The sequence below is a fragment of the Eptesicus fuscus genome, chromosome 3, assembly GCF_027574615.1.
Source record: "Eptesicus fuscus isolate TK198812 chromosome 3, DD_ASM_mEF_20220401, whole genome shotgun sequence".
NCBI classification, from domain to species: domain Eukaryota; kingdom Metazoa; phylum Chordata; class Mammalia; order Chiroptera; family Vespertilionidae; genus Eptesicus; species Eptesicus fuscus.
Window position 1 is genome coordinate 9,814,526 of NC_072475.1, and position 107,269 is coordinate 9,921,794.

A 107,269-nucleotide genomic window follows, 5' to 3' on the forward strand; every position below is an offset into this window, starting at 1 on the left:
AAAGAACACACTCATCAAATTAAAAGCCACCTACCACATCCAGCACAGAGGCTGCTATCAGAGCTACTACTTAGTTTAGTTTGCGGTAGTATTATCCTGTTATCTTCCAGGATCCTTCCAATTTCTTCAGGGGTCATGCTGTGAATTCGATTTTGGGGACCACCACTTTGCATCCTTTGGATCCTTAAAAGTGGCACCAACCCTCTGCCATCTGGATGTGATATTGTTTTATGATCTTGGTAGGTATGGGGTTCGTTTCAGAGGGTGCTGCGTGGCCTTTCCTATTGTGATTGCTCTAAACCTACAGGTCAGGGACCCAGTGTGAGAGTAATCTTAAATGCCAACAATGTCAATGCCAATTATTCAGTTAGGGACCGGGGAAATGACCACCAAACGGGTCCACCGTTGCATATGCAGACACACTTCCCGTGTGTATGCGAGGACCAGCTCCTTCAGGATCCTGTGGGCCTTTCTGTTCAGGGTCTGGAGGAAAACAATTAGAAGCTGGGGACGAGATCTGTGGTAGATATGTGTGGGTCAACCGTCCTCGCACTTCCCAAAGTCACCTCATGATCTGAATGGCTGCCGTAGCTCCTTCGTGGTCAGTATTATACCTTCAAAGGCTGTTTTGAAAAGCAATGAGTTACATCAAACCCTGAGGAAAACGCCGGGCCCACACCTCCGCGATTACCCCAGCAGCAATGCAGCGCCAGGACGGTCATCGTGCCCAGGGTGTGCCAGCGGGCTCCCGGGAACCAGAGAAGCTCCGGCAGTGCAGCACACCGTGGTAGGCAGGCTCCCATGACCCCAGGACCAGGTGTGGAGGCCACTGCAGCCTCGCCCCTAGGGGGTTCCCGCGCCAAGATAACTCAGATCCCGAGGAGACTCAGACCCCGCGCAGAGCCTACCGGGAGTAATGCTCTCCCGCTTCTCCCAATAGGAGCTCGGAGCGACCTCGCCGCGTCCTCGGGGCCAATGGGAGAGAGTCATCGGTGTTGCTGGGCGGGCCCGGGACTCCCAGCCCCGCCCGCGACCCGATGCGCACGCGCGCTCCCCTCCCGCCCTTCCCGTCGCGCACGCGCACTCGGCGTAGGTCCCTCTGAGCTGTCGGGGGCGCGCGGGGCGGCGGCCGCGCTTGAGGTGCTGCCAGCGGTCGTGCCCGTGCCCGCGCCCGCGCCCGCGCCCGCAGCGGTGCGGAGCCGCTCGGGCCGCGCCCCTGCCCTGCTGTCCGCGCTGCCCTCCGGGCCGATGCGGGTCGCTGGGCTGAGGGGAGCGACGTAGCCGCCGCCTGCGCCGCCGCTCGGACCCCGGCCGGACCCTGATCCCGGACCTGCCCGGGCTCGAGCTCGCCTGGCAGTCGCGGGGCGCGTCCCGAGCAGGCGAGGGGGCCATGGCCGACCGCGGGTGCCCGCTGCAGCCGATGCCTCTGCCCGCTGAGGTGCGGGAGAGCCTGGCCGAACTGGAGCTGGAGCTGTCGGAAGGTGAGCGGCCCTGCCGCGGGGCTCCGCCCGGCTCTCACCTCCGACCCGGGACCCCCGCCATGCTTCTCACACCCGGACACCCTGCCCCGCCCCTCACCCCGGACCTGGGACCCCCGCCATGCTTCTCACACCCGGACACCCTGCCCCGCCCCTCACCCCGGACCTGGGACCCCCGCCATGCTTCTCACACCCGGACACCCTGCCCCGCCCCTCACCCCAGACCCGGGACCCCCGCCATGCTTCTCACACCCGGACACCCAGCCCCGCCCCGCACCCCCGTCCTGGGACCCCCGCCATGCTTCTCACACCCGGGCACCCTGCCCCGCCCCTCACCCCCGACCCGGGACCCCCGCCATGCTTCTCACACCCGGACACCCTGCCCCGCCCCTCACCCCAGACCCGGGACCCCCGCCATGCTTCTCACACCCGGACACCCTGCCCCGCCCCTCACCCGGGACCCTCGCTTTTCCGCTCACCCGGGACCCCCGCCTCGCCCGGCGGTCACCTGGGGTGCTTGCCTGGTCCCTCACACCGGGATCTTTGGGTCTCCGGGCCCCTCCCGGTTTCTCGCAACCGGAGCCCGGACCTTTGGGTGCCCGGCGGGTTGCCTGGGTGGGTTGTCTGACCTCCGGCGCGTGAACCTGGACAGGTGCTGTAGGCGGTGGCTGTCCCAGCCCGAGGCCGCAGGTCTGGGCTTTGAGCGAGCATGGCTGTGCCCAGGCAGCGGCCGCCTCCCTGGGAGCCCATTTCCGGCTGCGTGCCTCAGTTTCCTCCCCTGTAAAACCGGGTTAAAACAGCATCTTCCTCTACGGAGGCACTTATAACGAGGTTGTTAGCCCGTTAATAGAATTTTTAGAAATTAAAAAAAGTTCCATAAGTGGTTTTTTGCTTGTTAAAAAATAGACTGGAGCGATTCCGCTTCAGTGGCGGTGGGTGGCATTATCCATCTGGAGGTTATTGCTCCCCAAACCTGTGTCCTGATGTTCTGCTTGATGTCATTGCTTAAAGAAAAGCATCTAATGTCTGACTTTGTTTCTGAAACTTAAGTGCATTTTCAGTTTTTAGAATTCATAGAAGTTCATAGCCTTAATATTTGTACTTTAGGTTTCAGGGTGATACGTTTCGCAGTGGTTGGGGTAGTGAATTCTTACTACCATCTAATAAATACGCACTGGCTTGTACTAACTCATTTAATCCTGCCAACCTTAGGGAGGTAGATGCTATTGTTATATTGGTTTCATAGATAATACAACACCTACCTACTTGGAATTGTTTTGAATTCAACATGCAAATTTTTAGAAGTTCTGTGATATGGGACACATTTTTTTTTTTTTATTGCAACTGCAGTAAGAAATGGGTAGATTTGAGAATTCTTGGTGATTAGATGCTTTGGGGAAGTCTGAAAAACTCCAATTAGAAATGGTTCTGACAGGAACGATTTGTCGAATTTGTTACAGCTTTTCTTTTTCCTTTTTTTTTTTTTTTTTGGTTAATCCTCATCTGAGGATTTTTTTCTATTGATTTTTAGCGAGAGTGGAAGAGAGAGGGAAAGTCAGAGAAACATCAATGTGAGAGAAACACACCAATTGGTTGCCTCCTGCACTAGGGCCTGGGCTGGGGAGGAGCCTGCAACCAAGGTATGTGCCCTTGACTGGAATTGAACCTGGGACCCTTCAGTCCGGAGGCTGATGCTCTATCCACTGAGCAAAACAGGCTAGGGCTTGTTATAGCTTTTCATCAGGGAAAATCATGTCAGTGCAATTTAGATTTTATGCATTTGAAATATGTTTTTGCAGATTGCTCCTAATTTCTGTGTCCATGTATTCGTTATTCTCTAATTTTGTTGTGTGTGTGTGTGTGTGTGTGTGTGTGTGTATTTGAGTACTTTCTAGGAGTTGACGGTTAGGTAAGATTAGATCCTTTCCTCAAAGAACTTCATAATTTGTGTGACAGAACACACACAAAGTACTTCAGTGAAAGAAATGCCCCCTGTCTAATGAATCTATTTATACCTTTGTCATTTTAGAGATATGTGGATGATTTATACAAAAGTATATATAAGTGGAAAGGAACCTGGAAATGTAGCTTAAGCTGAGGAAGGGGGTGAACAAGGTGTTAAAGGGAAGGGACAGCAGAGTGAAGCTGCAGCCAAGGAGACAGGAGCCCTGGCTTCTGTCCCAGCTCTTCCACTGGCCTGACACCTTTCTTTTGGCCCAAATAGGTCAGTGATTACTTGGATACAGTCATGCTTGGCCTTGCTCCCCGGTGCTTCCACACCTTTGATGCTGGCTTCTTTAGTTTGTGTTGTGATTGTTGTTGACATGGGGCCTCTCTATTGTACTTAAAGATGCCTTGCGATAGGGACTGTGATTTAGGCAGATTTTTGGCATCTTCACACCGTGTCTGGTAAGTGTCCCTGAATTTCCACTGAATTATAACATCTCTTAATCTGGATTTGATCATCTGTAAAAGGAGGTGAACACCTGCCATATTGATGTCCTATAGTTCTTAGGGAGATTTAGTCAGATAGTTTATGTGGAAGTTCTTTGAAACTGGTCAGGTTTTATTTATATAATTAAAGGAAGGTGTTAGTAATGAAGCACAGTTCTAAAGCAACTAAAGTTAGTTTCATTATCATTATTTTAATATTTTGATCACATAGAAGTAAAAAGTGGGATTCACTTTGTCCTGGGCCACCTCCTTCCCCCTATTTTTTTTTTTTGGAGGGGGGAAGATAAACTTCTAATTCAGAATAAAGTAGTGTCAAATAAGATAACTTCACAGTACTCAGATTTGTCTGAATGAGACATTGCTTAAAAGTTAGAGTAGAGCCAGGCCTGCATGGCTCAATGGTTGAGTGTCGACCTATGAACCAGGAGGTCATGGTTCCATTCCTGGTCAGGGCATATGCCTGGGTTGTGGGCTCAATCCCCAGTGTGGGGTGTGCAGGAGGCAGCTGATTAATGATTCTCATCATTGATGTTTCTATCTCTCTTCCTCTCCCTTCCTCTCTGAAATCAATAATAATATATTTTTTAAAAAAGTTACAGTTGAGCCCTGACCGGTTTGGCTCAGTGGATAGAGCGTCGGCCTGCAGTCTTAAGGGTCCCGGGTTCGATTCCGGTCAAGGGCATGTACCTTGGTTGCAGGCACATCCCCAGTGGGGAGTGTGCAGGAGGCAGCTGATCGATGTTTCTCTCTCATCGATGTTTCTAACTCTCTACCCCTCTCCCTTCCTCTCTGTAAAAAATCAATAAAATATATTTTTAAAAAAAGTTACAGTTGACACTGCTTGGCACATTGGGAAACTTAACAGACAAAATGCTGCCTACATGGAAGCTGATAGTGATTTTTTAAAAAGAATATTTATTATTGATTTTTTTACAGAGAGAAAGAGAGAGGGATAGAGAGTTAGAAACATTGATGAGAAACATCGATCAGCTGCCTCCTGCACAACCCCTACTGGGGATGTGCCTGCAACCAAGGTACATGCCCTTGACTGGAATCAAACCTGGGACCCTTCAGTCTGCAGGCCAACAATTTATCCACTGAGCCAAACCGGTTAGGGCCTGATAGTGATTGATCGGTACCTGAACAATCTGGAAAATCCTGCACTACTTTCCCTCAACCTGTACATCAACAGTGACTAGTTGAAAGTATGTTCCTGCCTTTATTATAACTCATATGTGGCCTTGTTCTTCAACATCCTCACTGGATTCTTGTCATCCACCGTTGTCATTGGGGAAGGTTCTGGTCTTAGAATGCACTGATTTCTACCTATAGGGCAGGTTTGCTGACTTTTGTTAGGGATTCTGAATAAAATAAAGTACAGCTGTGGTCTTGCTCCCTAACTTTCCTTCTTAATTTAGGAGTCTACCTCAAATTAAGATGAGGATGAAGGGTGGAGCTGCACAGAACCCCACTCTTCCTCAGACCCTACCTCACCTGCCATGAACACACTCAAAAGAATTCACGTATGTGGCTCTTTGAAGCATATTAGATGTCCTTGGATGAAAATGAGGTTATTAGAAGTATAATCTGACTTTTTAGGGGAAAAAAAAAAAAGAATTCCCAAACAATGGGCTTTACTATCCAATTACCTTAGATATACCACAACTAATTTTGGTACTGTACAGTGTCTTGGGGCTATTGCTTCTAAACTGTTTTTAAAATGTGGACAATGGTGCAAGATTTGTTTTTTGGTTTAGTGGCCTGCTGTGGTTTAGAGAGGAAATCCCTACACAATAGGCTACATTTGTCCCACTCCTGTTTCTTTATTGTGGTTAATAGATCTGTTCCCTAGCTTTAACTTTAGTTTTTTGTTTTCCTGCATTCTGATAATACTGGAGCCCCAGGCTGTATAGTGTCAAAGGAAAAGGGGAAAAGCTCTGTGTGTGGGTGTAGAGCAGTGGTTCTCAACCTTTCTAATGCCATGACCCTTTCATACAGTTCCTCATGTTGTGGTGAACCCCAACCATAAAGTTATTTTCATTGCTACTTCATAACTGTAATTTTGCTACTGTTAATGAATCGTAATGTAAATATCTGTGTTTTCTGATGTTCTTAGGCGACCCCGCAATACCATCTTATATAACCATAGTACATTATCCAACCATCTCCCATTTTTATTAATTACAAAGGAGTATATGCGTATTGTGCTAAAAATTTTAAAAAGTTTAAAAGTGTTTGAAATAAAAAGTGAAATCTGTCTCATGCCTACCCAAAGCCAGATAAACAAATCACTCTTTGGGGTAATCAGTATTAGTGATTTGTTGGGCATCCCTCCAGAATATTTTCTGCATACACATAGATATACACACCTACATGTGTGTAAATATAGTTTTGTTTATTTTTACCAGTTAGACCATTTTGTATATGTATTGTTTTTCAACTTCCTGTTTTTCTCAGTAGGATATCATTATTAATCCATGTGATACCCACATCCCTGCCCCTCAAATAATGGTATTTTTTTGTTGTTGTTAATCCTCACACATTTTTCCATTGATTTTTATAGAGATTGGAAGGGAGAGAGACAGGGAGAGAGAGAGAGATGTGAGAGAGACACATTGATTGGTTGCCTCCTACACAAACCCATACCTACTGGGTGGGGAACAAACCAGAGACCCTTTGGTGCGCAGGCCCACACTCTCCCACTGAGTCACACTGGCCAGGGCAATAATGGTATTTTTAAAAAATCTATTCTCTATTGATTTCAGAGAGGAAAGGAGAGTGAGAGTGAGCGATAGAAACATCAATGATGAGAATCATTTATCGGCTGCCTCCTGCATGCCCCTACTGGGGATTGAGCCCGCAACCTGGGCATATGCCGGACAATAATGGTATTTTTTTAAGAGCCAGCAGTATTCTGTAGCAATTAGGTATGCCAGCATCTTTACTTCTTTCTTATTCCTTTTTTTTTTTTTATGGACAAAGGTTTTCTCCCATTATTTGCTATTACTAGCAGTGTTCACTGCCTACCCTTGTTTCTGTGACCTTGAGGAGTTCTTCAACTTTCAAGAGTAGGTTTTGGAAATTATATTGATGGGTTTGGAACTTTAGGTGATATTTACAGTTCTCCCTTGGTATCCATGGGGTACTGGTTCCCTTGCTATACCAAAGTCCGCAGATGCTCAAGTTCCTTGTATAAAATGGTGCAGTATTTGTATATAGCCTACACACATTTCCCATATACTTGCAGTCATCTCTAGATTACTTATAATACCTAATACCATGTATATGCTGTGTAAATACTTTTTATACTGTGTTATTTAGGGAATAATGACAAGGTAAAAAAGTATACATATTTAATATAGCTGCAACCATCATAGACCTAACTACATAGTACACAGTAGCAACCACATAACTTTTTTGAATATTTTCCATTAGCTGTTGGTTGAATCTGTGAATGTGGAACCCATGGATATGGAGGGCCAATTTGTATTTGGGATTTTGCATTTGTAATCCTGAGTGAGCTTGGTTTGTGACAGTGGAGGTCAACCTGAGGCCACACATTGTATCTCTACTTAGAGCAGTGATTTTCAACCTTTTTCATCTCATGGCACACATAAATTAATTACTAAAATCCTGCAGCACACCAAAAAATACGTTTTTTGCCAATCTGACAAAAAAAATGATATAAAGTAATTTTTTAATTTTTTTTTATTTTTTAGAAGAGAGGAAGGGAGAGGGAGAGAGAAACATAGAAATGTGTAAGCAAAACATCAATTGGTTGCCCCCGAATGCTCCCTACCAGGAATCGAGCCAGCAACCTGAGCATATGCCCTGACTTGGGAATCCAACTGGCAACCTTTCACTGCACGGGATGACGCCCAACTAACTGAGCCACACAAGCTAGGGAAAAAGGGGTAATTTTGATTCATTCATACTGGATGGTTATTGTTGTGTTAGTTATCAATTTTTAGCATTTGACAATCTAAGGGAAAAGAGGGTCAGTGCCCTGACTAGTTAGGTATTGCATTTAAAAACAATTCTTGCTCATACCAGTTGAAAATCGCCGACCTAGGGGACTGGTAAAAACAGCTGTTATCCCTCAGACCACCAGAGAAGCTAGTTGTGAGGATGGGCCCTGGTGTTTTTCCAAAGCCCACCAGGTGCCTGGGAGCTATGGATGTTGGGTCAGGATTACCCCAGTCTGTGCAGTGTATTAGGGAACTTGGCTCTGCTGTTTGCCAGAAAACTTGGATTCAGGTCCCTTTTCTAATAGCCTATTACAGTCATACACTGCTTAACAACGGGGACCCATTCTGATAAATGTGTCATTATGTGATTTTGTCCTTGTGAGATCATCACAGAGTGTGCTTACACATGCATAGATGGTATACCCTACCACACCTAGGCTGTGTGGTACCGCTTACTGCTCCTAGGCTACAAGCCTGTACAGCCTGTTCTATATAAAACAACGTGAGATTAAATCAGACACAAGAGAAATGATGCAATTAAGAGATGGTAAATATGAGATGTATGAGACTGTTTATTGGCTACTGTTTTACAGTAAACTTTTTCTTTTAAGTAGAAATAGTACACTCTTAACGATAAAAAGTATAGGGTAGTAAACACATAAACCAGTAACGTAGTTGTTTATTATGTATTATGTGCTGTATGCAATTGTATGTGCTATACTTTTATACAACTGGCAGTTCAGGTTTATTTATACACCAGCATCACAACAAACTATGGAGCATGTTGCCTTACAACTTATGATGTCACTAGGTGATAGGAATCTTTCAGCTCCATTATAATCTTTTTTTTGTTAATCCTCACCTGAGGATATTTTTCCATTGACTTTTTTTTTTTTTTTTTTTTTTTTTAGAGAGAGTGGAAGGGAGGGGGAGAGACAGAGAGAGAAACATCGCTATGAGAGAGACACATTGGTTGGTTGCCTCCCGCACACCCCCCAGCCGGGGCTGGGAGTTGAGCCTGCATCGAAGGTGCGTGGCTTTGACCGGAATCAAACCTGGGACCCTTTCCGCCGACGCTCTATCCATTGGGCCAAACTGGCGAGGGCTCCATTATAATCTTATGGGACTGCCATCATTGACTAAAACACTGTTTTGCAGCTATGACTATAGTCTTGTGTCTGGATTCTATTTTGAAATTCTACTTTGCTCTTTGTGTGGGTGGAAACTTTGCATTCAATGGGGTGTTGAGTTAGTGTGTAAGTTGATAAGTGAAAATACAGTAACTGGGTACACATGAAAATGTGTGGCTGGTTATGTTCAATTGGTTCAGTAAAAAAAGAGAAAAGACAGCTTTCGGGATATGAACATCGATTATGTTTCATTTCTGAATGCTCTTTGGGTACCTTCATCATACAGATGTTAATTTGAAATGGGAACATAAGAAACTTTCTAGGAAATGAATACTTAATTTTTATATATCCTGTAAAAGCAAATGCTTTGATTTTAAGTAGTGATTTATCAGTTTTAGTTTGTATAGCAGTATTTATTGTTCATTTAAATTTGTATTTATTTATTTATTTATTTATTTATTATTTATTTATTTATTGTAGAAAAGCAAGCAAGAATTTATTGACCACAGCAAAAATATATTTAGGACAGTGAAACAAGGAAGGGCATCAAAGAAGCAACAGGAGAGCCTAGGCTGGGCTGCTTTGGCTCACTGGCAAGGCAGAGAAAAGGGGGCCTTGGAGACGGCTTCCGGGGGTTAGCCCAGGACTAGCTGCAGCTGCCCATTGCTCCCCTGGTTACAAGCCTCCTGGGGTCCCTTAGAAGTTAGGGGATGTATGCCTGTGGGGGAAGGAGAGGGGGAAGGAAATGGCATGGATCTGCTCCTTGGAGGGAGAGTGCCCCTGTTACATATTTTTATGTATTCCAGAGGAAACATTTTTTTAGTAGATATTGCTTTAAAAACTATTTGTGCTTTAAAGTTGTTCGCAAGTTGAAATATAGTAAGTGAAATTATACAATCATATCCTGGATCTGATCAGCGTCTGTAAGTGTCAAATGAGTGGGTAGGACAAGGACAATGTACCCCAAGGCCACTGCAGTCATCAGTGGATTGTGTGCTCATTGTGAATAGGTTGATGTTAAAATGGAGTGTTTAGAGAAAAATATAGGCAGTAGCATGAGATAATATACCATTCAGGTAAAGTAAAAATACATGGACACATGGCAATATACATTCTGTAGAACATTCAAATTAAAAGCCACTAAATGCAATGGAATAGTTTTCTGTGGCGGGGTTAGGGGAATAGTGGGGGCAGAAGGGTAAATAAAAGGAAGGATATATGAAATAACTTGAGGAAGGCCTGACTGAATGAGCTGTGGTCAAAGCAGAAGATCTGTGCAAGATTAGGGGGCTCTTCAGGCCACAGGCTATTTGTTGTAGCCTGACCCGTCTCAGAGCAACTGCCTGCTTGGTGGTCAGGATCCAGCGCGTCCCTGACCTCAGACTCATCTTCTATAGGATGGTATATTAATGTCTACCCAGTGGCTTTCAGTGAGGCTTAATTTAGATGGAAAAGGTGTTGGTCTTTTGACACAACAAATCCTGCAGTCAAGAGTTTATCTAAAGGAAATACTTGTGAAGCACGCAGTAATAGCACCCTGACAGGTTTGGGGTGAGAAGGGTGGAGTGAGAGGGCAGAGAAGGGGGGAGAGGAGGGCTTGCAAAACACTATAAGCTTTCTATTGAAGACAGTTCACCCAAAGAACAAGCTGCTAATGGAACTTGTAATACATATTTCTGGTCTAAATAAAGTCTCCAAAACATGACAGATCCACTACGAACACTCAAGTTCTGTCTGGGAAACCATGTGGTGTGTTTAGATTGAAAATTGTGTTTCCTATCTTGTTCCTGGTTGGTTTAATTCACTTTTAGGCTGTTCTTCTTTATAGTGTATCAGAACAGCAGTTTCTTTACCTGAGTCCTTACCAGGGACACCCCATGGCTATTAGGGTTCGTTTCCTGTGCCCCTTATACCAGTGCTTCCACATCTTGAACCTGTGCAGGAATCGCTGTGGGGGGTGGGTTCTTGGTAAAATACAGGTTTGGATTCTGTCAATCTGGGGCATCGCCTCAGAATCTGCATTTTTGACAAAGCTCCTGGGGATGCTGAACATAATTTTTAAAAAATATATATTTTATTGATTTTTTTACAGAGAGGAAGGGAGAGGGAAAGAGACTTAGAAACATCGATCAGCTGCCTCTTGCACACCTCCAACTGGGGATGTGCCCGCAACCAAGGTACATGCCATTGACCGGAATCGAACCTGGGACCTTTCGGTCTGCAGGCCGACGCTCTATCCACTGAGCCAAACCGGTTAGGGCTGAACATAATTTTTAAAAGTTAATTTATTATTTACATACAGCAAAATTCACCCTTTCTGGTGTGTAATTCTCTAAGTTTTTTACAAACAAGGTCATGGAACAACCACCACAATCAAAAGAGAACAGCTTCATTATCCCCCAAAATTCTCTAGTCCTCCTTTGTAGTCAGCCTTTCCTTCACTCCCATCCCCTGGCAGTCCCACTCTCTGTTCTCTGTCTTATAGTTTTATCTTTTCCAGAATGTCATGTAAGTGGTATTTTGAGCCTGGCTTCTTCACTTAGCAATATGCATATAAGAGCTATCTAAATTATTCTATGTATGAATAGTTTGTTCTTTTTTTATTGCTAAATAGTATTTCATTGTGTGGATGTGTCATGGTTTGTTTATCTAATCACCAGGTGAAGGACATTAGTGTTTCCAGTTTTTCCATTATGAATTAATCTTTAATTAAAATATTTTGGAACTTTAGAATAAATATAATTCTTTTTCATCATTGTTTTAGGTGACATCACTCAGAAAGGATATGAAAAGAAAAGGGCAAAGCTGCTTGCACGTTTCATACCACTTATTCAAGGTAAGCTCAATACACTCAATTTTGTATCAATTATATTGTCTCATAAAACTTGGTTTTAGAACTTAACATTGGTATGTTTCCTATTTTTCCTGTGTTTCCTATTAAGAAGGTCTGGGTGAATAATGTGTCTAATATTAAATAATAAGATCCAAAGGCATAGATTACAATTTACAGCTCTGGTTTGGTATAGATCTCATTCCTAAATAAGATTTATTTTATTTTCATGAATATAGAACATGATTATTTTTATGATTATAGTAAGGAACATTTTCTTACTTAGGTTTGAAACAAGTATTGTAAAGATGTCAGTTCTTCCCACCTGAGATTGACCTGTAGAGTCAGCACATTCATCATTTCATCAGATTTTTGTGTGGGTGTGTATGTAATTTAACAAGCTAATTCTAAAATTTATATACAAATTTAAAGGGCCAAGGGATTCAAAATATGCTCAAAAGAGAAGAATGAGGTGGGAAGATTTGCCCTATCAGGTATGAAGAATGGATGGCAAGCATTCATTCATCAGTAAGACAGCATGACTTGGTACAAAGGTGGACAGCTGGATGAACAGAGCAGAACATGGAACTCAGGCACAGATGTGCATGTGGCGGACCAGGTTTATGGTAAAGACAGCATTGCAGGTCATGATGCTGGCTTAGTTTCTTAGCATGTGTGAAACACACATCATTGGACACAGAAATCAGTTCCAGTTTATGATAGGCCTTCATGTGAGAGGCAAATACTATAGCACCTTTAGGAGATCATATAGGAAATTGTCACCATCTCGAGATTGGAAGGATTTCTTAAGCCACTAAAACTACCAAAAAGCCGCAACCATAAAGTAAAATATTAGTAAATTGAACTCCGTTAAAATTAAGAATTTTATTTTCTCAAAAATTATCATGAAGAGATTACAGACAAGCCACTGAATGGAAGAAGAGAAGTGTAACACAAATAACTAAAAGCAGCATTGTCCGAAAGAATTTTCTGGGATAATGGAAGTGTTCTGAGGCTATAGTGTCCACTGTACTGAATACTAGCCACATAGAACTCTGAGAAATGTGCAATATGGCTAGTAGTGGGCGACTGAATTTTTAATTTAATTTTAATTAATTTAAAAGTAACCAGAAAGTTATCCAACATGATTAAAATAGAAAGAGCCCAGTAGAAAAATGGGCTGAAGACTTGAGTAAGCATTTCGTAAGAGGGGACCCTAATGGTCAGTGAGCAAACGAAAGGGGCTCAACCTCAGCAAAAACCAGATATGCCAATTAAAGCCTAACCTACATCTGATTGTTGGAGAGGTTTCAGATGGTGGGAGTATGGACAGCTGGTGTTACCTGGTAAAGTTGAAGAAGTCATAGGTAATCAGCAATTCTCCTTCAGGTACACAAGTGCCCTCGAGAAACTTTGAATGTTTGCACTTGTGTTTGCCTGTGCACAAGAGTATATGTTGTATCCTTCAACTGCCAATAACTCGAATACTAACCAACAGAATTCATATAGGGGAAAGCTGAAGACCTACATATATCAGAAAGGATGAAGCCCATAAACATATGGGGGAGGGGAGTAAAAGAAACCACTGCAAAGGAAAATAGGCAGTACAAGTTAAAAACATGCCAAACTGCACTATTTTGGAACCTTTATGTAGTTGGTAAATAAAGACAAGGAAGAAGTTTTCATTGAAGTCAGCATGCGACTTCATTGTGGAGTGAGACTTCAGGGTATCCTGAGACACGAGTGTTTTATTTCTTTTTTTCTTTTGTTTTAAATCTTTATTTCAGGCTTCTTGACTAAATTTTTTTTTCTTTACTGATTAAGGTATTACATATGTGTCCTTATCCCCCCAACCAATACGATTGTTACATTGATTGTTTCCTTATAATAATTTTAAAATTGAAAACATGCTTTATGACAGCTATATCATTGTGATATATTTTACAGTCAGCAACAAAAAGAATAGTGAGGAGTCTCTTTATATTCTGACACTCATTCCTCCAAAATAAAACAAAAACAGCCTCTCTGTAAAATTGGAATTTAAGGAAATGATGGAAACATTTGACAGCCTGTTTGCAAACATCGACAGCTGCCTTCACACTGGGTGATCACATACTGTAGCGTTTCCATCCCATGCAGGGTGAGACAGGAATGCTCACTGTGCCCATTCTTAGGCCACTTTGTTTAGTGGCCACTGCCAGCGTGGTGCAATGGGAAACAAAACAGGATAAACATCTTCAGTTATAGATGGTGTTATGTTATACCTTGAAAACTCAGGTGACTGCTTATTAACTATTAGAATTAGTAAGAGTTTTGGATTTGATATAAGATAGATATGTAAGAATCTATAGCTTTTCTCTGCAGGATTTTTGTTAATGAAAAAAAAACAAACTATAATGGCAATGCACTTTCAATTGCTTATTAATACATTTATCAAGGAAGCCACAAAACCTATATTGGGGTCATAAAATTTATTTGAAAGAAATAACCAAGACACTAAAATAGAAGAAACACCAATGTCCTAAATGGAAAAATGTAATATTATAAAATAGGCAGTTTCCAAATTAATGTGTGAACATAATGTAGGCCAGCCTGATTCCGCACCCCCCTTTCCAGGCCCCTCATACTTGATTGGAAATAATAACCCATTTGAAGGAGGAAAGTTCTGAGAGTAGCCAATACATTTTTGAAAAAGAATACAGAGAGAAAGAACTGGCCCTCAAGATGCTAAACCTGACTGTGTGTACTTAGTTGTCACAACAGGAGGGTCTTGGTGCAGGGGGTACAAGAAAATCAGTGGAAGAGAAAGGGGTCTAGCAATGACTCAGGAGCATTCAAAGTGGGGAGGCAACAGAGCTGGATCCTCTTCCTCTCCATTGTTAGTCAACATAGACTTCAGAAGGACTATCACTCTAAATTATGAGATACTATAAAATTCAGGAGAACATTTCAATAACCTTTGAGTGGAGGTTACAAGATAGGAGACCTAGACGTTGGGAAGAAAAAGAAAAACTGGTATAATTGGTTCCCTAGAAATGAAAATATTTCGAAATGACTGAGCTGCCTACCACCAGCTCAGTGCAGGGGAGTATCCCCAGCTGAACAGGGCTTCCTGCAGTTCTTTTGAGGGGCTTATTAGCTGGGTGAAACGAATAGAAATTCAGATCAGAGGAAATATGAATGGGCAATAAGCATTATGTTCAACTTCAGCAGTAGATAGGGAAGTGTAAATTAAAGTGAATAATTTTTTTCCTATCAGCTTGGCAAAATTCTAAAACTTTTTATAGCATGCATTGCTAACAAGGATGTGGGGAAATGATACTTTCATACATTGCTGTGAGAGTGCGAATTGCTGTAATATTTTTGGAAAGTTACCTCTTGATATCTGTTAAAATAAAAAATATACCTATTCTGTTATCCATTAATTTCTCAATGGGTTTTGTATCTTTGTTGAATAAATGAATCTATCTGAAAAAATCAGAGTGCCCATAATTTGGAATGTAAGTCTAAGGATGTCCATTTGCATGTACATCAGTGTGCAACACACCTGTTTATAATCCACAGCACATCAAGTTCTGTGCATTCTCAATTCCAATATGAACGTAAAGTAATTTTATTCAACCACAAGAAACAAAGCCAGTAGCAATACTGGTTAGTTTGCTATGGATGCACATGTATATGTATGTGTATGTGTGTACATGGATGGTCAAATTCTGAAGAGCTAAACATTGATTTCCAGAGGGGTTCCCATTTTTAGCACTAATAACTGACACCCAAAAATGTAGACTTGAAACCAACAGTGACAGCCTCTTTCTGCTCACATCTGCAGTTTGGCTGGGCTGGAGGGCATCTGCATCCTGTCCACAGAGCCAGAGCCTGTATACTGGGGGCTCCCCAGTCACAGCTGTGGTGTCGGTGCTGGGAGACTCGGGGCCAAGCACAGTGCTCCTGTGCTGCCTCTATCCCTTTCTGTCCCCCTTTGTTCTCTCATGTCTCCTCTTCGTGTTGTCACCGAGAGGACACGTTGACACAGGTAGCATGTGTCGCTTTTCATGACTGGCCTCGGAAGTCATATAACATCACTCCTGCTACACTGTGTCCGTTGGATAGTCACTGACTACCAGGGTTCAAGGCAGGGATAGACTGCCTCTTTTCTGGGAGCAATAAGGACTGGAGGAGCCAGTAGGACTGAAATCCTGCTGGCTATTTTTATGAGACATTTTGAACCAAAGGCTAAATTAAGCTGATTATTTTGATGATGCACAATTGAAGGCTTTTCTTTGTGCTGTTCTCAAATATCAGCAAATGAGGACTCAGATAACACCAGGGGTTTTGTTTAATGACCCTGCACACTTGTACCCCATTCCTTGATTCATCACACGGTGTCCTGAGGACCTATGTGGTCAGGGGCGGTGGACATGAGAGCTATGGGCCTGGCCATGAGTGTAGAGAGCCATCAGCATGTTGGGTGTGGAGACATGGAGCATGGGCTGAGGCAGTTGGGCCTGAGTCTGAGCACTGTGGTCTGCTGTTATCATTGTCATCTGTGCCTCTCTCTTCTCTTTCTCCACCAATCCACTTATTTTCTGACTGTGTCTAAGGATGACTGGTGACATTCATGATTGTTTAGTGGGCTGTTTCTCACTGAGTGTACTGATACCATGGACAGTATCAGGAAAACTAACTCAGGTCATTTCAGATTCAGGAAATGTTTATGGTGCAGAAATACGCTTTCAAAGGACCTTTTCTAGAGAGTCTGCCTGAGCAGCTGCATGTGTAGTGCTTACGGGGCTCAGGATTGGGCTGTGTGATGGTCATCTTTCTTGCGAATGGTGGATGATGACATAAACCTGGGCTGGCTGATGTGAGAAAAGAGCTGGAAGTGGGCATTCATGGCTTCCCCTTGATCTCCTGACTTGGTCTTTAGGGTGCGAGGGCCAACACAGGGTGCGTGTGCTCAAATAATTGTTTTTGGTATAGTGTGTGCTGTTTAAAATGGGCTTTTCCACAATTGGAAAAGCAAATGGTGTCACAAGACATACCTATACAATTGTGTTTCAGGAGTGGACGCATCCCTTCAAGCAGAGCCTAGGATCCCCGGGCCCTCACAAACGATGGCTGCAGCACCTAAGCAGCAGAAGCCACGGCCCACCAACTCACGGGATGAGCGCTTCCGGTCAGGTAGGGACCAGAGGCAGCAGACCTCCACTCTCCACTCTAAGTCTTTGGGTTATTTCTTTCTTGCTAAAAATGTCTGCTGAAGAAATAATTTTCACTTGAATGATAGACATATGTATGACATATGAAAAGATGCTCAACAGCACTAGTCATCAGAGAAATACAAATTAAAATTACAATGAGATATCACCTCACACCTGTCAGAATGCTTATCATCAATAAATCCACAAACAGCAAGTATTAGCAAGGATATGGAGAAAATGGCACTGTTGTGCACTGTTGGTGGAAATGCAAAAAATTAAAAATGGAACTACCTTATAACCCAGTGATTCTACTTCTGGGTATATATCTGAAGAAACCCAAAACACTAATCCAGCAAAATATATGCATCCCTGTGTTTATTGCAGTGTTATTTACAATAGCCAAGAAATGGAAGCAACCCAAGTGCCCATCAGTAGATGAGTGGATAAAGAAGTGTTATATATTATTACTCAGCCATAAAAAAGGAATGAAATTTTGTCATTTGCAACAGCATGGATGGACGTAGAGAGTATTATGCTAAGTGAAATAAGTCAGTCAGGGAAAGACAAATACCATGTGATTTCACTTATATGTGGAATCTAAAGAACAGAATAAATGAACAAACAAAATCGAAACAGACTCATGGACACAAAGAGCAGACTGATAGTTGCCGGGAGATGGAGGGATTGGGGGACTGGGTGTAAAAGATGAAGGGATTAAGAAGTACAAAGTGGTAGAATCAAAATAGTCACAGGGATGTACAGCCTAGGGATTATAGTAATTATGTATGGTATCAGGCAGGTACTGGAAAATTCCAAGGGAGTGCTTTGTAACATATATGATTGTCTAACCAATATGCTGTACCCCTGAAACTAATACAAAATAATATTGCATGTAAATTATATGGAAAATAAAATTAAAAAAATTTTTTAAATGGACATTTTGTCTTAAGAATATCTAAAAAGAGCATTAACATTTTAAATGTTATATTAATAAGGATGTGTGATGAAGGGATTTGAGAAACTTTTGATCAGATAATTTCTTACCAATTTAATATAAAAAAACTTTGTCACACTGATAATTGTTCTTTTCTGATAATCCTATATAATAAAGAGCTAATATGCAAATGGTCGTCATGCCCTCACACCATCAGACACTCAACAATGGGGAGAGAGGAATGGGGACCTGCCAGGCACAAATGAACTTGTGAGAGAGGAATGGGGACCAGCCAGGCACAAATGAACTTGTGAGAGAGGAATGGGGACTAGCCAGGCACAAATGAGCTCGAGAGAGGAATGGGGACCAGCCAGGCTGCAGCCCAGGAGAGGGACAAGCCTCCCGCCCCGCAGTCCCGGGCGCCTGTGGCTTTGGCCCGGGTGAAGCCAGCCTGGGTCCTGGGGGCTTGTGACCGACCAGAGGAGGTAATCCTGGGTCCCGGGTGTGGGGTGAGACAGAGGCGGTTAGGGGCGATCAGGCCAGCACGGGAGCAGTTAGGGGCGAACAGGCAGGCAGGTAGAGGTGGTTAGGGGCGATCAGGCAGGCAGACAGGCGAGTAGTTAGGAGCCAGTGGTCCCGGATTGCGAGAGGCAGTCAGACATCCCCCGAGGGGTCCCAGATTGGGGAGGGTGCAGGTCGGGCTGAGGGACATCCCCCCACCCCATGTATGAATTTCATGAACTGGGCTTCTAATATATATATAATACATGTAGTATAAAGTATTACACCTAGTGTAAAGACAATAATAAAAATCACCTGAAGTCTCTGAATCCCAAGACAACTGCTCTCACCATTTCACTGAATACCATCTTCAGCCCTGGAGTCAAATATATGCACACACATGTATATAGTCTATGAATGGGATCACATAAAGGGTCTCGTTCCCCTTCGTGTCTTCCTTATTTCCCTGTCCCCATTCTCCCCACCATTCATTTCCATGTAACTGTTAATGTTAATAAACTGTTTTCTGCCCTTGTGAACTTTATTCTAGTTCTGATTATTTACTTGAATATAAGACCTTTATCATAAATATGGTTTGCTAATATTTTCTCCGAAGCTTTGTATTGTTTTTGCATTCTCTTAAAGTGGCTTTTGAAGAGCAAAAGTTTTTAATCTTAATGAGATTTAACTTATCAATTATTTTAAGTGGATAGTGCTTTTGTTCTTATATCTAAGACATCTTTGCCTAATCCAGGGTCATAAAGATTCATACCTGTGTTTTCTTCTAAAAGTTTTATCAGTTTAATGTTTTACCTTTAGGCCTATAATCTATATTTTAGTTATTATTCATATGAGTTCAAGGTATGGATCAAAGCTTATTTTTTGCATGTGGATATCCAATTTGTGGAGCATATACTGTCTGTTCTTTGTCTAAAAGCAGTCACACATGCACGGGTGGCTCTGTTTCTGGACTCTGTTCTGTTTATGGATGTATTCGTCCATCTTTATGGAAAACCATGCTCTTAATGATTGTAGCTTAATACTAATTGTTGAAATCAGTAGTGTTAGTCCTCCAAGTTTGTTCCTTGTTTTTGATCCCATGATTATAATGTGTCTTTCTTCCTCTGGAACTTTTAATATTTTTCTCTTTATCACTGATTTTGAGTGATTTGATTATGATGTGTCTTGGTGTAGTTTTCTTTATGTTTATTGTGCTTTGTTGAGTTTCTTGGATCTGTTGGTTTAGACCTCTATTGTGTTGATATTGTTTAGATTTTTAGTTCTGGGTTATTTTACCTGTTTTTGTTTGTTTCTAAGATACTAATCAAGTTTAAAGTGTGTGCTCAGTCTTCTGTATCTATTGTATGGGCTCCTGGATTTGTCTCCCTCAAGCACCTTCTTCTGCAAGAGTAATGTCCCTCTATTTTTTGATCCTTCAAGATAATTTACTCTTTCTCTGAGAGCTTTTAGAATTGTCTTGTTGCCTTTGATGTTTATAAATTTTTTTTTGTATGTTTAGGTGTGAATTTTTCATCTTTTTTTATTAGCACTTTATCAGCCATTTCATTGTAAGGTTTTTAATTTTTTTCTACTTTTTATTTTTTTAATCCTAACCCAAGGACATTTTTTCCATTGACTTTTTAGAGTGAGGGGGAAAGAAAGGAGGGGGAGAGAGAAGAAAGAGAAACATTCATGTTAAGAGAGAGACATCAATTGGTTGCCTCCTGCACCTGTCCCAACAGGGGCCAGGGACAAACCTGCAACCAAGGTACTTCTTTTTATTTTTTTTTAAATGTATTTCTTTATTGATTTCAGAGAGGAAGGGAGAGGGATAGAGAGATAGAAACATCAATAATGAGAGAGAATCATTGATTGTCTGCCTCCTGCACACCCCCATTGGGGATTGAGCCCACAACTCGGGCATGTGCCCTTGGCCGGAATCGAACCCGGGACCCCCCAGTCCGCAGGCCAAAGCTCTATCCACTGAGCCAAAGCGGCCAGGGCTCTTTTTTTTTTTAAAATATATTTTATTGATTTCTTACAGAGAGGAAGGGAGAAGGATAGAGAGCTAGAAACATCGATGAGAGAGAAACATCAACCAGCTGCCTCCTGCACACCCCCTACCGGGGATGTGCCCGCAACCAATGTACATGCCCTTGACCGGAATCGAACCTGGGACCTTTCAGTCCGCAGGCCGACGATCTATCCACTGAGCCAAACCGGTTTCGGCCCAAGGTACTTCTTGTCCGGTAATTGAACCTGAGACCTTTTGGTCCAAGGGCTGATGCTCTAACCATTGAGCAAAACTGGCCAGGGCTTAAATATTTTAAAAACACCTTGTTGGAGAAAAAATTTAACTGTACCAAAGTGGTCTCATGCACTCTTTTCTTTTTTTTAAAAAATATATTTTATTGATTTTTTACAGAGAGGAAGGGAGAGGGATAGAGAGCTAGAAACATCGATGAGAGAGAAACATCAACCAGCTGCCTCCTGCACACCCCCTACCGGGGATGTGCTAGCAACCAATGTACATGCCCTTGACCGGAATTGAACCTGGGACCGTTGAGTCCGCAGGCCGACGCTCTATCCACTGAGCCAAACCGGTTTCGGCAAGGTCTCATGCACTTTTTAAAAAATTATTATTATTTTTAAATTCTCACCCAAGAATATTTTTCCATTGATTTTTAGAGAGAGTGGAAGAGAGAGGGAAAGACAGAGAGAAACACATCGATTGGTTGCCTCCTGCATGAACCCCGACCACGGCTGGGAAGGAGCCTGCAACCAAGGTGTGTTCCCTGACCGGAACCCAGGACCCTTCAGTCCGCAGGCCGACGCTCTGTCCACTGAGCCCAACTGGGTAGGGCTGTCATGCACTTCTTTTTGTCCTTAGTATGTTTCTCTAGAGGAGCAGGGTTAATAGTTTAGAGTAGTTTATGATGACTCCTAGAGACATATTTAAGTTCATTGGTTTGATCTTATTTTCAATTTGGGGGATTTCTTTTTTATTTAGTTTTCATTTATAACTGTGAAAAATATTCATATGGTTCTGAAGTCAAATCTACAAACAAAGCAATATTTAAAGAAACCTAGGACAACATGTGGGACCCATGAGTAGGTACACTCAATGAAAACCATGAAACTTAATTTTGTTACTTCATAACCAATATTATAAAAAGTGTTTTTACTGCTTTTTCTATATAGATGTTCACACTGAAGCCGTGCAAGCAGCTTTGGCCAAATACAAAGAGAGGAAGGTGCCTCTGCCTTCGAAAAGACGGTCTATTCTTGTGCATTCATCTGTGGAAACCTGCACCCCACCAGGTACTGATAAATCTGGGTCGGGAATGGCCCACAGGTTTTTCTCATACTTGGTGTCATAACTTCATTTCCCAATGAGTTGGAATATCCTTCTGACCTATAGTATAGAGCTGGAAAATTGAAGATTAAGTGTTTGTATATATTTTTTACCTGAAAATTTGTGGTATACACAGTATGGCTCTTACCCAAATGGATAATTGCTTTCTAGAAGACATTTTGTGTAGATTTTAGTTTGTGTGTGTGGTTTTTTTTTAATAGAGATTTTCTTTTCTTTTAAAAAATATATATTTTATTGATTTTTTTATAGAGAGGAAAGGAGAGGGATAGAGAGTTAGAAACATCGATGAGAGAGAAACATCCATCAGCTGCCTCCTGCACACCTCCCACTGGGGATGTGCCTGCAACCAAGGTACATGCCCTTGACTGGAATCGAACCTGGGACCTTTCAGTCTACAGGCCAACACTCTATCCACTGAGCCAAACCAGTTGGCTTGTTTTTTTGTTTTGTTTTTTTACTAAGATGGTATTTATGTTCTTTAAGGAAGAGATGAACCTAAAATGAGTACTCAGTGGAATGCAAGGGTTTCCTGGATTAAAATTTTTTAAATTATTCACTCATTTACTGTGTTGTTACCAGGCCATAAATGGGAGAGTAGAAGGCTATCTAGAGGGTTTTTAAATTTTACTTTGTTGTTACTACGATTAGAAATGAAACCTTTAAATGGAGTTTCTCTTCATCAGTGATGTTTTTTAAGCTTCCTATTAAACTATCCCATGGTGTTGGTTTAATGACTTCATATTCATGTACTTCTGTTGCCTATGTTATTATATAAGTCCTGAAACTGGTGACTAAAAGCCAAACACCAGAGTTACAAGATAATTTAGTGGTTCTGATAATGTTTACTTGATAAAAAAGGAAAAGTTTTTACTGTTGAAAAAAATCTTAGAAATGGCTGTCAAATTATTCTTTTTACTAAGTATAATTATAGATACTACCCAGTTTTTGAAGAACTTTAAAATAATTGTGAAACCTATAATAAAATGCAGTTATGAAGACTTGATAGACCCTTATTCCCAGTTAATTTTATTGACTGAAGCAGTTGTTTTGGGGAAGGAATTCTTTCCAGAGCTCATTCCTACCGTGCAAGCATGTCAAACTCGCGGCTGTCAGGCCGCATGCCTTGTTTATGTAACATGCTTGTGATGCAGGTGAATAGGGTAAGGCCTGGAGGTGTGTAGGCTGCAGCCTCCACAGGCCCTCACCTCAGGAGGTGAACTCAACCTTCCCTGTGGGGTGCCCAGCCATGTGAAGGTGGTGTGGGGCTTGGAGTGGACGTCCTTTAGCAGCACTGTATGTTCACAGAGCACTTGGAGTCTCCTTTGATATTTGGGACACCACCAAGGAATGTGCTGAAGCCATTTAGGAATTGAGACTGCCTTCACTCCCAGTGTATTGTGTCCTGAGACTAAGTCCTCTGGGAGAAGCTGGGGTCATGAAGCCAGCTTTCCCAGGTAGGGTCCTGTGGGTTTTACAGTTGGTTGATGCAGGCCCTTCTAGATTGAGGGTGACCTTTGAGATGACCCCTTGGTCATGTGTGGGTACAGCACAGGCTGGGAGGCCTAAGTGCCAGTGTGGGACCCTGCCCTCCTTGGTGACCCATACCTACATCATGCCTGTCGTCGTTATTTTAACCACAGACACGTCGTCTGCCTCAGAAGATGAGGGCTCTTTACGGCGACCCGGGCGACTTACCTCCACTCCGCTCCAGAGCCATTCCAGCGTCGAGCCCTGGCTCGACCGGGTCATTCAGGGCTCCTCCACCTCATCCTCCGCATCTTCCACCTCATCTCACCCGGGAGGGAGACCTGCCGCCGCACTCGCAGGCCTCGTGGCCCACACCCACATAGGTTAGTAACAGCTGCTGTGGCCCCTCTAGGACAGGGGTACCTCTACACTCATCAAGACCCACCTTCTCTTTTTCATCTGGAAAATGGCCTTTGGTAACAAAAGAGGTTCTTGATGCTTCTGTGGTTTAGTGATCACAGATACTGTGACCTGTGGGCCTTCCGAGAGAAGTGCATGGTGTTTCTTGATGTGTGCCTCCTCCTGCTCTGGAGGGTGGGCTGGCACAGGTGGCCGGTGCAGGGTGGATGGTCAGTTAGGTGTGACTGTGGTTGTCCCTGATGGTCACCCTTGGCCTGCAACCTAGACATTGCCACCGCTTTTGCTCTTTACTTGTGTGCATAGCTGGGGTCCATGAGCTTGGGAGGTCCAGGTTAAACAACCCCTCAACCTGAATAGGGATGTCAGTCAAGGATAAGTCATAAAGATCCATAGAACTTTTCCAAATCATCCAGTCTTTAAAAAGTATTATCGTAACCCCTGTTTTGTAGATGTGGAGTGGGGACAGAAAGTTAGGTTGATAACCGACCTGAGATTGCAGAGCTGGCTTAGTGTTGAAGCCAGGCTGACAGTTTTCTTGATTTATTTTTATTTTCTTTACTGTTAGATACTGTTCTGCTAACACTGAAACGGTGCACCTATGACAGGCTGGTATTTTCAGTGGGGTCATAGCGGACAGGTTCTGGGCTCCGGTGCTGAGCTTTTTCATGTAAAATCTTGGCCATATGACTGGACTGAGAATAAATGGTTGGCTGGATTGGAAGTAAATTGGATGTTTTAAGTGGCCGACAGCTTTAGTCTCACCATCCACTGTGGGCACGGCACTGAGTCTCTTCATTTTAAAATTTGTTGCATCAGTGCATGAAGCACGTTTCTGTTGAGCAAGTCTCTTCTATTGTGATGTGAGTCTTAGATGAGAACTCACATGCCACACTGTGCTTCCAGTACACAGAGACCACTGGGTGGCAGGGCAACTGTCAGGGCTGCCCCAGGGCAGCATGTTTCAGGAGAAAAGATCCCTTTGGCAAACAGCCCTCCCAGCTTGTTTTGGTAGCTTTCCTGGGTGTCCTACCAATGGCCATTGGTTACTGCCCACCTTTCCTCAAGGCGATTGACAGTGGATAGTTTGAAAAATAGTTTTTGCACTGTTATATTAAAAAATTGCCCACAGGTCAGAATGTTTAGCCAGACAGCCTTCAACTTTCCAGTTGTGGGTCTTTCAACAAAGCATTTGGCTGTAAGTGTGTTTGAGTGAAATGTTTTCATTCTCGGAGAGGCTCTGATTGTGAAGATTCATCACCTCTCAATGAGGACTCCTGGCCTCTGCTAGTGTGGCTGAGCCTGTCTGTCTCCCACCCCCCTTGCTTGACTTTGCATACACACTGTGATTAATTCTAGTAACTTCTAAAAATTTTAACTTAGGCCCTGTTTGATACCATACTGTGATTATAGCCTTCATATACTATATGTTTACTTGGGTATAGTTGCTTGAATTTCTGAATGTGAAAATACTCAATTTCTCTCTCTTTATTATAAAAATCATCCTTTGTTTTAGTGTCCAACACTAAATTGGATTCTTCAATTTAGGTTAAGAAAAGAAATACAGAAAGAACAAGAATATTTAGATAAAAAAATTTGAGGTAGCATATATTAGGTAAAGATAATTTTAAAAATATATTATTTTCAATATTGGATTAGGAAATCAAATACAGAAAACATTTGGACACAAATATAAATACATATATTTAAAAGGTACTTTTAGTTATGATAGTTAATTTTATTTTTAATGTAGTTTGCTTACTTTTATGCAACTATTTTATTTATTATTTAATAATGGTTCTTTATTATTGAAAGTATTACATTTGTCCCCTTTTCCTCCCCATTGACCCCCCTCCTATGCCTCTGTCCTATGTAATTATTTTAGAAACTACTTTTGGTTAAGATTATCATTTATGCCTTTTTCATGAATACTGTTAAAATCATTTATTCTTTTTGTTAGATTTAGAAAGATGGGGAGATTTCTTTTTAAACTGAAAGAACTTTATGATAGGCATACTTTAAATGGCTGATTTCATAAACATCAAGCTTTTTCAATGGTTATGAAAGCTCTATAATTAAAGTTAGATTTTTCCCTCCAGCTGGTGTGGCTCAGTGGTTGAGTGTCCATCCATGAACCAGGAGTTTATGGTTTGATTTTCGGTCAGGGCACATGGGCTCACTTCCCAGTGGGGGGCATGCAGGAGGCAACCAATCAATTATTCTCTCTCATTATTGATGTTTCTATTTTTCTCTCCCTCTCCCCTCTTCTCTGAAATCAATAAAAACATACTTAAAAAAAAATAAAGTTAGAATTTTCCAACTGCTATTTTCTGCTGTGTAAATAGTGAGTTTGTGTTTTCCTTCCATATAATTACATATTTCTACATATTTTAAAAATTTCTTTCTGGGTTATGAAATGATAGCTTGATTATCAGAATTTAAAATATTAGCATGCCATCTGATGGCAGGAGTATTCATTAGAAGATTAAACAGATTATAGGTCACCACTGACATAGGCTAATATCGATCTCACAAGTGGACAAGTATTTGCTCTAGTGTTATGGGAGGGCACAATTTCTGGTAGTTGTGCAGACATGGTGCCTTTTGTAGTGGGAGACTCAACTGTAATGATAACGTGAAAGCAGCTTACAGTCAGCCAGCATTCTGAACAGATCCATGTCCCTGCCATACAATGAAAATTCAACACAAAAATGTACGTTCAGACAGTGGAAGGGAGTGACTTCAAACATTTTCTGTATGTAACTAAATTGGCTTTAAATAAAAACATTGTAGTCTCTTAATAGTGAGATGTGTTGAACTAGCCAGAGGGTAGTTTTTATCTTTGTAGGTTTATTCTTTGAAGCCTGCAAAGTCTTATGTCTTTGGGACATCCAACATACTCTTTGTGGGTGTTGGTTAGTCTATTTTTTTCATAATATAATAAAGAATGGTTCAATAACAATTGATTTGAAATGTGTTTCTGCTTAATTGAGGGAAATTTCTGAATAAAACCTCATATGGAAGGCGAGTCCACTTGTGTCTGTGTCTGTGCTGTGGTCAGTGGTTCTAGTCTGGATCCCTCATGCACACAGGTCTATGTACCGTGTCTGGGAACTGAGAGCTCACAATGTCCTGTGTGCCTTGGTCGATGAGAAAAGCAAAATTAATTGGAATACCATGCTCCTTGCTTAGAGCTCGGCTAGAAAAGCCTCACTCGAATGGGGTTTAAACAGCAACTTACTGGTCTTTTGAATTAACAACACTTTTGTTTTGGATTTGTTTTTCAAAAGCAGATCTGCACTCTGCCCCTCCTGATGTCACCACTGGCCTTGTGGAGTATTCGCACTGTGAGCGTCCACAGCCAGCCTCTGTGAGAGGCGTCCCTCGGGGGTGCAGCGGACGCCTCCTGGACACAGCAGGTGGTGAGCATGTCTTTCTTTCTCCTTTTGACACGACTGAGCACAGGTTCATTTCAGGTACTGAACATTCCTTCATGCACTCGCTGTAGCAAACCCGAGCCGTTCAGTAGTTATAACCCTTCAGTGCAGTAAACTGAGAACAGTGTGTGCAGTGCATGTTATCACAGAAAGCACCATGTGCAGAAATAACCAGGAATATCTGTAAAATTGGTCCAGTGGACAAGGAGGGTAGGGAGGAGAAAACCTCCAAATTTCAGTTCAGTGCGAAAGGAGTTTGCATCTATAGTATTGTAGGAAAATGAGAAGCATGGAAATTCTTATTTGAACACAGTGTGTTCAACAGATCAAGTCTTAGTGTGAGTGCACCCGCCTGCAACATGGCAGTCCCTGCTCTCACTGTCCTCAACAACCTGTGAAATGGGCACAGCTGCACTCACAGTTCCTGATGTGCAGGCCCAGTGCTGTTGGTGCAATTTCAGGGTCCTGCTTAACAGTTCTAATGTCTTATCAAAGTCATGTGAAGTTTTCTTTCCAGTGTGCTAGATTTGAATTGGAGAAAACTCCAGGGGCTCTCATATCCAAGCCTTGATCATGTAATTTGATTCTTTTAAGCAGTAGGACAGATTTTGTTGAAGTCTTTGTTTGTTGTTCAAATGCAAATGGAAAATACTGAGTCAACACGAAGCAGGCTTTCCATTGGTTAGATAGATTTTTATTTGATTTATTACTCTATATTTTAAAAAAAATAAGAGTTTAGCTGAGTTAAAATTGACATATCTACCATTGCACATATTTAAAATGTGCGATTTTATAACTTTAAGATATGTGTACAACCGTGAAACCATCCATACAGTCAAGACACTGAACACATCCAGCCCTCATAAAAGTTTTCTTTGTCAGACCTCCTGCCACCCTTTTTTGGCTTCCCTTTAGGCAACCACTGATTTATTTCCTAGCACTGTTGTTAGTTTGCATTTTCTAGCATTTTATGTAAATAGAATCATATAGTATTTACTCTTTGTGTCTGGATTCTTTCATTCTACATACTTATTTTGAGATTCATGGTCTTGCATGTATCAATAGTTCATTCCTTTTATTGAGGAGTAGATTGTTCTATGGATGCACAGTTTGGATAAATAGTTTATCTGTTTAACTATCAATATATATTGTGGTTATTTCCAGTTTTTGGCTATTCCAAATAGAGCTTCTATGAATATTTTTATGCAGGTCTTGGTGTGGGTGTGTACTTTCATTTCTTTTGGGTCAATACTCAGGAGTGGAATGGCTGGATCATGTAGTAGGTCTGTGTTTAACTTTTTTTTTTTAATTAAAAAATATGTTTTTATTGATTTTTAAAGAGAGGTCCAGTTATTTCAGCATCATTTATTATAAACTAGTGGCCCGATGCATGAAGATTCATGCAAGAATAGGCCTTCCTTCCCCTGGCTGCCGGCACTCGGGTCCCAGGCCTTTGCTCTGGCCGCCGCCTTCTGACTTTGTTCTGGCCTGGAGCTGCCTTCCGCCTTCGCTCCATCCTGGAGCCGCCTTCCTCCTTCGCGTGCTGCCCAGAGGCCCGGAGTGACCAGGACAGGGCAGAACGCCTGCATCGCCTCCATCTTTGTCACATCAATTTGCATATTCCCTCCTTATTGGCTGTGGGCGCCACCATCTTTGTCATGAAGTGATGGTCAATTTGCATATTCTGTCTTTATTAGATAGGATACCATTCTGTTCCCACCAAGTTTCTTTGGCATTTTAAAAAAATATTTGTTTTTATTGATTTCAGAGAGGAAGGGAGGAGAGAGAGATAGAAACATCAGTGATGAGAGAGAATCATTGATCGGCTGCTTCTTGCACACCCCCTACTGGGAATCAAGCCCACAACCCGGGCATGTGTCTTTTACTGGAATTGAACCTGGGACCCTTCAGTCTGCAGGCTGATGCTCTATCCAATGAACCAAACCAGCTAGGGCATCTTTGGCATTTTTTTTCTTTTCTTTTTCAATTTTTATTTATTTATTTATTTATTTTTTATTTATTTTTAATTTCTTTATTGGTTATGGTATCACATAATTGTCCTCATCCCCCTATTCCCATCCCGAAGCCCTCCCCACGTATGCACCCATCCCCCTGTTTTCCATGACCACTGGTTAGGCTTATATGTATGCATACAAGTCCTTTGGTTGATCTCTCCCCCTTTCCCCCACCTTCCCCTGCCTTCCCTCTGAGGTTTGACAGTCTGGTCGATGCTTCCCTGTCGCTGGGTCTGTTTTTGTTCTTCAGCTTATGTTGTTCATTATTTCCCTTAGATGTGTGAGATCATGTGATACAAGAAATACACTTATAAGAACCGAAAATGAGACAAGCCATAATGGTTATTTGCTGGGAGGCAAATGAATCAGTCTATAGTGAGTTTCTTTCTGGGCCAACAGTTCTTTTGAGTCCCAATTTCAATTTCGAACATTTCCTTATGTGTACATGTCAGCAATGATATTTCAGTTCTGGGTGGTGGACAAATGGTAGTGATGCAGGTCCGACCGTCTCTGGTTTGGTCCTGGGCATCCTTCAGCGGCGCACAACTGCTGTCTGCTAGTATGGCAGGGCGTTGTCAGCGTCTTCCATCTCTGGACTGTTTCTCTTCTATCTTCATGGCTGGAGCAGTCCTGTCAATTCCTCTCTATTGCAGGAATCCACATGGTCTTGGAGTTATTTTCTGAAAATATACAAACATATTCTCGACCAAAAGTTAGTAAAGGAATATTTTCTATAAATTTGACTTGGGGTCCTTTTTCATTTTTTTTTGCCCAAATGCTTTTCCTCTGGCTTGTTTTGACACCATGTGTGTTTTTCATGGGTTTCTTGCTGTTAACATTACAGATTAAACTTAATTTTCTAAAGTAAAAATTTTCTAGATGTAATTTACTTACAGAATATTTTTCCTTACATGATATTCTTCTACTGTCACCCCTTTTTTTTTTACATTTAAATATTAGGAGGCTTTTGGGAATTTTATAATGTAGTCTTGGTAGCTTTTACATTTTAATTTTTTGCACTAAAATATGACTGCTTTAGGTTCATTACGTGTTATGCAATTTTACCGAGATGAATTGCCAATCAAAATTTTTGTTAACACTTTAATAACAGCTTTTGGTACAGTACATTTAGTTTTTCTAGAATATTTGCTTGTTTCAATTAGTCAATTTAAATTACTCTGAGTACTGTCAAACTCAACACTCTTAACAACAATCTTATTTTACCTTGTATATATTAATGGAAAGGATTATTTGCCTTCTTGAGTAGGCCCTGAGCATTCCTGGTTCTAGGCTGGATTTGGATATCAAAGACCCGCTTCCTCACGCCATGGCTACAAGACATCTCAAACAAGTCTTGTTGCAGTGAGAGGGCATCTGCTGTCGGCCAAGTCTCTGTTTGTTACCTGGGTCCTGATTTGAGCTGTGCATGGGAAGCAAAGCAGCCATGGGGGCAGGAGACCTCCCTCAGAGGGGGTGAAGGTTCAGGCCCCTGTATCTTTGGCATTTTTAATGAAAATCAGTAGACCATATATGAGAGGAATCTATTTCTGGGACCTCTGTGCTATTCAATTGCTATATTTGTCCACCCTTATATAAATAGCAACTTGTCGTTTTATAATAAATCTTGAAGTCATGTAGTTTGTCCTCAACTCTACTTTTCAACTTAAAATTTGCTTTGACTAGCCCGGCTGTGGTGGCTCACTGGATTGAGCGTCGTCCCATAGACCAAGAGGTCCTGGGTTTGATTCCCAGTCAGGGCACATGCCTGGGTTGCGGGCTTGATCGCCAGTAGGGGTGTGCAGGAAGCAGTCAATCAATGAATCTCTCTCATCATTGATGTTTCTATCTCTCTCCCCCTCTCCTTTCCTCTCTGAAATCAATAAAAATATTTTTAAAAATATGCTTTGACTATTCAAGCTCCTTTGCATTGTAATATATATTTTTAAATGTTTGTTAATTTTTACCAAAATTCCTGCCAGATTTTGATTGGTATTTCATTGACTTTCTAGATCAATTTGAAAAGACTTGGCATCTTCAGTTGATAAATATAGTATATTTTCCCATTTATTTAGCTCTTATAAAAATTTTAGCACTGTTCTATAGCTTTCAATGCAGTTATTGCACATATTTTGTTAAAATTATCCCAAAATATGTTGTATTTTTTATGCTATTGTAAATGGTATTTAAATATTTTTCCAACTGTCTGTTGCCCCACACGGGGGATCAAGCCCGAAACCAGGGCATGTGCTCTGACTGGGAATCAAACGTGACCTCCTGATTCATAGGTTGACGCTTAACCACTGAGCTACGCTGGCCGGGCTATAACAGCATTTCTTAATATTTATTGAGGACGTGAAAGAGCTTTAGTTTATGTGGATTATAGCTCTTGATATTTACCATATTAGAAATTAAAACTAAAGATTTAAAAAATATTCATTTAAAAATAATAAAGTCATTATAGCTTAACAAATAGCTCATATTTATGAAAAAACATTTGTAAAACAAAAATTTAGGGGGAAGAATGGACTTTTTCTCCTTTGTTGCCAGTTGGTCTCATGGCTGGCATAACAATAATATCTGGTTATGTATCTCATCCCCATTCAGTCTGTTGTGCTATGACATGATGTGTGGTCTCTGGGAGCTCCACTGTGCTCTTGTGAGAGGAGGAGAGTGAAAGGGAAATGGTATCTTAATATGACTAGGGAAGGACAGTTGGCCCATGAATGGCGGCTGGTGCTGCATAGTCAAAAATCAGCGTATAACTTGACTCTCTAAAAACTAGTTGTCCCTTGGTGTCTATAGGGGCTTGATTCCAGGACCTTCCATAGACACCAAAATCTGCAATATTAAAATTCCCCATGTGGCATAGATCAATGCATACGGTCAGCCCTTTGCATTCACAGACAAAGATAGTGCAGGTATTTATTTTTAAAAATCTGTGTATAAGTGGATTCGTGCAGTTCAAACCTATGTTGTTCAAGGCTCAATTGTAGTTTGACCTCATGAACCTCCTGAAAGGGTTTCAGGCACCCCCAGGGGCCCTTGGACCACTTTGAAAACCACTAGCTTAGAATTAAGTTCTAGTTTCTAAAAGGCATTCAGTATTTAATGAATTAATCAATTCCAAAATGGCTGTCTGATGGGGCCAGTGCTTTTTATTCATGTAGTTAGTCACTGGACCTCATTTCCATGTCCTGTTCCCCAGAGGATGCGGCCTGTTCTAACTTCAGTGTTCCTCTTCCCATGACAGGTGTCCCTGTGAACAGCAGAGTGTCCTCCAAAATCCAGCAGCTTCTAAATACCCTGAAGAGGCCGAAGCGTCCTCCGCTGAAGGAATTCTTTGTGGATGATATGGAAGAGCTGCTGGAAGGTGAGCATCCTCAGATTTGGGCTCACGTATGTAAACGGGGTGACCATTACCTCTGGAGACGCAGGCAGATGTACATCCTACATGGGTTATTACTGTGACGTTATGGCACAATAAAGTGATATTCTCTCTGTTGGCAGCCCCTGCAGTCACCATGTGCTATGGTGAATTAGTATCACATGTGATTGCTAGCTTTATTTGAACAGGTGGAAAATTCATTTCTTATAGTTAAGATACTTAACATTTCCTTATGCCTCTGATCCACTGGTTAGTACTTTATAAGAATACTTCTAAGGTTTCATTTTGCTTACATTGTTTAAATTTTTATTTAAACTTTATATCCGAAATACTCCTCTTCTCATGGTTTTAAAGTATTATATCTTCAGTATAGTTTTGGCTTCTTTTCAGAATTTTAGTCTCTTGAGATATATATTTATAAGAAAGAATATAGATTTTTTTTAAATTACCAAGAAATAGAAGTGTAGACTTCTAGATAAGGAACAGAAATAAAGCCCAGTACAAGATACAAGCATATGAATGTGTTAGAGCCACCAGGACACATGGCCAGCCCCTCAGCTTTCCCACCTCTTCCACTGCCTCACGGAGGACCAGCTCTGGGTGTTTTCTTCCTAATTGAGGATTAGATACGGCTTTTAGGGCATTGTTTCCCCTTTTAATTAGATAATGCCTTTCAAATTCAGAATTCAATCACATGAATGCTTTTGAGAGCAATTTTTCTTATACTAGGGCAAATTTTGGTTATAAATTCACTGAAAATATAATAGACCTTATTTTTTCTAAAACATAGTGATAGTTGTTTTGAATACCCAAAGCAAAGTGGTGATTCTGCTCACTTTTATCCTTTCTAAGCAGGAACTAGTGCCTGTTTCTCAGGTGCCGTCAGGGTTGTCCCTGTGACACCCTGGCCATCACTGCTGCCACCCTGGGGATTGTCATGTGGGGTTAAGGTTACCAGACTCCATCATTATTCATGATTCAGTCTCCATCTGTCTTTGGTCAGTTGGTCTATGACTATTATAATGATAAGGAAATCTAACCTTTTTATAATTGGTATTTTAAAAAACAATATATAAAATATAAATGCTTAAAGATGCAATGTGTGCATGATACTATGAAATGTTGATTTTAAAATTTCAATTTTTCTTACAGTTCAGCAACCAGATCCAAATCAGCCGAAGCCTGAAGGAAGCCAGATGGTAGTGCTGAAAGGGGAACCTCTGTCCTTGGGGACACCCTGGCCACCGTCACTGCTGGCTGCCTTGCAGCGGTGGGGCACAATGCAGCCCAAAGCCCCCTGTCTGACCGCCTTGGACACAACTGGGAAGGCCGTCTACACCCTCACCTATGGCAAGTGTCAACAGAAGGCAATTGGCTGTGGTTTAGCTATAAAATAATACGTGTGTCACACAAACAACATAGACATACACTTGATGAACATGATAGAACAAATTCCTGAGAAACTAACACAACTGTTTAACAAGTAGAACATCACCTCACTCCAGGTGACCATCCCAGACCACTGCCTCTTCCTCCCACCAGAGGGGACACTGACTGATGGTGCCCGGCCACTGCTTTGGCTTCAAGTGTTCACATCTATATATGCATTTCTGAACAATGGAGTTTAGTTCTGTCTGATTTTGAACTCTGTTTAAATGGAATCGTACAGTATGTATTTTTTGTGTTTGGCATCTTTTCGTTTTATATTGTGTTTTTATGTAACAGATCATAAGCACATAACCTGATGCACAGAGTAAATGCACGCAGCACTCAGCTGAGAAGCATTTCCAGGTTGCCAGGCTCTGTGTGTCCCCTCCAGTATTCATGTCCTCCCACACACTTTAAAGGCAAACTGTTGTGCTGACTGCTAACACCTCTGGCTTTACCTGCCTTTGAGTTTTCCATAGATGGGATTACATGAAAGGTGTTCTGGGCCTGCACTCTTTTGCTCAGCATTGTTTGTGAGACTCACCTATGATGTGTGTGAAGTGTAGTAGTTTATTCTAATTCATGGATGTTATTTTATTCTGTGAAAACGCACTGTGCAGTAGATGGACATTTGGTTTGTTTACACTTTCGGGCTATCGTGTATAGTGCTGCTATGAACATTCTCCTGTGGGTCTGCTGGTGAGCATGTGGAGGTCAGAGCTTGTGCTGGTGTAAACGCTGAGGTAGCAGTGTCTCGCTTTAGATCATTCTGCCAGGCAGTTTTCCAAGGGGCAGTCTTCATTCTCACCAGCAATGTGTGCAGTCCCAGGTGCTCCACATCCTCGCCAATAGTTGACATTGTCTATTTATTTCATTTTAGCCTTTCTTGTGTGTTGTGGTTTCCAGAAATGCTAATTGCATTTTCCTGATGACTAATGATGCTTTCATATGCTTGTTGGCTATTTGAATATTCTCTTTTATGAACTATCCAAATCTTTGTCTCATTTTTCTGTTTAATTGCTAATGTTTTCTTCTTTATATTTACAGATACACGTCTTTTCAGATATATGTTTTGCATATATCTTCTTCCACTCTTTGTATTGCCTTTTAACTTTTAACTGTAGCTTTAGATAAATGAGAAGTATTAACCTAATTTACCTATTTTTTCCTTTACTATAGTGCTTTTTTGTCCTTTTTAAGGGAAGTCTTTGCCAAACCTAAGGACACAAAAAAATATTTTTCTACTTTTGCTTCTAAAAACTTGTTTTACTTTTTACATTTGGATGTTAAGATGCATCTGCAATTTAATTTGTGAAATGGGAGCCATTTTCTTTCCTTAGGAATATCTATGACCCATTATCATTTATTGGAAAGCCAGTTCTTCAGGTATTGGGGTGGAAAGTGCACCTGTGGTTCTGTTTGCGGACTCTGTTCTGTTTAGTCAGTATGCTGTCTGTCCACACCCCCTGAATCACTGTAGTATTATGAGTCTCAGTGTCTGGCTCAGAAGTTCATTAGCTCTGTGATTATTCCTTAAGATTTCCTTGACTGCCCTTGCATTCCAAGTAAACTTCAGAATTAGCCTGTCAGTTTCTGGAAAAATTCCTGCTGGGATAATGATTGCATTGCATTGAATCTGTAGTTCAATTTGAAGAAAATTGATTCATGAGTAGAATATTTTCTCCTTTTTTAAGTCCTTTAATTTCTTTCAGTAATGTTTTTACTTTTCAGTACAGAAGTCTTGAGCATCTTCCATTATTCTTATGGTAATGGAATGATTAAAATTTTTTCTACTCATTTATTGCTTGTATATAGAAGTGCAATTGATTTTTTTAAATGGTGACTTTGTACCTTGCCAAACTAACTGATGATTTTCTTGTTTGTCCATGTATCTTTTGGATATCTGGTATACAAAATCAGTCCTCTGTGAACAGTAACAGTGTCATCATGGCCTTTCCATCACTTAACCTTTTGTTTCTTTTTCTTGCTTCTTCTGCACGAGCTAAAATCTCCAGTACAAAGTGGAACAGTGGGTATTCTCGCCTCGATCTCCATCTCAGGTCATGAATTACGATGTTTGTCGAAGTTTTTTATTTTTTAACATGTCTTTATTGATTTTTAGAGAGCGAGGAAGAGAAAGGAAGATAAACATATGGATGAGAGAGAAACATCGATTGGCTGCCTCCTGCAAGCCCCCAACTGAGGATCGAGCCTGCAACCTTGGCGTGTGCCCTGACCAGGAATCAAACCAGTGCCCTCATGGTGCATGGGTTGATGCTCAATCACTGAGCCATACTGGCCGGGCTTTTTTTGCTTTTTTTTTTTTATGGTAGAAATTCTTTGTCAGATTAAGGAAATTCTATTCCTGAAAGTTTACTAAAAATTTTTCATCATGGATTGACATTGAATTTTTTTGGGGGGACGGGGGCGCAATGTCATCAATATATGCTTTTATTTTTCTTAACCTACGTATTTTTAAAAATAAATCTTTATTATTGAAAATATTACATATGTTCCTTTTTTTCCTCCATTGTCCTTACTCTCCCCCTGCCCCATGACATGGAATTTTATCAAGTGCTTTTTCTTTTCTGTCAAGATAGTCATGATTTCCCTCCCCTTCCCCATTAATTTGATGAATTACTTTGATTAATTTTCAAATGTTAAGAATATTTGTATTCCTACAATAAATCCCACTTGGCTATGATACCTTATCTTTTTAGTAAATGTCTGGATTTGATTTGCCGCTGTATTGTTAAGGATCCTTGCGTTTGTGTTCATTAGAGAGATTGGTCTGTAATTCTCTAAGAAAGGAACTTACTGTCCACTGGGAGGAACATGGTTTGCTAATGGCCACCACCTGTTGAATTCAGCTTTCAGGTCTGTTTATGCTGTGCTTGGGGTAGCCCTAGGCAATGACTAAGGAAGGTGGTGGTTCAGTGCCTGGTTTCCCTCAGCACGGGCTCCCCTTATGAGCAGTCTACTTTGGATCACCCCGCCCGGCCTGCAGAGACTTTGTCACAGCCAAGCTGTCTCCTGCCTGACCTCACCATGTGCCTTTCCCTTCACAAGTTTTACTCATGCCTGACTGTCTGCTTCTTGAAGAACCCACCTTCACCCTTGCATTCTTTTCTTGTACTTTATTTCTACCCATGGGACACTCCAGGATTGTCTCTAAAGTTAGTAGTCATACTCTATTCTTTTCTTTGTCATATGGTCCCCTTCCTGCCATCCTGAATTTCCCACTGTAATCTCTCTTTTCGGCCTGCAAGTTCTCTGTGTATGTATTCATTTTACTGTGGATTTGCTGGTGAGGAAATCTCAGTGCTTGTCTGACAACAGTTTATTTTATCTTCATTTTTGATGGGGATCATTATCTGTTTTTAGTACTCTGAAGATATTGTACTATCTTTGCATTTTTGGGATAAAACTAACTTGGTTACGATGCATTGTTCTTTTTATATTTTAGCTGGATTCAGTTTGGAAATCTTTATGGGTTACAGTTATTAACATCTTGAATTGACCATTGATATAGACAAAAGCAACAACAGCGTTTTGAGTTAGATATTTTTTCTCATTTATTTCTCAGGTCCCACAATTCACTTATTTCACATTGTTGCACTTGAGTTTAATATTATTTGCAGTGAAATTTGAGCATTTATTCAGAGGGCATGGCTGCTCAGACTACATGGGGTTATGACACAGCAATTTGAGAGGGACTGAATTAGAATGTTGGTGTAACTTTTTAGTACACTGCTTAGGGTAAACGTTAAGGCTGCCTTGGATGTTGGGGATGGACTGAGATTCTTCTGTCTTCCTACTCCATTATCACCCCTGACTCTGTCTACCTCCCCAGGTACCTTTAATCCTCTTTACTTTTCCTTAATCTCATCTTTTTTCAAAGAAGCTCTTCTTTGCTGAGCATTCATAGGGCTGGTACTGAATGTAGAGACTGTGTGCCAGGAGGAGAAGTATGTTGGGGAGGAGCTCATAGGGTTAAGGGCTGGATTCTGGGGGTCCAGATGCACTACTCCAGCAGCTGGTGGCTCTGCGCAGTTACTTAACATCTCCTTGACTGTCTTGTCTTGAGTGAAAAGTGGAGATGAAGATATGACCTACCTCATGAATTGTTGTAAAGTTTACATGAATTATAAGGGATGTAATTGAGACGAAAGTTAATGACATGAAAATGCATTCAAAATTCAATGTTGAATGAAAAAAGCAGGGTGGAGTATGATCTCATTTTTTGAAAATTCCACATACATGTATATATGTATTTGTATGTGTGTGCATATGTATGTTACATATACACATATGTAACAATGCTGACCTTTTTCTGCTGGCTTTTCTATATTCGAAATTTTCTATGATAAAATCCTATATTATTTTTATGTTAAGAAACATAAATTTGTAAGTTGTTTTTGAGGAAAAAACTATGATGTTTATTATAGCATTGTGCAAAATAGTTATCATTTGGAAACTACCTGAATTTTCAGAAATTGAGTAATGGTATTTGTGGGGTATTATGATTATTCAATTAAGATGTTAATTTTTAGTTTCTTAAATTTTACATTGCTTAGTATTTTTATTTCATTTTAGGGAAACTTTGGAGTCGGAGTTTAAAACTAGCTTATACTCTTCTTAATAAACTGACTAGTAAGAATGAACCACTACTTAAACCTGGAGACAGAGTAAGTAACTAGAATATAACTATTGGAGTAAGCAAAAACAGAGACTGTAAAAATCTTTTACATTGAAATCAATGTTCTATTAGTTGGTTAGACTTACAGCGTTACTACAAGGGATTTAAAATCAGCATGGAAAAATATTAAATATGGGAAAATTTTTTGATGATGTAGATAAAAAGGTTGTTCTTTTTTTTTTCTCATTGCCTATCCACTGATTCTTCCACTCTTTTCTCTTCGACTTCAAATATGTTGATTTTAATAAAAATATTAATATCAGATATTAATAAATGTTAAATATCCAAAGCTTAAGTTTTATGAGGAAACAACCTTACTTAGAAATTGTGTGTGCTTTATATTCTTCCTATTCCGTGTGGCAAGGCCACCATCTCCTCTTCCTTTTTTTTCTGTCTTTTAGGAAACAATTTTATTTAATTTTTTGTTCATTTATAAAATATTGACCAAGCAATATGCTCTAAACACTGGGAATAGGAAGGTCATTGTAGGTGTGGTTCCTGGACTACCATCCCCTCTTAACCTATCAGCCCCAATAGCTTTTAAAGGAAGCTAGAGGCTTAGATCCTTGTCCTACACTGTCCCCAGTAGTTGGCATAGCCATATGAGGCTATTTAAATTAACCAAAATTAAATAAGATGAAAAATTTAGGTCCCTAGTCACACAAACCACATTTCAAGGGCTTAGTAGGCTACCATATTTGATAGCTGGAAATAAAACATTTTCATTATTGTAGAAAATTCTATTAGACAGCATTGTTCTTGGCAAATGAACCAGATTTGAGGAACTCAGGTATACCAGAAGGTTCAGGAGAGAAAATAGGAGACCATGGTGAAAATCAACCAACTTACCAGTGTAAACTAGTGAAAAAGGTTGCCTGGGGTCAGAAATGAAAATATAAGTTGATAAGCTGTCGTAGAGTTTCCAGCAACTCTTTGCCTCATTTTTTAATTAAAAAACTAGAAGCCAAGGACATTTAAGGAAGGAAAATTTAATGTGGAAGAAGATAGCCAAAGGGCAAAAAAATGAAAGAAAAAGGAAAGGGGAAGGGCGATAGGAGGAAGAAACAAATGAACTTGGAAGAAAGTTAGATACAGAAAACAAATGTTCAGAAAATTAGTATTAATATTTCTAGAGTCTATGATGAAGAAAAATAAAAGAACAAGAGATGGATGGTAGGAAGGAAAAATAGTGCAAAAATTAGATTTGATCAAGAAGGCCCAACATCTGATAGTGGTTCCAGAAAGAGAAAAGAGAAAGAGAATACAAAATTTTCAGTGATAATAATTTAAGATGATGTTCTGGAGTTAGAGAGCATTTGCTTTAAAGTGAAGACTGCAGTGAACACAGTAGCTCCACAAATGCGCATGAGCACATAAGCATGTTACTGCGCAAGACCAGGGTGCAGAGCCTAAGGGGAAAGTGGGATGTATACAGGGGGTCAGCAGTCAAATTGGGAGAGACCAGTGTGACACTTCAGAAGTTCAGAGGGAATCTGACTTTAACCTGCAGTTCTATTAGTTATTCAACCAATATGAGGATAGGTAACCATTTTCAGATACACAGGATTCAAAAAAATATTAGACTCCCAACCACTCTTTCTTGGGAGATTCCTAAAGGATGAGTGCTTCAGCGGAATGAGTGCGTGGGGCCCAAATCTGAAAGCCACAGGGCAGTCCCCCAGGAGCAGCCTAGCAGGAGTAGGAGGACACATGGCCCAGAGTGTGGGTGGGGCTGGTCCACAGCTGGTAAAACTTATGAGTTCACCTGACTGGTTGGCTATTTGGAGAATACTATTGATAGAGATTTACACATGTGGTGGGTTATTTTAGAGCAGATTGACTAATGTATACGTAGAGAGCAGAACCAGTACGAATACTGGTAGCTGTCACCATCAGAAAGAAAGGAGATGTGTACCTGATTGTGAAAGTGCAACAGGACGAGAATGATACTTTATAATGTGTTGTGCTTTAGAGTGAGTCTGAAAGAATCCCTGATTTATAATGAATCTAAGAATCACTAATTTATTTTTCTTGAAGAAAATTCCTGCAAGGACAAAGACTTACAGATACTGTCTTGACTTGCTAGAGAATCGACATAATTATAAAAAGGTTGACAAGATCACAGTGAGTTAATTATCAGAGATGGGTGGCAAATTCATCTTCCTGTGTTAATATATTTTTAAAAAGTGAACAGACACAACTCTTTTGTAACAGATTCTCTAAAAACATGTTTTCTATACCAAACATCTAGTCACAAGGCTATAGTTCACAGTTCTGGAACAGTCTCTATTAACATCAACTTTAGAAGGAGAGCTTTGCCCTTTTCAACTAACTAACTTGTCAGAAACTTGATTAAGTTTACAGTATAAATATAGATACAGTTTGAATTTTGCCTTACAAAGAGGAGAGTTATTTATTAGTTATCCATTGTTCTGTGTTCAGAGGCCTGTGTTAAAAGTCTGCTCAAATAATATTCTGATTCATCACTGTGGTTTCAAGCACAACTTATTACACTATTGTGGTTTAAAAAAATCTTATTCCAGCCCGACTGGTGTGGCTCAGCGGTTGAGTATTGACCTATGATCCAGGAGATCACACTTCAATTCCTGGTCAGGGCATACGCCTAGGTTGCAGGTTCGATCCCCAGTGTGGGGCTTGCAGGAGGCAGCCAATCAATGATTCTCTCTCATTATTGATGTTTCTATCTCTCTCTCTCCCTCTCCCTTCCTCTTTGAAATCCATAAAAAATATATATATATAAAAACTTATTCCATAAATATCTTTTCATGTAATTAGATTATTATAAGAAATGGAAATTGGGGTGATGGGAGAAGAAAAAGCGGGGAGAGGAGAGCTAAGTATTCATCTACAATAACAGGAAATAAAATTAGTACCTGAATATTTTTAAAAGATAAAACAGTGTAAGCAAAATATTTGAAAATATGAGAGTAAATAGCAAAAGGAAGATGTAAATTATTTAAAAAGTGGTTGCCTTGGGGAGTGGGAAAGGGTGGAGCATGGGGGGTATTGTTTTTCATTAGTACTTTTTTGGGTCATTTTAAATTCTGTGTTTTAAAAAATTGACAAAAATAAAAATATAAGATAGACAAAATAGAACATAGAATTTAAACAGTAGCAGCATGCTAACAAGGTGGAAAGAGGGACTCGGTGGAAGCAGCTGTAGGGATCTGAACTGAGGATTTTGTAGCCCCCATTCTTCCCTGTGAATACACTTAAGTCTTGAGTGGAGATCTGTTCAACTAAAACTTTGGCATTAGGATTTCTTCTTTTGGAAGATATTTTAGATATAATATGATTTCTTGTTTACTTTTCGTGTTAATACAGGTGCTTTTCACCTGGGCTAATTGATGGTGAATGATGGTCCATTCCTGAGTTGCTGCCGCGCAGATGGACTGTCTTTAAATCCAGAAATTTTAAGTTATTTTGTTGTATGGGGAGTAGAGACCTCAACCTAAACACTATTTATTAAAAGTTACATGGTTGAGCCCTAACTGGTTTGGCTCAGTAGATAAATCGTCGGCCTGTAGACTGAAGGGTCCCAGGTTCGATTCTGGTCAAGGGCATGTACCTTGGCTGCGGGCACATCCACAGTAGGGAATGTGCAGGAGGCAGCTGATCGATGTTTCTCTCTCATCGATGTTTCTAACTCTCTATCCCTCTCCCTTCCTCTCTGTAAAAAATCAATAAAATATATTTTTTAAAAAGTTACATGGTTGAGAAAGTTTAAGGACTAAGAATTAAACCCCAGATTCTAAAATAATAAAAAATGTCTCAATTCTATCTAATCATTAGCAGATACTCCAAAAGTTGAGATGACAGTCATTCTCCAGTCGATTCCATGGTTGTTCTTTGTGCTGCTGTAGGTGGCGCTGGTGTTTCCGAACAGTGACCCTGTGATGTTCATGGTTGCATTTTATGGGTGTCTCCTGGCAGAACTGGTTCCTGTCCCCATAGAAGTGCCATTAACAAAAAAGGTAGCAAACTTGGCCCTGGGCCATGGGTTCAGGTTTCATGAGGTTTGAAACGATGAGCATTTTTTCCTCTGATAAATAGAATTTGAAATTTGATAAGACTTTGTTAAACTTGTTCTCAACACCATATGTTTATTGACAATAAGTTTCATTTCTTGGGGATAAATCATTACAGTCATTTATTACAGCTCACTTTTCAGTAATAATTTTGAATATATGGGATGGAAATGTTTTGCGTTTCTGTTTGCTTACACAGCTGGCAGTTTTTGTTACTGACATGATTACTGTGGGAGTTCTGATGGTCTAGGCAGCTGTTTCATTTTATGTATAAATGTCAGTAACCTAACTATTGAAAAAATTATTTTAGGAGTAGACGAGGCATGTATTTTAGAAACTCAGAGTTTTCTATTGTATCCCAGTATTCAGGCAGCTGCTAACATGAAAATTGTCAGCAACAAATATTCAAGAATCACAAAAGTAAAGTTTTCAAATAAAACCAGAACATTTCCACAGATAATATATGATGACAGATATTAAATACAGGGATTCTTAGGAAAAAACTAGAGATTTGTCAAGCTTTCAAAAAGAAAATTGTAACATTTTACAGAGGGACATATATAAAAGAGGACTTGAGTAAAACGAAATGTGCATTTCTGTGTGGAAATAATTAGTATTGTTAAACACAAATCAAGTGGAAATTTCAATGCTGTTATTTTGGGAGTTTATTAAAATGCTGCTAAATGTGATTTGCAAGGAAAAAACTTTGGGAAATTAGCCCATTATCTGCACCTTATATTTCACTGCTAAAAGTATATATCTTTTAAATTTAAAAACAATTATATTTTATTTTCATGAAAATACTGTATATAGCAGTGATTTTCAACCTTTTTCATCTCATGGCACACTAATTACTAAAATATAAAATATAATTACTAAAATACATAAAGTATATTATTTTTTGCTGATCGGGATAAAAAGGTATAATTTTGATTCATTCACACCGGTTGGCTATTACTGTGTTGGCTGTTGTCATATTTTTATTTGACAATTTAAAGGAAAAGAGGTCAGGTATTGCATGTTTTAAGAAATCTGGTGGCACACTGATTGAAAATCGCTGGTATGTAGAATTGAGTTGTTCTAGAAAATTTACAAGGGGTGGACAAAGCACTCTTCTTTCTGTGCATGGGCCTGCATAGTAAAGGCCGTGAGCCAAGGCTGCCAGGAGCGACTCACTTCCACCCCACTCTGTCTTGTTCAGGATGCTGGCAGCCAGCAGATCGGGTTTCTGCTGGGCAGCTGTGGTGTCACCCTGGCCCTGACCACGGACGCTTGTCAGAAAGGCCTGCCTAAAGCACAGACTGGAGAGGTGGCAACTTTCAAAGGTGGGCCTCTGAGGGGAAAGGGGGGGGGGGTGTCAGCATTCTGAGTTAAACTATGTCCTCTAATACTTTTCCAGCACTTAAACTTACAGAGGCTGAAGTTGAGACTCGCTTTTCACCTGGTTCAGGGTCTCTGCTGTTTAATATGAATTGAGTAAGAATTAAATGAGACTGAGATATCTGTTCCTCGGGCACTCAGGAGCTAGAGCTGCATGTTCAACAGCTAGGCCCTGAGTGTGGGGAGCGGAGACTCTCTGACATTCACCTGTGCCATGTTTCCTGGCTGCACCCTTACAGGTTGGCCCCCTCTCACCTGGCTGGTAATCGATGGGAAGCATCTGACTAAGCCCCCCAAGGATTGGCACCCGTTGGCCCAGGACGAAGGAGCTGGGACCGCCTACATTGAGGTGATGACTCTTCTAACACAGTATGCTAAAGCAGGCCCCACGGGTTAGATCTTGTTTTCATATGAGTATGAGCTACTGAGTTTTTTAGTTTTCGTAAGTTTTAGCCTGTAAACTAAATTTATATTATGAATTGTCATATGGGAACATAAATTTATATTATGAATTGTCATATGGGAACTTTCTCAGACTCTTTCAGTTTTACTCTTACCTAATCTCCCCTCACTGGCTACCCTGGGGATGCGGACAATTATGAGGGAACTCGCATGCACTGTTGCCCTTAGCACCTGCCCAGGATGAGTCCTAACTTCATCCGAGGGTGTCACCACAAGGGTCAGGGCATAAAAGGCTCTTCAGTCTGACGGGCTGGTTAGTGAAGGAGAGACAGCTGACAGCTTCTTCTCTCTAAAATCCACCAGCCTCCATTCTCTCTGCCGTGGCCTCCAGAAACCTCACATAATGGAGTTTTTTTCTTGAAATCTTTCAGTATAAAACCAGCAAAGAAGGCAGCACAGTGGGGGTGACGGTGTCCCATGCATCTCTGCTGGCGCAGTGCCGGGCTCTGACCCAGGCGTGTGGCTACTTGGAAGGTAAGGGGATGTGGGACAGCTCTTCCAGCTGTGCACGGGCAGCAGGGAACTGTCGCTGCAGGTGTCAGATCCAGTCCTATACAGGACCTGCCCTCTAATCCGGTGTTCCAGGTGCCACATACTCGGGGCTCTGCTTGCACTAGATGAGTGAGCCCTTTCCAATAAACTTGTGTGTATGTTGATTTTCTGGAGTGTGAAGTCCATATCCCACCAGTTCATCAATGCCCAGTTGGCTGGTTCAACAGAGGTGAGGGGCATTGCATTTTACATTTTAAAAATATGGAAAACCATGTTATTGGCACTCACTTTTCCATTGCTATTTTATATGCCTGTGGTTTGGCCTTAAGCTGTCCTGCATACAGATATACAGATGGAATGTTGTGGTCATAGGTTGGCTCTTGGTAGCGCCACATGTACTGATAAATATTAGATATTTAATTTAGAGAACTATTATTCCAAAAACTATAAAAATGTATACATGGAAGTTTGTTTTGCATTGCAATACTTGAACAAAACTAAAAAGTAAATTGAGTGGTATGTTTAAATATCTACAATATGGGTGTTTAAATGTAAGGGGTAGTGTAGGGCATAGCTGAAGATTTCAGTAGAGATTTGGAAGAGGATTTTAGATATGTTCAAGGGCCTGAATAATTTTTAAAGAAATTAGACCTATCAGTCAAATCCCATGATTTCTTCTTCAGACCCAGTGCTGACCTTACATATGTCACCTATAATTGGATCCTCAGCTGACCAGGGAGCCTGTACAGCATGCTTATTCAGAATGCAGCAGCGTCCTGGCACACAAACCCAGCTCCCTGTAATCCTGTGGGGCGCACTAGGGCTTGGCGTGGCCTTTGGTGAGGGACCAAATTTGCTTCGAGCCCCAGGCTCTGTTCCCTGCGCTTTGGAGCCAGGTCCCTCAGAGGGTGCTGCCAGATGCTCTGAGTACAGGGATGTGCTGGGAAGCCTGGGGACTCCTGTTCGCTCCTGCTTCCTAATATCTACCAGTCATACCCTCTGGAGGAGAAAATGGGCAGGAGAGAATGAGCACCTTTCTAAAGGGAAGTGACACGAGCAGCATGTGATATTTTTTGAAGATGCAGGATAATGGCCTTGGGTATGAGAAATGGGGGAACTGGATGTAAAATTGAGAAGAACACCCATGACAGTCTGACTGAAATGTGTAACAGCCTCACTCAGCCTCTTAACTAGAGATTGTTGCTTTGTTTTCAGATTGATGATCAGCATAGTTCTCTGTTGTAGTCCAGAATTGTATGACCTACTGTTGTTTTTCCAGTAATTTAAGTAGATAACCAAGATTATTGGTAAATTAGTGCATGGTATTTGGAAATGCTGTATGTTTCCTAAAACTCTTATATGCTGATAATATGCTCATCTCAGAGTTTCTCTAAAAGTGCATGTGACTTGTGAAGAGGTTCACTCAGCAGTTTAACCATCTTTGTCCACTTTCAGCTGAAACACTAACAAATGTGCTGGATTTCAAAAGGGATGCTGGTCTGTGGCATGGAGTGTTAACAGTGAGTGTTGATGCTAAATGATCTAATTGTTGGAACGAGGGATTTCTAATGTTTCATATCAATACATGACCCCAAACCCTAATTTTTACGTGATATAATTAATCCTTAGTTCTGCTGATTCACCTGACCAGTATATCTGACCTGAAATAGTGTTGTGAGCACTGGTGTTACCTTTGTCGCTTCGGCATGGTGTAGAGCTCTGTAGTCTGGATGCGGAGTGAGGCCTGCCCTGAGCACCTGTGTCTTTCACAGAGTGTCATGAACAAGATGCACGTGATCAGCATCCCGTATGCACTGATGAAGGTGAACCCGCTCTCCTGGATTCAAAAAGTATGTTTGTATAAAGGTAAGGGAATTCGCATCATTTCTTGATTCATCCTGCACTAAAGAAGTCTCTTTGAATTAATCTTTGGTGATTAAGAAAAAAATAAAGCCAACATGCAAAACTGTAGATGGGGGCTGAGGAGCCCTGACGGCCAGCATGCGCCATGACCAGGTCTTAGGCTCGTCTGTGGTGGTCCTGACTCACCAGTGCTGGCTGTAAGCTGTTGTGACCTGTGTGTGCAAAGCCTGACCTGGGTTTGCAAGGCCTGGGTGTATGCAAGGCCCTGGTGGAGAACTGTTCAGTGACAACTCTTTTCTGTAAGGACCATAGGACCCTAATGTTATTCTTTTGAAATTTTCCTTACAATCACATCAATTCTTAGTATTTGAGATGGTTTTAATATGAAGTTAGGGCTTTTCAAGCCACCAGCAACAAAGCTGTTTATTCAGATGAAGCCGTCCACGAATGATGGGGCTGCCCGTGGGACCTTGCCCTGTCCTCCACATTCAGTCAGTCACCCTTGCAGTCACTCCAGGCATTTCTGTGGCTCTGCTCTGGGGGAGCTTGAGGGCACCTTCACTATCTTCTGAGTCTGGGCCTAGGGTCTTTGTTAAGACTGACTAATCCTGGGTACCCTCTTTACTTGTCTACCTGTGCTGATGGTACTGCCAGTTACTACATGTGGACATGAGACATGAGACATGAGACGTGGTGTCATCAGGGCAGCCTAGAGGGAGTAGCTGTCTCTGTTTATCCTGTTTTACTGAGGAAGATTGAAGCTGGTTTCAGGGTTGGTGGTTACTCTCCATCAGCATGGCCAGGGTTGAGGGCTGAGTCTATCTGCTCACAGCCCTCGTATCCCTGAGGCTTCTCTGGCCACACGGTTGCATGCCTAAGCAGCTTGGGGGAGGGTTGGATGAGACAGAATAGGCAGGTGTGGAAAGAACAAGATAGAGCTTCTGAGAGAAATTCACAGTGGAAAATGGATTCGAGTTTATGTTTGATTTTAAGTAAAACAGGTTAGGGTGAGTTAAACTGTGAATGAGACATAGCTGCAGAGTATGTGTGGCCTGAAACATAGAATGCATGTCTGTGATCCTACATGTGTGCTGTACTGGCAGCAAGCACTGCATGTGGGTCAGGCTGATGTGGGAGTGCCACCTTCACGTCTGTGTTTCCTTGCAGCCCAGACAGCTCTGGTGAAGTCCCGTGACATGCACTGGTCTCTCCTGGCTCAGCGAGGTCAGCGGGACGTCAGCCTCAGCTCACTGCGTATGCTGATCGTGGCTGACGGCGCTAACCCATGTGAGTAACCTCCTGACCAGGGCTGGAGCCTGGTGCCCCAGACAGTGAAAGTGAGTGTATTGTAACTGTCTCTAACATGTCACTTCTTGTTGGTGACCCATTGTTATATCTCATGCATGTTTTTTGGCCACTAAATTTGGAGGTGATTTTAATACAGTTGAGAGAAGGTACATGCCTTAAAGAGTCATATTTCTGCCCGGCTGGCATGGCTCAGTGGTTGAGTGTCGACTTATGAAACAGGAGTTTGCGGTTTAATTCCCGGTCGGGCATGTGCCCGGGTTGTGGGCTTGATCCCCAGTGTGTGTGGGGGTGTGTGTGTTGGAGTTAGCTGATCAATGGTTCTCTCTCATCATTGATATTTCTGTCTCTCCCTTCCTCTCTCAGATCAATAAAAATATGTTTTTAAAAAATGAGTCATATTTCTTAAGCATTGACCAGAACATAGGTACAGGTTGGGAGCCTCACGAAGCCCCTGCCCTTTGGCCTTGTATTTCACCCCCACTGTCTCAGCCACTGCACGTCCTCCCAATGAGAACTCCTCTAGTGTGCTGCTGCACACCCCAGACTCTGCAGGACCTGAGCGTGACTGCTTGTTGGGGGCCGTCCAGGGCCTACCACAAAGTATCTTCTGGGGAGCCTCAGTGGAACGTTGCAGCACAGAGCCATTGACCAGAGTCTGGCCTGTTATCTAGTCTGCTGTCCAGTGAGGCCCTAATACCCTTGTGTACCTGTGCTCCTGGGTACCTTGTTGCTTGGGAGATCACTTAACCTAGCACCCCAAAGCCTCTCGTTCCCTCCATCCACACATGAGCTCAGCAGGGTCACTACAACCGGTCTCTAAAATACCTGGGTGCTGCTCACTTCTCTGCTGCTCCCCCGTACCCATCAGCCTTACAGTTATTCTCATGTCCCACTTTGTTTCATGCAGGGTCCATATCTTCCTGTGATGCCTTCCTCAACGTCTTCCAGTCTAGAGGCCTGAGGCCGGAGGTAATCTGTCCTTGTGCCAGTTCTCCTGAGGCACTGACGGTTGCCATCCGCAGGTAACTTAATTGGTTGTGTTTTGTAGAGACTTAATTTTTATTCTTACTCCTGAATTACCTGCGGTATCAAATGCTGTTAATTTGTTTCTGAGCAGTAGCCATCATGAAGTAGTGCCCCATCCTGTGCCAGTTTCCCAAGCTGTTTGAGCACTAATGGGTGCCCCAGTGCCATCCTAGGGTAGAGGTGTGCCTATGGTCAACTTTTCCTGCCTGGGTCATCTCTTGCCTGCCCTGTGGCTGTTGGTCTGCAGCTGCTCCGGCACCATCCTAGGGTAGAGGGCAATGGAGTTTTCAACTCCATTGTTAGAAAATTAGTGTCAGTTGTGGTCCTGTATCATTTATGTATGTTCATATGTCCATAGATAGTGTGTGCTTTTATGTGCAGGCATTAAGTAATCCTAAATGTTAATGATAACTTAGCATTAGAATAACATCTTTATCCATCACAAACCATGAAGTAGTCTTTATTTCTTTGTTCTATGGTGAACAGTTTTGCTTGTCAGTGTAGTTTTTTCTTCCTGGGAAAAATATTGACCTTTGTTTTTTAGTGTTGCATTTACTAATGCTGCGTGGCAAATTACTCCCAAACTTGGTGGCTTAGAACAGCAACAGTCAGTTATTATATCTCTCATACTTGCTATGGTTGGGACTTTGGTGCTGCCTTGCAGTTGGATGTTCTCTGGACTGGATTAGGGTTGGGGGAGCGGCAGACATGACTTCCTGTGTGCAGTCTCAGGGCCTCTCCTGCTGGTCCCTGGAGTGGACTGCTCTGGGCGTCCTCACATTGTGTCATTCTGCTTTCCTGGCTGTGCCCAAGGCTCCCAGTGAGTTTCCCAAGACAAACAGGTAGAAGCTGAATCCATTTATGACCTCCTTTGAAAGTCACTTAGCATCACTTCCACCATCATCACAGGCCCACCAGATGAAGGGAGAAGTGTTGGGGCCCCACTGCAGAGGAAAGCATGGGGTGGAAAGGTGGTGGCAACTTTAGGAATGCAGTCTGCCACACGCAGTCCTTATCCTAGTGCTGCTGTGTCGGGGTTCGAGGTTGCAGTAGGATTCAGAGAAGAGCCTGGGGCGCAACATGGTCTTGCAGGCAAGGTAGGCCATAGGTCTCTTCAAGAACTCTATCCTTTGTCAGTTAATCTAGTTTTGTTTTCTAGGCCGCCTGACCTGGGAGGACCTCCTCCAAGAAAAGCTGTGCTATCAATGAACGGCCTTAGTTACGGTGTGATCAGAGTTGATACTGAAGAAAAGTTGTCAGTCCTTACTGTTCAGGACGTTGGTCAGGTGATGCCTGGAGGTAAGGGATGCACCTGAAGTGTGTCTTATCCAGTGATTGATTAACATGACAAAGAGTCATACTAGCCCCAGGCTTTGTAGGAGTTATCTGGAAGCACACAAGTAAAAGATTTCTTAAAATGGATTTTCCATGTAAATTAGGATTTTATAACATTTTCCAGGTATTTTTGCTTTCTTTTGTATTAAGTTTAAAGTTGAGCTAAAATATAAAGGTGTGTTTATGGCTGTGAACTCAACTTCTAGTTCCAGTATTTGGGATAATGCTGACAACAGCTCACATTGCTGCAAGGCATAGCCTTCATACTTCACATATATGGAGGCATAAACCCCAGGCGCCCAGGATGTCTGAATAACTCGATAGATTATTTCAATAAGTCATGAAAGTATGGATATGTTAGGAGTATGACCTTAATTAAGGTCCATGGAAATTCCTGTAGGTTCCAGAAAGGTCATGATGAGCTATCCTGCACATAGGGCCCCATGGGCCTGACTAACTCCTAAGTTGTTGGAGGCTTCCCTGCCGTCCCGGGCAGTGCAGTGATGAGAGGGTGATGGAGCTGTCTTCCTGCTATTCTGCAGGTGAGGCCACATGGCGTGATGCTGGTGCAGTTTCACATGGAAAATTTAGAGCAGAGCCAGGCCCAGGAGGCCCCGGTGACAGTTGTGAGTGGGGGAACGCTCTGTTGATGCTGCTCTGTGGTTACCTCTCCTTGTAGCAACCCCACAACTTCTCTAGTTCGAACCCTCCTCGCCATACTGGCCCTTCTGTGGTTCACGGGCAGCTGTCCTGACCCACCCTGGTGACTTCTAGAGGCAGGCTCTCACCTTTCAGTCAGTCACCCTTATCCCAGTGCTGCTGTGTCTGGGTTGCAGGGTCTGCAGGCTGCTCAGCATCCTGGTCCTTGTGTTTTCAGGTCTATCTCCACAGGTTGTCTGTGCATAGGGGCATGTGCTGTTCAGCTTGGCGTCAGGGCACTCCAGAGGGAGAGCCCATAGCAAGGATGTCTGACCCTGCATGTGTGGAGAATTTGGAACTCTTAGAACAAGACTAGAAGTTCAACTAGAAATAACTAGAAATAAAATACAATATGAAATGTATTTTTCCTTTTTATAATTTTACCATAAATATGGATTAATTGGTCCTTTAGTAACTTGAATATGAGGATAAAACATTTTACAAAGAACAAAGATTGGGAATCTTACATATTTTTAGTAGTTATGAGGAGAGTCCAGTAACTCTTTAAAAGATTGGTAAAATATAGTCTTAGTGATTTTTCCAAATGAAAAAATAAGGGACTTTCATAGTAATGTTCGTTTTTTACTGGTAAAGCATGGACCAGGATGGACTGTATGCACAGTTTTCCCCTGGGTGTGTGTGTATGCACAGTGCTCCCCTAGGTGGGCTCTGTTAGCCAGAACAGTTGAAGATTGATTGACTTGTTGAGGGCTGATGGTGTTTGCTTTTAGCAGATGTACAACTTCCACTGTGTTAATCCTACTGGGTTTGCATTGACCATGATATGAAGTGGATTTTGTCCTTTTGTGTCTTTTTTTGTATTAAATTGGAGTGTCTGTCATCACGTGAGTGTCTTGAGTGTGAGCTGAGGGCTACCTGCCCAGCAAGATATGTGAATGCCACCTCCTTTAGTGAATGTCCTCAACATTCTCTCTGCTGAGGCTTTGACGGATTTGTGCACAAATGGAATTAAATGACTGTTGCCCTCCTGTAACCTTTCCTTGCTCACATCTTTGAAGATGAGAATACTTTGGAAAAAAACTCAAGCAGGGCTGAAGGAAGGACAAGGCCCAGGTTATTTAATTCATACTGAGTGTACGGGTTTTGTTTGATGGACCACTCCATGTTCTGGTGTGTATTTTGCTCTGCTGTTGGAGGCTGTTTCTGGATGCTTGCTCTGTGGCAGGGCTGGGGGCCTGGGCCGCAGTGACACACAGGCAAGGTCCCCTGTGCCGAGGGGCAGGCAGCAGGCAGGAGCATCAGGAAGGTGTGCTGCTTAGTGAAAACAGAAAAGGAGTGATTGGGCTGGGGAAGGGGCCACATTGAGGCCTGCGTGACAGGATGAGCCCTGGTACAAGTGGGGTCCATCAGGCTTTGGAGGAGGAGCGAGCCTCTGAGCAAACGTGCAAGATGGTGCCTTTTGGCAGTCAGGTCAGCTGACATCTCATGTGCGTGCAGGAGAGTCATGCAGAGCCTGTGTGTCTGCTTATCGCAGGGAGATCACGCTGAACTGTTCCATCGATCACCTTGGCGTGTATTAAATGTAGAGTCATGAGCAAATGGAATGTGTATGACACCTGTCAGAAAGCTTGTTGCAAGAACATACTACATGTGTAATATTTTGTTTCCATAGCTATAGACATGGCAGAAATACATCCTTGTGGATGATCCACTTCAATGTATTTATGCTTTTGAGGTGTTTTTTTTTTTTTTTTTCTTTTTGTAGCTAATATATGTGTTGTGAAGATAGATGGTGCCCCGTATCTTTGTAAAACCGATGAGGTTGGAGAAATATGTGTTGACTCCAATGCTACAGGCACAGCGTATTACGGACTACTTGGGATCACCAAGAATGTCTTTGAGGTTTGTACTTTATGCTCAAGTTAAGTTCTGAGAGCACCCATGGGGCACAGTGGGTGGTGGTCCGACCTCCTTGGCACCTGCTCTGCTGGGTTAGCTCAAGGGAGTTGAGGCTGCCCAGGCAAGCCAGTGCTCTGTATGCTAGAGTTTTTGGGGTGTCTGGAGAGCCCACTAAGTGCTCACTTTTCTGGGCCAGGCACTGGGAGCAGTGGGAGGAGAGGATAAAGCAGGAACAAAGCCTGTGGTCATGCTGTGCGCAGGGGCCAGAGGAGGATCTCCTCAGCCAGCCGAGACTCTGGTTCGGGAGAGCCTCTTTCCCGGGAGAGCCTCAGATGGGTGACAGCCCTATCTGAGGAACTACGCCTGGCTGTCAGGCACTGTGAGTGCCGAGCTCTCCCACCTGCCTGCTGACGCCTGGCCGGTTGGTTGATTATCTGTGGACCATAGTCTGACTGTTCCCCTCTCCATTCTGTGCAGACTGTCCCGGTCACTGCGGGAGGAGCACCCGTCTCGGACAGGCCTTTCACCAGGACTGGGCTGCTGGGCTTCATCGGCCCTGTGAGTAGTCACACCACCAGGACCAGGGTCCTCCAGGTGCTCACCTCTCAGGAGGGTATGCTGCCAGTATATAGTGGGCATCTAGAGTGTGCACAGGACAGAGTACCGTCAGCCCAAAACATCAGGGTGCCAAGTTTGGGAACCCTGCCGATGTCCTGTAGCACCCAGAATTCCTTACAAACTTCACCCACAAATGTATTCCTATCTCTGACCTTTCTCCTGCCAACTCTGTCCCTGAATTCCCCTTTGCCCCAATCTGAACCCACTGGTCTGTAGGGCCCCTTCCTCCCACAGTTGCCTTGCCCCGAATTTCACCTGTCATCGTGTAAGGGACATGGTGCTCCCATCTTGTAGCAGGGCCTGACTCACAGGACCTGCTTGTGTGTCCTGAGTCCTGACCAGCTTCCTTGCCTTCAGGATAACCTGGTCTTCATTGTGGGCAAGCTGGATGGGCTGATGGTGGTCGGAGTTCGCAGACACAATGCGGATGACATCGTGGCCACTGCGCTGGCGGTGGAGCCCATGAAGTTTGTCTACAGAGGCAGGTGATGCGCTGCGGGTCCCTGTGTTATGGTTTTAGATCCTTTTCCACTTAAGGTTGGAGAAGTCTGTTTGCGGTGGAAAAAAGCCCAATGATTTGAACAAATGAACCTAAAAATTCCTGTTTATTAGAGAAACCTCAAAAAGAAAAGGATGGTACTTGCAGCATGGACAGCAGAGTTACTGTCCGTGCTGTCCCCAGAGCTTACGCTGTCCTTTAAAACAATACGATCTGAATGTATACCTGGCACAGGGACCAGCCCCAACACCACAGAGGGAGCCATGTGCATGACCTCACAGATGTAAATTGGAACACCCAGTACCATGTTCTCGGCAGCCAGCAGAGGCCAATTCCTTTTCTCCTAAAGTTTAGCAAAACATACAGAAACCCTACCTTGCTCCTGGGATAGAATCAGTCCAACTCTCTGAATGTGTTAGGCAAGACTTTAAAGATTCTCATCTCCATTGAGCAAATGAATGGACCTCTGGCCTAGCCCCGGTGGCTGGGGGAAAGGAGGGGAAGCCCTGTCCAGCTCCTGAGCTCTTTGCCCTTCTCCTAGTTGATCCACCCAGCAGGCTGTATTTAAAATTTTTATCCTTCTCAGGAAGTGCTTTTATTATTCAAACTAGGGTGCCTGTGAACCTGGCCAGATCCTGCCTTTGAATATACCTTAAAGAAATCATTAGCGAATTCTGTCAAATGGTGGGTCAGCATGGGCTGCTGGCCTTCCCCCAGGAAAAGATGATGGGTGTGGGACAACTGCCCAGGAGAGACCAGCAGGGCAGTCCTGTAGGTGCATGCAGCTAGAGTGACCCAGAACATCACTACCTGTCCTCACAGTGGAAACCAGGGACACTGCTGGTACAAGTGTCCATGGGGTAACATCAGGGTAGCCCATGCCTCTCCTAGGGTGGATTATAGAGACTGACTCCTTGCATGGCCACCAGAACCTGACAGTGCCTAGAAGTAAAGTCCCCGTTCTGAGCAGGTACCCTATGATGCAGTGCCAGCCTGGGTGATAGGCTGGGGTGTGGGGTGATTACTGGGCAGGTAGACAGCATAGCCTGCCTGTCCCCATCATGGAAGAGCTTGAGGACCACAATCAAATAGAACGATAACTGATTGAATGTGTGTGCCACTGAGATATTAATAACATGAAATGAGATCAAGAAACCATAACAGTTGTTTACACAAAGAACATAATAGATGGAATAAATAGTAGGATAGATGCAGCTAGAGAAAGAATTGATAAGCTGGAAAGTCAAATTGAGGAACTACTCTAGAGGTAAAGAAATGGAAAGTTTTAAAGAAAAATTAAAAGAGATTGGGAGAAGAAAAGAAGAAGGGCTGGCAATCCAGGTATCACACTTGGGAGAGGAGGAGGGAGTGATTGCAAAGCAGGTGGCTGGAGTGCTCTCAACTTGAGTAGGGCCCACATGGCGGATTTGGCAATGTCTCCTCAGCTGACACAGGACCAGGGAGAGAGTACTGGGGCTGGTGCAAGAGGATGACAGTGCAGTAATGTTTTTCAAGTTTTTAAAAGGAACTTTTAGCCTGGATTTTGTATTTCTCCGAATTGTCACTTAATTGTGCAGTTGGAATAAAAATATTCATGGGTCTGTAAATTTTAGAAGTTTGGTTACCAAAAGATCCTTTTTGTGAAAATACTCTCAGATGAGGTACTAAGAAATATTCAGGAAATGCTACAAAAATGTATGAAAGTAAGGAAAATTTGCCCTGGCTGGTGTGGCTCAGTTGGTTGGAGCATTGTCCTGTGCACCAAAAGGTGGCAGGTTCGATTCCTGATCAGCACACATACCCAGGTTGTGGGTTTGATCCCTGGTTGGGGCACATGCAGGAGGAAACCAATCGATGTTTCTCACATCAGTGTTTCTCCCTCTCTCCCCCCCCCTACTTCCTCTCTCTAAAATCAATAAAAAAAAAGAAAGTAAGGAAAATTTAATACTGGGTAAGTTTGTTGTATAAAAAACCATGTGTGTATGTGCATGTGCACACGCACACATGTACACTTATGCACACTAGTCAAAGGAGAGAATGAGAAGTTATGTCCATAAAGGCCCCAAATTAGAACCTTAGACATGCATGATGGTTTGATGGAGAGACCAGCATCTTGCCTTATAGGAAAAAGTATATAATCTCAAGTTTAAAAGAAGAAAAAGGCGATACAGAGAAAACATGTTGAAATTCTTGAAGTAAAATGGGAGAAACAGGTCTAGTAAACACAAGCAGATTAATTCAGTGAGAGATAGATTTAATCTGTTAGATGAAAAATATAACTCATAGAACTTATAGACAAAGATTTTTGCACAAAGAATTTATCATGTTATTAACATCACAATTAAGGAAAAACACCTCAGGTTTTGATTTGTACCAGAGTCCTCCCTGTTTTGGTGAATTTTCAGTCATATTTGAGGAAATTAGTGACTGGTTACTTTTTAAATTCTCACCAAGGAGATTAGAGACTGGCTACTTTTTAAAGCCCACTGTTCGATTGATTCTAAACTAGCACTTCTGCATCGTCCTTTCAAGAGAGAAGAGGTGTCTGCACCCCTTCTGGCATCCTTTGCTGGATGGTCATTTCTGTCCTTGTCCTCCCCCAGAATCGCTGTGTTCTCCGTGAGAGTACTGCATGACGACCGGATTGTGCTCGTGGCCGAGCAGCGGCCGGATGCTTCCGAGGAGGACAGCTTCCAGTGGATGAGCCGCGTGCTGCAGGTGGGTGTGGAGGCACACTCCTTCTGCCTATCGGTTGGTGTGTGGTTCAGGCGAGTCCACCTGTCCCAGCATTCCCCATTTCATTCCTTCAGAGCAGGCGGTGAGTCCCTGCTCCCGCTCTGTGTTTGCAATACCTTCACATTTCTGTAACCGTGCTGAGCAGGCCAGATGTGCAGTTGCCCCACACTTACTCATGGGGATGACTTGTTTGAGACTCAGGGCTTCCAGGATCCTTTCTTCACCCTGTGCTGCCTGGCACACAGTAGGCACTAAATAAACACGCAATTTGTGAGGAAGAGGAAATAGCATTTGAAACTGTAATCTGTACAAGGGTTACTGTGTCCTTATTATCTAATAGCAGCGCCATGAAGTTGCTGTCGGCTAGAATGGTTTTAACTTTTTGCACTCAGATGTCGAGTGTGACTCGACACGGTTAGCATCGGTAGCAGGAATCGAGAAAAAAGCAAGCGAGTGTAAAGGGTTAAATGAAAATACCGCCTAGATTTGGAGTGGGCTGACCCCCAGGGTCTAGGTGAGCGGATGATGTAATCTTATGTTTCTTGGTAACAGGTCTGCCTGGTCTTGGCACAGTGGCTGAAATAGCCACATCCAGTGTAACAGCTCTTTCTTAGGGAGTTTTTGTTCATATAGGAGAGATAGGCTACGTACTGCTGGTGTTGTGCGGGTCAGGAATTAATAAATGCCACTAGCAAGAAGCATCCTGTGCTGTAGGAAGTGAGAAGAGCCCGGGAAAGGCCAGGGGAAGGAAATAGTTTTAAACTGGGCCCGGAAACGTGGAAATGAGTTTGCTTCTCTTTATTTTCACCTCTTTATGTAGAGCAAAATATATTAAATTGAGAAGCTAGAGGAAGCAAGTGGAAGAACATTAGTCAGCCATCACCCAGAGAAAACCACTTTGAATATCTTGATGTCTACCCTCCATACTGTTTTACTGCATACACTCTAGAAATATGAGTTGATATATGATCCCTAAAATTTTAATATTCATAAAAATCCATGGTAATTCATTTTAATTTTAAGGGGTTACACTATTTTGTTTTATAAATGTCCTCTAACTTAACAAGTTCCCTATTGTTGGGCATTTAGGTTAAATTGCCAGTTTTCAATGTTCTAAATGAAAGTTCTTGAAACTAAAATCTTTGTGTATGATCTAAATGTTTGACTTAATTTTCCTACAAGTGCTGTTAGCTGGTCCAAGGTTGTGCTGATTTTTAAAAAAGATGCACACTACCAGATTACAGGTCTAATATTTTGACAGGCAGGAAAGAATGTGGCTTAGAGGTACATGGGATTAGGGAGCTGTAAATCCAGAAGTATTGGATGGAACAGCGAGTTTTGGGAACTGTTGATTGGATTCAGATTGTAGAGAACCTTGAATACCAGACTAAGAAATGCACCATTTGTCAACAGTGGGAAACATGGAAAGTTAAAGTTAGTAGCATGACATAGGGAAACCAGTCTGGAGGATTAGTATAGTGTGTTTTGAGGAGTGGCGGGACTGGCAGAGGGGTGACAAAGTATTAACAAGGGTAATTTAATAGTCCAGGCAAGAGGTGGAAAGAACCTACCATTTGAACTTTTCTGCCTGCATAAGACTTGTAAATAAATCTTATGTACAAAATTTCTAAACAAACAAACAAACAAATATATGTATATATATCATAGTTTTCAGTGTACTGGTCTTTTACCTCCTTGGCTTAATTTATTCCTAGGTATCTTATTCTTTTTGATACAATTGTAAATGGGATTGTTTCTTAATTTTCTTTTTGGTAGTTCATTATTAGTGTATAAAGATGCAACAGATTTTTGTATATCACTTTTGTGTCCTGAAACTTGACTGAATGTGTTTAGTATTTCTAATTGTTTTTTGGTGGAGTCTTTAGCATTTAGTGTATATAATATAATGGCATCTTCAAATTGACAATTTTACTTATTGCTTTCCAATTTGGATGTCTTTTATTTCTTTTTTCTCTTCTTTTTCTTGCCTGATTGCTCGGGCTAAGACTTCTCGTACTAGGTTTAATAACAAGCATAGGTATCCTTGTCTTGTTTCTTATCTTATAATAATATGATGTTGGCAGTGGGCTTGTCATGTATGGCCTTTATTTTGTTGAGGCATGTTCTCTGTATCCCCACTTTGTTGAGTTTTTATCATAACAGTAATAGCTGATGTAATTAAATATCTATTCACAATTCAGATTTTCCCAATTAATGTTTTGTTTGTTTGTTGGTCTCAGGATCAAAATGAGGGTAAAAAAAAAATTGTACTTGGCAGGGACAGGTCTTTAAGTCTTTTTTAATCTTTAGGCTCCTCCTCTGTCATCATTTTCTTGCAATTTGTTTATTGAAAAAAACAGGTGGTTTGTCCAGTATGTTCGCTAGCCTGAATTCTGATGACTGCACCTCTACAGTATCATTTAATGTGCTCCTCTGTCCTATCATTCCTACATGTTGATATTAGATCTAACAGTTTGACCATGCTCAGATTTGGTTTTCTGACAATGATCCTTTATAGAAGGTGGTACATGATGCCTGGTTGTTTAGCACTCCTATACCCAGTGATGTGTTAGGACTTCACAGTGATGTTTCTTTGATGCTGTTATTCCTTCTCATCATTCACTGGAGCAGCTTTAGAAGTTTCTTCTAGAAAGAGTGCTGTCCTGTTGAATTCTCTGGGGACTTGGAGGGCAGGCCATGCTGGAAAACAAGGTCAGGGATTGATTTCAGAGTAATGAGCTAGTTTCCTAGAAAAGTAAAAGTGTCCACTGGGTTTTATTTTATTTGTTTCATTGTGAACTAATGGATTTAAACATTCTGGACGTGTTTCATATTATTATAGTTATTTTTCAGTGGTCAGTCAGGGCCTCTTCAGGTTGGCTTGTGAGGCCTTTCGTAACACCCCTGCTTCTTGAGGCCACACTAGAGAACAGAAGGCTCAGCTGCCCGGAGAGGTGGCGCCTTTTCTGTCCTAGACCTGTCGGGGCTGGGACCCTAGCTGCCTTCCAGGGGAAATGGAATTTGGGACCACCATCTGGGCACTTGATGTTACTGGCTTAGTCACTGTTTCTGGGCTTTTTTCAGTGGACAGAGTAGGAAATGATGTCCCTTTGTCTACAAGATTACCTACATCATGAGTTTATGTGGCTGGTTTTAACTCCGATTCAAGACTGAAGGATTTTTACTTAATTTATTGATCTCCTTTCTCCCACACTGAATGACTCGAACAGAATCCCTCCTTCACCTTAGGCCACTCCACCCACCCTGTAGTCACAGAACCGAAGTCTGTGCACTACCTCTAAAACGGAGATTTTTGAGAGCAGCTGAAGATGTTTTTTCAATTCTTTTTGCCCACAGGGCATATCCACTTGGGGGAGACTAATCAAGTCACCGTGTTTAAAGTCACTTTAAATAGACACTCTCTGTGGGACTGTGCCACCAACCTAATTCTAGTTTGCTTGAGTTCATTTGTTTTATTTTACTTTCAGTTGTTTTTAGTGTTTTGTATGCAAAATATAAATGTGGTTCCAAAGTAAAATCTGAAAGCAAAGTATATTCAGAGGAGTTCAGCTTCTGCCCTTGCTTGTTCACTCCTCCCATAGGAGGTCATTTAACATGTCTTTTGGCTTGTAAGTGGTTACAGGTTATGGACATGTATATAGACACATTTTGTGTGTATGTGTGTGTGTGCGCGCGTGCACGCATGTGTTAAATGATAGAAAGTGTACATGCATCCATCTTGTTTTCTCATTTAACAAAATGTCCTGACGTCACTCTGTCTTCTTGACCTTTGGGTTGTAATGTCCTCACCCAGTGCAGTGCCCAACCTTCCTAGCCGCCTTCAGTTGGTCAGCATGTGCTCCAACATCACTATGCAGTGTGTCGGGTCTCAGAAGTCCTTCCTGTCCTGTATCCTCCCTTCCAGGCCATTGACAGCATCCACCAAGTGGGCGTGTACTGTCTGGCCCTGGTTCCTGCCAACACCTTGCCCAAGGCTCCTCTTGGAGGGGTTCACGTCTCTGAAGCCAAGCAGCGCTTTCTGGAGGGGATGCTGCACCCGTGCAATGTGCTAATGTGTCCACACACCTGTGTCACCAACCTTCCCAAACCTCGCCAGAAACAGCCAGGTTAGTTGTGCATAACAGCCTTAAAATGGGTGGCGGCCACAATCATGGTTAAATGGTGCAACCAGTTAGGGTTAAGAGCCAGAGTGAGTGGCATACCAGGCCAGTCACCAGCTTCTCTCTCCTTGGAACTGAGTCATTTAGGAGAAAACTTGACTACGTCACCAGCATGTGGCTTCCTCCAGCCTGTTAGAACCCATCTCAATGGCTAAATTCAGGCCTGGCCTCTTAGCTTTGGATGGCGAGGCAATGGCTCCTGGGGAATAGAAATCCTGCCCAAGAGCAGACTTGGAGCTCGGGGGCTTAAAAAGCCTATTTCAGTCACTGCAGTGCTCATGGTGGGCAGCCACGCCAAGCCATGGCAGGACAGGGGCATGCTTGCTCCTCCCCTCAACCTTGTGACTCACCACAGCCACAGGTTGATGAGACCTGGGAAGTCTCAACAAATACTCAATTTTCCTTCCCTGGTTTAACTATTATATACAGTACTTCATTCTTTTGGTTATGTGAATTTTTAGTAAATGCTGGCTTTTTTATTATTGAACACTAAAATATCATTAAATAAAACACATTTAATTAGGAAGGTATAATTTCCTGTTTTATACATAAAATACAGTAAAACAATGAAATAATTAAAAGTTTAGCTGTGGCTGATGTCAAATCATATCCCCCAGATATGTGCCATATTGTAAATTTCTCAGTCTGACATTGCTTATATTTAAAGAGAGATTCTATTTTATTTGTCATTTAGCATAAACCTTGTAGCTGGTTTCCAGAACATCTACACTGAGTGGCCAGATTATTATGATCTCTGAACGCATAATAATCTGGCCACTCAATGTATATCCTATATAATAAAAGGCTAATATGCAAATTGTCCCCTTGACCAGGAGTTCAACCAGCAGGCAGGCCGGCCAACCGCCCATGTCCCCTTGCCCTGGCCAGGCTGGCCGGACCCCACCATGCACGAATTCATGCACGAATTCATGCACTGGGCCTCTAATATATATATACACTGAGTGGCCAGATTATTATGCGTTCAGAGATCACAATAATCTGGCCATTCAGTGTATATCATAGTGAAGAGTTGAATACCTAAATCAAATAAAAAGTGTGACATGTCAGTAGAAGTCATCAGCATCTTCCTGTTTTCTAGAGGTTGGACCAGCTTCCATGATTGTTGGGAATCTGGTTGCTGGGAAAAGAATTGCACAGGCCTCCGGGCGGGAGCTGGCCCACCTGGAAGATAGCGACCAGGCCAGGAAGGTAACGGGCCAGTGCCTGGGAGGGTGAGGAGGGCACCTCTCTTGTGAGGTTGCGGAGGATTGAGTTGGCCTCTCTGCGCAGTTCCTGTTCCTGCCCGATGTGCTGCAGTGGCGGGCCCACACCACTCCCGACCACCCGCTCTTTTTGTTGCTGAATGCCAAGGTGAGGTTGGCTCGGCTGCCCTGTGGGGGCCAGTGGCGCGTGCACGGTGTATACTGAGGTACCTGTGGGCAAACCCTCTGCTCCCCAGTTCAGTGTGACTCACTGTTGGCTTTCCTAGGGCACGGTGACGAGCACTGCAACCTGTGTCCAGCTGCACCGAAAGGCTGAAAGGGTGGCTGCTGCTCTGACGGAGAAGGCAAGACTGAGCATTGGGGACCATGTGGCTTTGGTCTACCCCCCAGGTAAGCACATTGAGACCTCCCAAAACTCACCTGGGTCCCTCCTCCATACACACCCACATCTGTTGGGTCTTCTCTCATGGGACAGTCCCAGTGGTGCTGGTATCATGATCACCTTTCCCACGGACTGTTGCAGAGACTCTGGTGGGCTCCTGGCTGCAGTCCTACACCACTGCAATCATAACAATCCAGCTTCTGAGGATTAACCTTGGGTCTTAGTTGTTAGTTAGCTTCTTCATACGTCTGTCTTCCCTTGTCAATAATTGTAATCTGTTGTGATTAGACTCAGACTTTTTTAGTAGTATAGCCTTTATTATCTTTCTGCTTTTTATCTGCTTTCCCTGTCTGTCCCCTACATTTTGTTATTATAAAGCAAGCACCCTTGTCACCACCAGCCAAGTCAAGAAATAGATCTTTGCCAAGTACCCAGAAGTCCCTTTGCCTTCCTGTCCCAACCACAGCCTCCTCTATCCTCCCAAAAGTAGCCTCTGTCCGGACTTCTGGAGTCGCCATTCTTCTGTTTCTTTATAGTTTGATCGCTAGACATTCTTGCTGTTTTTGTCCAGGTGCCTAAAGGATTTTTTTCCTTTTGTTAAAGTCCAGGATGTAGTCTTGATATGAGTTGTTATGGGACAATAATCTCATGTATAAGGAAGGTACTTTTAAATAGGCAGCTTCATTTTTTTTTAACTTTAAGAAAGTTTTCTAGGATCACTTTTTTCTTCTATTTTTTCTCTTCCCTTGCTTTGATCTTCTTCCTGTCATCCTCCTCATGTGTTAGATCTTTGTCTTCAGTAGTCGTTTTCTGTTGAGATGTTTCTGTTTCTTACTAAATTACTTTTTGTTTTAACAGTCCCCTCCCTTCCTGTTACTGAGGCTTTGTCTGTTGTTTTTGTTTGCTCTTGTGCTCCTTCTACTTTCATCTTCATTTTGTGAAATGATTTTTCATAATTTCTAGTTCTTTCCTCATTTCTGATTTTTTTCTAATTCTGATTTCTGTTATTTTATTTCTTATATCATCTTCTTAATGTATTTTAGTTCATTTTAAAATAGACAATTACGGTTTATGTCTGCTGTCTGCCTGTCTATATAAGTTTATGGAAATGTAACCTCATGTGGTGGCCAGTTTTCTGAGGTCTCCTGACCCTGTCCCTTCCTCTCCCCAATCTTATTGCCATCTGTCGCCTTTTCTCCTTCTTGTCCCTTATCTTGTCTCTACATCCTCAATGTGTCCTTCCCTTCTAGCTATGTCTCTGCCTTGGAGGGCCCTGCCTGCTCATGGGTTGATTACAGGGACAGCAGGAGCTATGCTAGCTCATGAAACGAGTTCCGGTTGATACCTTTTTGTGTTCAGTTTGATGATGTGTTTATGGCATGTTGGCAGCGTGACCGTGCTGGGTGTGAGAATGCTCAGATGTGTTGGAACTGCTGTGTGCTGGCCCTCAGTGTGGCTCCCACTTTATCCTCCGACAGGCACAGAGCAGATGGATGGTCCTATGGCAGCAATAGCTGTTGGAACCAGCCTGGTCTGACCTGGTGGGTGGGCTCAGCCCCTGCTAATTGCTGCCATAGGACCAATTAGCAGGGGCTGCTGAGCTGCCCCTGGCCCCGGTGGTCACATTCCTAGTTACTGGTGGAGTCTTGGGATTTGTAATCTGGTGAAACCCACAAACTGGGTTAAATGTGGCATATTTATCTTGACTCTGGAATTGAAACAGCCTGAGGATGCCAGGTGGGGGCCTCGTCTGACTTGAGGGCAGCAACTAGAAAGGCATCCGGGGTGTGGGACACAGGTGTCCTCAAGTTTGATTGAGTTTAAGAGGAGAAAATGGGTTTAGTATGAGTCCCCATAAGTGTTAAATTATGGGGAATTTGAAACAAAGAAAAGATGAAGGAACAGTATGGTGTTCTGTGTTACACCATGTGGTTGAGAGCGATGCAGGGACATCTTGGCCTGTCCCCATGGGTGTGGACCTCCCTGCAGTTGTGCAGCAAGGAGGTACAGGGTCTCTGTGTGCTGCTCTGGCTCCTATGTTCTTGTGTCCTCTCTTGTGGACAACTTAGCCCTCAAAGTTCTTTGCGGTCCTCGCTCACAGGGATGGTGGTCAGAGCTTGCTGTTCTAGTTGGCCCAGGCTGCACCCATGCTCCTCCATGGCCTCCAGGGTCTGTGGGGAGTCTACCTGCAGTAGAGATAGCTTCTGTCCCTCCCTAACAACATTGTGTTCAATAAATGTTTCACTAGTTGGGGTAGTAGCAGCTTTACTAGGTAAAACAGATTGTGTTCCTGTGTCCTTTTCGCCGTTCCATAGCACTAGACACAGTGCACTGCAATCAACCCCACGCTGATCCTCTGACCACGTGTCTCCCCAGGGGTGGACCTCATTGCTGCCTTCTACGGCTGCCTATACTGCGGTTGTGTGCCTGTCACTGTGCGGCCCCCACATCCCCAGAACCTCGCCACCACACTTCCCACTGTCAAGATGATCGTGGAGGTGAGTGTGTGTGGTGGCCCCACAGGGAGACCTGATCACAGACCTGGGTGCTGGTCGGACCAAGGGTTTCCTCTCCTCCCAGGGTCTGGTTATTTCTTCAGGGCCCCACAAAGGGGTTTGCTCCCAGGCCTCATGTCTCATTGCACCTTTGATCTCTGTGCTCTGCAGGTCAGCAAGTCTGCATGCGTCCTCACCACGCAGGCCATCATGCGGCTGCTCAAGTCCAAGGAAGCAGCAGCCACTGTAGACGTCCGGACATGGCCCACCATTCTAGACACAGGTACGTGTCTTCAGCGCCTTTGGCGTGCATATGGGTCCCCACCAGGACAAACCCTCTTTCCTTTCATTGTTGCAGGGATTGCATTGTTGTCACCCAAAATACGTTAGATAAGAGCAGCGGAAGTAAATGGTGAGGAGGCTGCTAAAAGGAGCCTGCTGACTGGTTCCCAGGAGCCCATGTCCACCTACTAAAGTTGGACACAGGATGAAGGGTGACATGAAGCATAGCTCACGTCATAGCAGGGTCTCTACTGCCAGGGGGAAGCAAAGATCCTCGCCCAAGGCCTGTGTGTCTGTGGCCTGCAGCTCATGCCACTGCCTCTCATGCCTACATAGCAGTTAACAGTTGTGGGGATATGGATAGCCCCACAGTATGTGTGCATGCACATGCACGCCCCAACACACACCTATCCCTCATCCCTGTTATTGGTGAGTGCTGCCTCACCCCATGACAACGAGAAGGGCCGAAAACCTCTGTCGCTCTGCCGTGGCCCGTCAGGTCAGCCTAGGGCTGAGAGTGTCATCCCTGTACCTTATCAAGACACCCCGAATGAGCAGCACCGCACAGGCTCCTTTGTGACGAGGTATCAGCCACATGAATGAGCAGACAGGAGTCCTTCTGACCCAATCATACTTATGTGCCTTTGTGCTCCATGGCACCACCTTTGAGAGGAGGTCAGGATCTGTGTTGTCTGTGACCACCTGCTTGATACCCATCGACAGGCATGGGAGCATGTCCATGATGCTCTCACTGGCCAGTTTTGTTGATCCTGGCTCAGCCCAGATTCTGTGACCTGTGCACTCCTCTGACCTTTTCACTGGTGACCAGAGGACTTCCCTGTAGCTCTTATGGCCTGTGTCCTCTCCTCCATACCCACCTCACCCACTGTCCCTGTCCCATACATCAGCACTGTCTTGGTAGGCCCATGCCATGTGACCTGTCCTTGAAGGTTAAAATAAGCTTTCCCACTCAAATACACAGTCTGCTTTCCTGTAGCCTAATGTCTGTTCTGAGCATGCTCTCCAGGACTCCCTGGTAGAAATAGTCTCATCTCTCCTGGTGAGAGCCTGAAGTAGTGTTAACAGGCGTCTCCCATTAACAGATGATATACCGAAAAAGAAGGTGGCTAATGTGTTCAGGCCTCCCTCCCCGGATGTGCTGGCCTATCTGGACTTCAGCGTGTCAACCACAGGGATCTTAGCGGGTGTGAAGGTGGGTCCTTTGATCGTAATTCCCACTGCTTCAGCCCCTTGACACAGGGGTGAGTAGAAAGGGTGTTAGGTGCAGGTGCGTACAGTCTCTTCTCACACAGAGCCGGAGGCAACAGTGTTGTTCGTTAAAGTTTGTGTTTAATACCAGTAAACTCCAAAGTTGGGTTAGCCTGAGAGTAATGCATATTTTGATGTTTTGTGGTAATATCTGAACTTTCGGATTTATGGCTGACTTGCTTTGAGGAGAGGTGGCTTTGATGAGTCCATATCCTTACCAGGAGCCAAGCGCTTCATGAAAATTCTTTATTATCCTGAAATCTCATGTAGACGATTTTTCATGTGCCATTTCTCAAGTATTATTTGATTTATGTGGGGTTATGAGCCAGGTCATCCTTTAAGGAGGTAAATGTGTCTGGCCACTGTGGACAGCAGGTACTGTTTTTAATCCCTTTCTTCCTGCACGTCACTGAACAGACCTTGTATTTTACCCCCTAAGATGTCACATGCAGCCACAAGTGCCTTGTGCCGCTCCATAAAGCTGCAGTGTGAGCTGTATCCTTCGAGGCAGATCGCCATCTGCCTTGATCCCTACTGTGGCCTTGGCTTTGCCCTGTGGTGCCTGTGCAGGTGAGTAGAAGTATAGTGTGCAGGTGAGTGTGCAGATAGGGTATGCATGCAGGTGAATAGAGAGAGAGAGCAGGAAGTATGCAGATGAGTGGAGGTAAAGATTATAAATGAGTGTGATGGTAGAGTGTGCCATTGAGTGTTCAGGTAGCGTATACAGGTAAGTGTGCAAGTAAGGACGTAAAGAGTACAGGTGAGTGTGCAGGTTAGTGCAGGTGGAGGTGCATGCAGGAAGAATGTGCCAATAAGTTTGCAGGTAGAGTGTGCAGGTGAGTGAAGGAAGAGTGTGCAGGTAAGGTGTACGGATGAGTGCAGGTAGAGTGTATAGGTGAGTGCAGATAGAGTGTATAAGTGAGTGGAGGAAGAGTGTGCAGGTAAGGTGTACGGTTGAGTGCAGGTAAAGTGTACGGTTGAGTGCAGGTAGAGTGTATAGGTGAGTGGAGGAAGAGTGTGCAGGTAAGGTGTACGGTTGAGTGCAGGTAGAGTGTATAGGTGAGTGCAGGTAGAGTGTATAGGTGAGTGGAGGTAGAGTGTATAGGTGAGTGCAGGTAGAGTGTATAAGTGAGTGGAGGAAGAGTGTGCAGGTAAGGTGTACGGTTGAGTGCCGGTAAAGTGTACGGTTGAGTGCAGGTAGAGTGTATAGGTGAGTGGAGGTAGAGTGTATAGGTGAGTGCAGGTAGAGTGTATAAGTGAGTGGAGGAAGAGTGTGCAGGTAAGGTGTACGGTTGAGTGCAGGTAGAGTGTATAGGTGAGTGCAGGTAGAGTGTATAGGTGATTGGAGGTAGAGTGTATAGGTGAGTGGAGGTAGAATGTATAGGTGAGTGCAGGTAGAGTGTATAGGTGAGTGCAGGTAAAGTGTATAGCTGAGTGCAGGTAGAGTGTATAGGTGAGTGGAGGTAGAGTGTATAGGTGAGTGCAGGTAGAGTGTTTAAGTGAGTGGAGGAAGAGTGTGCAGGTAAGGTGTACGGTTGAGTGCAGGTAGAGTGTATAGGTGAGTGCAGGTAGAGTGTATAGGTGATTGGAGGTGGAGTGTATAGGTGAGTGGAGGTAGAGTGTATAGGTGAGTGCAGGTAGAGTGTATAGGTGAGTGCAGGTAAAGTGTATAGCTGAGTGCAGGTAGAGTGTATAGGTGAGTGGAGGTAGAGTGTATAGGTGAGTGCAGGTAGAGTGTATAAGTGAGTGGAGGAAGAGTGTGCAGGTAAGGTGTACGGTTGACTGCAGGTAGAGTGTATAGGTGAGTGGAGGAAGAGTGTGCAGGTAAAGTGTACGGTTGAGTGCAGGTAGAGTGTATAGGTGAGTGGAGGAAGAGTGTGCAGGTAAGTGTGGAGATGAGTAGAGGAAGTGTGCAGGTGAGTGAAGGTGCCCCTGCTGCTGCACCCACGTGCTTGATTGGAATTGTATGTAGTTCTTTAGAACTTTAACATTCTAAGATGCATTTTTGAGGCCAGTAAGTCAAAGATACACATGTGAGTGGGTTTGTTTGGGGGTGGAGTGGGTTTGAGTATGGGTCTGAAATTGAGTAAAAGAGTAAAAATACATTAAAAACAAGCAAACAAACATTACCCATTACTAGTAATTGAGGAGAGACTGCTTCATTCCATCAAATACTAGGAAGTAGGGACAGGTCTTTAGAATTAGAACACTGAGTCCCCAGCCAGCAGACCCTGACCCTAACTGTGACTCTAGGTCCTTATGAAGTTCTGAAGGGACACAAGGACTCCCTGTGCATTATGCCCCTCCCCCCAAAGTGTGTTTTTCACCAAAACTCTGTCTGTACATTAGGGAGAATTGTCCCCCTGTTCTATCCTTGGAAAAGAAACGAGGCAGCCACACCAGGCCCATTGGGTGCAGGGAGGCACGGTACCTGGGGTGCGCAGATGACGCACCTGGGCAGAGCGGCTAACACTGACTTGACCCTTCATGGCCCCACAGTGTCTACTCTGGACACCAGTCCGTGCTGGTGCCCCCGCTGGAGCTGGAGAGCAATGTGTCCCTGTGGCTGTCAGCCGTAAGCCAGTACAAGGCCCGCGTTACCTTCTGCTCCTACTCGGTGATGGAGATGTGCACCAAGGGCCTGGGCGCACAGACAGGTGTCCTCAGGGTGAGTGTGTCACTGCCCAGGCCTGCTTGCGCCCTACTGTCTTCATCCCTTTTTAGGAGGTGCCCAAACCAGGGGTTTCTAGGTTGGCTCTAAACCGGGCCATTGGAATCTAAAAAAAGGCTCCCAACAAAAGGACTGTGTCAGCGCGACCTCGGATCGCGATAAAATATGCATTTAATTTTTTACAACAATATTGTTTTAAGATATCTAGTAATTTTAAATTGAAAATTATTGTGATAATTTGTATTACCTCTACTTCATATTTGAGACATCAAGATATTTTACTTAAGGTATTTACATGAAGTTTCAGAAATTGAACAGCTAACTGCAGTGCTGTTTCTTCAGGTTACTCTGGTTATTTTCCAGATTTTTACTAGTATCTCAATTTCACTCTTTTTTCCCAACTGCAAGTTCCAAGCAGTTGGGGAAACAGAGCAAACGCTTACCAGGCACCAAGTCACGCTGGCTCTGTGTCCCTTCTTCCTGGCACCCACCCTGCTGGGAGCTCTTCACTTACCCCCCCCCCACACCCCCCCCCCCCCCACACACACACACCTCTACAGTAGGTAGTTACTCCCTTCATCCACACACCCATGTGGCAGGATATGAGTGTGGGGTGGGCAGGCGTGTGGGGCTGGCTTGCGCAGGTACATGGTGGGGGGCGTGGGGGAGCATGTGGAGGGGGCAGGTCTGACACTAGCTCTGGGCGCATCTTGGAGGTGTCAGGGTCCCTGAGGACCTGGGATAGGATCTGGGAGAGTCCTGTGGAGCTATGGCCAGATGAACTGCAGGACTGGCTGGTGTGGATGTGGAGCAGATGGGTACTATCTGGCGCTTCCATACTTAAGAATTCTGTAGAATGAGACTACAGCGGAGGAGGTGGGATGTATGTTCAGGTCACACATGGGTCCCCTCAGGAGCTTCCTAAAGGAGTGTTCAGGGCCTGTCTTACCCTGCTCCTCCCCACAGATGAAGGGGGTGAACCTGTCGTGTGTGCGCACGTGCATGGTGGTCGCCGAGGAGCGACCTCGGATCGCGCTGACACAGTCCTTCTCCAAGCTGTTCAAGGACCTGGGCCTACCCGCACGCGCCGTGAGCACCACGTTCGGGTGCAGGGTCAACGTGGCCATCTGCCTCCAGGTAAGGTGGCTGGGCTGGGCATCCAAGACAGACAGTTTTTTAATTGTCGCTTTTCCTTGTTGTGCCGGCTACATCCATTTCTCATTCTCTGAGCCTTTAATGTTTCATTTCCAGTTTATCTTGGAGAACTATGAGGGTTCTATTTTTAAAAGATATTCTCTTCAAGAACAAGGCTTATTTGGAAAAAAAATTGTTTTTTGAACAGTGACTATTTCTTATCTGGAAGAATCTCACTAAGTTGGATAAAATATGCATTTAATTTTTTATAACAATATTGTTTTAAGACATTTAGTAATTTTAAATTGAAAATTATTGTGATAATTTGTATTACCTCTACTTCATATTTGAGAAATCAAGTTATTTTACTTAAGGTATTTACATGAAGTTTCAGAAATTGAACAGCTGACTGCAGTGCTGTTTCTTCAGGTTACTCTGGTTATTTTCCAGATTTTTACTAGTATCTCAATTTCACTCTTTCTAAAAATATACTAAATGTCCGCTCACCCACGTAGAAAAGACTTGTTAGAGGGAAAGGCAGCTTTGGAACCAGAGCAGGGCCCCCGGTAGAGCTGTTTCTTGTTTCTGGAGCCTTGGCTTAGCTTGGCCTTCATCTCAGAGCACTCCTGTCATGGGCCAACTGTGGACCATCATCCTTTTCTCCCTTATGCTGATGTCCTCTCAACCGTGAAAAGACTGTGCTACCATTCCAAGCCTCAGACCCTTGCCATGTGGCAGGAGGAAGTGGGTTGGGTGCCCTCCTCATACCCTTCCTGTTGTAGAAAGTAGGACTGAGCATCAGGCTCTTGGTGTGTAGTCAACAGCTGTAAATGAAGGCATGTCCTCCTTACTCAATATTTGAAGGTTATCTCCTCTATCTGTTGGCATGTGGGATGCCATGTGTGATTGCAGAAGTCTTAATGAGATAATCACATTTGCCCTTTGAGATGCAGTGACACATTTTGCTGTCTCTTACCGTGTGTTTCTCACGTGGCCTGTTGCTTTCTGTTTGTCTCCTGTGGCCGTCTCCTCCTGTCTCACTCTGCTGGCCTCCTTTGCCTCTGTCAGCCCAACAGGCTGGGAAAGCTGGCTGAGCAGGTATGACCTTGACCTCGAGGTACCTCTGTGCTTCCCCCATGCGTTCATGTGGCCTTCTCCTCAACTCTAGACAAATATGTGTTTCTTTTGCTGTCTGACTGCTCACACTGAATATTATTTTACATATGATAAAAGTTCCTCTGTAATAAAATTTAAGTAAAACTGTTTAAAAAAAAATTTAACATTCATAGCATTGCCTCTGGAGGGAAGGGCTGTTGAATCTCAATGAAGCAGTTTTTGTTACGTTGTCTGGGATCTTCAGAGAGTGATGTTGAGCAGAGTATCCATTTAACTTTATGTTCCTTATCTAATAAAACAGAAAATAACATCCTTCACTCAGGGTCCAAGTGTCAGAAGTGAGGAAAGGGAGAACATCACTCTGTGGACCCTGATTGAGCCTCTGCTGTGCTCAGCCCTCAGTAGAATTAGGTCGGCTGGAGAGAGGCCAAGCCTGACCGATAGCTGGGTGCAAATGCCCTCAAATCCTGTGGTGGTGTTTTCACCATAACATAGAGACCAGCTGTGAGAACTGAAATGTAAAATTGTACAATTTGGCATGTTCATTCAGTGTCACTAGTGTTTCACTTGATGTTATCAAGCCATGTAATGTTTGGATGGAAGGCATCAGTGTCCCTGGGCAGGCTCGCTGCTGGAGCAGAGATGCTGCCTTCCCGGCAACGGGGAGGAGCTGTTAGGTGGCTGTGCCGTGTAGATGCAGACGTGCTGCTCTTCTTCCAGGGCACGGCTGGCCCGGACCCCACAACGGTCTACGTGGACATGAGGGCGCTGCGCCATGACAGGTAACGCCAATGGTGAAGTTGTGCAGCTGGTTCTGCCCTGACTGGCCCTCCTGGCACCTGGACTAGCAGATGGCTGGCCAAGCTCTACTGGGGAAACTTGGGTCTCCCTCTCTGCGTCTCTGTGTCCTCGAGACTCAGTCCATGTCCCTTTATCTGTTATTCCTAAAATCAGGAAGGGTAATAGGAGTGACCAAACATTTGCATTTAGCTTTTTATGGGGTTGAGGACAAGTAAAGCAACTAATGGCAAGGACTTTTTTACACAATACCGTTTTAAGACAGGATTTAGTTTTTTCATCAATAAATGTGTGCTGGGGGGGTCACAGTGTATGCCTGCGGGTCCGGGTCCCTCCCAGCTTTGAAGCTCAGATTCTGGTCTGGGCCCTCAAATGTGGCCATGCTGCAGCTCAAGGTAAACAGATTACTGTGGACAGGGCAGCTGGTTGGGGACGGCCCCCAAAAAACCTAGAACAAGCTTCTGCCTTGAGCTGTGCCAGGTGAGCCAGGCAGGTCGAGGGCACCTGAAGTCACTGTTCCAAGGTTACAATAAGGTCATTGTCAACAAACTGACTGTCATAGTGATAATTTCTGATTATCTTATGAGTTGCCTTTTTAGAGGTCATTACCTTTATAGTAAATTTTATTCTGAACATTTTCCCTTGTTAATTTTTAGGGTACGTTTGGTAGAACGGGGTTCTCCGCACAGTCTGCCATTGACGGAGTCTGGAAAGGTAGTGGAAGCTGCAATTCTCCTGATAAACACAGACGGCTGTGGTCAGGCTGGGCTGGGCTAACGCAGGAGGCCTCCTCCTCACTGCAAACACACACAAGGACTAGGTTAAGTCTTAGTTCAACATACATCTAAAGCACAAAACCAAGAAAGGAGGACTTCGGGTGCAGAGACACAGAAGGAACTCCCATTGCTGGGGCTTGAGGCTGTAGGGCCCCTTGGGTGAGGGCCCAGTGTCTTCACACAGTCTTGGAGCAAGGGCCAGCACAGCTACCCAACTCAGCCCCTGGCCCAGGTGACAGCCAGGAAGTGGTTCCCTCCAGGGCCTTGGGCAGCGGGTGGAGTCCTAGACACATCTTGCAATTTTCCATTGAAGCCAGTCCAGAAGACTGGGAGCCCATAGAGGGGTTGGGAGGGATGGGAGTGGGAAGAGTGAGGCCATCTGAGGGTGCCCAGGTTAAAAATGTGAGCACCATGAGATGGGTCAGCAGACAGAGACCCAGGGGAACAGGCATCCTCAGAACCAGGGGAGGTTTGAAGGAAGGAAGAAAGCCCACATGGCCAGATGATGCCATGTAATGAAGATGGTGTGCCATGTGATGAAGATGGTGTGCCATTGCCAGCAGACAGCAGGATAGTGGGCAGGGCTGTGTGCCCAGCATGGCCAGGAACAGGAAACTCCCAGTCTATGCAGCCTACAGGGCCACCTGACTGCTTACACACTCCTGTGGCTATAGCCCCCTTTGGGGAGGCAGCAAGGTGCCTGGAGAGGAGCCCGTGTGCATGTACTAGGGAAGAGGAGGAGCAGCCACAGGGACCCGGGGCAGAGGGCTCAGCTAGTCAAACATCCTGGGGAGGGAGCATAGACACAGGGAGACTAGCATAGCTACATTCGAGCTGGGGGAAGAGGAGGAGGTGCAAGGCCATGGAAACATACCTCCCATGTGCCTGCCTGTCTTTAGCGTCATCTGGAGGAGACCAGCTGAGAGGTGAATATGGGCAATGACCTCCCCTTTCCAAGCACATTGTTGGATCCCACGCTCAGTGGACAGCTTTGCTTATCCTTTTTGTATACTCAGCATATTTCCCCTGTATTATTAAGTTTCAAATGACTTATGCCTGGGGATTGGTGTTCTGGAAAAAGCTCTGGCTTTAGGGTTCAGGTGGGCCCCATGGAGAGAGGTCAGAGGCTCCAGCAGCATTCAGGAAAACAGGACTGTCCCATGGGTAGCGTGTGGCAAGGATGCAACAACAGTGGGAGGAGAGGAGGGTCTGGCACTGGCCGTAGGCAGCAGCCTTAACTCACGCCCTTCCTATAAGTGACCCCTCATCCCTTCCCACCTGCCTGGGGGACCTCACTGTCATCATTTTGTACATGAGGAAACAGGACACAGAATAGGTGACCATGCCTGGAGCAGCCACATGGCCTGACCCGAGCCCAGTGAAGTCTCCCCAGGACCAGGCGTGGGGGCTTCCCTGATTTGAGGTACCCTGCCCTGGAATGTTTTCCATGGCTCCTGGGTATGAGCTGGTGCCTCTGTCTGTCTGAGTCAACACAGAGCAGGTGACCAGTGTTGGACTGACTCTGAGTCATGGGAAGGAAGGGCTCTTCAAGGTTAGAGTTCCAGCCCAGAACTAGGAAGCTTGATGAAACCCATGGACAGAGTCCTTGCTTGGCTCGGCTGGGGCGCAGCTGAGCAGTGGGGCTGAGTGGCCTTCTGCACTTGTGTGCCCCACAAGAGGCAGGCAGTCCTCGAGTGGCCTTGTTGAAAGATCCCAAGTAGAACAGATGCTTATATAGACCCTCTTTGCCTCTGACAACATCCAAAATAAGGTCCATTCTTAGGAACTAGGGTCATTTTGTTAAGATTCACATGTATTTTTATCAATTAAAGTCTTATTTCTGTTCAAATTCAAATTTAGCTTGGCTTTAAATCTCCTGATCACTTACAAGTACATATCACGTTGTTTGGATTAGCTTCTGAGGGCTGTTGTTTTTAATGTCTGGAGTTTTTAATGTCTGTTGTTTTTGAGTCTGGAGTCTTGTGTTTTCTTTGACATGGGCACGGTTTTCCTTCCAGATCCTCCCTGGAGTGAAAGTCATCATTGCACACACTGAGACCAAAGGGCCCCTTGGAGACTCACACCTGGGAGAGGTGAGGCTGGGGGTTGGGTTCTGGAGCCTCATGCACCTCAGGAGCTGCTCCTCCCCTCTTCCCATCTGCCAAGCTATTTGGTCCTTTCCTCTCCCCGCCTCCACCCCCATTTGTGCTCCTGTACCCAGTACTTGGGTAGGATTTCGTGGACCCATGGGATGAGTTTCCACTCCGGGTTCCCTACCAGCAGAGGGAAACCTTGAGTTTTGTAGGTACTTGGAGACCCTAGGAGCCACACAGGAACCCGCAGCATGGAGAAAGCAGCTGTGTCTTAAAACACAGTTCCTGCACCAAGCCATGAGCCACAGCCCTGAGGAAGGGGCTGGCACGGCACAGACACTGAGATGGGAGGCGGGGTCCTCTACTCCTGAGGACACGTCCCCTGGACACACACAGGCTGTGCAAAAATCATTGTGTTGACATACCTGCATTTATCCATATGTATCCAGTGTAACGAGACAGGTGGGACTTACTGCCGGAGGCCAGGGTGGCAGGAGAGTGCAGGTCACAGCCTGAGTGCCCACGTTAGTTTTGTTATTATGAGAATGGTCTTATCCTCCCAGTTCCAGGCCCTAGGGACATGCCATGGAACCTGTGTCCTGGCATCAGGGTCTCTGATGTGGACAACCTCTGAGGTCCTGGTAGATGGCACTCAGGGGCAGTCATACAGACACTGCCCAATCTCAGTCTAACTGAGATGAGGGTGTGAGTGAGCCTGGGGGACTCCCAGGGGTTGCTCAATGTCCTAATGGGAAGATGTGCCAGTCCCAGGGTTGGGTGGGGTCAGTGTGGGGCCTCCCTTCTGGCCACTGGACCTAGGCCTGTTAGGGTAACTTACCTGTATATGGTGCAGGGTTTGCCCACTCAGTGAGCCTCACTCCATCACTTGCCCCTGTGTGGACCTGTACATCGCTCCCCATTCTTTTTTTCTTTTTTTAAAAATATATTTTATTGATTTTTTACAGAGAGGAAGAGAGAGGGATAGAGAGTTAAAAACATCGATGAGAGAGAAACATCGATCAGCTGCCTCTTACACACCCCCTACTGGGGATGTGCCCGCAACCAAGGTACATGCCCTTGATCAGAATCGAACCTGGGACCCGTGAGTCCGCAGGCCGACGCTCTATCCACTGAGCCAAACCGGTTTCGGCTCGCTCCCCATTCTTATTGACAACAGTAGTTTGATGTGAGGAGTGGGAGTTACCCGGTGAGCTCATCTACATCACAGAGTCCTGGAGAGGAACTCTCCATTTGAAGGAGAGAAAGTTACTTGTTTGCTTTCCATACCTATAATTTTAACTTAGTTCACAGGATAAGACACTGAAAATGCCCTGCCTTTATGCAGTGTTTTAAGTTCTCTTGGCGAGTGGATGTCTCATGATAATCTGTGCTCAGCTCATTCTTGACCTCTGGGCCCCACAGATCTGGGTTAGCAGCCCCCACAACGCCACAGGCTACTACACAGTCCATGGAGAGGAAGCACTTCATGCTGACCACTTCAGTGCCCGACTGAGCTTTGGAGACACCCAGACCATTTGGGCAAGGACTGGCTACTTGGGCTTCCTTCGGAGAACGGAGCTCACCGATGCCAGTGGAGGTGAGGGGTTACGGTGACCCCGTGTCAGCACTGTTGGGGGTGAGGGGCTCTGTCCACAGCCCACAGGGCCTGCTGCTGTAGCTTGTGAGCCTGACAGGCACGTGCAGCATCTCAGGGATTCCTGCTGACTCACCACACCCCTTGCAAGAAGCTTGTATCTTTGGGTGTGGGGTGAAGGATGAGCTCTGGCAGTGGTGTTCTCTGAAAATTACTATTTTTCCCTTTGTGACCATGCCTCACTGTCCTTGGACCCTCGGCCTCTGCTGAATTTGTGGGGTTGTTGATGATGCTGTCAAGTCCTCCCCTAGGCAGAGCCACCTGCATATTTCACCAGCTGTGGGTGGTACCCTCCCCACACACGACCCCTCATAACTGCAAAGTCCTTAGGCCCCAGCAGGCCAGCCAAATCAAGTCAGAACTTTTGGTAGCCTCTGTAGATGCTGTTTTGTTTCCAGAAATAGTAAATAATATTTTAAAATATACACACATTGATGTAATTCTTTGGAATGAAGGGGACGGACAGCACCTTTATCAGGCTCTGCTGCATGCCTCACCCATTAGGAGGCTTGGTTTTCAAGTGATGTTAGAATAGTGAGCTCCCTGTTTCAGAGAGCCCGACTCAGGCTGACACAGATGTGTGGAGGGTGCCCAGATTGCACTGTGTCTTTCTGAGGTGTGCAAACTGTGCCCTTCATAGAGCGACATGACGCACTCTATGTGGTTGGGTCTCTGGATGAAACACTGGAGCTGAGAGGCATGCGGTACCACCCCATCGACATCGAGACGTCCGTGATCCGAGCACACAGGAGCATCGCCGAGTGGTAAGAGCCCAGAGGAGGGCGAGTCCCACCCAGCCCCTCATCTCGGGCAGAGCCAGGGACTGAGGGCCATCTGCCTGGTCACGTTTCCAGCAGAACCTGATTACAGGCACATGCTGGCAAAGCCTGCCTCTCCCAGAGCTGACCCTGGGCTCTCCAGACCTGCTCTAGGAAACCCGCACCAGAGACCCCTGGTGCAGCCCTTTGGTTTTGCTTGGGCTTTCCTTTTTTCCTAGTCAGTTTTAGACCAAGCATTTGGCCCTGAATGAACAGGCAAAGTGTGAGGTCTCCACAGTTTTCCTGGTGTTTCTGCTTTTAATGTGGATTTTCTCATTTAAATGGTTGTGATTCATAATTTCTTCACTGTGTAGGGAGCTTGCATTGGGACAGGCTCAGCTTTCATCATCAAATAATGAATGCTTCTGATTTTTAGCAAGAACTTTCATTAGAATAGATAGTCCTAGACAGCACATTTAGCCTAGCCTTTCAATTGTGAACGATGTTCAGCAGCAGGGCAGTGTCAATAAATATACTTGTCTTTTCACTCTCCTCTGTTTGGCATCATTTCCCATGTATCTGTTGGTCCTCAGAAGCTGATGTCCATGCCATCTGTCTTCTCCCTGCAGTGCCGTGTTCACCTGGACAAACCTGCTGGTTGTGGTGGTGGAGCTGGACGGGCTGGAGCAGGACGCACTGGACCTAGTGGCCCTGGTGACAAATGTGGTGCTGGAGGAGCATCACCTGGTCGTGGGTGTGGTGGTCATTGTAGACCCAGGCGTGATCCCCATCAACTCTAGGGGCGAGAAGCAACGCATGCACTTGCGTGATGGCTTCCTGGCTGACCAGCTTGATCCAATCTATGTTGCCTACAACATGTGAGCACCGCTCACCAGCTCCAGGGTTCTGTCCAGTGTGAGGCTTCCAGGGGTTGGAACCACGTGAAGGTGTTAGAACATGTGAAGACACTGCAGTGTGTCCGTAGCCACCAGGACAAAGGACTGCAGTCATCACGGAATACTGCACCCCTTGCCCTACTTTTAGAGATTCGTCTCAAAGTTCCCCAAATCTTATTGAGAAGCCACTTCCTGAATTATTTGAAGAAATTTTTTAATCTTCAAGGACATTTACAAAAACATAAATGTCAGTATTTTAACAGATAGGGTGACTGGGAAAGGAAATGAAAGGCTGGCCATGGGTATCATGAGGAATTGCAGGTGTGCAGTTTGTTCTCTACTGTATTGCAAGTTTGCACTTTTTAGACTAAAGATATAGTTCTTGATTTAAAAAATTCAATTATTTATACCCACTTAAAATGACAAGTTTATATGTAGAACTTAAGCTAGAAAGAACTTGAGGCCCCAGTACAACTGATTCATAGGGAGGAACAGAGCCCAAAGAGGCTGATGAGAAGGGCAGCAAGACCTGCCCACTCCTCCTACCCCGGCTCTTGGCACTCTAGTTACAGGGTGCTTCCTCTCTCCCAGTTTATTGAAACAGGTGTGCCCGATTATCTGCACACATTGTCACTGATGTTCAGTAAGTGCATTTGGGGCTGTCAGGATAGATGCTCTGTTTCGGAAAGATAAACCAGCATTTAGTTTTAAACCACTTTCCTAGGTTTGTAACTTAATGCTGTTTAGTTAAACACTTGTTTTCATAACATCACAATATAAATTCTTCTCAATACATGGAAGTGTACTGAATGATTTTCATCCCAAATCAACAGATTTGGAAGCATTGATGACAGTGTCTGAGGTTTTCACATCCTCAGTGCAGTCGAGCTGTGGGGAGAGCCTTGCCCCATGTTGAAGGTGGGCCTGGTAACCCTCACTCTGGCTTTCACATTTTGAGTTGTATGCCTATTAAATTTGGCCAAACCATATTCAGTTATGACTAAACCGAGTGATATTACAGTAAACCTAAATCAAAGAGAATATAAAATCCTTTAGAAACTTCTAAGAATTTGAAGTGAAGCTCAAATCTAGGACATAGAGTATTTTTATATAGCTAATAAAGAGTATGTTATGAAGTTGTTGGGTTTTGGGGGGAACTGTGGATGGGAAAGTTTATGGATCATGCATGCTTTATAGAAACAACCAGGTTTTTCTGGAATTAGCCTGAATCAGTGCCTAACAAAGCTGTTATTAATTCTCTACAATTTGAAATTCTCCACCAAATAGGTCTGGCTAACTAGGCTAACTCTTACATTTTACTCTTATTTGGCTACTAATAGCAGGTGCATTGTAGCTCTCTTTGCCTGTGGTGGTGGACTGCAGTTAGGATGTTACAACGTACTGGAATTGTAATAATCTATTGTAATTATGTACATAATCTGTGTAACTTATTGTTTGACATACAGATAACAGATATTCCTTATAATAGAATGGCCGGCAGGGGAAAGAACTACCTAACCCTAATCTTAATGTTGTAGTTTTGTAGCCAATATTGTAAAATTTTTGTATTGAAAAGTAAGTGACAGTAAAACAAGGTGTCTTGTAAATTAAGACTTTAAGAAGCACATTAAAATGTTTTAAGATTACTCTCTGGGAATTCTGTATATCACACTAAAATTTTTTATATCATAATGTTAATAAAAGTTATTGATTTTGTAATTCTGCATTTTGAAATGTGTGAAAAGGTTTTTTAAATGATCCCAAATAGGATGTATTTTATTATGCATTACTTTTTTTCTGAATATAAAAGCATTTATGCTTACAGCATAAAGTCTACAAAGCACATTAAAGTGTAAAGAAGAAAATCTATAATCCTACCTCTGAGTAATTTAGCAGCATTAGTATTTGACGTAAATCCTTTTCGGGATTTTTTCCTTTTAAAATTTTTTACAAAATTAGAATCATATACTTTTATAATCAGCTTTTGTACTTAATAAATTAGACTTTTTAATATGTTACCTATATTCTACATGTTTTAATGACTGTACAGGTGTGTCATGACTAAAGGTAGCTTTTGCTCAATTGCTGTTGTCCATCATAGTTCTTTCAACAGTGCTGCAGTGAACCTCCTCCCAGATGTGTGTGTGCACGTCTGCAGTTACAATTACTCTTCAGGCTTACTTCCTGTAGGTGGAGTGGGGGGTAAGAGTTCATGCCAGACTTGAAGCTTTGGGTGCTCACTGCCCCGGTTTTCCTGCATCCAGCTCTGTCTTTCAGAGTTTAATGAGGGAACCTGTTTACACGAGTCTGTGAAATGTTTAGGCAGGACCTTGTGGAGTTTTCCAAGGGCGGTGCAAAGTGAGAAACTGAGAGGTTATTACTAATTCTAAGTGCCAATTAAGTATAGGGTACCTTGTTCCCTAGACTCTCCAAGTGACTGAAAAGGCCAAATATCATGAATGATCATTACAGATACTGTTTAAAAGCAAAAGCTGAAAAAGAACAATGAGGGACCAGATAAAGCTTTGAGGGGAGATGCATTGTCACCTATTGCCACTCCCAGCAACAGTGAGCTGGACTTCCAGGTGGGTACACCCAGATGCTGCCACAGGCTCCAGATGGAGAGCAGGAGAATGAAGGCCACCTATAGGCTGTTGTTGCATGCTGATAGAGTGCAACACAAGTTCAAAGACGAGCATTGTTTACCACTTACTTCACATTAAAGTAGGGAAAGATCAATTTCTGGCACGACAGCCTGAGAAGCTCTGTGAACATGATATTCAGAATAACAGGTGAAAATTATTGTTAAAAAAACAACCACTTAAAGCCTTTGGAAATGGTCCTAAGGGCATACAGCAAATGGAAAAACATCTGTGCATGAAAGTTCAGTAAGAAAATCAAGAATCTGTTATTTGAACCAAGACTGATCTCCTGGGAGATCTCTTCCATTCAGCCTCCACTCATGGAATGCAGCCTCTACCTTGGATGAAGTGCCACCGAGAATACAGGGGCTCTGACTGACCTTGTCCAGCTCTTAAGTTGGTGCTGCCATGCCAGGAGATGCAAACTGAGAAGACCTCTGGCTACTGCCCCAGAGGTCCTAAAGCAGGGGTGTCGCTCAGAGATGCCTGGGTCTAGCAAGAGAGAAACAACTTACCACTTGCAAGAGAACTCCAGTAAATTGATAGCTGAATTCTTACCAGCAATAATGGAAGCCAGAAGGCAGGGGGTTAACATATTCAAAGAACCCAAAGGAAAAAAAATACTAAGACTTGTATATCCAGCAAAGCTATCTTTCAAAAGTGGAGGCATGATACATTCTCAGATAAAAAGAGTGAATTTGTTCCTAGCTGACCTGCATTATCGGAAATACTGAAGTTCTTCAGGCTGAAAGCAAGTGATTTCAGATGGTAATTTCAATTCACATGAAAAAAAAACAACAGTACTGGTAAAGATAAAGGTAATTATCTAACCTAATAATAGACAAACATGCAAATTGACCGCACCTCCGCTACGCCCACAGCCAATCAGAGCAAACAAGATGGCGGTTAATTTGCATATGCAGGCGCTGAGCGGCCTGGGTCCGGCAAACATCCTCCGGACCCAGGCCGCTCAGAGCCTGTAGGCCCTCGCTTAGGTCCTGAGCGGCAGGGGCCCCAGAACGTCCCCTGGCCACTGGGAGCCTTGGCGGGGCGGGAATATTCCCACATTGCCATAGCGACACGGGAATGTTCCCACCCCAAACACTTGCAGAGGTCTGGGGTCTGGGAAACATTCTCCAGACCCAAGCCGCTCAGAGCCTGTAGGCCCGAGCTTAGGTCCTGAGTGGCAGGGTTCCCAGAACGCCCCCTGGCCACTTTGAGCCTATAGGTACAGGTGCCAAGGGGCTAGGGGCGGGGCGGGTGGGAACATCCCGTGTCACCATAGTGCCCCCAGCCGCTTGGGAATGCTCCAGCACCAAGAGGCAGTTTGGGTCCACGCCCCCAGCCTGGCGCACCCGATGGGGGGCTGGCTGCTGGCCTCTGGGGTGTGTGGAGACTCCCGGCGGCCACCGCTGCGTGCGGCCCAGGGGTCCCTGCATGCCCCCCAGCCTGGTGCCCATGGTCAGGGCTCATACAGGAGGCAACCAATCAAAGTGTCCCTCTCACATTGATGTTTCTCTCTCTCTCTTCCATACTCTCTAAAAATCAATGGGAACATACCTTCAGGTGAGGATTTAAAAAAAAAATGCATATCCTATGAAAGACACATCTTGAAAATGCCTAAAGAAAGTTGTCATTTTTTCTTGGTGAAAGGACTGGAGTCCGTGTTGATGAAAACACCTTCGTGGCTGTGGTGACTGGCAGTGGCTGCAGCAGCAGGGTGATGGGGCTGGTGCCTTCCCCTGATCAGCCTGGTTGCCTCCCACAAAGGAGCGTGGGGAGCAGGCCTAAGCCATCAGTAGGACATCCCCTGAGGACACCCAGTATGTGAGAAGGGGCAGGCTGGGCTGAGGGGCCCCCCAACCCCAGTGCACGAATTTCGTGCACTGGGCCCTTAGTAAGACTATAAATTGTAATGTCCCTGCTCAGGGGTCCTCAAGATGGTGAGGTCTCCCCTACCCAATGCCTTGCACAGTCTAATTGTGAGAGGGCGGGCACAATTCCTCTGTAAGGACCATATAGGCTGACAGTTCTGCCTTACCAACCCAGTGCTTCCTAACTTCCTGAGGATGAGAATCACCTGAGTTCTTGTTAAAACAGTCACACAGCCAGACACGGCCCCATCCCAGATCTGGGAGACCTGTCACTTAGGATATTTAACAGGCCCCCAGTAGAGTTTTGTGTGGAATGAGCTGTGGGGCCCATGTGGCTCAGCATTTCCTCCCCAGTGTCTATCCCCAGCACCTCAGAAGGGAAAATTTCAGGAGCAGTCTTCACTGTGTGAAAGGTTTCCAGGGACCTGCATGTTCAATGCAGGGGTTGGGGTGAGGGGTCTTCAAGAGAGCCTGGGGGCACTGGGGTTGCCGGCCTCAGCCTAGGCTCTGCCCCATGTCCAGCCTGTGCCCAAACCTCCCTGCTTTGCCTCCTGCCAACTTGCTTGAATGATGTTTATTTTTCACACTCTTCTAAGAAGCCAGTCCTTTTCTCATCAAACACAGAGAAAAAAGGTTGTGCCAGAATCTCATCTGGCCAGAAATGCAATGATAAGAACCCAAGTTTGTCTGGGTCAGAGAGGGATGAAATCTCCAAAATTAAACATCCTGATCAAGAAAATCTCAACACTATGCAACCAATAAGAAATTGCACATGTAAACTGGCTGAGGCTCATGTGATTGCCATCTAAACCCCTAATTTTAACCTTCTGTGCTCATCAAAACTTTTTTACTGAATTTGAATCTGATAAGTTTATAAAATAAAAGTAAGTAAAAACCCAGAAACAGCGATCAAACCCAGGAGCCTCATGGGATAGAGTTGTGGGCCTTCCCAGAGCTTCCTGGGAAGAGTTGTCAAACTGTTTCCAGGGTCTCAGCTGGTGTGTGAGAGTTGAAGGGCCCCTCTTGCCTTGGAGACTAGGGTGGGGCCTTGCAGGGTGGGGCTGCAGGGGTGTTATGCTGGGATATAAACTGCCCACAAGGAAGACATTCAGAGTAGGGCCCCAGGTGGCCTGGGAGAAAATGTACTTCCTTTGGTGGCTGCGGGAGACTGGTCTGCTTAGGACAGGACCAATCCTGTGGTGAAGATCTCTTGTGCGTGAGGGCCAGCTGGTAGAGGCCCCTGGGCAACTCCAGGGCCAGAGAAGGCAAGGGGGGCAGGTGGAGCCCTGGCCTGCCCAACCTCAATGCCCCTCCACCCATTGTTCCCTGGGGGGCAGGGCCAGGGTGAAAGAGGAAAGAATGTCCCAGGGCTCAGGAATCCAGGGCTTCCTGAAGTCCCTGTGCCTGCTGGGAGCTCTCTGTGGAGACCCCAGGCCATGTGTTCCCCCTTCATGATAATGAGATGAGGATGCCTCCTCTCAGTGGCAGGAAAGTCTGACAGACTTGGAGCAGGGATAGCAGTACATGCTGGGATGGTCCACATGGTTAAGTGGAGGCTGGGTCCCTGCAGGCCCCAGACCCTTTGACAGCGCTTGTCAGTGCAGGACCAACAAATGGGATCCTCTGCTCGGTCTCTGTCTCTGGCCCGAGAGCCTTAATGCTGCTGTCAGGGACATTCTCTGGGCTACTTTGGCCCTATCTTGTGGATTAAAATGGTAACTGATGGGGCTCAGGGAGTTGTGTGTGGCTGAACTGGGTCATGATGGGCACGGCAGTGTGGGACAAAGGGTGCCATTTCTTTTATTACTTATTATAAAGTAGTCACCCACTAATTTATCTTTTAAAGTTATCCAAATTTCAAACTGACATAAATTCTTAGAATAAAATGTAGCACCCATGTCTAAAATGTAGTTGATTATTCTTAAGATCCTCATTCAGAGATCGTTTTAAATTCAGAGATGTCTGAGGCAGCGCCCAGTGGGCCATGTGGGGACCATCACCGCCCATTCATGGAACCAGACAGTGCCTCTTGGTGAGAGCAGATCCTTCTCAGCTGAGGACAGGTAAGAGGAGGAGGATGGACATTTACAACCTGGAGCTCACCATAGTTTGTGCCAGAAAGCCCCCAGGAGTCCCTGAGGATGGCTGTGCAGTGCTCAGGAAGTGTCTTCCCGGGGGAAAGGTACATCATCCCCCCATGTGGGGTCAGAGGCAAACAGCAGCTGCAGTAGGCAAGCCCCTTGGTGGCCGGTACACTCCAGTTCTTTCCTCTGCTTAGGAAGCAGAGTGTCATCTGGGAACTGAGTCATCTTGGGATCAATGGGGACAAGGGAGGTACCAGGAAGGACCTACTCAATTTCTGGCTAAAGCAGCAGGGCTGTCCTCTGGTGATGAAAGGAAGTGTAGAGACGTGGTCTGAAGGCAAGCTGGCCAGGTACAGACACCTCACACACTACAGCTCAGAGCCAACCCACCACCCACCTCCCAGACAGACTCACTCTGGGCCTCCCAAGCCAGCTCCCCTTCCTGTGTCCCACCATTGCCTAGGACGGGGTGCATAATCTGCAGGGCCCAACGCACAATGAAAACGCCAGGCCCCTCGTCCATAAATTACCAAATATTTCAAGACAGCAACAGCAGAGTGTTGACCTGAGCATGGGCCCGTGGTCCTCCCAGGTTGACCCGTATGAAGCGGTGGATGGACTGGCCCAAGTCTCTTCTTCACTCCTGCCCCATCTCTCCAGAGACCCCCTGCTGTTGCCGCCTCTGCTGGAAAGCCCAGGAGCGCCCCCTGCCCTGGGGATAAGGCCGAGTTCCTTTGGCCCCTAACCTGCAGCCCTCCCAGCCCTGGGGGCCTCACTTCCTGCGGTAACTCCAGCCCTCCCCTAGCTGCGTCCCGTGCGAGGGGCTCCTCCACCGCAGGGTTCGCCTTTTCCCCGCGGCGTGGGCACTGCTCCGCCTGTTCCGCCGGGGGCTGAGGGCCCCTGTGGGGCAGCTCGGGTCTCCCCGGAGGGGCAGCTCGCCCAGTCCAGCCGGCAGGCAACACCCCCGAGGGGCTTCTGAGACAACCGCCACCCAGCTTTCTCTACTGGGTCTGCGGGCAGGACCGAGGATCCTGGAGGGTGACCCCGCGGGAACAAACCCGCCAGAACAGAGACGACCGCCCCGCCCGCGCCCCCAGACTCCGTCTAGGAGACCGCGGGGACCCCGGCCTGGGGGGCGTGGCCGAGCCGGCGGCGGAGCGGGACCGAAGACCTAACTCTGAGCCAGTCCCGAGCTCCACCGCCGGCTCGGCCACGCCCATCTCTTCCTGTTGGGCAGGACCAATCGCAGCTCCCCCTCGTGGCGATTGGTCCAGAGAAGGCCACGTGACGCCAACCGGGCCGGAAGTTTCTGGAAGGAGCGGGCGGGCTGACTGAAGAGAGGGAAGGTCGTCCCTCCACGTGCTGCCCCGCCTCCCCTCCCTCGCCCCACCTCTCCCGCTCCTCCCGACCCGCCCGCCCCCGCCATTACACTGTCCTCCGCGCACCCCGCCCCTCCGCGCCCCGCCGCCTTCTTCAGGTCCCCGTCTCCCCTGCCCACCTCGGCACCCGCCCCGGCCTTGGTGAACGCACCATCTGCAGCCGTGAGGAAAGCCAGGCCCCCTCGACTTTACCCCTCTTCCCATTTTTGCAGGTATTTCGTTTTTATTTCATATTGAACGGCTACGGAGACTTATCACAGTGCTCTTTTATTTAATGCAAATACAAGCGATCCATGGTTTTATGAAGTTTGTGTCTTCAAATAAAACAGAACCAGTAAAGAGGTGGATGAGATTATTTTGAATTTTCCTGGAAGTGATTTTTAATATTTGTAACGATGATTTGAAACTTGATTTATTTGAATTCGTAGATACAGGAGCATTAAGTTCAGCTTTCCAAGTACACTGACTTTACCAACAGCACAAACAAGTTAGGAATGACATTCACCAAACAGACCAGACACAGCAGTAGTAACCCATCATCTCACAGACAGGAGAGGAGGCTGGAGAGACTGGTCTGAAACCTTGGTCCTGAACCTGCCCATCCTCCTGCCAAACGCACGTCCCTCAGATCCAGCAAAGTGTGAGCCTATCGGGAGAATTCCACTGAAGGTAGAATCTTGCTTCTCAGTTTTGGTTAGAGTTAAGGTTTCAGTACTTGTTGGTTGATGGGACACGTTTTTCCATTTAGAACGGTTAGCATTAAATCTACTCGGTAATCACAGCTCACCACAGGAAAAGGGATCTAAAGGAGACCATGCTCTAGTCTAAGGGCTAGTGGGACAGCATTTTCACACCATCTAACTGCGTTAGGTTTCATTGGCACTGATGATGAACAAATTTAAGACATGGCAGCCTATTCGAAGGTTGGATAGAGCTTGGTTGTTTCAAATGAAGTGGAGACTTAAGGAAACCACAAATGTCCAGAATCCTTTTTGGTAGTCAGTTTTGTTTTTTTCTGGGTTAGGATTCTGTATAGCCTAGGCTTTGTGACTGAGAATGGACTTTCCTACATGATATTACCAGGAGTCCCAGGGACCAGTCAGCTAGCACGTATGCCTAATATAGCAGAAGGAATGATGGGGGCCATTAAAAACAGCCCTCGGAAAGAGATTTTCAATTTTTCATTCACAAAGCAAATGAAGCTTCCTAATCGCTACGACACAGCCGGAAAGCTCAGCTCCTACTAGCCTGCAAGCCCTTACTCTCTGCTTCCTTGTGTGACCTTCGCCTCTGTTACAGGAACAGCGTGGCTGCTTTCTCTAGTTCACTCGTGTTCAAAGAATTCGTGGCAGGCTGTGGTAACCATGGCGATAAAGGCCACAAATTCCTGGAAGTCACATTCGCCATCTCCATCGTTGTCCAGTGTTTCCATGACTTTGTCCACAGCCTCCTGCTCTTTGATTTCCTAAGAGAGATCAGTCACCCAGCTTGTTTTTAAATGAAATTTAAGGCCATCAAAACATGATTAAAAGTTGGATCAGCCACCAAAAAATCTGTATCAGAAACAACCTAAGATATAAAATGCAAAATACCAGGAAGATTTCTCCTGTTGTCCAGGGGTTTGTGCCTTCTCTACCTTACTTTAGGTCCAGTGGGACCTGGGCTATTTGTAAAGACTGACTGGAACAACCAAGATCTGAAAACCTGTAGGTTGTTACCACTATACTTAAAAATAAAACACCCGGAAAAGAATAGCATCTCGGTCAGCCAGAGTATATTATAGGAAAATGTCTTGAAAGAAAAAAAAAAAAACTTTTGGCCCCCCAAAACTTGTCAGTTTCTGTGTGTAGAAGTCCCCACAATGAAGATTTTCATGGATTTTTATGTTTTGAAATTTTTTTCTTTTGTTTTTTGTTGTTGTTGAAGTGACTCTTTAGCATGCCCTGAATTTGTGACCTCCGTGTGTTCTTTTTGCCACTTGAGCTGCTTTCTAGGTGTCATGGAACTTTTTCTGACAGTTCTTCCCAACACAGAAGCCAAGTGAATAGTCTTACAAAGTCTCCGAGGAACAAACACGGTGCAGGGCCCTAAACATGTGAGAATGTGGCATTTTGCACTGAAAAAGAGCATCAATGCAGGTTGTTCAGAATAACAATCCCCAGTGCAGCAGAGGTTGGCCTGAAGAAGTCCCGTGTAATGTTCAGTGGCTGCCTTCAATCTAAAACATGTACAAGACTGAGCCCAGCCGGCGTGGCACAGTGGTTGAACCAGGAGGTCATGGTTCGATTCCCAGTCAGGGCACATGCCTAGGTTTTGGGCTCAATTCCCATTGTGGCATGCAGGAGGCAGCCAATCGATGATTCTCTCTCATAGATGTACCTCTCTCTCTCTCTCTCTCCCCCTCCCTTCCTCCCTCTTCCTTCCTCTCTGAAATCAATAAATACATATTTTAAAAAATAAAACATTTAAAAACTGAGATTCCAGCAGGGGTTGGGTGGGACCTATAAGCATAGGTTAGAACCGTGGTCGGCAAACTGCGGCTCGCGAGCCACATGCGGCTCTTTGGCCCCTTGAGTGTGGCTCTTCCACAAAATACCACGGCCTGGGCAAGTCTATTTTGAAGAAGTGGCGTTAGAAGAGGTTTAAGTTAAAAAAATTTGACTCTCAAAAGAAATTTCCATCGTTGTACTGTTGATATTTGGCTCTGTTGACTAATGAGTTTGCCGACCACTGGGTTAGAAGATGGATGGCAGCAGTGTATTATTTCAATTATACCATAGGTTTGCCTCCTAACCAAAATGACCTTGATGAAACTAGGCCAACAAACGTTCATGATACCTTGGCATACTTACCTTGAATTACTTTTCTTTTATAAATTGTGGTTACCACATGTTAAGCTTTTTCTATGTTTTAAAATCAATAGCAGTTACTGGTTTTTGAACTTTCACTATATGTTAAGCACCTGACAAAAACTATCATTTCATCCTCACAAGAACCTTTTTACAGAAGTAACTGGGACTTTGATTAAGTTAGAAGGCAGGATTGGTGGGACTGAATAATTGAACATGTGCGTGAGGCAGCTGCCACTTGGACTTGAATGCCTGAGAAATCAGTCCTAGAATCAGACTAGGGGATGCCTCCCCCATCCCACCACAAGCCTGCAAGTCGCTTCCTCTGCTCTGGGGGTGCCATTCACAGCCTTGGAGTGTTTGCGTGGGGGTGGGACAGGAGGACCAAGCCAGCTGCAGACAATGGGTGCTGCCCTGATGCTGGAACCTGGGGCTCGCCCTGCACTGAGAGGCTCAGCTGGCTGGGATGGTGGCTCCCTATCACCATCACCATCCCTCAGGATGCTCTGGTGTCTTTCCCGGAATTAGCTCCTGGTCAGACATCAGTGCACTGGTTCACTGGCTGGCCTTTTCCCTGTGTGTGATTAGTCACTTCAGAACCTTGGTTCTGGGTACTAAGAGAAGGTCAGGCACCAGGTAGATTGCAGTTCATTGCCTAGAGGGTGTAAGACTGGTGTGCAGTAGAGATAATGGGTGGCTGATCCAAGGGCGGGAGCTAGTGGGTAGGGAAGTGAGTCCTCCACGAGGTGTCTGGACATTCTTTTACCACAGATCAGAGTGGGACCTGTGTGGGGGAGGAGGGCTCATCAGGAGCCCTCATGCAGCTTCCTAAGTTAGGGTCCTCTCCAATGTCTCTTACTCCATGAACCCCCCTGCAAGCCCCCAGGCCTCCTGCCCTCAGTCAAGCAGGTTGGGGTCCTTCATGGATGTGCCAGCCTGGGTGCTTCGGAAGCAGAGGCCATGTCCTTGGGCCTGTGTCTCTCCCAGTCGTGAACGTAATGAGTGGTCAGTAAATATTTGCTCAGTGAACGGCATCTTTATCACTTAGGTGGATGCTAAACATCTAGCTAAAGCTAAAATAGTGCTTTCCCCCCAAACAAAAACTTATCTTTAACATCTTCTTTATATGCACATGGTCCATGATAAGTTGTGAGTCTATTTTCCATCTATTCTGCCATCACTGCTGTAAACCCTTAGATTTTTTCAGAGAAATGTCAGCATTATTTGGAACCTGTACTTTTGCCTTTGAGACAGCAGTTTTTTTTTTGATGTTCCTACTACGTACAAAACAAGTGAAAATGAAGACAATGGGGCTCAGCTAAGCTAACCTCCATAATGAGGCTTCAATCGTGCAAACGAATTTCCAGAAGCAACCTAGGAGTCCCGAAACAGACCCGGAATCACCTTCATGTCTGCTCTGAAGAGAAAGTGCACAGGTGGATTTGTAAGTGGAGAGGAGCATGCATAAACTGTCGATTTTAAAAAGACTCACCTCCAAAAAATGGGAAAGCTCGTTGTTGATGAGCTCCTTGAGTTCGGATTTCTTCAGCTTGTGCTTGTCGCCCTCCTTTCCGGAATATTGATGGAAAACATCAATGAGGGCCACCACGGCCTTCTCCAGCTCAGACATCCTAGGGGTCCACAGAGGAAAGATGCCTTCTCATGCCTTTTGCCTCGCTTCACAAAGAACAGTTAACATGTTACCTATACAGACATCCACCCAGAGGAGGGGGCTGGGCCAGCCTTTGTGCACCTCTAACATCAAGCTTGGAGCAGGGCATTCTGGGACCTTGCTCAGTGGTCAGCAGCCTCCCATCCACCTTTTAGATCCACTCTTCCCTCTTTGCTCCCCTTCTCTGTCCCTGTTGGCTACTTTGACAAGTTCTCAGGCCCTCTGGCTTCTGATTGGGTTTGGCCAATGGGAAACTCCAGCAAAAATATGAAGGCAGCCCTAGCCGGTTTGGCTCCGTGGATAGAATGTCAGCCTGCGGACTGAAGGGTCCCAGGTTCGATTCCGGTCAAGGGCATGTACCTTGGTTGCGGGCACATCCCCAGTGGGGGGTGTGTAGGAGGCAGCTGATGGATGTTTTTTTTTTTTGTTTTGTATTTATAAATATTTTTTAATTGATTTTTTTACAGAGAGGAAGGTAGAGGGATAGAGAGTTAGAAACATCGATGAGAGAGAAACATTGATCTGCCTCCTGCACACCCTCCCACTGGGGATGTGCCCGCAACCAAGGTACATGCCCTTGACCTGAATCGAACCTGGGACCTTTCAGTCTGCAGGCCGACGCTCTATCCACAGAGCCAAACCGGTTAGGGCTGATGGATGTTTTTGATGTTTTTCTCTCATCGATGTTTCTGACTCTCTATCCCTCTCCCTTCCTCTCTGTAAAAAAATCAATAAAATATATTTTTAAAAAAATGAAGGCAGCCCTGGCTCATGTGGTTCAGTTGGTTGGGCATGGTCCCATGCATCAAAAGGTTGCTGGTTCAATTCCTGGTCAGGGCACGTGCCTGGATTTGGGGCTCAATCCCCTGTAGGGGGTGTGCAGGAGGCAGCCGATCACTGTTTCACTCTCACGTTGATGTTTCTCTCCCTTCCTCTATCTCTAAAAGTCAATTTAAAAATCTTTAAAAAATATGAAGGCAGAGCAGTGAAGGAGTCCTGAGATTGATCCCTGCCTCCTACCTTGGGCACCCTCTGCCCTGGCAGGGCCCCAGGTCAGTGACAGTGCTGCTGAGCAGAGCAGTGCTGCAAGCTGTTAGAATTAATAAGAAAGAAGTAAGGTGAGTAGGAGCCAAATGAGGGTACAAACATCAATAGTAGTCTTATATTCTGTCAATAAACAATTGGAAAACAGGAGGAGAATTCCATTCATACAGCAGCACATACATATTACTAAGAATATGTTTAGTATGAAAAGTGTAGGTCTTTCCAAAAGATTTTAAAGATCATAAAATGTAGGAATTTGCTTTCCTTTGAACTAATATGTAAATTTAACTCATTTTTTAATAAAAAATTTTAACTGGAAAAAATTAACATGGTAGTATTTCCACAAATTTTTTTTGAAAAAGATCAGTGAAAGGTACTTTGACCTACTAGAAACAAAACTGTATTATCAGGTTATACAGTGAAGCCGGTTCCGCTACGGGAACAGGCAAGTGCAGCAGGAGCCACCGCCAGGTATTTCTTTGGGATCCATGGAGGTGCTGCCTCAAGTGAATGGGAGAAAGGTCGCTTATTCACTAGTAAGTGTTTCTCTGCAGTTGCCAAAGTCAGAAACTTTCTGCTTCCCTCAACACGCACCTTATACCATAGCCTGCAAACTGAAGAAATACCTGTTCAAACCTGGGGGTTAGGCACATTTTACAAAGGACAGTTTTTCAACTGTTTCACAAAACTGAGACACTCGGCCAGAGAAATTTACCAACTTTAGACCTTGAATTCTTCTTATGAAAGAATCCTAGTACCATCAGAGTTAAAGATAAATGCAAGAGTTATATCTACTTGTGGAAAAATCATTCCCATGTTGAGTATGTCACATCTTAAAAGTAACTTGGAATAAAATATTTAAATTTTTATTTCTGACTTCCCAAGGGAAAGAGAATTGAGGGTTTTCATCTTGGCCTTGATTTTTGCTAAAGTCACACCATTATACTTTGTTTTAAGTCCCTAATAATCAGATATATCATATACAGATAGAACAGTTCAGATGGATGAAAATCTTTAAACATTTCCTACTTATCCTTTGCACTCAAATTTCAATTATTGATTTTTTTAAAAAAGAAACAAAACAAGCCTCAGTTGGTTAGAGTGTTGTCCCAATATGTCAAGGTTGTGGGTTTGATCCCCAGTCCAGACACATACAAGAATCAACCAATGAATGCATAAATAAGTGGAACAACAAATCAATGTCCCCCGCCCCCCCTTTCCTCTCTCTCTCTAAATCAATAATAAAAAAACCACACAAAACCTTTTATATCATCCCGATGCTTCTCAAAATCCATGATGTTTTGGGGAAGAGGAAGATAAATTATTTTTTGTGTGAAGTATGACTAGTGGGATTTTTCTAAAAGGAAGAACACGGAATATATACTTCATATGTTTTAAAACTCCATAAAATGTGATTTTCTTTAAAACCATACTACAAGTTAACTAATTTTTCCCCGTTAAATTCTTCCCGTTGACTAAGAAATAATTGATGGTTTAAAGCTTATCAAATATCCATGTTCCTTTTCCACTTCATTCTATGACTATTATTCCTGCTTCATTTAGCCTCTTATTCCTGTGTTAATCTTTTAATGTCAAAACCAAGAGAAGTTTTGGGCTTTAACACATCGCACATGATGTGAGGGTTCCCTCTAAGGAAGGGGCCCTACCTACTTGAGAAATTACCAGACTGATGAAAGTTAAACCCACCATAAACCCCGATTTCTTTGACCCAATTTGTAATTCACTTGTAAAGACCTCTCAGTTTGCATGGAATTTCTGAGTGGGTGTCCAGAGGCCCTGACATTTCCCTTTGAGGGAAACGAACACTGAGAAGCAGTGTGTGTCCAGGGCCAGGGCAGGAGCAAGGAGAGAAAACACTCATCTGTAAGAGAGGGCTAAACTAGCCTCAGGTTGCCCGTCCTCAGCCCTGCGGAAGCAAAAATCCTCCTTTTCAAAGAGGGAAGAATCAATATTTGCAGTACTTCTGGGGAAATGTCAGCAATCACCAGACCCGAGGTCCCTCCGATTTATGGTAATAAAAACATGGGCAAAATGAACCTCCAGCTGTCTAGGGTTGAGGCAGTCATGTCCACAGCGCAGTAGTAAAATCCACACTTTGAAATGCTGCACTTATCCGAAAGGGGCTTTTTAAACCACCACCCAGTTCTCCAACCCACCTTCTGGGATCCCTGCCCCACCCCAGCCCCCAAAAGAGCAGGCTTCCCCCCTCACGTGTGATCTTGGTTGCTCTTCGCTCTTTGTGGTCACCTCCTGGCTGCAGTGTCCTGAGTGGCAGGAATGGTGAGGAGGGATGGCCTTTTATTCCTTCCTCTGGGCGTGGGCCCCTTGTGCAGTCCCATTGCAGGCCCAGGCAGCCAATGGGGGCCGAGGGCAGGGAGGGGGTGGCTGGGGCAGGCGGGCCTGCACACAGGGCTGCATTGACCAAGCTGCCACCCGGGGACTGCACTTGGGCCAAGGAAGAAAACGGCCTGCGGGGCAGGAAGTGGGGAGTCAGCTTTTTGTGCTATTTTAAATTTACACATGAATATTAATGATCTTCTAAAAGCAAGGTTGGTGGTGGGGAGAGGAGAGAGACAGATTAATTGATTCAAACAACACAGATGTTCAGCCAAGAACTTGGAGCGTCCAAGTGCAGGCTGGACCATTGCTGTTTTCCAGTGGAGAGGCCCCTGAGCCCTCTCCTGTCTCCAGCTCCCCCGACCTGGCCCCCACTAGCAGGCAGGATGCCCCGTGGACATCTGAACCCTGAGCTAAGCAGGGCTGCCTCAAGAAGGCACTGAGCTCAACATCAGCAGGGACTGAGACATTTGGCAAAATAGATACTTGATTCATTTAGGGCCGTGGTCGGCAAACTGCGGCCCGCGAGCCACATGCGGCTCTTTGGCCCCTTGAGTTTTTAGCAAAGGCCAGCTTAGGAGTACCCTAATTAAGTTAATAACAATGTACCTACCTGTATAGTTTAAGTTTAAAAAATTTGGCTCTCAAAAGAAATTTCAATCGTTGTACTGTTGATATTTGGCTCTGTTGACTAATGAGTTTGCCGACCACTGATTTAGGGGAAAGTCCTTGTTTAATATGATTGAGGACCCATGTCAGGCACACTCCAAGGCCTTCTCCTTCATCCCAGGATGCACAGTCACAGACTTTCAGAGCCAGACGGTGCCATAGACATGTCCTGTTCAATTACTCTGTTCTGCAAAGGTACAGTTTCTGTGGGACTGAGGCCCCTCGGCCAGCCACAGGGAAGCCAGGCCCAGCCTCCCGCCACCCATCTTCAACAGCCCATACCGGAGACATTTCCAAGCAGAAACCCAAAAGGTACGCATTCCTGCAGATGGTAATTCAAAAAACATTGGCTTCGAAGTAATAAAAAGATGTCTGAGCCAGAATCAAGGCCCTTCTGACTCAGGTTCACAGTGGCCACGGACCGATCCAATACACAAAGATGTCTGTGGACACAGTTGTTCTGTTGTCATCTGTTTTACTGGAAACTTCTTGTTTATTCAGTACTCAGAAGCATAGCCTGGAAATAGCATGGGGCTCTGAGCCTTGGGACCTGAATTGTCCCAGCCTGGACCCCCAGCCTCTTTCTTTCTTTCTTTCCTTTTTTTTTTTTTCCTTAAGCAATTTTAATCACAAACTGAAGGTAAAGGGGGTACAGGCTGGCTCTTAGAGAGTGGTGGCCACGTTCCTGGAAGTACCGGTGGGGGAGATGGGGGTGGTTTCCTGGCTTTTCGTTGAAATAGGATGTAATCCTCCCTTGTCCTTCCTGATCTCCTGTTGGCAAGTCCTCCCACAAAACACCTTCCACCTCCGCCTCCAGGATGCTCTGGGCCGTGCGCCAACTGAACACCCAGCCTATTTATTATAACCAGTTGACTATGGAAGAAAAAACGTGAGCTCGGTTTACAGGTGGGTCTGCAGGATATGCTGATCCCACTCTAAGTGGACAGATACAGCACTATGGCGCCACTCCAGGGGACCCTGCAAACAGTGGTGAAGGGACGACTTCTCAGGGGCTGAACTTTGAGAAGCACATTGGGTTGTCTACTATATCTTGAGTGAGAAGTGGCCGGTATATGGATGTATATTAATTCAGGGAAGGCTACTAATAATTAGTCAGCAACTTGGAAGGAGCAGATTAGGAAATTTGGTTTCTGGAAGAGCCATCAACTGGCCCACACTGCAGAAGAGGCTCTGAATAATCAGCTGAAAAGTGACCGACCCTGTGTAGGAGCTGGACCGTGCCCGAGACATGTCTTGTCCAAGTGCTCTGTTCAGCCAGCTCTGACTGCCTCTACTCCAGGAGTTGCTCACTGCCCATGAGTGAAGTGATCAAGTGGCAGGCATGGATGCGTGCATGTGCTCATCATCATGGCCTTCCTCTCACCAAAGCTGACCAGGCTTTGAGCTCCCAGCAGCCGAGACCAGCGATGAGTCCTGTGGTGCCCAGCCAGACGCCTGGTGGCAAGTTGATTACATTGGACCTCTTCCATGATAGAAGGGACAGAGGTCTGTCCTCACTGGAATAGACATATATTCTGGGTGCGGCTTTGACTTCCCTGTGCATCCTGCTTCTGAAAGCACCAGCATCCATGACCTCACTAAAGCCTTGTCTACTATAACGGCATTCTGGACAGCATTGCATGAGGTCAAGGAACTCACTTCAAGCAAAGGAAGTGCAGCAGTACGCTCAGACCCATGAAATTGAGTGGTTTTGTCACACGTCCCATAACTCAGAAGTGGTTGACCCAGTTGAAAGGTGGAATAGCTTCCTGAAGAGTCAGTTATGATGCCAGATAGGAGGCAGCATCCTGAAAGGGATTCTGTATTATAGGATACAATATACACTCTGAACCAGGGGCCGTTACGTGGTGCTACATCCCCACAGCCAGAATGCTTCTCTCCCTAGAACACTGACTAACCTACTTACAGAATTTTTGTTTCTCGTCCTGGCAACTTTGAGGTGGTTTGGAGATCTTAGTCTCCAGAGGGAAATGCTTCCACTAGGTGTCATAGTAATGGTCCCACTGAATGGGAGGCTGAAATTGCCACCTGGCCACTTTGGGCTCCTTATGCCTCGGAACCAGCAGTCAAAAAAAAAGAAAAGAAAAAGAAAAAGGGTTAATCTACTGGCTTGAGTGATTGATCCCAATTACCAAGACGGGGCGGGGGTGGGGGGGCGTGTTGGGTTACTGCAACACAATGGAGGCCAGGAGGACTCTGGTGCCCAGGGGCATCTGGGCAACTGGGGCATCTCTTAATACTTTCATGACCAGTGGTAAATGTTAATGAAAAACAACCACCACCAAAAAATACAAATAAAAAAATCCAGCAAGACTGTTGAAGACTCAGGTCCTTTGAAAATGAAGGGTTTGGTTACTCTACCCACTAAGATACCCAGAGCAGGTTCTACCTGAGGGCAAAGGAGCTAAAGAATGGACAGCTGAGGAAGGAAGCCATGATGTTACCTACAACCTCACCTCACTACCAGTTACAGAAATGAGGGCTGTAGCAGCTTTGTATATATTTTTTTGCTTTTTATATGCATGTGTTTATTTCCTAACCATTTTCCTCTCTCCTCCCAATTTTTATTTTATAAACAAGTTGTTGGAGGTTAGCATTTTGGTTTAATCTTTAGGTGACTGAATTTTCAGTGGAACCATGACTGAATTTGGAGACCAAGTATAGCGATGGGTGCCGTGACTGTTGGGTCTGTGCATCTTCTCATTTCGGGGAGAACTTCACTTGTCACAAGATGGCTGTGTCTTTTTAGGGAGAAATAGAATTATTTAGTTATTGTAAGGGAGTCCAAATGTGTGTAAAATTTTGCTGATGGACACCAAGTAGCCAAAGAGTGGATTGGGCTGTTACAGGTGTATTACCTCTCAGGTGATTCTCTGCTGCAGCACCTGCACAGCATTCACAGACTAGACTCTCTGATTGGGACTCCTTCCGGTGAGCATGATGTCAAGTTTTGTAGTGAGGGCGTTAGAAGGGGGAAGGGGCTTCCTTCCGTGTTTTGCTTTGTCTCACTCCTTCACAGTCCTTCACAGCATCTGGCGGTGCTCTGCCCCAGCCACATGTCCAGAGAGGCAGCCCTTGGAGACCTTGCAGCCTGGCGTGGGCCCAGTGGCCCTTTCTCCCTGGTCCTTCTAATATGGACACAGCACAGTCCAGAACTTGCCCTCACATCAGCTCCCCACTCTCTCTGCATGTCTGTCCTTCAGCCTCAGTATGCCTGTGCCCTGGAGGTTGTTTCTCATGACTTTCCTGGTGTGGTCACTGCAAGGCCAGGCTCACATTCACACAGGCACCCCAGCCCCCTCTGTGCACCCACCCCCTGCCTTGTATCACCTGTGCTCTTTGGCGTTGAGTCAAGAACTGTGAAGGGCTGCACTTCTACCTGCTTCAAGCTAACCAGTTGGCATGTTCTTGTTTTCCAGATGCTGACAGGAGGCACGAGGTTCCTGGGTCAGAGTTTACTCACATCAGAACCAGTAGCCAGAGCTCCATGTTGGCATTGGTTCCCCTAGTCCATGGCTGTGAGGCAGATGGGCCTGGATGAGGGCGTGCACATGCGGGGCATGTGTCCCAGGAGGGCACGCTGAGCTGGGGGTCTCGCTGCTTTCACACCAAGTGGTATGAACTCATCATTTGTCCTCCTTTCTCAGGGTTGCTCCCTGCAACAGCCCTGAGCCTGGATAAAGCATGGCAAGGGCCTGGCATTCTTGGCATGCCTGGCAGTAACATTCAGGACACTAAGGCCCTGGGGGTTTCCTGCTGCCCCCACCTGTGGAGCAGCTCTGGCCTGGGCAGACAGCAAACTTCTTCAACAGAGTATGAACCCCAGGCTTGGGGAGGGGTGCCCCTTCTAAGTCTGTTCTTCCTTGGTTATTCTCCCTCAACCATAGGCTGCCCTTTACATTTCTCTGTGTAGTTACTTTCCTGTCCCAGTTTCATGATTCTCTATGTTAAACTTGCCCTGTTTAAATTACCATGTGGCTTCTGTCTCTTGCTGGCCCCAGACTGATACATTAGTTAGCAAGAAAAATAAAAGGGTTTATTATTATTTTTGATTACTACTTGTTTGTTAGTCTAAAATGATTTCAAAAGAAAAACATTAAAAATATACTATATGGAAAATGTAAACTTAGCAGAAGGAACAAAATGGAGGAAAACAGTAGTGCTGATGTCTGAAATCAGTAGTTATTTTTGAATATATAAAATCCCCAAACTGATGTACTGTGATCTTTTTTGTTTGTTTGTTTGTTAGTTTTTTACAAACAGAACACTTCCAACACCAAATATGTGGGTTTTTCCCCCTCACATTAATCAATTCTCCTTCATCAGCGGGTGTCCTATAATTCAATACAACTCTGACACCATCTACCATCTACCTGAAATTAATGCAGACGCCACAGGTTAGGGGCCCAGTCCCACAAGGCTGCCCCGACTTGAGACATAATTGCAAGTCCCGAGCCACACGTACTTCTGACTGACTGCCTATAAATTGGGGGTTCCCATGACCCTCTCCTCAGGTTCAATAATTTGCTAGAACAGCTTACAAATCTCAGGAAAACAGTTTACTTACTATTATTGATTTATCATAAAGACTATAACTTGGGAACAGACAAATGGAAGAGATGCGTGGGGTGAGGTTCAGGGGAAGGGGTGGCAGAGCGTCTGATCTCTCTGGGAGCCCCACTCTCCCAGCTCCTCCACCATGTGTTCACCCGCTTGGGAGTTATCTGAACCCCATCCTTTTGGGATTTTATGGAGGGCCCATTACGTAGGCATGATTGATTAAGTCACTGGCCATTGGTGAGTAACTCACCCCTGAGTTTGGGGGTGGGGCTGAAAGGTCCAACTCTCTAATCACAACGTTGGTTTCCCTGGTGACCAGACCCCATCCTGAAGCTCTTTAGGGGCCCACAGAGTCACCTCATGAGCATAATTTCAAATGTGGTTGAAAGGGGCTCGTTGAGAATAACAGAAGATGCTCCTCTCATCCCATCACCCAGGGAATTGCAAGGTTTTAGAAGCACTGTGCTAGGACCCAGGATGAAGACCAAATATATGTTTCTTATTATAGCACAATATCACATGATGTAATAAGACATTGTAAATGTACATAGCCCACCCAGGAAAGGCATATGTACTATTTCCCAAATAATAAAAAAGCTTAGGGAGACAGAGAACCAACAGAGGCTGGTTGCTGGATAGCGAGCACTACCTGGCTGTGTGTGACCTTGGAACGAAGGTGTCTACTGTGAGTGACAGCGGCCTGACTCCTCTGGCTTTGCCGGCTCTGTAGTCAAGAGCTATCTGCTTGGTTAGTGTTCATGGCACTGTTGAAAAATGCCCAGCATTCCCATCTGCAAAACTGGGGATGACTGGGAGGAGATGACCGAGGCTCAGCCCCTCCCATGTCTAGGCCACATTTGCCCTCAACGCCAAAGGCACCTTGCGTAGGCCTATTGGTAAAGATCTACTGAGGGGTTGGCTCGCCGAGCTGGGTGGGGGTGCGGGCTCAGCGTTGGTCATGGTAGGGGAAGGGTCCACTTCCCAGGCAGGAGTGCCTTCTCCATCCAGGCAGTGGGCACAACGCTTCTGCCAAGGGCTTCTCCTGCCACTTGGGCTCCTTCTCCCTCAGCCCACCTTTCATCTACTCAGCAAACCTTCACCACTTCACTGAGTAAGCAGACCTCGGCCTCGGCCTCGCAGCGTCTGCTCGGGGCAGGAAGAGTCATTCTGGTTTGAGTTTTCCAGGAGGAAAGGCCTAGGGCAGCAACATTGTTCTCTCGCAGAAAGGACTGCCATGCGCCACCAAGCTGCTCACGAGGTTGGTTACAGTGACCCAAGCCCATTGAGAGAAAAGGACGCCTGTGTTCGAAAGGGATGTGGGAGAAGGGACAAAGGCTTCTGTTGTAGTAACTGCAAGTGTGGAGGCGATGAGAATCAATTGTCTTGCCTGTTCTAAAGAAGGCTGCTACCAGCCACAGGAAGCCAAGGCTCAGGGCTTGTGGCTGGAGTCGAGGGGCTGGGTTCAAATCCTGCCTCTGAAGAGACCTTTAGCAAATGGCTTAACCTGTCCCAGCCTCAGCGAAAGTGGAAAAGCAGGTAGCCTTCAGAGGATTGGGGGTGGAGTAAATGAAATTTTGCACACATGGGTGTGCATATGCACATGTATAGAGTGTGAAGTGCCTAATACACTCATTGTTATCATAAAAGGTACTACTTTTGTTTATCAAAAGAACCTGGAGCCCTGGCCGGTGTCGCTCAGTGGATAGAGCGTCCGCCTGCGGACTCGAGGGTCCTGGGTTCGATTCCTGGTCAAGGGCGTGTACCTTGGTTGCAGGCACATCCCCAGTAGGGGGTGTGCAGGAGGCAGCTGATCGATGTTTCTCTCTCATTGATGTTTCTAACTCTCTCTCCCTCTCCCTTCTTCTCTGTAAAAAAATCAATAAAATATATTAAAAAAAGAAAAGAACCTGGACCTGTCCTACCTGGTTTTGCCCAGTGGTTAGAGCGTTGGCCTGAGGACATGGGTTCAGTTCTGGTCAAGGGCACATACCTTAGTTTCAGGCTAGATCCTGGCCCTGGTCGGGACAGGGGTGGGAGGCAACCGATCAATGTGTCTCTCTTACATCGATGCTTCTCTCTCTGTTTTTTCCCCTCCCTTCCACTCTCTCTAAAAGTCAATGAAAACAATTTCCTCAGGTGAGATTAACAACAACAGACCCTGGACCTGTCAGGTGAACTCCTGGTACAGAAGGCAAAGCAAAGCAAAGAACAGGACAGAGATTTCTTTCTGCGCCAGCATACGCGGGCCCAGAAGTGTGGAATGAACTCACTGGCTAATTTAGCATACTCTTGAGTCCAGGAGGCGCCCAATGTGGCCAGTTGTGATAGCGTATCTGTATTTTGTGAGTATCGTGTTTTATTATTTTTATACTACACCAAATTCCATGAATCCATTTGGTTTCTAACCAGTCATTTCAGAATCGCTGCTCCCTCTCAGAAGGGCAGCCCAGCGTGAGCGGAGCTGCTGGGGTTTGCTTTGGATCCATGGCAACGTTAGGGCCAGCTCAAAACAGCGGGGCTTTTGTTTTTGTTTTTGTTTTTTCTTTTAAATTTTGAGAAGGAGCTGGAGCTGGGAGCACACTTTCCTCAGCCTTGCTTTGTGTGTGTGTGTGTGGTTTCTTGCCCAGGGAACTGCTGCCAGGAAAAGGCATCAAAAGGAAAAACCAGTTTTCCCCTTTGGTGGAACTCTGTCGCAAACATTTACTTGAGTATGCTTTTTATAACCTTTAAAGTCTCTTGGACATTTGCCATAAAATCATGTCAGGTTTAGAGTTTAAAAAAAAAATCACTATATTAGCCTCTTTGCTTTTTTTTACTCAATGGGAACATTTTTTAATTTACTCTGTAATCATCACACATTTTTATAACTTTCTCTGGTGGGCCCAGAATAGCACACAGTATTCAACCACATTAAGCTAAATGAACAACAACAAAAACCTAATGGATTTAGTGTTGAAATTGTTAAACTAATGAGGACTCATACACTTTGATTTAAAAAATGCTTCTGTGAGATTGAGCCATCTCCATCCAACAAGAACGATCCAGCAGGTGGCAATGAATTCATTATTTTGAGATTTAAATAAAAAAGGTACCAGAGAAAATAGAGAATGTGAAAGATAAAGACGTGTAAATCAGTAAGCCTAATTCCTAGTAGTATATAACTTTATGTTTTCCTTTCTAATAGTTATTCCTTTTACTTATTTATTGATTTACTTGCCTTATTGTGCTAGCCAGGATTTCCTCTGGTTGTATATTGGTTTGTTATGATTTCACATCTACTTGTTATGGCTTAAGTGAAGTGGTTTTGATCTAAGGGTTAATTTGTTTACAAGAGGGGGTTGTGTTAGGATGATGTCATCAAAATTGTTGTGGAGGAGCAACTATGATGTACTTATTTAAACTTTAATTCCAAGAGTCTGTGAGGACTAACCGAGAGTGTTCAGTCTGGAAAAGGCTACTTTTTGCTGATCCAAATAGTTCTCTGAAGACCTCGGGGTGGCCAGGCTACTCTGTGCCAGCAGTGATGAAAACTGCAGCGGCCCATGAAGGAGACCACCTTCCCGCCAACAGCGGTGCCTTTGTTCCACTCAAATCTTGCTCTAGTGACAAGGGACTTGCAGTTAGCGCTGGCAGCTGGACACTAGCTGTTGGCTGGCTAAACCAACTCTTCTGAGAACCAACTTGTAGAAAGGTCTACTTTAACTAAATTTGGACTTAATTTCTTTCATCTCCTCTTTGCCTGGAATAATAGTATAATTAATCTATCATTGGTTTGGAGTATATACACTGAGTGGCCAGATTATTATGATCTCTGAATGCATAATAATCTGGCCACTCAGTGTGTGTGTGTTGTGTGTGTGTGTGTGTGTGTGTGTGTGTGTGTGTGTGTGTATAGAGGCCCGGTGCATGAATTCGTGCATGGGTGGGGTCCGGCCATCCTGGCCAGGGGGAGGGGACATGGGCGGTTGGCCAGCCTGCCTGCTGGTTGAACTCTTGGTCAAGGGGACAATTTGCATATTAGCCTTTTATTATATAGGATATACACTGAGTGGCCAGATTATTATATGTTCAGAGATCATAATAATCTGACCACTCTCATACACACATACACACACACACACACTAGAGATCCAGTGCATGAATTCATGCACAGGTGGGGTCCCTCTGGGTGGCCTGCAGGGATCGGGCCGAAACCTGCAGTCCAATGCTGCCTGCAGCTCCTACCTGCCACCTGCCGGGGGCTCTTGCCCAATCAGTCCCGTTCGTGCTGCTGCAGCAGCAATGCTCACTAGCCATGAGCTATGTATAATGCCCTCCCAAGGGGAGTGGCCTGCGGGATCAGACTGAAACCAGCTCTCTGACATCCCCCATATCAACTTATTAGGAGATACAACCAGTCGACTGCTCCCTGGTGGTCAGTGCAGGTCATAGTGAGCGGTTGAGCAGCCTTAGCTTATCATTAACATATTACGCTTTGACTGGTTGTTTGGTTCTGCCATTTGGCCTATTTGCATATTACCCTTTTATTATATAGGATACACACACACACACACACACACACATATATGATGTATTTTAATATATATTTTTTTCTTTCAGAGAGGAAGGGAGAGAGATAGAAACATCAATGATGAGAGAGAATCATTGTTTGGCTGCCTCCTGTATGCCCCACACTGGGGATCGAGCCCGCAATCCAGGCATGTGCCCTTGGCCAGAATCAAATCCAGAACCCTTCAGTCTGCAGGCCAACACTCTACCCACTCAGCCAAACCAGCTAGGGCTGGAGTATATATTTTTTCTTTTCAACTTATTAGGAGATACTATCTTGTATGCTATTGGCTTGTTACAATAGCATACAGGATAATAAAATGTTACAATTTTCGCAGTGAACTTATGTTAAATAATTGGCAAAGATACTCTCAGTCTCTGAGCATAATTTTGCTACGAACAAACACCTGTAAAATGTTGAATAGAAGTGGTGAAGGGGATACATATGCCTTGTTTCTAATAAAAACTTTCAATATAACATTAAGTATGATTTTAGTGATAGGTTTTTGATAGATGCCTTTTAACAGATAGAAGGAGTTCTTGTCAAATCCTTTTTCTTATTTATTGAAATGATTGAATTTTCTCCTTTATTCTGTTAATATGGTGAATTACATTAATTTTCAAGTGTTAGTCCAAGTTTGTATTACTGGAATAAACTCCACTTGGCCATAATGTGTTACCCTCAGTATATATTGTTGGGCTTGATTTGCTAATGCTTTAAGGGTTTTTGCATCTATTTTTATGAGAGATATTAGTAATTTTTTCCTGTATGTCAGATATTTGTATTAGAATTATGTTTGCCTAATAAAACAAATTGGGAAGTGTCCATCCCATATATTTTTTTAAAATTTATCTTTATTTTTGAAAGTATTACAGATTTCTCCTCTCCCCCCATTAACTCCTTCTAGCCCACCTCTGCCCCCGCCCCAGGCCTTTACCACACTATTGTCTGTGTCCATGGGTTACTGTATTTTTCGGCGTATAAGACGACTGGGCATATAGAAGATTTTCCTGGGTTAAAAAGTCATCTTATACGCTGGAAAATACGGTATGTATATCTATACTAATAAAAGGGTAATATGCTAATTATACCAGGAGACCTTCCGGGAAACCTTCCAGACATCCTTCTGGACAAAGCCATGGTGGTGGGGCTGAGGCAGAGGCGGTTAGGGGCAATCAGGCCAGGAGGGGAGGGCAGTTGGGGGTGATCAGGCCAGCAGGATGGGCAGTTGGGGGTGAGCAGGCTGGCAGGGAGGGGCAGTTGGGGGTGAGAAGGCTGGCGGGTGGGCAGTTGGGGGTGATCAGGGAGGCAGGTGAGCGGTTAGGAACCAGTGGTCTCGGATTGCGAAAGGGATGTCCGACTGCCGGACATCCCCCAAGGGGTCCCAGATTGGAGAGGGTGCAGGCTGGGCTGAGGGACCACCCTCAGCCCCCCCGTGCACAAATTTCATGCACTGGGCCACTAGTATGCATATAAGTTCTTTGGTTAATCTCTTCCCACCCACCTCATCCTATATTTTCTTAAAATTTTGTTTAATAATGGTGTTATTTCTTGCTTATACATTTGATGGAATTCACCAGTGAAACCATTTGAGACTGGACTTCCTTTGTGGGTAGGTTTTTTAAATGATACATTTATTAAGTGATATATTACATAAAACACACTTGGTTATGAAATATAATCACTTTATATATCATTGGACTATTTTTAAAATATATATACATTTATTGATTTCAGAGAGGAAGGGAGAGAGATAGAAACATCCATGATGAGAAAGAAGCATTGATTGGCTGCCTCCTGCACACTCCCTACTGGGGATGGAGCCAGCAACCTGGGCATGTGCCCTGACCAGAATCCTACCTTGACCTCCTGGTTCATAGGTTGAGGCTCAACTACTGCACCACACTGGCTGGGCTCATTGGATTATTTTTGCTAACATTTTATAGCAGTTTTATCCTGGCTGCATAGAACCATCTAGGAAGTATTTCACTTTTCTCTATTTTCTGGAAGAATTTGTGTAATATTGGTATTCTTTTCTCCTTATATGTTTGGAAACATTTACTAGTGATACCATCTGGGACTGGAGTATTCTTGGTAAGAAAATTATTATTAAGTCAATATCTTTAACAGATATAGAACTATGCAAGTTTTCTAAATATTGTTCAGTTTTGGTAATTTGTTTTTCAAGAAATCTGTGGAATTTGTCAATTTTTTCAGAAGTTTTGTGATATGTTCATCATCTTTTAAAATTTATAGAATCTGTAATGAATTTTTTTCATCCCTCATATTGGTATTTTGTGTTCCTGTTCCTTTTTAAACACACATACCATAAAATTTACCACCTTAACCATTTATAAGTGTATAGTTCAGTGTATTAAATACATTCATGTTGTCCACCCATCGCCAACATCCATCTCCGTTACTCTTTTCATTTTGTAAAATTGAAACCCTGAACGCTGTCTCCTCGTGATCCCCCAGCCCGGCAGCCCAACAGGAAGTCTCGCTAACGTCATCTATTTCTCTCTTAATCTCAAACTTCCTTGTGGTGAAATAAAAACGCAATCACTCTGCTCCCATGTGTCAAGTGGAAAGGATGACAAATGACCCCCATTTAACAGCGCGCACAGTGAGACTAACTGAATTACTAAAGAGAAGCACGAGAGCGGGAGTGCCGGGTCCAGACACGATGGTCCTTTCTGTCGCTCGAAGACGGGTCTCCATCCCGGGCCCACATGCTCCGCGGGCCCCGCTCCCCGTCTCCCGATCGGGCGGGCAGCCCCCGCGCCTCGGCTC

General features: G+C 44.4%; 2 protein-coding genes across 3 annotated transcripts; one reads left to right on the plus strand and one right to left on the minus strand.

Moving 5' to 3' along the window:
• Positions 1-1,182: 1,182 nt before the first annotated feature.
• Positions 1,183-80,857, plus strand: DIP2A (disco interacting protein 2 homolog A). 2 transcript variants are annotated; one of them, XM_054713632.1, is made up of 38 exons: positions 1,183-1,481; positions 11,795-11,866; positions 16,922-17,041; positions 21,698-21,817; positions 23,513-23,722; positions 27,047-27,178; positions 32,459-32,578; positions 33,746-33,943; positions 38,618-38,709; positions 42,605-42,715; positions 43,971-44,094; positions 44,389-44,498; positions 44,983-45,085; positions 46,559-46,623; positions 46,876-46,969; positions 48,134-48,253; positions 49,182-49,296; positions 50,460-50,599; positions 53,061-53,197; positions 53,672-53,752; positions 54,170-54,297; positions 56,915-57,029; positions 60,973-61,174; positions 62,328-62,437; positions 62,519-62,599; positions 62,718-62,841; positions 65,210-65,331; positions 65,500-65,611; positions 66,714-66,823; positions 67,319-67,449; positions 69,379-69,547; positions 70,517-70,687; positions 72,521-72,582; positions 73,255-73,312; positions 75,393-75,467; positions 76,890-77,064; positions 77,762-77,885; positions 78,509-80,857. In XM_054713632.1, exons 1-38 carry the CDS (start codon positions 1,391-1,393, stop codon positions 78,759-78,761), a joined length of 4,677 nt encoding a protein of 1,558 aa, XP_054569607.1. In that variant the 5' UTR covers positions 1,183-1,390; the 3' UTR covers positions 78,762-80,857. The 2 variants fall into 2 exon arrangements, with proteins under 2 accessions (XP_054569607.1, XP_054569608.1); XM_054713633.1 differs by having other exon boundaries at positions 27,050-27,178.
• A 6,164-nt stretch (positions 80,858-87,021) lies between these two features.
• Positions 87,022-94,605, minus strand: S100B (S100 calcium binding protein B). The gene is made up of 3 exons (XM_008145634.3): positions 94,552-94,605; positions 91,096-91,234; positions 87,022-88,219 (listed from the first exon to the last, which is right to left on the minus strand). Exons 2-3 carry the CDS (start codon positions 91,231-91,233, stop codon positions 88,079-88,081), a joined length of 279 nt encoding a protein of 92 aa, XP_008143856.1. The 5' UTR covers position 91,234; positions 94,552-94,605; the 3' UTR covers positions 87,022-88,078.
• Positions 94,606-107,269: the final 12,664 nt, after the last annotated feature.

What these genes read in the sequence shown, in the direction of transcription:
- DIP2A (XM_054713632.1), top strand. Translation starts at nt 1,391, where the DNA reads ATGGCCGACCGCGGGTGCCCGCTGCAGCCGATGCCTCTGCCCGCTGAG. An exon ending in ACCTCGCCAGAAACAGCCAG is followed by an intron (nt 61,175 to 62,327) that starts GTTAGTTGTGCA and finishes CCTGTTTTCTAG; the next exon opens with AGGTTGGACCAGCTTCCATG. An exon ending in CATTGACGGAGTCTGGAAAG is followed by an intron (nt 73,313 to 75,392) that starts GTAGTGGAAGCT and finishes TTTTCCTTCCAG; the next exon opens with ATCCTCCCTGGAGTGAAAGT.
- S100B (XM_008145634.3), bottom strand. Translation starts at nt 91,233, where the DNA reads ATGTCTGAGCTGGAGAAGGCCGTGGTGGCCCTCATTGATGTTTTCCAT. An exon ending in AGCTTTCCCATTTTTTGGAG is followed by an intron (nt 88,220 to 91,095) that starts GTGAGTCTTTTT and finishes GATCTCTCTTAG; the next exon opens with GAAATCAAAGAGCAGGAGGC.